The sequence below is a fragment of the Dermacentor andersoni genome, chromosome 9 (assembly GCF_023375885.2).
Source record: "Dermacentor andersoni chromosome 9, qqDerAnde1_hic_scaffold, whole genome shotgun sequence".
NCBI lineage: Eukaryota > Metazoa > Arthropoda > Arachnida > Ixodida > Ixodidae > Dermacentor > Dermacentor andersoni.
In genome coordinates, this window is record NC_092822.1 from 66,137,297 (window position 1) to 66,281,475 (window position 144,179).

The window sequence follows — 144,179 nt, forward strand, 5'->3', positions numbered from 1 at the left end:
AAAAAGGGTACTTGTCTTCTTCAAGGCTCAGACAAGGATAAGTCCCCTTGATGAAGCATTGGCTCCACTCCAGGTTTAGGATTCACTTGTTTTCCCACTCTGGTACGCAACCGTATCAAGCCCAAACATAACATGCTTTGAAATATGATGTCTCCAGCTTGACGTCTAGCTTACTGTGTTTTATATTTCGTAAGTTTAACACGCTCGACGAGGTTATTGATTAACCTTTGATAGCGTCAAGAGGTTTGTCACAGCTGAAAGCTAGATAATCAGTGTTCTAAATCAACAACATGACCTTCTAAGAACTATCACATGATTGATATGACCATCATTGTTGCTATGAAGTGCATAGTGTTGACAATTGCAGTAAAACAACAATAAATTAACAGCAATATCAACACATAAAAAGTGTTCTCGTTTCCCTTCCAGCCTAGGGTTTCAGCAATGCATTCAGACCCAAATATGCAACCATACTGCTACCACAACCAAATGTAGGAGAAGAGTAAGAAAAGTCACCAATGCAATTTCCCTGCACATTGTAATTTATAATTGAAACTGAATTTAATTCAAGCGTGACAGATTACACACTTAGGAGGAGGGAAACAGACCACAATGCCTGACTAGGCCCTTTCTCCCATGAAAACACAGACACATACGTTTCGAAGTCCCAGCCTCAGTTGCGGTTTTCTGCTTTCGCTCTTCATACTTCTTGAGGAATGTCCAAAAGTTGTCATACTGCTTAGAATGCCTGTGCAAAATGAAAAGTCAACTTTCACTCATGCCAACTGAATGCATAATCTCTCTGTTGCAGAGACGCTGCGACAGAAATCACACCAAAGGCTATAGAATTTGATCTTGGTTTAATATCACGCTAGAGAGCTTGAAATAATAGACCGGTACTTCCCTGAGCAAATTGCAGCAAAAGTTACTCTTCCTGGGAAAAATGGTTAGCTTCAAAATTTGCTCGCGACAAAGGCGCCCACCTTCACTACACTCCTTGCAATTCCACATAAATCAAGGAGTAGACATAAACCCTGCCCCCACAGTCAGTTTTAGACACGTTTACTAGTGTATATTAGTGTAGAAGTTTGACAGGATGAGAGCGCGCTGAAAATAAACTAACTTTTTAAGTGCGCCGACTTACCTTTTGATAGGGCTGTTGTCACCAAAAAATATTCGCGTGAGGTCATGGCGAAATTGCGACAGGTCCTTGCATTCTGAAGTTCGACTGTTTGGTTTCGGTGGGACCCGGTCGCTATCTCTTGGCCCACTGTCCCGTTGTCCGTGCTTCCTCGGCGCGCTGTCGCGATCATTTTGGTAGTCACTATCACGCCTTGGTGAGCTGTATCGTCGCCTATGTTTTCTGTGGCTACTGTCGCGATCACCGTGATCTTCACTGTCACACCTCGATGAGCTGTGCCGTCGCCCGTGCTTGCTGCGATCGCTGTCGCGGTCACCGCGGTCGTCACTGAGCTTGCGTTTGTGACTTGATTCGCGACGGTCACTCCTGTCGCGTTCTCTACCCATTTCGACTGTTCTTTTCGTTCTTTACAGTGAGAGCGCGGAGAACGAAACCGATGCGATGTGCAGCCATGTGGGCATGTTTACGTTGTTCTTGCGTGTCGATGTTGGCGCGGCTTCTCTTCGATGGAGCTCACAGAAACTTTGAGCTTGAAGCAAGTTGTTTTATCATTATGATTTATCACAATAATGGCTCCGTAGATGCAATCAATTAAGCGTGCACCTGAAGTAAGGGGTTTTGTTTGACTTTCATAGCTTTACGAAGACGAGTGGGGCCTTTGGCGCCACGTTTAAATGGCGTGCGGTGCTGTGTTGCGAATATGTTTTCATCTAAAGCCCAATGCCTCCTGTAAGTCATGCCCATTCTCTGCCTATTCGTCAACCACTCATAGCGGAGATTTTTATTCACAAAATACACATAAACGCAGCGTTTGCAGTTCTCCATAACTTGACCGTGAGGCACAAAAGCCGACACGTAATTTTTGCTGGACCGATGAAAGTTTTGTTTACCGAAAGTGAAATGTTAAACAAACAATTCGGGATATCGAAAGCTAGTTGAACGATAGTCAACTGGTGCCAAAGAGAACGAAAGCCGAAGAGCAAGTGGATAGAAGTGCAGCGATGCCACCCGACCCTTTAGGTGGTGCGTAGCAGGAAAAGCAGAAATTCAGACGCAGTTTTACAACTGCAAGACAGTGAGATACAGTCGTGCAAAGCTTCGAAGAGGTCCTCGACATTGACATTGACATATTCACGTTTTGAATGAACTGGATAAGTGCGTAATTTTCCCTTCAAGTTGCCTAAGGTGTCCTTCTAGACTGTGTGAATCAATCAATCAATCAATCAAAAAGTAAGCTATATTATATGATTAGGAAAAGTTAATGCAAAGAAATTTGGACCGATAGCCTGACCGGTCCAATACAAAAATGATTACCAATGTTGTACAAACTTACTGGTAATAAATACAGATAATTGCTATGCATAAGTACTACTCAGTAATCAGCTATTTTTACAACATGAACAACCCCATAATAATCTACATCATCAACAACAACAAAAAAGAAAGCAGATGAACTATGGGCAGTCCCCAAAATGAAAAGCACATCACGAAAAGGCGTTTTCATGTGGTCATCTTTCCTTGGTCCCTCGTAAATAATTGTCTCCATCGTCGCGGATGCATGATTGAATTTCTTCAGTGACGTTCATGGTACTTGAATATGTGTTAATGAAAATTAGTGATAAAGAAATTTACCGACGATTACGATACTCCCTAATGCGAAATTTGAGCGCAGCTCTATACGTGTTTTCACTTCGCGTGTCAATATTTTGTGTTATGATTATATAAGTACTATATAGGATTATATAGGTGATTATATAGGTACAGGTTTATATTAGTAAGAGAGTGCTGTGAGTAGCGCGCTTTGTTTCCATAACCTATTCTTACACCGTGGTTTCCATACAGACCACGCGCGCTACTCTGGCGCCATGTCGTAGCCATCGTCGCCGCACAGCCCGTCTTGCGCGGCCCTACGCTTTGCTTGCGCTTTTGTTCCACCGACGACGAGAGCAGCCCTTCGTCGCGGGGAAATCGTGCCACCGGTGTCAATGGCGACAACACCCAAGGGAGCGTCACATCGATCGTAGCCGCTCGCCAACGCCCCTTGCAGGAGCAGAGATCCGAGTCACACACGCTGGTACCATAGAATAAAAGCTGGTACAGCGGACGAGCGTAGCCCTTTTCCACCTCACGCCACCCTGGGTCCCCCTCGGAAGCGCAATGAGATCGCCCACGCGGCTGCGGATGCCGTGGCCACCGGCAACTCAGCGCATGCGCAGTCCGTTTCCGCACACGTTGCAGCAAACATACGTCTGCTGAGTAAATACTGCACGGTTTCACACGCGCACCAAGACGAACAGGTGTCGCTCGATGAGCGCGAGTGCGAGCTGACACAGGCGGGATGAAGAGCGCCGGCAGCGGAGAGTGCGTACTTGCGCTTGTACCCCAAAGAGACCGCTTCGCGCTGCCGCTCGCTGCACCATTTCAAGTGCGCCGAGTCTCGAAAACTCATGATTACGCGACCTCCAACATTAGGCGCGGGAAGAGAGCGCGCATGAATCCACCGGCCTTCTCGGCTCGCCCTTGGCCTTGCCACCCGTCGCGAACGACGTTCAGCGTATGCGACGCAATGGCCGCCGGAAGCCCCTGCGTTGCACTCAAAGGGGGCGGGAAACATGATGATGATGATGCCTATTTACACACGTTTTGGAACGGAGTGGCGACAAATAGTCACCTATAGGCTGGTTGAATTTATCAGGTATTATATATATGGATAGCAGTCCAGCATACTGCTTATCACTCTTTGATCTTTTATCTCTTTATTAAAACATTTATCTATATATTGTACAGTTACCTATGCTTGTAACGGCTCCAGTTCTATCCATTATTGCTTATCTCTTCTTGATATTTTCTCTTTTTACTAAAACCTCTGTCTATTGTACTGTTACCTATGCAACGACCGATGCTCTATCAATCTCACCCTTGCTTTTTTTTCGCCGATATTCTAAACGTCTCTTGCTTATCTCGACTGCCGACCAGTTAATGCTTCCGTTCATTTTGAATCTCAGCGTTTCTGGAAGGCGAACATTTCCAACGCGTATCGCTGGGTGAATATCTTAACATTCCATTATACGATGTGCCGAGCCCTTTCCAGACTTTTGCTGCAGCAGACACAAGCCTTATCCCTTTGCGAACATTTGCTCCGGTATGTCTTTGTTCTCAGGCAACCATGCGGCGGGCCTCAAATAGCAAAGCACTGCACTTTGTGTTATGGGACAGATTATCCCTCCCGATTTCTTTCTTGCCGTATTTTTAAATCCCCATGACCTTTTCTTGTTTCCATCATGTGCGTATATAATTTACATTCTGTGTTTCTCTCACTTTATTATTGGTCTATTGACACTTTCAATAACCCTGTACTCAGTCGCCAACTTTCTTGACGCCTTCCTCCATTCCGTGTCCACGGTTTTGGGGTACAGATATTTGTGAACATTAGCCACCCACTTCTACTCATCTGTATTGTTGAGTCTGTATTCGATACTAATTTTGCCCTGTGCTTCGCTGACTTCAAAAGAAACCTAAACCATGTCAGCTTGCGCTGCCTGATTTGTAGTTTTACCGTGGGCCCCCAAAGCCAACCGGCGCACCGACCTTTGGTTAACTTCCAACCCCGACAAGATATGCGATTACAGATGATGATGATGATGTTTATTGGCATCCCTAGCTGACAATTTGTCACCTAGCCTGCTGGCGCTAATCGGGTTTTACTGCAGCTATCATCGTCTAACATTTTGACAATCTGATCTCCATCTTTACTTTTGTCACAAAACCTTTATATCTATATTGTTCCGTTACATGGGCTTGCAACGACTCCGATTCTATCAATCTCTTCCTTGCATTTTTGTCATTTGGATGCTAAACGCATTACCGTCGGCAGTCATCGTGAGATATGTTTTCCGGCGAATTCTTAAATTTTTCTTTTGCACAGTTTGCAGCTGGGCGGGCAGGCTAGGCACCAAATGCAGCATTACAGTATGTATATTTGCTGAAAAAAAAAATTCAGGATGTGACCTAAGAGCTACAATTTTACTTGTGCTATAGCGTCGAATTTTAGTTCAAATTCGCAAACGTAAATATTCGTGTAATGTTATGGTAGAAATGAAACTAGTCGGCATAAAAAGCGAACAAGACAGGATAGACGAGAGGCACAAGTTGCGTCCCACGCCTTGCCGTCTTCTTTGTTGTTTGTGTTTATTTCTTCCTGTGAGGTTAGCTCGTAACTGAAGATCCTCTCTTGTAGTGTTTCTTCTGCGTTTGTCTGCATAAATAAATAACAGGAAACATTAAAACGACCCGTAAAATTCAAGGCGGATATAAGTTTAATTCGTTCTCTTTATTTCTCGATATCGATGCCTGTCAGTCCTGTTTTTACCTCGACACCTCGTTGATACAACCCAAGAAAAAAACCACACGCACAAGTTTATTTAAAAACACTCCAGATTTATTTACTTCGAAAATTCATTCAAGAAGGGCAATCAAACACCAGTAATAAATAGGTAAATACACACGCTTATCTTACACCTATTTACACACAGCATATTCTCGATTCCTAGCTGCTAAATCGCATGGACCTGCATGCGAAAGGACATTGTTAAATCTAAAAACAACGTATATGGGTTGGCAAAATGCCGTGCACTGTCGACACAACGACGAAGTCGTGTTAGTTTTCACGGATTTGCGTTTCTTTTGCTGCAAGCTAAACAAATGCATTGCGGTTATTTCACTTTCGCACTATGGCGATACGGGTATACCGAATGCCGATACAAACGCTGCAGCAGGTTTTATTTCGAAAGATTTTCGATTTGATCCAATGCAACTAAACTAGCCTTATGGTTTAGTTTTGAGCGCGACAAGGTTTTTCATGCATTAACATCCACATACGACAGAGTGGACAAACAAACAGCAGCGCAGTAGATATCTTTGCAGGGTCGACTTCTGATAGGTTATCGTGAATGATGACGTGTTCGTCGAACAGCGACTTCGCTAATGAATGAGGTAAAATATCACTAAGAAGCTAAAAAAGTAATCTGAATTCACGTAGCTATAACACAAACAAAACCAAACACACTAGAAGGTGAAGCACAGGTGAGTGACCACTACAATGACCACTACAAGCGCTGACATCGGCTTGAGCCCGGAAAACACACAGACTAGGACAGAACGGTCAAGGGCGGCCGCGGCATTACAAGTCCTCGCCGTTTGTGCAACGACCCGTGCGCATAAAACATCGCACCTAAGTACACTAAATGGCATGGATGAATCAAATTTAAAAACAATACTTGGAAAGAAATGATTTGTGATGACGAGGCAAGTCGCTGAAGAATTAAGTAATCCGGGCCAGCGACCTCTCATATGCTCACACAGAACGCGTAAGAACGTGACTACATGACTCACGGTGGGCACTTGTTCGAGCGTAACGCGACACGACGAGAACCGACTGAGCGGGAGAACTTTTGAAATTTTTTTAGCGGGCTCCCGGAACAGGGCGCCGGTTAGAAAGCATCCGATAAGAAGGTCGTCGCCACTGCGCAGGCGCAGAACCGCCTCCGAGGCTTGTACGCCCGCGCAGCGGTGCCCTATATACCAGCACCGCGTTTGCTACCTGCAAAATACCTTTTAATTATAGTTAAGCCTAACCGATCAGTCGGCCCAACGAACGTCGTAACTATAAGATTAAGTTGCAGAAAGGGCTCCGCGAAAATGCATTCGCAAAAGAGCTTTGCGGTGTTAAGCTTCATAGGAAAGAAACTTTCACATAAGGCACGTTTCACGGAACAGTGTTTTACGGGGAGGGAGGTTACGGGAAAAGTACACGGTAAAAAACGTGCATCGAACAATAGCTCTATTTAAAAATTGTGTGCGCGCGCATTCAGTGCTGCGAAATCATTTGCGCCCTGCCCTTTCAGGTTTTTGTCTTTACTCAGCGTCTCCTGTCGCGCTGTGAAGCCATGACGACAACAAAGACGCACATATGCTATTCGGCTGCCGAAAGCAACGCGAGAAGCGGTGTGCAGTCACCTCGGAGAGTCAGGTACACGAAAAAAAAAGGACGGAATTACCACGTGACATCCCCTTTCCTTTTCTTCTTTCTAGCCTGCTTACCCGTAGGTCACCTCACGGAGGTACCCTATAGCAAAACCTTAGCAAACACGTCCACTTCCACTCTGTAAACTATGTACAAAAAAGCCCTCAACGGCCACACTGACAGAGTTCTGTTATAAAATCACACAGTCAGGCGTCTCGGCGCGCACGGCGAAATTCTGTCGATAAAATCGGCGCAAAAACCGGTGCGGGCAACAATGTGACAGTTTGTGGCGGTTACACATCTTGCGAACACACTCGCACTCTTCTAAAATTTACACCCCTTGGGGTGTAACTTTGTCGCACAGCAGCAGCCGTCATCAACAATGTGCATTTCTCGTGTACATCTTGGTATAGCCATTGGCCGTCATCAATATTGCCAGTGCATTTGCTTATACTTGAACACCATGCGCTCGCTACTTTCCTGCCAGGAACGCTGCTGGACGCCAGCAGGTCCATGCAGGTTCATGACAGTAAAGTGCTAAACGCGCTGCGGTAAGCAAAGCAAACGCAATTTCTTGTTTACACGCTTCCGATCGCCATCAACTGTGATCTATCTTGTGCGCGTGCATTCGCGTATGCTTTGGCCAGGAAGGCTGCTGAACGCGTATAATACGCCGATGGGCGTTCCTGGCAGTAATGTACAATAAGGAAAGAAATATGGCGCAAGGGTGATGATGATCGTTGCTCTGTGACAAACCCATGCCCTGAGAGGGGGGGGGGGGGCACAGCTTTCGAAACAACGTCGCTTGCTTGAGCCTATTTGCATGCCAGAGCCAGCGGTGCCGGAGTTGGCGCCACTGGACACGGAAGGAGTTCTTTGGTTCAGCGTCAGTAGTGGTAGGCGTCACGGCTCTGGAAGCCGAGGTTCGTAACGCCGCCGCCCTGGCCGCGGTAGAGCTGCATCTCGATGGGGTCTCCCGGGCCCCACTTGCGGTCTGGCTGGAAGGCCTTTCTGGGATTCTGTGAGCGGAAAGGACGAACATGAGAAGAAAACAATTGAAGACATAATACACTCGAACCTGAATATGAGGGACCCGAAAGTAACGCGGACACAGAAAATACCCCCTCCCCTCCGGGACCGACGTCAGCGAGTAACAGATATATGCTCATAACGAAAAAAAATCGGATATAACGAAATTAGTTTTTGACTCGGATGTGATTTCTATAACGAGGTCCGACTGGGCCTAACATATGGGGAGTGATCTATTACCATCCACGCCACATATGTCCAAGATAATCGTGCATCGAGCTAGTTGGTCAATATCTACGCTTCCTGAATGCAAAGTGCCAGTCTTCTCGTCTCAACATATGTTGATGCGGCAGGCTTTAAAGCCCATACTTAGCTTTTCAAGGACGGTATAGCCTTATGCGACGGACTGTGACCGAACGCTTGCGCAATATTTCCTCTTTCGTTCTTTCATTATTATTTCGTACACTTGTGCCCTTTCCTCGCGCAAGGTATGCCAAGCAATGTAAGTTATCTCGCTAACCTCTCCAGCTTTCATTTTGCTCTCTTCTACATGCGTGTGCTTCGAATAAAGGCGATGGCGCAGGATAGGCGAAGAACTTGTATGGGGCAAGCATCGAGGGTTGACCCTCTACCTTTCTCCCTCCTACCCTCTCTCTCTTTTAATCCCATCTCCTCCACCCTGCTGGCGCTGAGCCGTGCTCCCGCATGGGTTGCAGAAAATAGTGCTAGCCTTTCCTCCTTCCCCACAAGAACCACTTCTCTCTCAGCGTTGTTTATGTATGTGCACAGCGTTATGTCTTGCCTTGCGCTTTCGCTCTTGTTTGGTCATCTGCGGTGTACACAATATGCTCACTTGCGATCAAGGGTATAGTGACAGAATCGGTAGAGTATAAAAGAAAAAAAAACAGCTCAGCAATTATACTTAGATACCGCAAAAAATCGTATGCATTTCCATTCGTGTTATTTAACGGAATAAGCTCCCAGGATGCCACACACACCAAAGTGACACACACACAAAACGCGTGTCGTCACTTTTTTAAGATACAGAGGGTCACAGGCCTCTGTTGCAGACTGCATCGCGCATGCACGTCTCTCTATGAGTCAATAAAAGAGCAGGAAGACGACAAATGATGTTTTTTTTCGCTATGCACAATCTCGTCACATTAGTGCCAGCCAACGTACGCTTCTACCAATTTCTTTTTATCAACCAAAAAGTTCAACATCGCAGCGCTTGTCGAAAAAAAAAATCCCTCTGAGCATTTCGGGAAGACACGGCATGGCGAGTGTCGTAAGTCGATGGCGACGAAAAGCCCATGGTCACGGGAACGCACCTTCCAGTTCTTGAGCAACACGATGACGCCCCAGATGGGGATCTGCGCCATGGACAGCAGGGCCAGAAACCAACCGACGCCGTCGGCCCACGACGGGTATGTCACGACATCGTCGTAGGTGATGGGCTTGTGCTGGGCTAGACCGTAGATGAATAGGAACTGCGGGGAGGGAGATATAAGAGGAGACAGAAGGAATGAGAAACATGCACGGTAAATTATGCAGAAGCACAGTGCGAAACAGGTAAGCAGTATACAGAGTAGGTGGTTCCCGGCTAAGTCCGCTGGTTATCAAACAGCGCGGGTTGCAGAATAGTGACCTTACATGTATTCCGAAATTCTACAAGTGAAATCTGAAATTCCGTAAAGCCCGGTTCCCACTCGTCTAAGTTGCCGTAATCAAGATTTTTACGCTAAACAAATCTTTACGCTATGAACCTCTGCACCGTGAATCTGAACACCGTGAATCTGAACACCGTGAATCTTAACACCGTGAATCTTAACACCGTCAATCTTAACACCGTCAATCTTAACACCGTCAATCTTAACACCGTCAATCTTAACACCGTCAATCTTAACACCGTCAATATTAACACCGTCAATATTAACACCGTCAATATTATCACCGTCAATATTAACACCGTCAATCTTAACACCGTCAATCTTAACGCCGTCAATCTTAACGCCGTCAATCTTAACGCCGTCAATCTTAACGCCGTCAATCTTAACGCCGTCAATCTTAACGCCGTCAATCTTAACGCCGTCAATCTTAACGCCGTCAATCTTAACAGTGGGAATGTTACTACATATATCAGTGAGTTTGCACCAGCTGTCCGTGAACGAAGGGAGCAGGCGACATGAAACTCACCCCTAGGATGCAAGGCGAGATGACGAGCCAGCTGGCCTTCCAGTACCAGCCAATGTCGTGTCCCAGCATGAGCTTCAGGTCGGCACAGAAGCGGTTCATACCTGAACAAAAAGAGGTCACGAGGTCAATATTTCGAAGTTGCGTCCACGAGCTGGTATATCTTATTGTGCCTCGTCTCACATTCTCAGTAAGGCGCACTAACGTGATTGGTGTTCACGTGATGACGTGCGATATTTTTCAGTTGTTATTGCAACGCCTTGCAACAACTAAATTTTATTACTCTTTATTCTTTGTTTAAAGTGACTATCTGAGAAGTGTCTGTGAGCACTAGAATTGCAGTTTTCTACTTTTTTGCGGTACATACGTCAGACTATGAGGAATGTGAATGTTATATTTATTTTATTTATTGTTTTTTTTTTCTTTATTCATTTAACTGAAATTGACAGCCACGCGTTTGGCTGCTAACTGCTAAATGGCTGAAATGTCTTACTTCACCATCATTCTTCAGTCATTTAACAATTTATTGTTGTGGAGAAACCGGCAACGTATTGCAAGAGCTAGCTGCAAACATTAAATAAATAAATAAATAAACAAATAAATAAATAAATAAATAAATAAATTTGATGCATATATGCCTTGCTGTCTTTCCTCCGGCCTGCTTTGAGATTCGTTTTAGCGAAAGAACAGCAGCAGCTGACTTTGCACCCGCGTCAAGTGTTCCCATATGCGTTAACAAATAACAGCGCGGTATAGTTTTCGATAATCGAAACAATTCGACGCAATTTGAAGTCGCCTATTGTAGACGCACGGGCGGTCGAAAATAGAAGGCATAACTGCAAGTGGGGCCGGCCCAACACATGCGGGCGGAAGCACGGAGATGATCACGTGTCGCGCGCGGAGCAATAATGGCTGCATGTGCGCGTTTACATTTTGGGCGAAGGCATTTCTCTCTCTCTCTCTCTTCCAGGTCTCTGTTCGCGGTGTCTGCTCCCTAATCATGGCCGCCAGGGCGTCAATCTCAGTCTACAGCTTGGCCTGTCGAAGAGAGTGAACGCATCGCCGATGCTAGTCGTAATTGACGAACAGACCGATTAGCCTAACAGCAGCTGCAAACGGGAAGAACGCGTGATAGCTTATGCGAACGCTTATGAACTCGCCACGGAACTTGACACGATATCGCTGCAGTAGCCGCTGTGGCACTAATCCACGAATATATACCGTTCCCATATCCGCTGCGCAGCGTTAATCCATCTAAAAGGATTGTTGGGATTCTATGCATATTATGCGCCGAAGCTGCATGAGCTACAGGCCCAGCTTTGGCATTCGCATGCGCAGTACCGTTGCCCCTAGTTCTTGCGTACGCAAGCCGCTTGCATGCCCTAATCTAAAACTCTCCAATATCCCTTACTGACTGATGCTGTCCAAATACATGCCTTAAAAAAAAAAAAAAAAATCCGCCGCATTACTTTTTTTTTTTTTTTTTTTTAACCCTAAACCATTTTCCCCCAACAAAGCTCTCGGATCGAAGCCGCCTTCGTCGTTTCGCTTCAGTCCCCCGCTTAAGTTCCCGACGACTGATGCGCGGCTATCGGGTTTCCATGCATCCGTTCGACTGACGTACTACGTCCACACTGGTGCGGGACGGCGATAGAATGAATCGGACTCGCGACTCCCTTTTGAACGAGAGAGAGAGAGCCTTGCCGAGCGCCGACACTGTTCGTGCGCATGGTTACGCGAGGCCCTCTATGGCGTATAGTACGCGTTGCCAATTCACGTCCACGCGAGACTTCCGCAGTTGTAACCGTGTACGCCCGGATGCAGCTCCGTATGCATATATAGGAGGTCTCACGTTCCGTCTGTCGTGAGGGGATGCGTGTACCTTCATATATTATATGTATGTATGCATATGTGGGTGTATGCATGTATGTGCGTGTGCGTGCGTGTGCGTGCGTGCGTGCGTGCGCGTACGGTCGGTATAGGGAACGCAGTGTATGTCTGGGGTAAGGCGCGCCGCTAAAAGGAAAGCAATGGACCCGGAGTGCCGGAGTGTAGAAGACTGCTGGAAGTGTAGGTTGCGTAAAAGCAGGTAAAGTGCAAAGGAAGAAAAAAAAAATTCTTCGGGAAATAACATATTTTCCGATTTGGTTTATTAGCACAAACCACTGATCTTAAATATCCACACATAATGTCCAGGAAAGCTAAATATAACGAGTTTAGTGACATATAGCCACCCCATTGTTTGAAGCTAGATATTCAGAAATTCCTCCTGTACATCCACATTCATTCTGTAAACTCTTGATTGCTCTTTTTAAATTTATGTGACGCGATAAAGTACGATCGCCCACCGCACATTTTTTTTTCCTACCTGTCATTTTCAACAGACAATATTTCTGGTAAACGTTTCATAGGAATTCAAACGCTGGTCAAAGTACGTACGCGCCTCTATAAATCCGAGCTGCGAAGATGCTTCGCTTCGCGAGAAACTCGGATTGCGAACGTCGTCGCACGCGCAATTTCGGCGGCTCGAGTTTCGCTACACTCTGAAAATAATTGCACCCTTTGGGGTGCATATTTGTCCCGCAACGATAATCGTCATCTGTCTTGTCCGCGTTTCCTTTCTTTAACGCTGCGAGCCCGGTACTTCCCAGTCACGAACGGCACGCGCGTTATCAGTGTGACGCAGCATTCTCGACAGGAAAGTAGCGAGCGCCGAGTTTTCAAGAAAGGAAACGCAAGCAAGGCAGATGACGATTATCGTTGTGGGACAAATATACACCCCAAACGGCGCAAACTGTTTTTAGAGTGTAGCTAATCCAACGGTATGAAGCTGCAACTCGAAGGACTTGCGACAGCAAGTTTGCCCGCCGTGGTGACTCAGCAGCAATGGCGCTGTGCTGTTCAAACGTATTTACTTAAGAGGAAGCTTTAGCTCGGGCCCAACTCCGCGACGCGGCCTATTCAAATACATGTAAAACGCACAAACTCTTTTCTGAAATAACCCCTGGGCCGATCTTAATGAAATTTGTTGCATTTGACAGAGAAAGGCAAATCCTAGTGGCTGCTGAAAACGGAATTTAGATTTAGGTCCTGAATGTTTCTAAAAGAATTTTCAAAAATTCGTAAGTTTGAAAAAAAAAAAAAAAAGAAGCACGAAGTTTACAGATTCATAGCTATGCATAAAAAACAGATATCGCGGTTCTGTGAACGGAATCCATTAGATCATTGAAAGCGGACGAGTTCGATACGCCGTTTTATATCTTACGTGAATTTGTTACGTTTTTTACAAGGGTTCTGCAAAAGCTGCCTTTTGATATTACCAAATTTTTTGAGATTCATGTGTAACATATGAATTTTGTCCGCTTTAGACGTACTATTAGATTCAATTTATAGAATTGCGACATTATTTTTTATTGCTGAGTTAGTGAATTGTAAACTCGATAGTTTCGTTTTCCGAAAATTTGCGATTTCTGCCAATTTTTTAAATAACAAAATTGACGACATCGATTTTAAAAAATTCGAAAGCAACAGTCACTAGATTTTAAGTCTTTCTTTTAAATGCACAAACCTCGTCAAATTCGGTGCAGTGGTTGCCGAGAAAAAGGAATTATCCTTTTACATGTATCTGTAGATAGAAGCACGCGAGCTTTAGGCGGCATTGTGCTGGTGAGCACGAGATCGCGGGTTCGAATACCGGCTCCGGCGGCCGCACTTGAATGCTTCACTAAAACTTCTTTCTGGGCGAGTTGGTGCATACTTGATTTGAATATTGTTACAGCGCTAACACATGCATCCACAAAGTAACAGGGACGAGACACAGCGCCTGTGACTCGTTCTTGTTACTTTGTGGACGCATGTCTTAGCACTTGAATGCATGGGAAGCGAAATGCGAAAGCGCTCGTGTATATACTCCGACTTAGGCGCCCGTTAAAGAGCCCCGAGGCGGTGAGAACGAATCCCGAGCCTTGCACTATAAGGCGTTCCTCATAAGACACTGCGCGGTTTCGGAACGCGTAACTAGGCGCACGTCCTGACTCCCCCGGAGCATAGTTTGGGGAACGCCACCATCACACAGCGGTGCGGCCTTGTTCCCAAGGGATGACTTATCCCCGTGCTGCTTATCTTCTGCGATCACACGAGAAACAGCATATTCAACCATGACGTGGCCGATGGTCGTGTTGGCTAACAGTGATGTTCGTCAGTGGTACCATCAAAGGGCGTTTTTTTTTTCGCTTACCGTAGAACCACATGAGCCCGATGATTTCACAGATGGCGATGAACAGAACGGCGCCGCCTCCGGCGTAGGTGTCCATAAGATTCAGGACGTATTGACCGCCCTACAAGTGAGAGTAAAGGAAAAATTGCAGGATTGCAGGTATACAGTGTGTCACGACGGAAATACAGGCTACATGCAGGTACCTACACCGGTCAAGGCTGTGATAATGAGTGGCCTTATTTCGCATTCCCAGTCTATGTATACCCCAAAGTGACAAAACTGAGCCGATGTAATGTTTCTTTGTTGTAAATGTTCAGCTAGCAAGAGGCAGCTGACGCGGCCAAAGTCCGTGACGTCATAGGGAGCCAGTGTGGGAAGTTCACGTAGGCGCTGAACTTCCAACACCAGCATCTCATGACGTCACGGAAGAGCACCACCCGTCCTTTCTTTTTGTTTGTTTCTGTGTCCTCTCTGGATTACCAATCATCCGATCACGGTAAGACTGCATGCCCTTTTGGTGTCTATATTAATGGTTATCTTTAATATCATTTGAATGTAGCCCCTTTAGTGGAGCTTCAGACGAAACTTTAGCTCGGGGCCAACTCTGACGAGGCCTATTCAAATACATGTAAAACGCAAAAACGTTTTTCTGACATAACCTCTCGACCGATTTTTATGAAATTTGTCGCATTTGAGAGAGAAAGTTAAATTCTAGTGACTGTAGGAAGCGGAATTTCTATTTAGGGCTTGAATTCTGTTAAAGGCGTTTTCAAAAATTCTAAAGTTCGGAAAAAGTGGAAGCACGAAGTTTACAGATAGATAGCTCTGCATCAAGAACAGATATCGCGGTTCTTTAAACGGCATCCATTAGATCATTCGAAGCGGACAAATTCTGTAAGTTAATTTATACCTTACGTGAATTAGTTACGTTCTGTACAAGGGTTCTGCAAAAGCTGTATTTCCTTATTAATATTTTTTTTTAGATTCATGAGTAACATATCAATTTTGTCCGCTTTAGATGTACTATTAGATGCAATTAACATAAATGTGACATGTTTTATTGCTGAGTTACGGAGTTGTAAACTTGATAGTATCGTTTTTTGAAAATTTGCAATTTTTGCCAATCTTTGATGAAAAACTGACGATATAAATCAAAAATTCGAAACCAACAGTCACTAGATCTTAAGGTTTTCTTTTAAATGCAACAAACCCCGTCAAATTTGATGCAGTGGTTGCCGAGAAAAACGAATTCTCTTTTTACATGTATTTAGATAGGAGCACCGGAGCTAAAGCAAGAAGAGAGATGAGGGCAGAATGGTACCTGTGTGACGCACGGCAGACCGAGGAGAAAGCAGAGTAGGCAGATTCCGAAGGTGAGAGGAATCTTGTACCGCCTGGACCTGGGGAACTCGTCGTAGAATGCGGTCAGGAAGGTCTCCAGCAGTGCAAACTGAAAGTGGAAATAATGTCGCGTGAGGCGATGATGAAGGCAGTTCGAAAAGTAATTTTATTGCGACGCCAAATACACGCCAATATTCTACGCGTGTTATGGCGCCGCCGCCGCCGTGCTGTCACGACATCGACGGCGCTTGCGCCGCTCGCGCTTGGAGGGTTAGAAGGTCTCCGCAGATGCGCAGTGCGTTCAACTACAGAGAGAGAGACAGAGAGAGACAGAGAGAGAGACAGAGAGAGAGACAGAGAGAGAGAGAGACAGACAGACAGACAGACAGACAGACAGACAGACAGACAGACAGACAGACAGAGAGAGAGACAGAGAGAGAGACAGAGAGAGAGAGAGACAGACAGACAGACAGACAGAGAGACAGACAGACAGACAGACAGACAGACAGACAGACAGACGGACAGAGAGACAGACAGACAGACAGAGAGACAGAGAGACAGACAGACAGACAGAGAGACAGAGAGACAGACAGACAGACAGAGAGACAGACAGACAGGCAGAGAGACAGACAGACAGACAGACAGACAGACAGACACAGACAGACAGAGACAGACAGACACAGACAGACAGACAGACAGACAGACAGACAGACAGACAGACAGACAGACAGACAGACAGACAGACAGACAGACAGACAGACAGACAGACAGACAGACAGACAGGAAACCGAAGAAGCCGAGTGGAACGCACTGCCACTCTCCGCGTGTCAGTCGTCTCTGCAGTGGAGCCAGGACAGCGTTATTCTGCCTTCCGTTGCTGCAGACTGAGCGTTGGGCGCACAAACAGTGTTCTTGCCGAGCAGCTATGTGCATATCACACCGTGGTGTCTACGCTATATACTCCGAGTGCAACGGACATTGAACGTCAAGCTAAAACGCTATGACATTAATGCTATGCCTCTTTTTTTCTATAATTTCAGAGATAGCTTACGCTCTCTCGAGCTTAAGAAGATTACACAGTTTGGAATTTGAAGCTTTAAAACGGACTCTCGAGCCCTATACTGAAATACATTGTAAAAAGGCTACAGCGCGCTGGGGAACCATGCCAACCTACATTGACGAAAATTCTTCCATGAAGAGTACAAAGCTATAGTGATCGCGAGTGGTTTGAAAATGCGTGTGAAAACGCAAATAAACAACTGGATTCTGAACCAGCTTAATTAAGACAAGCTCGTTTCCTGTTCATTCGAACTTCCGTGAAACGCGGAAGCGAACGACGCACGGGAGTCACATTAACGAGGAAGGAACTGTCGCAAAGTCGCCCACGTTTGACGTCCGCGACTTGTGTGCGCAGTGTTGGCGGAAGCCACGATGAGATGGCGCCAACGAACAGGTCGTGCTAGAGTTACTGCATATGCTCTGTATATGCTTTGGTAGCAAATACAGTTAGCTCTATAGGTCGTGCATCTCTCCGCAAGCCTATTCCGGTCCTACATGTGCCTGAAACGCGAACGAGTGTTTATCCGTTCGTGTAATCACTCACATTTTGTCTTCTTCAATTCCTTATAGTTCAAGCGAAAACGTGTCGTCCCTATATTCGACACTGAGTAAATGCGTGCTGTCCATCTCCTCTCGGCAACCGTATTGAAAGAAAGCGCATGTGTACAAGACGTGAGCGACACCGTTCGGCAAGGTCCCGTAACCGGCTACCTAAAGCGATTCCAGTTGCACCGTGGCTGTCAAGGTCACACCAGGCACACGAAATACTACAGTAATATGAGCAAGACAGAAGTTCACAGGAAGATGGAGGCCCTAAGTGATCGCGACTGTGGCAGAACTTTGTCCGAACACTGTTGTTCGTCCCGGTAACACAAGTGAAGTCACTCACCTCACTGTCTAATCCAAGCAGGAACAGCATGAAGAAGAAGAGGAAGGACCACAGCTGGGGAACGACGAGTCGGGACAAGGCCTCCGGGTAGGCCACGAACGCCAGACCTTGGCCTACGTGGAATGCATCGAAGCGCGTCATTGCTGTGCCACTTGGATCGCAAAGAGGCGACGTCCTAAAGGGTATTGTAGAGGCACCTCAACATAGTTTCGCTAAAGACACAATAACCAGTAACGCGTCGACTTGTTTTGAAGGTTATTGTAAATGATACTGTGTTCGCGAACTAAAAATTTTGACAGCGTGTTCATTTGAGCTCGGCGACACAGGCTACAGCAAGAGAACCACAGGACACAATGGTCTGTCCTGCGTGCTTTCTTCTTTTTCTTTCTTTGTTGTGTCCTGCGTCGCGTTGTTTAAAGCTGTTTCTTTATAAAAATTTTCAGTTTTCGAATTGGCGGAATCGAAGAACAGGATGCTAACGCAAGTGCGAAGAGTTCGCGAGGCAATTGTTTTCGCTAATTGTACGCCCGTCACGAAAATTAGGTATTCGATCGCGAAAGGAAGGCTTAGAAAATTCGCAAGGACAGCGTACCGGCCTTCGCGACGTCCTTGATGTCGATGCCGAGCTCGGTAGACATATTTCCGAGCACAGAGAAGATGACAATGCCGCCGATGATGCTGGTGATGAAGTCCATCGAGCTCACGAATAGAGCATCTCTGCAAGTAGGAGGAGGAATAAGAAAAGGTCGATCGTTACGAAAGCATCATCATCATGAGACTACTGCACGTCGACTGGAGGACCGAAAGGCTCCTCAGGAATTTCCAATTACCTCTACCTGGGGTCAGCCGAATACATCTGTATGCCTGAAAATTTCCTTAATCTCCATCACACCACGTAATCTTATGGCATCCTCCACTGCATTTCGTTTCCTCTGGCCGCCATTTTGTAACTCACAAACCACCGGTTATCTGCTCTATACGAATTGATTGACTTGCCCAACTTCACGTACTTAATCTAATTTACAGTATCAGCTACCCGCGTTAACTCTTTAATCGATAATGTTGCCTTCCTGTTTATGACGCATATCACACATATACACCTGAGTATCACGCATATAATTTCCTTGTCTATTGCTCCTTGCTCGATCCTTAACTTCTCAACTTTCTTTGTCCATGTTTCTGCGCCATAGATTAGTACTGGTAGAGTGTATGGATAATATACTTTTCTTTTCAAGCTTATGAAAAAGGAGATATTATAGCTTTGGCCTGGCCTAAACAGTTTACGGAATACCAGCGACGTCGACGGCGGAAGCAGCGTTGGTAGCGCCATCTCGTGACACTTCCTTTAAACACAATGTGTTAGAAACGTTTTCGTGCTGCGTCATTGTTCTCGCAGAAAGGGATAAAAGAAACAAGGAAGTACACTGTAGGCTAACGATTGTTGTACGCCGAAGCCTTTGCGCCAGATAGGTAGAGCGCGTTCGTTCCAGTTGACGTCATCAACAGTGGTATAGGGCAGTGGATGCCGCTGAAGCCAACGTTTCGACGAGAAGAAATTTCTTGGGCGGGGTAACGACTGACGAAGTCCCCTAGTCGTAACGTTGGCTCCAGCGACGTCTCGTGTTCGAGGATTGTTGATGCCTTCAAGCCTCCACTTTCCTCGCACACCCGCAGTCTCGTTTAGCTTTGTGGTTGTGGTCGGCCTCACCAGATGTCGCCACCAGCGCTGATGCGCATGTCCGTCTCTCCGGTGTTCCGGTATTTCGCAAACTGCAACACGTACGTTTTACGTACGGCTAAAACTTCCTATCAACGCTTCGTTCCGACGCGCTAAAGCCGCCCGTGGCCAGCAAGCCCAAGGCTGTCTTGATCTGTTATCCAGAAGGCCACCAGGTCGTCCGGAGATAAATATTGCGCATTCTGCTAGTGCTTCTTTCAAACAGTGGACTTTCAGACATGTGGTGGCATACTACGTACCCTTAAAGGGGCTCTACATGCGGAGTAATTCCCGGCTTTGAGCGTCAGGTTAAAGCCTATATAATCATCATCATCCTCATCCTCACCATATCACCACCATCATCACCGCCGCCGACGCTACCATCACCAGGCGGCGGCGGCGGTGGCGGTGATATAATTTCAGAGCACAGCATGCAGTAAACACCAATGGGGATGTCGTACCGGCGACACCAACTCGCTTTCTTTCCATGCCTTTATTTATAATATAGTGCGTGGGTGAACTCAACTATATCCTTTTAATCCGACTTCGTATCTGCCGCAGTTCGTTTTCTATATGGACGAAGCCGCACCAGACAGTGTACTGACCTGTGCACCGCGTTGCTGAACTTGTTATACGAGCCGAACATGATGATGCCTCCCCAAGAGATGCCGAGTGAATAGAAGAGCTGCTCTGCTGCCGCGCGCCAGATCTAAGAGAACACAACATGAAATGAAAGAAAGGTCAGATCACGTGGCAGTCCTAAGTCAAAAGAATCCGAATGTACAACGTCGCCATCCGGTCCCCCACCGCAAGCTGCTAATTTCAGCGTCACTGGATCACACGCCAAAGGTTTCTGTCAGACTGAGGTCGACAGGGTTTCCGAAAATGAGCGACTTAAGAAATAGTCGAAGTTGCTTGGATGGTGACAGTTCAGGCGTTTTTCGTACGCATCTAACCTTCAGTCTCGTTCGTTGTTTAACGCTACCTTACTGCACTTCTAACGTATGTGACCTTGATAGTTGCTTTTTACTCGAACTTCTTAAGTTCGTCGCATTACGAAGTAGCTCAAAGATTTCAATTCCCGATAGTCTACTGGCCAGAGGCATGTTCTGAGCATAACACGTCGAGTTCCGCCATGTTCGCTTTTCGAGCCAATCAAGCAGACAGAATGGCGAAGTAGCACAGTGTTCAGTAGTACTCACATCACATTTCCGACTTTTTTTTTTCGCGGTAAATGCAGGTTAGAAACCAATGCAATGAAACCAATGCAAGCTTAGAAACTTCAGAAAAAAGATAAATACTGGCAAGCCTCATAGTACCCTGATTAACTTACTATAGTAATTTCTATTATGAACCAGTTTCGGTTTCATTTTTCTAGAAGGTGTATGTGTCGTGACGTCATGAAATGAAAGGTCACGTGGGAGCTGGACACCGCGGTCTTTTGGCACTGGCTCCAGCTCGCTCATTAGTCTGTCGTGCTGCTACACCGGGTCGCCCAATGAGTAGCAGCATAGAAGCCTACCGAGTGAGCTGAACCGAGTCAAAACATGGCGGTGTCGTGCTCCCACGTGACCTTCTGGATCATGACGTCACACATGACGTCACGATACATACACCTCCTAGGAAATGCTTTCGCAGTGGCGGTTGTGGACCGCCGCGGATCCACAAGATATGCAGCCACGGTAATTGCAAGGAAGCCTGAACAGGCCGAACAGGTTGCGATCGCTGTTGCGCTCACCGACGACAATCTTTCCCATATCTACAGCGACTCCATAGCCGCTATCAGAGCTTTCCAGAAGGGCACGGTCTGCGCACAGGCTCTCAAAATTGTTTCAAAGAAAGAGATTAACAAACACTTCATATACTGGTTCCCGGCACACTTAGGACCAAAGCTCGGCGACGTCCCCAACCTTAACGAGGCGGCACACGAGGCTGCGCGCGCGCTTACAGACCGCGCGGCTTCACCCGACCACTCGGAGAATAAGGACGCGCCCACTACATACAACGAAGTCACTAAACACTACTACCTACAACGCAGACAATATAGCACGCCACACCGCACGCTCACTCGAGCTCAAGCGGTTACACTCAGAATGCTACAAACAGACACATACCCCACTCAAAACAGATTACACCATTACATGCCTGAGCTCTACGACAAGTCTTATTGCACCAATTGCAATACATCCCTTAACGTTTATCATTTACTCTGGCCGTGCTCGCAAGCTCACGTAAACTACGAACAGGACAAGCGCAAGTTTGAAGAGGCAATCCGGAGCGAAGAACTCGCTCCCCAACTCTGGGCCGTCCAGCAGGTCCACGACGCCGCCAGGAAACTCAACCTCCCGGTTCCGTCGTGGGAGACGCCCACTCCATGAGAGCCCAAAGCTCTCGTGGCCTGCAGGACCTGAATAAAGTTGATTTCCTTCCTTCCTTCCTAGGAAATGAAACCGAAACTGGTTCGTAATAAAAGTTATTTTAATAAGTTAATCGGGGCTTTCCAAGGCTTGCCAGTGCTTTTTAATAGGCTTTTGAAGTCCGGGAATCACAGTTATTAAAACAAAAAGTGAGAAGTCGGAAATGTAATAACGGCACACAATACGCAGGGCACTCACGTCGATCTCCAGGAGCCTGTGCCACTCGGGAATGATGAAGTACTTGATTCCTTCCACAGCTCCCGGGAGGGTGACTCCCTTGACGAGCAGAATGATCAGCACGAGGTAGGGAAACGTCGCCGTGAAGTATACGACCTGGAATGAAAAGAAAGTTGGGGGCGTTGGCTAATATTCTCTGCCGCGCCCCACCATTGCCCCATCGACGATCTCAATACCATTAGGTGCCTAAAATCTTCCGTTTTTTAATGCTGTTACGTATAAAGTTGGTCCATTTAATGAATTTAAACTGCGATACATATGCTGGCAGAGAACGCAATTTTGCAGATTTTATGGAGATTTGTTGATTGTAATATATCATTAGAAATTTAACTATTAGTAACAAATGCCACTGAAAACATTAATAGGCGTACTCTAGGTAGAATGATTTCTGTTTGCTTCAAAAACGGGCTTTTTGCCTGTTACTGTAACTGCTAGCATGGACAGCGTGAGTAGGCGTTCGACGAGCGAATGGTTTGCGAGAACACACTACGCCGCAAGATGGTACTAAGCGTTATTATACCATTGACTATGTCCACGCGACACCGATTGAACTTGAAGTTTAATGAATTGAGCATCTAATGTCAGTTTTCGTGCACTTGTTGGCGACTAAAGAGACTCAATAGATAGCGGAAAAACCGAGAAAGACAACGTTTCGTAATGAAGTTAAGGTCTACGTGCTGCTGGCGAAAACGCCCGAGTTTGCGAACGTGGATGTGTGTAGTGTGGCATGATCAAATTATGCCATCATCATCACCATCATCATCAGCCTATTTAACTCCCACCCGCACGCTCAAACCATTAATTAGTAGCGAGGAGCTGTGGGAGACTGCCCTGCGCAGCTCCGATCCCACCCTACAGGACCGAGTCCTGAGGTGGGCTGAGGAGGTAGCGGAGGCCTACCACGACTGGTAGACGGACTTCTAGCCACATAGTGTGGTGATGGACGCCTGCTGGGACTGGAGTACTTAGACCGCCCTCTCTATCCCCCGGCCGCTCCCCTTTCTTAAAAGGGGAATAAAGTTAATTCATTCATTCATTCATTCATTCATTCATTCATTCATTCATTCATTCATGTCCACTGCAGGACAAAGGCCACCTCCCAGAGATCTCCAATTACGTACTTGCTTAGTATGTACTTCCTTTAAAAATGCTTAGCTTTATTGATTCCTTGCTCGCGCTCGCAGACATAGGAAATATGCAATTTCATATTCTGATCTTATTGCCCGGAGATGAAAAATAACACCCTGCCTAAGCTCGTTACTATAGACACTGCGGGAAAATGTGATGCTTTACGATTTGCCGGCAGATGGACGAAGGACCACATTATGCACCCTGGATGTACATAATGAAGCTTCTGTGCTCGCAAGCAACTTGCCAAGCTCTATTGTGGAACTGCGTAAAGACCGTGTGACGCGCTGACGCTCCTTAACCACATGTAGTTTTCCGAAATAAAAAAAAAAGAACAGTGTAAAACAACTCACGTCTAACCTACCCTAACATAAACCTAATCATATATCTCAACTTGCCATCCTCGGAGACTTTCCATAACCTATAGGCAAGCAGTTGGCCTTCCACACAAGAAGATCTTGTCGCGTACCTTTCCGGTAGACTTGACTCCCTTCATGAGACAGAGGAAGACGACGACCCAGCTGGCCAACAGGCAGAGGCTCAGGTCCCAGCGAATGACGCCAAGGTCGTCGATGCCGCTTGTGATGTTCAGCACGTAACGTCTGCGGAGGCGAGGAGGATCGTTGTAGCACACTACTCTGCCAAAGGCCACATGCAAGTGTACAACAGAGTCAATGGGGGAGGCGATGAGCAAATCGGGACGGGCGTCTGGTGCGTAGACTTATTTGGCCGAGAGCCGCACATCGACAATACGACACCGAGTAATCGCTAATTTTCATCGCAGCATTTTCCTTCAGGTGATAGGAATGAGTCTCGAAGCTTTTCTTTTTGTGTGTGCGTGTGTGTTGTGGAGAAAGGAGAGGGGGCGTTGTTACAACCGTCGATCGAGGAGACGGATGAGAAGCCGCCGATCAATTCACGCGGGCTAGCCGGTTGTAATGATAATTGCCAATGTGATCCCGTTAGAAACAAGGTGGCCACAGACAGTCGCCTATCCTCCGATCACAATCTGTCAGATTTTACTACATCTATTCTATCTATATCTATAATATTTTACTGTATATGTTACAATCTAGCGTTCTCTCTGGCTCTATTTCCCATCACACGTATGTATGAGCGCTATCCACATGAGCACGCGTCCCCTCTTCTAGACGGACATTGCTGTGAATGCCGCAACTGGGTGCGGCTTCGAGCGGCGGGTGCAAAGGCTGGGCAAGCCGAGATGGCTGGAGGCTACGTGTCCTATACTGTGTTTTCGCGCGCCTAATAAAGTGCGACCGATCTGAAGCCGCAAAAATCACTGCAAAATAGAGCAAATAAACGTTTTTCATCAGCAGCATCATCATCATCATCATCACACCAGCGTTGTGGCAGCGAGTGTCCACGGTCGTATCGAGTGAGCTTTGTTCGGTGTGTCTGCGCGCTTGACACCGCGATTGCTAACTTAATTAGCATTCGAACGTTCACTGCAATTTGTACGGCCGATAAATCTACGAAGTTTCGTGTGGTTGTCTAACAGTTTGCTTCACATATATATGAACGCTTCAGCTTTAGGGGCGAAACTGCGAATTGTCTTTTTTTTTGAGGCTCCACTCGTCTCCTGCTGATCTCCGCGTCTGATCCCAGCTTCACAGCGCTTCTGGAAGGTGAACGTTCCTATGGTTCTTGCTAGGCGAATATCTTGGCATTTCACTACCATGTGCCGAGTCGTATCCGGTGTTTTCTACGGCACACGCAAGACTCACACTGTTTGAGACTATTTGGTCCTGTATGTTTATTTTGGGTCCTCAAGCAACGAGCTAAGTTCTTAGTAACGCCTCTGACGTGAGTCTGTGTGTCTTTCTGATTTTTTTCCTTCGCGCTGTAAGATGTCATTCAGCCAGCTAGGGCCTTAAAAATCAAGGCCCGGCTCTGTATGTTATTGTACAAAATTCCTTTCTTTAAGTTTCTCGCTTGACGTCTTTGAAAAACTGCATGGAGTTTTTTTCTTTCCGTTCTTTGCACCCTGGTTAGGGGTCACTCTACTTTGGTCGTCTATTTGCACTTCCAAAAACCCCTGCCCTTGGTTGCCAACTTTCTTGACCTCTTCCCCCGTTACGGGTTCACGCTTTTGAGGTGCATATATTTGTGCATTTCCGCCGCTTGTTCTTTTTCATCCGTGTTCTTGAGTATTTCTTCAGAACTGATTTTGCTCTGCGGTTCTCCGACTTCAAAAGAGGCCCAACCCATGCCATCCTGCACTGCCTAATTTGTGGTTTTACCACGTGGGCCCCCAAAGCCAATCAGCTGAACCCCTACAAGGACCCTGTTTTCAAGCACAGAGTGTCGTTTGCGATCATTATCGCCATTACTGTTACTCCCTTTTCAATTTTCTCGCATCGTCTCCCTTTTTGTGGCCCCAAAGGGTTTCAAGCGTTTCTATATTGCCGCCGTTTTGCTTCCCCTTCACCGTCAGCCTTTCTTGGCGAGTGTTTGAGCAAGTCTCGTTCGTTTATGTAGATACTAAGCTGTAGATACCGAGATACTTATGTATATTGCTCGATAATTCAGCAGGAAGTCATATATGACTTGCTGTTGAATCGATGCCGATTCATTATCGTCTCTTCAATAAAGACCATAATTCCAGATTTCTCAGTGATAAAATTAAGGTAGATATATGTCGCTTGATTGCCACACGTATATTCGCAAGCCGCTGTAATTCCTCTGCGTTGTCTGACAGTAGCCCTATGTCGTCATTAAACGTTATCCCGGGAACCCGTTGTTGCACCAGCTGCCCGTTGCCCCATCTGTCGCCCTTCCGAGGTTCTGCGAGGAAACATCGCCGATTCCCGCCGCCGTCACTTCAGCGGACGGAAAGACTATCACGTGACTGCCGCTGCAGTAGCATGGGTGAAGGAAAAAAGAGACACTCGGCAGCATGGAGGAAGGAAACTCCTTCCTCCATGCTCGGCAGAGACACCGAACAGTGTGGCCATGGAACAACGCTGGCGCGTTGACGCGAGCGGGCTGCCGCGCGCCTTTTTACGCTAGTGTGGGGCGGCTGATACCAGTTAAATGTCACCGGGAGCCCGTCGACGCCATAGAGTTTCTCACTACATTACCTAGAGGGAAATCTGGCGCTGCTGCGATGTGGTATGCATGGGAATGCCGGTATATTGTGACTTCGCATTGGCATCGTTCTGGGAGAGCCAGGCAAGCACCGTTCCGTCTGTCACAATGATCTGTTTTCTACTGAAACGGCGCGTAAAAAGCTGCTTTAGCTTCATTGTTACGCAAAAACATGTTTCGTTTAACTATGAAAACTTGTTATTGCAGTTACAATTATATTAAACGTAAAAAATACCAGCGGGCCGCTAAAGTTGGACGACAGACGACGAGATTCGTGCTCACTTTGGAATAGTTTGTCGTCTGTTGTTGCTTTTCTTCGCTTGGTCATGCATTGTAGGTGAGTTAAGATGTAATATGCATGAATGGAAACATTTTATGAAGATCTTACTTTAAGAATGCGTTATTTGTGTAGCCATATCCACGTTTTAGACGAAGCCTCTTACAACACCAGCCAACACAAGCATCGCAGACACATATACCGTCATTCCCATGACGGCACGGCGCGCCTTAAGAAACTCCCATAGACGGTGGCGCCAGATTTCCCTCTAGGTGTTATAGTGAGAAACTATGGTCGACGCGGCCCACGGAACATGGCCGCTTCAACGAGAGCTGATGCGCCGTGACACTTACTCCCAGAACTGCTGACTGGCTGTCTGCGTCGCGTTGGTGCAGTTGTCATATCTCGAGGTGAAGACGTCGGTCGGAACAACGGCTGTCAGGTTGTTGGCCACAATCTGAACGCCGTTCGTGACGTTCGTGATGTTCATGTACTCTCGTACCAGGTTGCCTTCCACCGACACACAGCGCTCCTGCGGACATGTGCGTGAAACAGAGGTGTGTGGGTTCGATTCTTTCCGGGAGGTAAGGACATTGCGATACAAGCCACAAAGAAAAGAAAAAAAAGGAAAATAAAGTTTCGCTTCTGTCAGGAGCTGTTCCACTTGCATACAAGAACAAAGAAAGCCTTGATTGCGTTGCGGAAAAGTAAGGAAAATAGTTTTGGCACCGGAAACGTCCATATCAAGCCGCGCGATGCCTGCGCTGTACTTAGGGCTGAATTTGTGCTGCCGTAATCCCTATTATTAATGCATAGTGCGCTGTTGATAGATATTTGAAGCGTACGTGGAAGCGCTATCATGCTTGTCATTGGTTAGATTTTTTCTACAATCAACTTTATTCCTGTTTCCTGGCGCTGCAGCCAGTACAAGCAGAAGAGCCGACGATACAGGGACCAACGGACACAATCAATCAATCAATCAATCAATCAATCAATCAATCAATCAATCAATCAATCAATCAATCAATCAATCAATCAATCAATCAATCAATCAATCAATCGAGCCATTTGTCACTACGACGGCAACCACAAGCAGAGTGTTTCAGCGGCGATTATTCCTTGGGCCAAACGCAGCGCGATAAACACGTCGACGCCGGAGATGCGCCAATAATGCGTTCCTCGTGGTTGTCTCTTTTACGTTTAAGAGAAAGCTTGTACATTTAGTACAAGACGATTTTGTGCTTGTGTTATACCGACTTGACTGCAACTCGCGGCGAACGACTGTCCCGTGCGCGCACTGTCGACGCCGTGCTAAGTGCATGCGACCAGGAGCGAACGATTTCGCCACAATCGGCGCTCGAGGAACGTCGTCTCACCACGTTGTTGGTGCGCACGTAGCAGGTCTCCGGGTCGGCGCCCCACCACTCGAAGCAGTCCTGCCAGGGAAGCACGGAGCGGAAGCTCTGCGCCATGTAGAACACGGTGTAGGCCAGGATGACGTTGTAGTACACGGCCACGATTAGCGACACGACCACCATGGCTGCTCCGACGCCTGGAATCGAAGGAGGAAGAGAAGGGATTGAGGGAAAGAAGGCGACAAAAATCTTTGGCGAGACCTAAAGCACTACTATTCCTTCAAGCGCGAGGCCAATGCATACCCTAATTACGAATCAGCCGACCCATCAATGAATCAACTCACCAACCTATAAATAAATCCATCGGATGTGAGTCGGTGGCTCAGCTGTTCTGCTGCTGAGTGCGTGGGGGGAGGGCTCAACTTCCTTCGAGGTGGAAGTGTGTGTGGGGAGAGGGAGGGCTGCATTTTCATCTAAAGTACAAGAAAGCTTGTGTACTTGGATTAAGGTTCGGGATGCTAAACTCTATAATTTAACCATAAAGTCCACTCGGCCAATCAATCACTATATATATTGTCACATCCTATATATATATATATATATTACCAGGTAGTACGGGAGTCAGTTAGGCAGACACCGCGTATAGAAACATCAAAAATTGTCTTGCTTTTGAGTTTATTAAAAAACTCCAGTGTCTAGGGGCTATGCAAGCGACGATTAAAACATATCTTCTGTGCCTGGTTTTGTGCGGGCCTGAACTCACCCTTGGCGATAGGCACACACCTCCAGATGGACATCGGGCCGAGGCTTGTGAACTGACCCACGGCGACCTCCATGAAGTACATGGGCTTGCCCACAAGCAGCATGAGAATGACGTACGGCAGAAGGAAAGCGCCTGGGGAAAAAAAAAACACGAATGAAAAACTCTAATTTTGGAAATATCGACACATACTCAATTATTCTGCTAGGAGAGAGATGTGTTAGGGGTACACTAGATCACCTTATAGCGATAGATTACTCTATCGAAATTAGAATTTATTTGGTGAGAAAAGATTGCCTGCGGAGCAAATGAAATTGAATTTATCTTTTTTTTTTTCTACCGCATCGCCGATCACGCCACTGCACAGTTACGGTTCACAGGGTATCTTATAATACCAACTGAACCTCTTCTATGCATTGAAGAAAATCGAGAACATCTCCATGTTGAGTTTTGTTTTCAGAATACAGCACACTGCATCAAGTCATTAAAGAATGAACTAAGCTCTAGCTGCCAGACTTTGTCATAACCCATGACGCCACACAGAGGTGGTGTGAGAATATCACGCCAGCGTCTCCAGCTGCCTTCTATTAGTTTTAGCTTGTCCATAAAGGTATTACTTCTTTAATGAACAACAGAAAACCGGAAACGCGGAAGGCAGATGATGACTGATGATGAAGGCGATTTCTTGGTATCCCCTTTGATATGGTGCAGTGACATACAGTCACCTAGGCTGCTTGAGTTAATCAAGCATGCTATAAATACTTTTCATTCTTGAATATTTGTATACATCTCCTTAACTCCCCCCCCTCCCCCCCGCATGATATAACAAATGATGATCGGATCCATCGGTTTACTTTCTTCTCGTTCATTACATAGCGAGGGTCTTGAATACGGCAGCATCGATGCCTTCAGGTAGCATGTATAAGTTTACTGACCAGTTGCCTCCCCCCCAAAAGTTCACGTACATGTGACGCCTGCAGCAGAAAGGATGTTCCACATCCGCCGCCAGGGCTTGGGAGGGGCGGCGCTGGCTAACACTCCCAGGGTTAGTTTTAGTAGATAAACCCAGAAACACCTCAGAAAGTGGACGGAAAAACGGTGCCGCGGTAGCTCAATTGGTAAGAGCATCGCACGCGTAATGCGAAGACGTGGGTGCTTGCCCCACCTGCGGTCAGTTGTTTTTTTCATCCATTTTCATTTACATTAATTCCATGAATAAGTACAAGTGATTTCCACTATGCTGTCCTTGGCGTCATTGTTTGTTGGCTTTTAATGGTTATATACATATACTAAACCACGAGCGCACGTTAGATCAGGGGAGCGCGTACCTCCTCCGTTCTGGTAGGCCAGGAAGGGAAACCTCCAGATGTTGCCGATTCCCACGGACAGCCCGATGCAGGACAGGATGAACTCGGCCTTGCTGCCCCATTGGCCCCTCTCGATGGGCGCCGAAGAGTCGACCTGGTCGGCAACCGGCCTGAGCTCCATGGGCGCGTGGGGGTGAACTGCGCCATTCTGTAGCGCAAGAACAAGAGCAATGAACATTAGTTCCCCGGCTAAATTGGGTCCGCGGTATCCACAAGTACAGCGCATACGGCAATTCTTGCGAACGTTGCTCTGTAACTAAAGAGATCTTTTCTTAAACCGCTCTCTCAAAGGCCGTCGTCTCCTGCGGAACGTCTCAGCTGTTGGTGAAACAAAACGTGTGATTTTTTTTTTTTTTGTGGAGGGTTTGAATAGCAATTTCTATGGGAGCATCGAATCGAATACGAATCCAATAGACCCAGCAGCAAATCGAATCGAACAACGAATATTTTTCAAACAGTCTGCAAATAAAGTACCTCACAGTTAATATCAAGCAATTCTCACATCCTGATTTTCAAATTTTAAGGTTTGGCATTACTATACAGGCATTATTATAAAATATGTCTCAATAAAGGCACGAAGGGAACACTAGAAACAACTAAGCAGTTTGTTCGCTCTAGTACGTTACGTCCACTGTGGACAGAATTAAAGTTATCGCGCTTTTGCTTAAAGCTCATGAGTGAGCGCGTAAAATCGACGACGAGGAGATTTCGAAAACTATCCGAAAAGTTATTCGGACTTGCGAAAAGAGGATTGTTCGATTCGTTATTCGTAATGTTTCGTATATTCCCGCACCCCTATACTCTTCTTTCTTTGTCAGACATTACTGGAGTTTTTATCCGGACCTTAATGCTGCCGTGACAAAGACAAGTCATTTCATCGAAACGTTGCCTCCAGTGGCGTGCCTCGTTCTACCACTGTTCATCTTGACGCTGAGTAAAACTACCCAGGCTTGGGAGCAGGTAAGTCTGCCTCCCAGCCCCTTCCGAAATACCCACAGTTACGCCTGTTGCTCTTGCACTATGCACGATTTCCAAGATGCACATAAGACTCTCTGGTAGGATGCGCCGCAGAGCTTGCTTCTTGTTTCATATTCATTTACAGAAAGTAATGAGTGTGCACCCAGTTTTTTTCTAATTCCTATCTACATCTTCATCTTATTTGTAGTTTGTTGAGATTCATTGAGGTAGCGCTGCGGGTCCATCGTTGCAGTAGAACAGCTGGGCGGTGCGGCTTCGTCCATCGATTCAAAGTAGTGTCTTTCTTTTTCTTTTGGTTATGAAATACTTTTTTTGTTATTTCACCCCTTTCAGCAAGGTGCAGGTTTGTGCTAGTTGATTCGACATGATTAAACCCACTGAACGAAGGCAGAACTTGGGAAAAAGAAAGTCGATGATTATTTATTTTTGTACAAGTTCTCCGTCTGCCAGTCATCGCCAGAAGTATAAGAGTGAAACCCTAGCGAGACTACATCTCGTTGCCAGGACTATTGCGATCTCACGGGTCTGGACTTCAAGCCTGAACTGGACTGTTGGTCACGTGCATGCTTATCATCACGCCTCTGTGCATAGCGTCATCCGCTACACTCTTTCCACTATGTAGTCTTTCTACATGGACTTAAGAGCAGTTAAAAAATTAAGTGCTCCTCTTGATTTGCCTTTGCTTAAACGTGTTACCTTGGGAGCTCGCAAACGGGGTGCGTACCGACCATATGGGCATTGGTCATTGATGGAGAAGTTCATCGTTCTCATCTCTGCTCTGCTCGTCGCGCCCGTCCTTTTAACTCACGTGTAATGCATAAGTTTACCACTTCAAGAACCCTTTGAGCACCGAAAGACAGAATATAGCGTTGCAACCTCTAATCTTCCCCCGTAGCTTCACTCGAGAGAGAAATTTACGTTATTCGTTCTTATCTTGAAGAGCCAGAGAGACTGTTCTTTCTTGAATGAGCAATGTCATCGAGCACTTCGCACCGCTTTGAAGCAGTTCGAGGATGTCAAGGAAAATAATGCTATGAGACCGTGGCCTCGTGCATTATTGACACAAAGGGACACGAAAGCGTTGTTGAGCTCCTTGACATCTAGTAGTATCTGTAACCGCTTATGCATTAACGACGACCGTTCGAACGCGCGCGCGTTCCCCTTTTCTCATCTGCTCTTTCTTTTGCAGCTCTCCCCTCCTTCCGTGTAGGGTAGCCGACGGGTTCAGTCTCCTCTCTCTCTCTCTCTCTCTCTCTCTCTCTGTGGCCTTCGCGTGAAGGCACAGCCCTTGACCGGCAATGCGTAACTGCCATGAAGTCTCCGCAACTTCAGCAGGAAATTTGCGACGAAGGCAGTTTGAGACGGTGTTGCGATAAGCTTAAGTTTCATGCGCATTCGTGATACGACGCGAGAACTCAGATCATCTACATTGCCTCGAGTCATCGCACATTGGAAAAATCTTCCGCACTAAGCACCGATCAATTCGTGGAACGTTCCGTGACACCAAGACGTTCTGCAAGTTTATATACGTTGTATGATGTTGCCCCGTTGCCTTCGTATTCCGCGCTAGAATTTACGCCCACGTATATATCGCGACAGCAAACTTGAAGCTTGAAGGGCACACCACCCGGTTGTCCGAGTCGGATCCCATGGATGAGGCACCGACGACATACCCTGAAATAACAAATTACTACAAGCAGAAAAGGTGAATCTATCCGCCTCCAAATGCAAGCCTCACGCGAACACAAGCCTCGACCCTGCGTCGAACCAAAACTAATTCGTTCCCCAGCCCACATTGGCTGGCCATAATTACCAACGGGCAATGGAACCCAATATGTCAAAACTGCACAAATCAAACATTGGCCACCCAAAACCACATTCCTTGGGGGTGCGAGGGCTTATCCCCTCCCAGGTCACTCCTGCCAGCTTCCTCACAACACACGTGGGAGGAGCTGCTGAGAACGCCAGATCAAAAACTACAAAAAGCCTTCGTTGCTTGGGCCAAAAGGGTCGCTCCTCGTGAGGGACCATCCTGGGACTCGGGCCTGCCAGATCTCATCTGAGCAGAATTTTAATAAAGTTGTTACCACCAACACCTGAAGCTTGAAGACGAGGATGAAGCAACTAGCAGGCACGAGCGGCGTGTGCAACGCTGCGCGTGGAGCGACCGCCGCTCAGAAGAAGATAGCCGCAGGGGCAGCGTGCTGCCGTCCAACCCGGCTCCATCATGGTCGACGTCCGGTGCTCCCCGGGTCGCGCGGCGGCGTTGACCACCGTGATCACCCTCGGCCTGGTCACAGCCGTCGCCCTACACAAGCTCTCCAAGGCGAACCAGGAAGACCCTGCCCAATCCAGAGCATGGTAAGCCTTATTAGCCTGTATACGCACGGGTCCCTATAGCTCGTTCCTCGTTCGAAGGACGTCGCAGCGATATGCGAAGGCTCGTCGAAACGCGGCAGACACGCGGTTGCTTAGAGTTCGCCGAGTGGGTTCTCGTGAATCCAAAAGCGCGACGAGGACCAAGCAATGTCCACTACTTTCCTCGGTACGTCCTTGTCACGTTGTTGCAAGACAGGAACGTACACCCACTTGCCCACTAATTGGCAGTCTTCTGAGCTTAGCAATGTGCGTTGTTAAGCAAGTTGGTACACATCTTTAGAGTCTTGGAACGCGCATAAAATCGACAAGGAGCTCGACAGAGAGAGTGACAGGAAGCAGGGAGCTTCTGAGCTTGGATTTTCTAAGCGCTCGATTGGGGGAGGACAGGTCTTGTCGCACGTCATTTTATGCCAGGTATCCCGCTACACAGAAAACTTTGTGGGCAGCGAAGGGGGGGGGGGGGAGGGGGGATCAATTTTGCAGGAATGCGCCTTTGTTGAAGCGTACTCGATGCCTGCGAGAATAGTCGTCTCGCCACGCGCTGGTCTTCTGAAATCTTGCCCGGCGCTCAGGAATCGGACGTCGTCCAAACAGCCGAGGCTTCTAGAGATACGGGGAGTCACAAAGGGCCCCGCCCAACAGCGTACCATCACCGGACGCGCTGCTGCCGCCGCCGCCGCCGCCGCCGCTGCTGCTGCTGCTGCTGCCATGGCGCCGAACATCAGGCGCGACTGGTACCCGCAGTCACCGGACGTGGCCGGTCGCCACCGGCGATCCAGCCCTAGCCTGGTGTGCAGCCGCGAGGTGTGCGAACGCCAGGACGCCTACGTGCACGCGCGGCTCGACCAGCTGCAGGAGCCGTGCGAGAACTTCTACGCCTTCGTCTGCTCGCGAAGCTGGGCCGTGCGAAACGCCAAGGTACTGCGTCGTAAGCATGTTGCGATGCCTCGTAACCCAACTCTTTAACTCGCACTGGGCTGCAGGAACCCTCCCACCACAGTGGACCCATGCAAAGATAACCTTTATTCCCAAGCCAGGCAAGCCGCTAGATCTAAAAAACCTACGTCCGATTTCACTCACTTCATGTCTAGGTAAGCTCTTCGAACATGTCATACTAGAAAGACTCCAACAGCATATGCAAACACATAATCTCTTCCCTCACACAATGATTGGCTTCCGCGGGCATCTATCCACGCAAGACGTCATGCTTCAGCTCTCTGAAGAAGTCCTGCACCCCCGGCATGTCAAACGCACAAGAGCCATACTAGCACTCGACCTGACCAAGGCCTTTGACAATGTGGAACATACCGCAGTGCTGAACGCCTTATCCGATCTACACGTAGGCGGGAGAACTCACGCCTATGTCACAGCTTTCCTACAGGCCAGGGCTGCGGTCCTTACTGTGGGAGAACTGACAACAGACAAGGTCCAACTGGGTAGCAGAAGCACACCGCAAGGGTCAGTGCTCTCGCCACTCCTCTTCAACCTTACTCTCATTCCCATGGCCAGAGACCTGGCAAATATTCCCAACCTCTCGCACTCCCTGTATGCAGATGATATTACCTTGTGGACCACTACAGGCAGCATAGGCGACATGGAGGCGACCTTACAAGCAGGGGCCGATGTGGTGGTGGAGCGGGCTATGGCAATAGGTCTCGCGTGCTCCCCGACCAAGTCGGAACTTCTTGTTCTTCACCCCCCCAAGAGTCGCACAGACCCAACTCCAAACCCCAGCATCCGTATCCACATGAAGACGTATTCCATTCCAGAGGTCACACAGCTACGAGTGCTTGGCATGGTCATGCAGAACAACGGCAGACATACGGCGACCTTGAACAAACTCACCACCACAGTACACCACACTATGCGCCTGATTAAGCGGATAGCCAATAGACACAATGGGATGAGAGAGCATGACTTGAGAAAGTTAGTGCAGGCTTTTGTCATAAGCAGAGTACTATACTCGCTCCCATACCTACATCTCAACCGGACGGAAACGGAAAAAGTGGATGCCCTTATACGTCAAGCGTATAAGACTGCACTTAACCTCCCCAGGCACACGCCAAACGAGCGCCTCCTTCGCATGGGGGTACATAACACATTTGATGAGCTCACGGAAGCCCATCGCACAGCCCAAATTGAGAGGCTGTCCTCTACCACCACAGGTCGGCACATCCTGGATAAACTAGGACTAATCCCGACTTCCAAGGCCCATCAGACATGTCCTTTACCATCGGACATACAAAACTGCATCACTATTCTCCCCCTGCCTAAAAACATGCACCCCGTGCATCACGAGGCACGCAGGCAGACCAGGGCAAAAGCCCTCTACAAACAACACGAACACGACCACCTCACTGTGTGTGTCGACGCCGCTATATAGTTACCCACAGAAACCAGCCTATGCCGTAAGTGCAGTGTCCCATCAACTTGGTTACATCACAGCTGCCACAATACACGCGCGCACGTCCATAGAGGCGGAGGAGGCTGCCATAGCGCTGGCCATCTCAACCACCGCTGCCGAGGTTATCCTTAGTGATTCCAAAACTGCAATCCGCAACTACTCGAAAGGCCGAGTTCATGAACCGGCACTGAAAATTCTCAATCATCAGACCCCCCTCAGACCAATTAAGCTCATCTGGGTGCCCGCGCACGCAGGCCATCCAGGCAATGAGATGGCCCATTCTATCGCTCGAGTAGCCGTCAACCGAGCCACGCCGTCCGATTACCTGGATAACGCCAGAGACCGATTGGTCGAATATCACGAGATCACCCTCCACTACCGCGAAATGCGGTTGAGATACCCTCCCCCAGATAAATCCTTAACAAAATTCCAACAAAGTACCTGGCGCCAGCTTCAGGCACAAACTTTTCTTTCCCCAGCTTTTCTCGCCCTGGTTCATCCAGGCCTATATAAACAGGAATGTACGCTCTGCGGCGCACCTAGAGCTAACTTCCATCACATTATGTTCTTATGCCCTGAGCTCCAGCCACCCTCCGAGTGGCAACTCACCGACGTAGAGGGATGGGAGACCGCGGTGTCTAGCTCCAACCCAGCCGATCAAATACGGCTGGTGGACTGGGCTCTGAGGGTCGCCGAGGGCCACAAACTCCCGGACACCCTACGCGCTCCTGAGCCCCCTCACAAGTAATGTTGTAAAAAGGCTCAAGCAATAAATGTTTACCACCACCACCATGCCTCGTAATGGATTGGGGCTTCTGGCGGAAAAAAGTCCTTTTACTGACACGAAAACACCTCGGTGAAGTCGGCGGGCTGCTGTAAGACTGGAATTGTCGTTGAACAACGCGGTGCTTAAATGGTGCATGTAAAAATTCGTGTTGTTGCCGCCGGCGAGTTTCGGGGCCGTTAAACATCGTTGAGTCCCAGGAGCTTCCAACTTGAATAAATAAATAAAACCATTATAGCCCGTTAAACGTCTACTGGCCATATAATGTCGGATGCGTTTACGTATGTAATTATGAGTTCGACGAACTTCATCTCGTTAGGTTGCATACACTAGCAATACAACGGATTGCGGTCCCTCACGAATTTTATGCCGTTTCGTAATTCCTAATGGCTACACGGTACCTGCACTAGGTATATATCCGAAACGTTATCAACATCTGAGTGTGCGTGTGACCGTAATTCTCCGAGTTATTTTTGAGCCCTGAGTTACTCTTTGTTATCCTTAGTTTTCTTCAGCCCAAAATCTGTGAAAAGCTTTTTCTGCCTCTCCAATAAACTAGAGTAAGTTACGTTGCGCGTGCGGTTTCCGACTTCTGTAACAATTCAATTCACGAGAACTTTCTTCGGTTTTCCTCCACAGCCGGACGACGCTCCCTACCGGTCCCAGACGACGGCAAAGCTCATGTACGACCTGCCGAAGGCACTCAAGCAGTACTTCCAACTGAAGCAAAAGACCTACTACGAGTTTCCCGGAACCTTCATCAGTCAGGCGCTGTTCTTCATACCCAACTGCACTTCCATCTACAGTCGCAACGGCCTCGGCTGGGATCCCTGGCAGGAACTTCTCGGCAAGCTCGGTCTGCGCGGCTGGCCCTTCCCGAACGTGCCTCCCGAATGGAACGTCTCCGGCATCGCGGGCTTCATCGATGGCACACTGGGAATCTTTCCTTTCACCGAGGTGAGAGTGGTGAACGAGTACGCCCACGACTACTCCGTGCAGCTGGACGTTCCCCGAACGATACTGCGTCGCCACCAGCTGCGACACACCAACGAGAACCTCTTCAACTACAGCCAGGTGGTCGCCAAGGCACTGAGCATCCTCAACGTGATGGAGAACGTCGAGCTGCTTGCCGAGAACATAGTCATCCTCGAGATGAGACTGGAAGAGGCCGCGGAGATGAAGACGTTCGTCCCGCCGCTCGCCCGCAAGAGGTCGCTGGCGTCCCTGCCCGAGAGCCAGAAGTGGAGCTGGAGGGACTACGTCAACGTCATCTTCCGGTACCCGCTCAACAAAATCGACATCGTGGAAGCGTTAGCTCCCGAGTACCTGGCCGACGTGGCGGACATCATGGACAACACGTCTTACACGACGCTGGCCAACTACATGGGCTACCGGACCATGGTCCACCTGTCCCCAATGTTGCCGGACGAGGCAGAGTTTCTCGTGCCACTCAGCCGGGACAAGCTCGTCGTGGGCGTCGGGGAGCGCTTCCAGGCATGCGTCCACCTGCTGGAAGACCTGTTCCCCTTCGGTATGCGCATGTTCACGCTCATGACGCTGGGCGGCGACAACCCACTCAAGTACTCGACCGCTCTCGACAACCAGGTGGAGCACATGTTTAACCACACGCAGAACCTCATGGCCAACCTGGTGCAGAACGCTTACTGGCTCAACCCCGTGGAAAGGGTCATCGCCAAGGAGAAGATCCTCAACGTCAACTTCGACTTCATGGGCACCAACGTTCGCGACCTGAGCGTCCCGGCGCTGTACTACGACCCCAAGGCGCCCCCGTTCGACGGCCTCAAGCTGCTGCAGAGCTTCTACGCCATACAGGCGAACACCAAGCGGACGTACTTCGATCCTTGGCACCGCACCCTGGACCTGGACAACCTCCATCACGTGAGCAGTCTGCACCCGGACATCGAGTACATACACGGGAAGAACCACCTGTTCATGCCGTACGCCGTGCTGGCATTCCTGAGGGGACTGTCGCAGAGCGTGGAGCCACTGTTCGTGCCGATCGTGGCGCAGTTCCTGCTCAAGGGACTGTTCTTCGCCGTGGACGATAGGGGCGCTTCGGTGGACCACCGAAACAGGTTCGTATACGCTTGGTTGTTGAATCTAACGTTGGTAGAGAAAGCTTTTCGTGTGGTTATGCTTTCTTATATCAAATGAATACTTGCGACGAGTGATTCCTCATCTACTTCGCTTGCTTCAGGACGCCGGCCTGTCGGAACTGTTCACAGCCAACTCATCTCTGAACTTTGACCACGTGGGAGTAGTTAACGCGTGATCCTAAATTTAAGTGCATGAGCGTTTATACCATTTTGCTTCCATCTGAATGCGACCTGGAATCGGATCTGCGACTCACAGTGCTGAGAAGCACCCCGCAGTTGCGTATTACAGCCGTGTAACCAATGAGTCTGTGAAATCTTATATTTTACTTGAACGGTTCTCCTTTACTTACCACCCAGGATCGTCGACTGGTGGAGCAAGGCGACCGCCGAGAAGTACTCTCACATCCGGGACTGCTTCTTCAAGCAGTACAGGGAGGAAATGCAGCTCAAGCTTCCGGACGTGGACATAGTGGGCGACCTCGCGGAGAACATCGCCGACAACGCGGTGGTGCCCCCGCTGTACGACTACTACCTCAGCCTGCTGGGCATGGACACCATGACGGCCCGCAGGACCAGGGCGCCGTTCGGCGGCTTCACGCTGGAGCAGATCTTCTTCGTGTACTACGCGCTGAGCCAGTGCGACCACCGGAGCCTGGCGTACGCCAAGCGGCTGCTGGGCTTCGGCGAGACCTCGCCCGAGATCAAGGTCAACATCCCGCTGCGCAACTTTGCCAAGTTCTCGGAGGCCTTCGGCTGCCAGCCGGGCAACGAGATGAGCCCACAGGACCGCTGCCTCGTGTGGTAGTCTGTAGTGGCTGACCCAGCTGACTCAATAAACCTGTCGTCGTTCGGTTCGGTTTCTCAAAAGATCAATGAAGTTTCCGTTTCAGACACCCTGCACCAGCCAAACGACGCTGCTACTTTATTTTGCACGCTGAAATGGGGTTCGAGCGCTGAGGTTCAAAGTTTACTGCTCAGCAGTGGTAATTAGGATGTGCCTGAAATTTTTGAACAAAAAGAAAAAAAGGAAAAGCCGTGCCTGTACATACGCCGGTTTATATAGGACCCGTGAAACGCAAAGCTATACGAAGATTTCTTGTAGAACTCGCGGACGATACAACGCGCGAGAAGCATCCACCATACGGCTATGAACAATCACGTGCACCATGTGTATATACCCACACTGCATCGCACCCACCCTAAAAAACACTGTCAACAATTGCTACGGAGTTCGACAATTCGCGAGTGTGACGACCCGCAGGTTACAAGTGACGCACGAAGCACATTTTGCAGCAACTGAGCGGCAGTTCAAATGAATGCATGTCGCGTTTGTTGTGCGCACCAATGCACACTGCCACGTCGAGGGTTCGAATCCCACGCGTGAACGAATGTTGTCTGCAAAGAGCACATGTTCGCGTCCACATGTATACACGTGGCCCCTTCTTACGATTGTTGCTATAAATCGAGCCCCCTCGTTTCCGTTTATTCATCTCGCAGTTATGCAAATGATCTGAACAGTTCGCCCGTACGCAATCGACTAACGCCATTCAAATAAAGGTCGTAATTAAATCAGCGAATAACCATCGCACTCTCATCATAATAAGAAACCGCGAACTTGCTAGACTCGTTGGCGACGTCAGCCGAGGTCATGTTTCTCCGACAGCTCGACAGGTGGTGCACAAGTCGTCAGCACTCGTCGGCAGTGGAGAACACACTGCCTAACAACAGCTGCTGTGGTGTAAATAGGGCCGCCAAACATTAAGTTACTTGCTAGCGATGCTGGCCAACTTTTCTAGACATTACTAGAACGCGCCAATGTCTCCTCCTCTTACCATCGTCTTCACAAACACACGATAGAGGGGGCGCTGTACTAATGCGCCAGAAATGAAACATTTACGCCTACCCATCGATGCTATTCAACACCACATAGAGAACTCAGACGCGGCTAACCAGAGTGTCAAACATGCGGAAAAATACCGCAGCGCGCTCCATGTACTTACTGGCCCGCAGAGCACCTCCCTTCACACACTTTTGAATTCGCTCAAACATATCACTTTCCCTGTATACACCCGAGAGAGCTGGACCGCTCCACCGAAAGAACTGCGCCCCACACAAGAGCCTTCTGCTAGTGGCCCACATAGAACACGCCAACAGTTGCGGTGAAATCAACTCACCACCAGGACCGGGCACTCAGCGGGACTCTGACAACGACGACTCGGACGAAGAGTAGTTCAGAAATAAAGGTTTCTTGTAAGGAGCGGACATCTCCCCGAAGCTTGGGGGTGTCCTTTTCGCGCTTAATGTTTTCTTTGTATATTTTTTTTGTCGACGGTAACTGCTCCGGAGGGGAACAGACACGCCCAAGTCGTCTGCTGAACGAGCCGCTCTCGCGCGAAAGCTTGAGAAATGTTCGGAAGGCGTCACTTACTGCGACGGCGCCATTTGTGTGTCCGTTGGCTTCGATGGCTTTCTTCTCATCCTCTTGAAACGCCGGATTGATGAACGTGGGCACGTCCAGCTTCATCTGCGCGTACAAAAAAAAATAAAATACTGTTATTGCAACTTTAGAAAGGTGTGTATAACCATGACCTCTGAACAGGTAATGCTAGCGAGACGGGTCTATTGCATCAGTTTTAGTACAGAATTGGTGAGCACCGGCAGGAAATGCGTTCAGAGGGATTTCTACAATACTCTGCCGTCTAGACGCTGCCAAGGCCGATTGTCTCGCGTCGTTATAGTCCGGATGCTAGATGTCTGGCACAAGATGTTGGCGTGCGTTGTACATATTTTATTTCCTACGGCTATCACGAAGCGATTAAGTGTGTGTGCGTGTGAGTATGGATGTCTGAATGGTCGATTCCGCGTTATGCTTTCCACGTATTATGTTTGGAGAAACTTGATATTTTACGAGAGTGGTGAGTCATTCTCACAGTGTGATGTAGTGAATGTACCGACCAAGTAGTGCCGTGCGCTTCCGGTACTCATGTCACCAATGACATTTATATGTGTGCTTGTGACTTTCCTTATATGTATAGTCCCAGGCAGCACACCAGCAATGGTCCAACCATGGCCCAATGCTGGCAGAAATTGGTACCATTATTGGACCAACGTTGGCATATTGGCAAAGTGCAACCCAATCCAATGCTGACCCAGCGTTAAAGCCAAGATTGGACCAATGTTATGCCAATGCAGCAGCCATTGTGATGCCAGCGTAGGACCAGCGTTAAAGCCAAGATTGGACCAATGTTATGCCAATGCAGCAGCCATCGTGCTACCAGCGTAGGACCAGCGTTAAAGCCAAGATTGGGCCAATTTTATGCCAATGCAGCAGCCCTTGTGCTGCCAGCGTAGGACCAGTGTTGAGCCATATCGTTGCCATTTTAATGCCAGCTTTGAGCCAATGCCCTTTGCATGACGAATATTTTAGATACGCTGGCTTTAGAGCACGCAGCCATTCTTACCGCAAACCTTTCGCTAGAGGCATTTTTTATAGCAATTGTCCCCATTCCGTCTTCCTCAATAATAGCTAGGAAAGCTCGACAAAAAGGTGTCAAGAAGCAGAAGTCATCTGTATTTGCAAATAATAATAAAAGGATACTGAAATTGACTTTTATGACAGTTTATTTGCGAATAAATGTTCACAAACAGGCATTTTCGTGGACCTGGATGGGTGACGCTCGGTTATCTTCAAACAGTTTATTTACAGGCACTGCCCTCAGGACAGGAATTGGGCAAGGTGCCGAGGACGGTAGGTTGGCCAGGGGTTTCAGGGCAGGGAGCTGACGTCCGTAGGCAGGTTTGTCAGTGCTTGGATGATGGCGGGCTGATCAAGCCCCGGAGGACCACGATAACGCGGTTGTTTCGTTGAAACTGCTACCATTTCCCATAGCCACTTCACCATTACTTGGAGATGCTTGCACTGTAAAATAAAAAGAAACTTTAACGGAGATGTTGGTATAACAAATGTATGTGGCAGTGTTTTCCTTTGAAAAATCGCCATACCGCTACAATATTATGAGTCTGAGCAGAGAGGTCGAAGGGGTGAATCAAGAAACTTTCTTGCAAGATTTGTCAGCTAACACTTTTTAATATATCGACATATATGGCATATTTCGTAGGTGTAACAGAATATTTAGAACAAACATAAAATGCGCAGGATCCGTCCGCCTTGTTTACACCCCACACCTAGTCAGCGTAGCACTTTATAATTAAAAAATTGCAGCAAAACCTGCTACAGCGCAAAAAGCCTAGTTTCAGACTGTCTAGGCAGAATGCGGTCTTCGCGCGAAATTTTTATGTGGAAACCGAGAAGTTCCTTCAGGAAACACTAGCAAAAGAGGCATTTATTATACGAAAAGAAAGAAATACTGCCGGCTGGAAATGATGCTTGACCTAGAACAGTGAGAAGAAGCGCGGTTCCTCGGTATCACTAGCTAGCAGGATCAGGCCGCGCGCATGGCTAGATAAAATCATAGTCCTGGAGTTTTGGGTTAACTTCACAGAGATTTACACGTGTTATACTCCGGGCACAATTCAAAGGCTGCGAATAAAAAAGAGCTATGTAATTACATGCACTCTACATTAGCCAGGGCTGTTTCAGTAATATATATACCGCCTGATATTGATTGGGTGATATTGCTCCCTATAAAACTTATACATGCGCAAAAGAAATGCACTCACCATTGTAAGATCCGCGCTTCTGTGTATCCGAGTTCATCCCACATCGAAGACGGTGGCCACGAGCGCCGACTTTTTTTCTGGTTGTTGTTTCGCCTATATTAATTCTAACACTCACAAAAATTCGTGGCCACTTTGCTGTGTATTTCAAGATGTAGGCTTCTCAGTAGGAATGACGACCGCAAGCGAGCATTTTTCACGATAGGAGTGCGCTGACAAACACGGACAAGACGGCAAGCACTCAGGCGGTGTTGCACCCAGTCGGCGTGCTAGCGATGCATAGAAGGAAAGAGTGAAAGGAAAGGGTGAATGAAGAAAACGGTGTAAACGCCACTTTCCCCCGCTGGACCTAGCCCGACCGCGTTCCTTCGGCGGCAGCGACGGAGGGAGACAAGGAGGACAATAGTGACCCCACTGCTTTTCCCCGTATTCCGAGAGCAGCCAATTCGACACAGCAGGTTATAGCTGCCTGAGTGCTTGGCTGATAGCTTTGACCAGGCTCACGTGGGTGCGTGGGGGAGAGGCGAGTGGGGGCTGAAGGACGAAAAGTTAGGCGGAAAAAAAAAATCCGGAATGCGCCGTGCCAACTACAGGCAAAGACAAGAGGAAAAGTCAAAACGTGCAATAAATTTTTTTTTTCTGTCAGGGGCATTCATACAAGGAGCTTACTAAACATGCACGAAAAAACAAATATATTGGAATAGGAGCATGATGATTATGTCACCGCAACATGCCATGCATGCTAAGCAAACAAGCAAAAGTTTCACTAATACATATGCGCTCCATCTCGATGCAATATAAAACGGTTCCATCAACTCTGTGGCACTGTAATTAGCGATTCTCCTCGGAATCCTGATCATCCAAAGCCGCGGAGCGTACATGCAAAATATACAATGCGCAGACAAATTCGCAATACCGTTGCTTCTTATGGAAAGCTCATGTTCCCATGCACGATCAATAAAACAGCGGCTAATTTTATGCGACTTCCCCTGCTTGCTACGTGGTGCACTGGCTTTTCTCTTTAGGGGGCGCATTTCGCTGAACGCGAAGCACAAAATTGGCGGTGTACGATGCATGGAGTTGACATGGGAGAGCATATTTCTGGTTCCTGCGCAGTGTGCCTGTGATCAGTTTTCAAAACACGTTGTTCAATATCAGCAAGTCGTAGAGCACTAAAAACCGACAAGGGGAAAATTGGCTTATTACGGGCCAATGTCCTCCAAAGAAAGCCAACTATTAACCCATATTGGGAAATCCGTTCGAAAGTCGGTCCAATAATTCCCGCCTTGTTGAACGGCAGTGCCAATATTGTTTACTGACTGTGTAATGTGGGCCAACATTGGATCTCTATCAGAATGGCACAGCCAATATTGTTTACTGACTGTGTATTGTGGGCCAACGTTGGATCTCTATCAGAATGGCACAGCCAATATTCGCGCTACGCTGTTAACCTTAGGCCATCATTGGGCCAGGATTCAGAATGGCACTGCCAATATTGGAACCACGCTGTTAATCTTAGGCCGTCATTGGGCCAGGAAGTGCCAATATGTTTCCAACGTTGGCCCGACCTGACGTGCCGCCTGGGGTGTGTGCTGTTATTTTAGTTGTATTGTCATTTTTCCCCCGAATAATGTTCGAAAGTTTCGAAATGCCTGACTTCTCATTTTTCGTCATTCAACAACAACTCCGAGCTCGAAATTAGAGACATTTAGCGCGTCCGCTACTCCGGCAAACGCAGGTGGTTTGAGTGGATTGCCGGATGGTCGTGGGCGTAAACGTGAGCGACCGGAGCGGTGCAGCCGCCTGGTGGCATAAAGCTCAACCGAACAAACACAGAGCTAAAATTGCAGTAACCCACTATATCCTTCTTCGCTGCTGGTCCAAATTTTCGGCAGCGGCGTAATTGTGAACACGATTTCGCCGTTGTCGAAAATTTACGCCAGCAGCTAAGAACATAGTAATTGATTCTGTGTTTATGTGGTTGAGCTTTGCAACGCCAGCTGGCGCCACCAATCTGGCCGCTCACGTTTACGCCCCCGCTCATACGGCAAACCGCCCGCGCTTGCCGGAATACCGGACGCACTAAAATTGTCTATTAACAAGCTGAGGTTTTCCGGAGTGGCTTCAGCAGTTCCGTCTCGCAGATTTTCGATACACAATGTCAAGCCGAACGTCCAAAAGGCGTTCCCGTGTTGAGCGTCGGCGTTCTCGGCGTAGCCGAGCGAACGAGCACAGCGAAGGATGAAGAAGCGAACGCGGAGCGCAGCGGGCGATGAAAGACGGCGATAGCGAAGAGAGTGTGAGGAGGAATGCGGAGGAGGAGGGTAAAAGCGTGAGGAGGAAAGCGTGGTGCCGCGCAAGACGGGCTCCGCAGCGACGACCGCTACGAGATGGCGCCAGGGTAGCGCGCCATCTGTATGTGTAGATATCTGTAGAATAGCTGCATATCTGAAAATTTCAAGTATACTACGTAGACAAGAATAAAGCAGAAGAAAAAGCTAACAACAACACACTACACAGTACCAGACGTTCGAACACAAGTCACAGGCCCGTAAATAGTGTCACTATATATGCGGGTACCAGCACCGAAACCACACTCTTGCCAGAACCGCGTTTTGTCACACCATCATTTGAACCTTTATTGTGGTGCTCGACGAGGTTGAGGGTAGGGCAAAATTACATGCGTTTAGCGGACACTGCTTCACCGCGGAGTAAATTTTCGGTTGATACGACTGCACTTCTGCGCCATGGCGTGTTCGTTCAGGAACAGAGACGACAAAAACGCTACGAAACGTTGAATGTCACACAAAAATAAAAAAGAAAGCAAAACTGTGAGCACGCCCGGAGGAAGAACCTAAAAAAAATGCGCGCGCGGCTACGAACACGCAAGACAAAATACAAGTATAACGTAGCTGGAAGGACAATGGCTTAGTATGACTCGACAACACAGGTGTGCTCTTGGTGTTATTGAGTGAAGACAGTGTGCGAAAAGAGGCGCCAGAATGTCTCACGCGCGACTCGTGAGAGCTGTAATCACACACGCGCATCTGAACGAAACCGTCATTCCGAGAAAACAGTCGTTTGGCATGTAAACATCGTCGTTACCTCGCGTCCTTGGTTTTGACGTAGGTGCATACGGATGCTGTACCTCCTCATGGCGCGTTGCTTTCGAGATATGATATGTTGTCACGAGGTGAGTCGACATCAACTTTCTATCCACGTATACGGGAGAAATATCATACACGTAGACAAATCTTCGTTCAGATATATGTTCGGTTTTGCTGTTTAATTTGATATTGTGTGTACATTTGCTGTTGTGTCACTATTTTTTTAGGCTTAACCACTTTCGTTTAGTGCGCGCAAATTGTGGCAGTCGCTTTTTTTTTCTTTTTACTTCTTTGTGCAATAATATCGTGAGTCTACACATTATGTATGTTAGTATAGTACCAGCGATCAGTTTTGACACTGTCTGCACATCTCCCAACATGAATACTTAACGTGGCAGTTATCAGGGTGCCAAATCCGCAGCGACAGAGTCACGACGTCGACGATGGGTGTTCTGCCATGAGCAAATGTACACGGACAGTGGGGATTTCGTGTCAGAGCCAGTTTCGTTCTCCGCTTACATGAACGTAAACTCGAAATTGAGGACTGTAGTCAGAACTCGGCGTCGCGAACTTTCCCGCGCGCTCGTCAATGTGTGTTTCTGCGTCTGAACGCAAACACACTTTTGCCATACCTTGATCCACGTGCTTTTTGCTCACTGCCGTATACGTGTTGTTGCGTGTGTACGTGTGAGAAGACCCTCGACGCGGTATCGCCGTGACGCGACGCACGCGTCTTTCAAGCTCTCACGAGCGCAGACAGAATGGAGAGAGAGAGAGAGAGAGAGAGAGAGAGAGAGCTCGTAGCCGAGATCGCGTAAAGCGAGAAGATCGTGCCCGCGCAACCTAATGTGACATTGCGACGAACTGCGTGACGCGGCGTTAGCAGGACAACCCCGGACGTCCGCGCACGGGGGGGCGTTGACCTCGAAATCGACACGACGGGTGTATACGTGCATGACACGGTCGAAAAGAGAACTGCAGAGCCATAGTCGGCGCATTACCGGTCGTGTCGCATCGGATCAGCAGCAGCTGTGCTCGAAACGACGCGCACACTGCTTAGGTGTTTTCACGTTCGTGTCCCTCTTTTCCCGCGTGCGCTATACCTATAGAACAACATGAACTACCAGAAACCCCATCTCGCCACAATGATGGCGGGCCTGTACTACCATTGCGCACACATGCGCACGCGCGGTCATGTGTATATGAAGGCAAATGCATAGGAGACACGCGATATGAGAGGGCGCAACCGATAATGACGCGCCTGAAAGGAGGATGCCCCCAGTGCTGAAGCCTTTATGCAGGAAACTGATGACCTGTGAGCACAACGTTTGTATGCGTCAAGCCGGACGTCGGATCACACGCGGAACTGCACCTTATTTCATCTGCAGCCAACGCAAAACACACAGGCTTAGAAAAAGATTGTCCGTCCGATTGTATAGTAAAGCTTTAAGCAAGCTCCCAACAAGTCCCCAACAGATTTCCCCAGGATTACAGAAGCACGACCATCCATCTTGCCGAAGGGTCGTGCGACGGATCAGAAGGTCCTGAAGACTGATTTGATGTGCATGGTATACTTTTTTTAAAGCAGGATACATGCACTGCGATTTGGCTTGTGATCCGGCTTGTTATCCGGCGAATACAAACATCCGTATCTCACAATTTGGGGCAGCTTCCATTAGGTACTAAAATTTAGAGCAATCTTCTCTCGGATGGGTCGCACACCGGATAGCACGCGGAATCGTATGAACCACGCATCTCCCGCTGAAACGCGAAGTTCGGAAACCTGCTGTGAAATTTCAGCCCAGAGGCCCAAAATGCCGATTTATTTTGAGACGGAGAAATCAGTGGCATACGTCCTATAAAAGATGGCTACTAGCCGTATTCAGAGTGCTTCCCAAAACACCAACTATAGTCGTAAGTGGAGGGATTATTAGCTGACCTATACTCAGCAGATTTGTAGACATCTGGGGCCACAGATCTAAAAATATGGCTATGGTATCCATGTTTACATAGCCTCCCCAGATGTCAACCAGCCGGAAGTTGAGGGAGTTCTAGCTGAGCTACCAGCTCCTTTGTAGAGATCCAGGGCTGCAGTAAAGCTTTAAAAAGTGGCTACTAGCTGTAGGCTCAGCCGAATCGAGCCGGAAGAAAGGCGTCTGCTAGCCACTTACGTGTTTTCTGGACATGTATATATTACTCTAATGTATGACTCTAACCAAACGCATACGTGACGCCATATGCGAACAATTTTACTTGAGCAAGGACCATTCTGTGTGTCATTTCTGTCGTTCTGTCTGTCAGTTTGTCTGTCATTGTGCCGGCAAAGCATAATGTTGAAATATGAAAGACGATGACATGAATTCATAGCAAGTCATAAAAGGAAATCAGGCTTGTGAATCTTACACTTTGCTCTCAAAGCGCATCCGAGTGAACTCCTGAGCCACCGCATCTTCACGGTTGAAATGAGGGTCACTGGATTACGTTGAATTTCGTGAGAAGGATAACGAATATTGTCCCATTTATTGAGTTTCAGTAAACCGCACACGATGGGGGTGAGAATCAATGCACATTATGCGTGCTATGCAGTTAAAATACTCTCGCCGTATGATTCACGGAGTCGTGTGTTTGTTTTTTTCGCGGCCAGAAAAGCCAGACCGCAGAAACAGAGTTGGGGGGGGGGAGGCCGACACCTTGGGGAAAAAGTGAACGGAAGTAGACAGTTGCGTGCGCTCGCAAGTCAGCGTGTGCACTTTCTGGGCACCGGGGCAACGCAAAGAGAACGACAAACGGGGCGGCTCACGAGTCGGCGCGCGACGAGGTGCACAGGATACATCTATGCGCGGCGCAGGAAATCCGCAGAACAGGAGAGACGAGAATGCGTCGTCTCCATTAGGCTCTACACACGTCCTTTGTTTGAGGCCGCGTAGAGCGAAAATAATAACAAAAAGGCGCAGGACGTGCGGGCAGAGGGAAGGGACCTCGCGAAGAGTGCCGTGCGTATATTCGCGTGTTAAAAGCAATGAGCGTGCAGACGACGCCTCTTCGCACGGCGCTACAATGGTCGCGCAGTCTCGCGTGAAACAGACGACCCGCGAAGAATATAGTCGTCTGGACGCCGACTTGTTTTGGATGAGTCAGAGAGAAAGCACGGCTGTAAAGCGTGTTGTCGTCTGGCGTTGTGGCGTTCCACTGTCGACGGCGCGCCTAGCTGTCAGGACGTCAATAAATTAGAGTATACAGTACTTGACGCGACTGTGCTGCACGGGAGACAGCAGTTGTTCATGCCTTCTCCCGACGACGATGCGGGAAAAATAAAGTCACATGACTGCTGATACTGTTCTAGAAGTCGTCCGGTACTACTCATCGAATCTAGAACGTTTCCCAGGTTTTACGCGATTGTGTATATGGCGTCCAGCCTGCAGCGTCGTTACAAACCTCGGTGAAACCAGGAGAACCGCAATGATTTTCCTTCGGTTCGATCACAGGCCCCTTGAAGAACAAGCTATACGCTTTTCGTGACGTCACGACAAGCTAGAACTCCTCATTGCGGCAGTTCCGCCGGTAAATAATAATAAAAAAAAACTTTGACGATTATTTTGCTCGCTGACGATTATTTTGCTCGCTAATAAAATATCTGGCAAGAAAACACGAAAACAGTCTTGAATATATTATTTGCCAGCCTATAGATTGGATCGAGCCCTATGTCTCTGAATTCCTGTTACTATTTTGCATGCTAGCCTTTCTTTCCCTTCTTTTTTTCTTTATTCTGTGGAGTCTCCACCATGCCTCTCCGTTGAAGTCATTGTCGCCTCCACGATGTCGTCATCATCACGCATCCCCATAATCATCAACATATATACGTTCATTGTGAGACCATGGCCTCTAAGAGCGGTCTCCAGTGCGGCAACGCCTGTGCTGCATCCGCCGAATCCACCGGGCTATACACCTACAAAATTTCCTGTATCTGTAACTTCCCGACTACGACTATCTACTCTTGGCAACCATTCCGTTGCACTGATATGTACTTCTGGCTATCTGCTCTATACACATTATCTAACCAGCCTAACTTCACCTACTACTCAGTCTCAACTAGAGTGTCAACCACGCGTCTTTGTTCCCTGATCGACACGGTCACCTTCCTCATCTCTCAACGACACCGCACCTCTAATTGTTTTCCAACTCCATCGCTCGCAGCGCCGTCCTTAAGCTTCCCCATCAAATTAGACAGCTTCAGTTTAGGGGACGCAAGCGGCTTGCGTACGCAAGAACTAGGGGCGACGGTACTGCGCATGCGCAGACCCTGATTTGCGCAGGCGCGGTACCGTCGCCCCTAGTTCTTGCGTACGCAAGCCGCTTGCGTCCCCTAAACTGAAGCTCTCTATTGTCTCGCCGCATTCTGCGGCAACATTCGACGACACGGAAGATTTACGATCGCTCGAGCGTAATTTGTCTCTGAATAGGACGAAAGAGCCCGAACGAACAAACTACTCTATACGAAGCAATAGCGAAAGGTTCGGCACAAAGAACGAGACGTCTTTGACGCCGTGGAACCAACCTTTTGAGCGTGGCCAGCGTTGCTCGACAGTCGTTGAAGCAAATTGCTCCCAACCAACCGGGGGGGGGGGGGGGGGGGGAGAAGAAAGGAAAAGAAAGAAAGCTGGGAGCGGCCGCTGGGCATTACAATGAGCCTCACCGCAACGCCCACTGACTGACCTTGCCTTGGAGTGACCATGCATATTAGACGAGCGTATAAGTATATATATAGAAACGCCCGTCTCCAACCCTGTTGGCGAGTTATTGCGTTCGCGGAAAGCGACGGAACGCGTGTGCCAGTGCGTCGCAAAGAAAAAAAGAAAATGAGAAAAAGAAAAGCCTCGATGCAAATGGGCGTCCGAGCGTCTTGAGGGCCGCTGTTGCCACCCTCAGAGCCAAGAACTGATTGATCTTTCCACATTCATTTATTGCCGTTCGTTCCTTTCTATGCTTTAGTTTGCTGGTTATACGTAGTTGCGACGCGATGAAAAGCGAATGCAAAGTTACTTGCGCACTGGAAGCATCGCTGGGCTTGGGTGGCGCCGGAAATGGGGCAAGGCTATGGTTCGAGAGAACGGAGAGATTTAGAAGTACGGGACCCGAAGCTAGCGTGCGCTTTGCCCCTTACATGCAGAGGGGCTCAGACATGCTACACCGTAGTGCGCGCACGCTATACATTGTATTATATGCACACATACTGCAATTAACATTGAATGCGCCAAGCGAAGCTGTCTTCGCGAAGTCCGCGGGGCTTTGCTAACCGTGGCAGCAGCAGCAGCACCTTCTGCGGCTGCTGTCTTGCTGAATAACTCACACACGGTACAGCGGTACAGCATGCATACAACGAATCGGTTTACAGCCGCCTGTACTACCCTTACAGATGTACCGGTGGCCACTTGTGTTCTGTAGGGAATTACGCAATGAAACGGCAAACCGCGACTAAATATAGAGCTTGCAGTTGAGCTACTTCGTTATCCACTTTGGGTACAGCTTCAGCGCGGAAAAAACAGACTTACGCGTACGCACACACAGCGCACTTGTAACAAAAAAAAAAAGGGAGGGGGGTTCTTTCCTGCGTGTTTGTGTGTGTGAGTACGCGCATGTTATGAGAGTGTGCTTTATTATGTTCTGGAGCTGTTACCAAGAGGTACCTGAATGTTATCATTCGCTATCACAAATCTGCACCTTCAAGCGGATGTTTCCTTTTGATGCCTTGGTGGAACACGGTTATAACGGTGCGTTTTGAGGACTGGACACAGAAAGAATGCACAGAGCACAGTCGCCGTGTGCATTCTTTCTGAGGCCCATCCTTATAACGCGCCGTTATAGTGACCATGTTCCATCAAGCTCGAAGGACCGCTGGGTGGCGTTCAATTGGACAGTAATGATTGCGCATTCAGAGCCCACAAGAAATGCCTAGGTGTCTTCTGAATTTTATTAAAACGTAGCTTTTCGTGCCTCCTCCTCCCGGAGTTAATTTCGCGCGTCTGCGGGGTCCACTTCTTTTCGAGAGAAACGTGGGTACGGTCCTGGAGACAGTGCAGTTCGTGCGACTCACGTACGTGGATCACGCGGCGGCCACCCTCGGGGTTCTAAATCTAAGTACACGAGCGGTCTTGGGCCGCGGTCGAAGGCGGGAGTCGCACCCGCGACCTGGTGCTCAGCGGAAGAACGGCATAGTCAGTGCCTCAACGCGGCGTGTTGAGGGCAACGCGGTGACGAGGCTGCACGGAACGGGATATGAGCCGGCGAGGTTTTTTCGCCGAGCGCAAGTACTACGTACCTATTAGTACAAAGTACGCCTGCTTGCACAGGATGCACGAAATGCTATTCGATATCATCCGGTTCGAAAGGGCGCATATTCGTAAACCCGCGGACGCCTTTTCGCGTACACAGACGCCTTTTCCTCCACGCACGGATCCATAAAAAAAAAAAAAAAAAGGAAGAAAGAAAAAGCGCCGATGCAGGTTCTTTGACTGTTTAGATATACCGAAAAAAAAAACAACGGCGAAAGCGCAGCCGATGGACCGAGAAGGTAAACGCGAGCTACCGGGGCTACCGGAACGTATAGCGTCCCGTCTCGGCGGTTGCCGTGTCAAGCCAGGCGTGATGATCGCATACAGGAGAGGCAGGCGTAGCTGTGCTCTCCCCCGGGACGGTGCGATTTCTCCGCCTCCACGTGCCGAGGTCGAGGGAACGAAGAAAGAAAGAAAGAAAGAAAGAAAGAAAGAAAGAAAGAAAGAAAGAAAGAAAGAAAGCGGCGATGCGTATACCATCCCCACGCGCCCGTGAACAAACAGCGTAGTCCTTTTTCCTATTTTTCGGAAAGCCGCGCACTGGAAGCGTCCGTGCACGTTCGACGGGAATTTGCGCCATGCGCGCCGAACGGGGCCAAGAGCGCGTGCAGGTACGCGCGAAGCAAGGACAGTGAAAAGGAAAAGACTCGATGCGAACCGGGGGCCCGCATTCCCCCGCACACACACACGCACACACACTCACAGAAAGTTCTTACGCTAGGACTGTATACGTAAGAGCAAACGCTATAGTCAACTGTGATACAGGACATATTAGACGGCCGGCCAACGGCAGAAACTATACTTACGAACGAAATGCTTCGTGAATTCGACCCCAGTTGCAAAAAAAAAAAAAAAAAAATGCTGCCATGGGCTTGCCTGTGCGTTACACGTTGGATCATTTAGAGCAGCCAAAGAAGAGCGTAGGTGGGACTGCGCGAGCGCAGAACCAGAAGTCAGCTCGGGGCCTTTCGTACCAACTGACCATAGCTAAACAACGGTACGCTATTTATGTTAAGTCTCTAGTCTTTAAAGGTAGTGCACCCGTGTGCAATTTAAACGAAGCAGACGGAAAGTCGACTAGCCAGACCGCAGTCTTTGAAGTCAGTGCATGCAAAGCCTTTTTCGGCACCTGCCGACGGCGTCTATGCCGCGCAGGGCATGACCATCCCTACAGAAAGATGCAAGATGTCGAGGTAAAAGTGGATGCGAGCGAAAAGTTCGCATTTTTTTTTTAGTAATTTGAATATCCTTAGCGATGGCATAACTTTATAAAGTACAGTGAATCAATTACATTAGACGAGTAGATCAACTGGCTATATGCCCTCACAATCATACCGCCGTCGTCATCACGCAACTTGTATTAAACGCACTGCCATATTTAGCTGGCACATTTAGCTGCATATCCTGCATATTTAGCTGTCCTTGATGAAGCCAAGCTGTAAGTGCCCATGGCTTTCTATAGAACGCTAGACTTGCGATGAGCAAGAGATTCCCACGCAGCTTTTCGGCCTCGCTTGGATGGGACTTCGAGTGAATCATGAACAAGGAGCGTGTCACAATCCTTCGCCCTTCTCGTCCCAATCAAGGTTATCGCGTATTCAGGATGCCTACGACCTTCTAAAGAACGCTCTCTTCTTCCCAGCCTAACGACTGTGACACCATTCACCAGCCGTGCGACTAATGCACTATACCGCAAGGTTCAGTCGTGGAATGCGGTGAACGGCATCTGACGTTTCCGCCTTCACTCGCTGACGCTTCGCCCACTGACGCGTTTTATGGCGACGTTTGAAGCACGACTTCAGGGCTTTTTTTTTTATATACTGTGAGAGCTGTTAGATGAGTTGAATGCAGTGCATCACGTGACATGCTTTAGAAATAATATTGGATTGCTTTTGTGAAAGGCGTCCTACCGACAATGTATGTGCTGAAGGGTATACTGGCGTTGGAACGTTGTCCATGACAGTTACATGCAAAATGAATGACCATCGAGCACACCGGGGCGATTATTATTTTTTTTTTCGCTCTGTTTTACTTGCCTCGTGAGACGCGTCAGGGAAGGAGTCGGCTGTCCACGAAGTCGATAGCGAATCAATCCCCGAGCTCTGCGAAAAGGCAAAGCGGCGGACGTTACCAATTACTTCCGGCCAATTGGGAGGACGCTAACGTGTCTGGTACGCCGGCCCAGAGTAACAACAGAAATGGGCAACGAAGTGTGAACAATAATATTTTTCCGCCTTTACCACACTAAGCTTAGAGAACGTTAAAACAAGAACTACCGTTATTTAATAACTCTCGTGATCGTACGAACGCGAAGCTGGATCATCATGTAATGTCCGAGTGTAGAAAAAAAAAAGAAAAGAAACGATTGAGTTTCCTACAACGATCCCTAGGGGGAAATCGCACTTCTCGCTACCTACAGCAATTAGATCATTTTTAGCAATCTAAATGGAACCATTCGCAATAATTATGCATGCGCGCAGACACTTATTGTCAGGCTGCGTTTATAAAACTTAAGATCACTTGGGTATTTATAAAGGTACAGCGTAATAGATTTACCTCACAGGAACGTCTGATGCAACGAAGATAAGAGAAATTCCTTTGCTATACATCATTCTATATATTGGAGCTGAACGATCGCAGCGCCAGTTTCCTTCAGTAACTTTTTTTGTAGGAAACTATGCTTAAAGCATGGCCTCCGAGATCTTAACGCGCGTGCTGTGAGGGACAGCACTCGCCGTCCGTTTTCGGAGGCCATGCTTAAAGGGGCATAAAAGACCAGAAAAGACACACTGGTGATCATGCCTACCATCTTGCCGCTCTAGCTCGTCTTGACGTCATGTTTTGACTCCGCCTGCTCTGGGCGAGTGAACACTCAAATACGAGAAAGTGATTTGAAATTTGTGACGTCACACTGACATTACTGCCGTGAGGTTTCGGTTGAACAATTATGAGACAAAAGCATGCTCTTCATTTTTTTTCCCCAGTAGTAACCAGCCTTCCCCAGCCGAATGAATGACAATGTAGTTTTGAAGCAGTAATTTATTAGTGCGAGTTCACTTATTGTAGCGTTCTAGTGCTCCTTATATAGTAAAAAAAAAAAGTGAGGAGGTATTCGCGTTAAGGTGAGGATTTTGGCTTTTGGTCTCCGCCAATTCATGCCCTAAAATGAAAGCTGCGGTTGCCGACAGCCAAGCAGTAACGACAACTTGTAGCGTACTTGAGAGCAAAAATACCGTTTCGCTGACTGTACTCCGGTACTCAATCTATGATTCTCATCTCCTTTCACAGTCGTCGCACACGAGAGGACTAGCAGTGGACATTGGGCGAGCCCTTTTTTTCAATTCTCGTTCTCGATCGGCTGAGCGACATGTAGCTTTCGCCACACTGCACTAAAGATTTGGTAAGACAGAATACCGCTCCGGTAATTATAGGGTTTAGTTATGCAAATGCAGTGTTGCGACCGAGGAGATAGTACGGCGGGTCGAAAATAACCGCGAGTGTTGTTCCCTTGACATTCCGTCGCGCTCCCAACGCTGAAAAAAAAAAAAAAAGAAGAAGAAGAAAGAAGAAAATGCGCGAATCGAGTTTCTGCAGGCAACGCACGAGACAACTACGCTCTTTCGTCAGGGAGTCTTGTCAAGCACTGTTTACGACCAGTCCCGCACCCGCCGTCAACAGAGAGGTCGAACCTGCCGCAAGGTATACCGCGACGACTTCGTCAAGTTTTTCCCTCTGGCTATGCGATTTCACTCGGCTCAGAAACGAAGCTGGTTGCAATCGACGTCCTTCCACCGAAACCATTCTTTCCTAGCTTCCACCCTGACAACAGGTATGCCGTCGCCTCGCTTCGAAGTCCTGCACTGCGAGCGCGAAGAAACACGTATCGCTCCTGTGAGACGCGACGGGTAGGGCTTATGACATTCTCGTGAGGGGCTGGCTTGTACGCGAGACGATTCCAACAAAGAGCGCGTGGAACGAAGCCGAACAAAGAAAAGGCATTAAGTTCGCGAGGCAGCCAGGAGAGGGGGAGGACAGTAAGGGCATCGGCGGCCGTCATCGATCGACGAAAGAGGCGACGTTGTTAAGGCGCAGACGTCTCGTTAGCGTTGTAATAGTAAAGAATCGAACGGAAAGGACGGCACTAATTAGCCTCTGTGGAACAAAAGACTTTGCTGATGTATCCCAAAGTAAGAAGACAGAGAGAGAGACGAAGATTAGCGATGGCGGTCTGAGACACGTTATGTAACCACCGTGACGTACACTTCGAATCGGACATGCGACGCAACTCGCATTGCACTGCGCGCATTTACTGAGGCAGAAATATGACGGGACAGGTCTCGCACGGCTGGGCAAACCCCACGAGAAACTAATTCTCGGACACATCCTGCCTACATTTCGTTTTGCCTCCAAGTCATTCGCGAGTGGCGGTCGCATTACGTCACCGTTACCCCTGCACCTCCTCCCTCCCCCCCCCCCACGTCGAGAGCCGACCCCAAAGCACGTGCCGGCAACTATACGAGGTCAAACGAACTGGGGAGGTGGGGGGGGTGAGAAGGAGGGGGACGGAGAGCCCTCTCTCTTGACCGTGAGCTGGAAAGAGGTGAAGCCGCAGTGCTGCAGGCCGAAACCAAAGGGACCATTAAGGAAAGGGTTAGGCAGGTGGAGAGAAAGGGCAGCATGGAAGGTAGGCGACGGGAGGGGTGTTCTGGAAGCGAAAAATAAAGTTATTAAGAAGCACGCCTTCCTTGCACGCGCCGACGACGTTCATGATTTGACCTCACTCTTCCTGCCCCCTTTCAGAGTTAAGCGCCACATGCCCGGTCGAGTGGAAATGCACGCCTGCGGCGACCGCCTCCGGGAAAAACCTGCCCGGCTCTCTCTCCCTCTCTTCTTGCATGGTTACCCTGCACGCACTGCAGGCCCGGTGCTGGTCCGGCACCGCGACTCGGCTCTGAACAGGACATTAGTCGAAGCAAGCGCGTCATTCCACTTTCATCACTCGCGCTGCTTCAGACAAAAAGACGAGGCGCGCTGGGAGGAACGCGAGACGCATCCTCGAGGACCTCACCCCCTCCCCCTCTTCTTTTCCCACAGGAGATCGTGTGACGCAGCGTAGGAACGTCCTCACGTGCTGCTCACACAGGAGGTGAGGACGTTCTCCTATGCCGTGTCACATGAACGTCACGTCACAGCACGACGTCTGTATCCTTGTCAGAAACATGAATGGAATGTCTGCGACGTGCTTTGACCGACGCCGCACGTGTTCAAAGTCTCTGCACTACTCTTACTGCTTTTTTTATTTTTTATTTTTTCATGTAAGTGTGCGTCGTCTTTTCTAGAAGTAAACCCCTGGTTGACGATAATCTAGCGGTTCGGTACCTTCTGTCCCTGTCTGCGTCTTTGACCATTCTGCCGGAAGAATTCGCTCTGTCAACCCGAACCAACCGGCCCAGCTCGTTGCCCTTACTTTCCGAAGCAACGCAATGTGTCGAGCAAGGCACTTTTTAACCCCAACAAAACAAGGGGAAATGCCTTTGTGTGCTATGTATTTGTGAACAGCTTCGTCAGAGTCGTTTTTTTTTTCTCTCTGGAATGTGGAGCACGAATGACAACGCCACTCCGGATAAAGGAGGCCCCGCTGTCTTGCTTACAGTGCTTTGCCCTGTTGGACGCACACGCTTATCGATTCTCGATGATATGAAGTTGCTTCACTTTTCTTTGAGCATTTATTTAGTTATTTCTCGCTTCGCCGTGGTGCGTCGCTTTTTGATGAATCACTGAAGTCAACCACACCCGAAGGCATCGGCATCACCGTCCTGTCTTACTTATGTCCACTGCAGGTCTCACTGCTTATCCTGGTGATCTCCAATTACCCTTGCACTCTGCCAGCTCACCCCATCTTACGCCTGCAAATTTCCAAATTTTATCCCCCCACCTAATTCTCTGCCGTCCTCGACTGCGCTTTCCTTCCGTTGGCACCCATTCCGTAACGCTAACGTTCCAAGTTAGCTGCCCTGCGTATTACATGGCCTGCCCAGCTCCATTTGTTTCTTTTAATGTCAACTAGAATATTGGTTACCCCTGTTTGCTCTCTACTTCACGCCGCTCTCTTCCTGTCTCTTAACGTTACGCACAAGATTTTTCTTTCCATCGCCCTTTGTGTGGTCCTTAACTTTTTCTCAAGCTTCTTTGTTAAGCTCAGAGTTTCTGCCCGATGTGCTACTACCGGTAGGATGCAATGACTGCACACGTTTGTTTTCAAGGATAGCGGTAAGGTGGCGGTCGTGACTTTGTATACTTGGTAGCGCCAATCGCATGCGCTCAACCCTTCTGTGGATCTCCTGCTTGGGATACGAGTTACCCAAGACTAATTGGCCTAGGACACCTTAAGCAGCGAGCCATGCAGGGTTCCAAAAGCTTCGTCTGCTCTCTATGCAGTCGTATAGAGCAGGCCCCATCTCCTTCCTCTTTTCTCTGTGAGTGTCCTCGCTACAAGTTACAGAGACGATCACTCGCAATCGCGACAGCGCGCGTTGATCAGATGCCTCTAACAGAGGAGATCATTACAGGGGCCGACACCACGGGTCATCGCAGCGGAGGGCCGCGAGGGCACTCTTGCAGTTTTTAAGGACAACAGACTTGGACAAGCGGTTGTAGCCTGAACTGATGGTTATAGTGCCACAAGTGCTAGTGTGCTGTGCGTCGATAGTATGCGGTGATAGCTACCGACTGTGATTGCGCATATGTGCTCTCTATATTTCTCTCTGTCTCTACTTTCCTGACACTTCAACTTCCCCCTCCCTCTCTCCCAAGCGCAGGGCAGCAAACCGGATCTTCCCCTCTAGTTAACCTCCCCCTTCCTTTCCCATTTCCTTTCTCTCTCTCTTCCCAGCTTCACTCTCACTAAAGGACGTATTCTGCATTCCTAAGGCACACGCGTCATAATGGCGCCGTGGAAAAACACGGTACATGTCTACGTGAAATGAGAGCTATCGCTTCCATTGTTTCTGAAGTCCTCGTACTATGGCGCCTAGTCTTTTATCGCGTGTATACGCGTATATGCCTGCAGTAAGTCACTCTGCGAAATTATCTACTGTATTTTTTTTCCCGATGTAGCTTCTATGGTAATATTCTCGTTCTTTCTATTTGAGCACCATTCATCGCTCACGTTTCATGGTCATATTTCCATGAATTGACCCTTCATCCGCATCCACATCATTTGTCGCCGACTTTTATGGCTTTCACTGCAGATGTCTGCAGATGTTTTGACGCCTGGCTACTCGGTCGCACAGTTTCCTTCTCTTTACTTGCACACCCTTTATCTTTCGCGTACTCGTAGCTTTCCTTCGACCTACCCATCCTCCATCTGGCCCACCCAACATCCCTCCCTTTTGTCTAAGAAGGAACGCGGAACCAATTCTGCACTTCGGTCCACTCGGTCGAACTCCAGCACACTCGGTCCCGCGCCCAGCAATTCGATTGCTCATCGCTTATCTATAAGTTTGTTCGTAAATCATATATCTCCACGGTGTCTTGACCAGAGTGGGTGCAACCGATGTGCCGTCAGAAGCCGGCGACGACAGTGGTTACGTGCTTGCTGTGCTCGTGGTCACAGCAACGAAGCGGTCCCGGCTGTTTCCTTCCTCGATAAGAGGAACTCCGTGATTAGGTTATCGGTCCTCGATTGAGGAAAATCCACGGTGGGTTTACACTCAGTGCTTACCGCTGTGCTACTCACGGCAGGCGCTCCAAGGCCACGTGCGGATCTTTGCGGAGTGCCTTTTCGTATGCTACGCGAAGTGCCATGCTAATCAAAAGCGGCCTCAGATAAGATATATGCAGAAGTGCGCGTGCAAGACACCGCCGCAGGTTTTTACTCTGGGTGGGACCGAACAGTCGCTGATACTCGGCATAGAGTTTAGAGGACCGAGGGCGTCAAGGTTAGATATTTTCGCGCTTTTTGTTTCGCTTTTCTTTAGCTTTGGGTAAATCTAAATTCCGGATTTGAGTAAGAGGCAACATTGCGAACGATACCTTTCACGGAATAGTCAAAGCTCAAGCGAAAGAAAGAGGCGCATTTCAGCCGAAGAGTCAAGGTCACCTGACATTGAAACTTAGTAGAAACAATCAATGTATCTGCTTTAGACGTTTTGAACTTGAGGCATGTGGACAGGCAGGTTTTAAATAGCTAAAGGAAAACAAAGAACAAAGAAAGAAAGACGCAGGACAACTAGAAGGACCGGGCACATAAATGCGCATTTGTGTGTTCGATACTTCTAGCTGCCCTGCTTTCTATTGTGTTCTCTTTTTTTGCGCCCACTTGCAATCGTAGCGTAGAAACAAACTTTATCTTAGGGCAAGCAGAGGCTAGGTGACAAGTTGTAATGACTCAGGCTATTCTGCTTCCCAAAGCCCCCTGGCTTAATTTTGGTGACAAGCGGAGGGCTGCGGATTGATTCAAGCAACGTAGAAATTCTTTAACCTGCATTGAAATTTCAACGCGTGACAGCTGCCATAGATGCGGTGTAAACGTGGTGGCTGCGATAAGGAATTGAACCGGTGACATAGCACGGCGCAGGAGACACTGCGGTAGGTCTGTAATCAGTCAGAGTGCGAGCGAGTTGTCTTGACTGTCAATTGTAACGTGCAATAGAACCTGATGACCGTGCACGACATTTCAAGGAATGGTTCTGAAATGATTCAAATATCGTGAGTGCCAAGCATGTAAAGTATGTAGTTCAATGTTATAGGTGAAAGTCACGCAAGTTCTTAAGAACGCGCGGCCCTGACTGCTCATACATCTGATAAATAGAGACACCTCTGAAAGTTCGTAAGCATAAACAAGATATGACATACTAATCTTCTCCGTGGCTGTTTAACATGTGCGATATGCTTAACATAGCGAAAAAGCAAGAAACAAGGACAGAGATAGGGGATTCAGGCCTTCCTCTCTTGTTTTATCTCTTCGTTTCTCCATAATCTCTCGTTGCGCTGTTTAACCACGTGCATGGCAAACTAGCCCAAGAAACTATTGGTTTCGATGCTTTCTCGGCATAATCATAATTCGCTCCCCCCGTTCACGCGAAGCGCGAATACAGGAGCGCGTTGACGTCGCTCAGCGGTAACCACATGTAACGTATTCTCAACTTCTTTTGCGACGTTATACACCGACTAAAGCCGGTGTACCGTTTCTTTTACACTGCGACAATGGAAATGTATTCCACATGAATAAAAGTTATAGCATATATATATATATATATATATATATATATATATATATATATATATATGTATACCAATCGTGACAGATGACTAACTGCCGTGTGGCGCGCAATAGACGCGCGGACGCCGAACGACGCCCGAAATACGCCGAATACACGTTCCATGTGGTTGCTGCTTTAACATTTAGCTCGGACGTTGCGCCAACGTTAGGACAAACCACGACGAAGTTGCATACAGCCGTGGCGAGAAAGAAGAAACAAAGAGGGCCCTGAATATACGACTTCTGCTTTTCACCATGATCGTTGGGCACATGCACACGACTTATGCGCTCGCACGGCGCCTGTACATTAAGAGCAAAAGTAGAAGAGCAACGGGCGGGCTCTGAACTTGGCACACATTCGCCGAACGACACAGGTGTGTCTCTCTGGTCCAGGTCCCCATTTTCCACTGCGCAATTAGGCACAATTACGGGGCCAGCGAACGAAGCGCGCGCGCCCTTGCAGGACGACGGCAAATGACACACCATTGCAAACTGCTTCGTCGAATTCGTCACGCCGTGATGCGCGCAGCCTCTTCCACACGACCGCTCAGCTTTCGTGAATTTCGGGGAGAGGCTATAAGTCGACCAGTGACCCCGCCCACGTTAAGTCAGAGCTCCATTGTTAAAGGGAAAGTGCAGGATTATACCGGCGAACGTGTCACAATAATGCAGCATTATTCTCGCAGCTATGGGGCGTGAGCACTAATGATTCGGTGCTTTATACGGTAAGGGCATTCATAACACGAGGGGAGTCAGATTGTCTACACATATATGCATAACGACTCAATCTTCCGTGTCAGCGCATTTTACCAGCTTTCCTCGTCATACAGATGCATTATGATGCCTCGCCTTTCCTCCGACTCGCCGAGCTAATGTATGAGAGCACACGATTATCGGTGTAGACTTGTCGGTTTATGAAAGGACTCCCTCACTTCTTTACGTGTAGCGACTGCTATTTATTGTCCCGGCGTAAGCGTCTTGTTTGAAGCCCACCACGGCATACGTCGCATTTACACCGCCTATACTTCAGAACTTGCTAATACCCTTCGTAGTCGCAACCTTTTCATCCTTCGCTTGAGAAGTTTAGCTTTTCTGCAACTGACAACTTTCCTGCCAGTGCTAGCAATGAGTTTTACCTTTTTAACGCGCTCTAAAACAAAGCCTAAGCCGACGACGAACTGGCGACTCCTTCATGCCGGAGTAACTGACTTTTTCTATATGTCGACTCCATTTTAGTGAGCTCCCCGTATTCCCCAGATGGAGTACGTTCAATCTGTTATCACCCGGCTTGAATGAAGTACTCCCCTGGAGCGAGTAAAAAAAAAAAAAAAAACACTCTCTAAATGGAATAAAACAATGGGACAAACTGCCACTCTTGCACAAAAAACGTTGCCAGCACTCTCATTTGCCCTAAAAAGCGGACAGGCTCTTTGGGGCTGCTTGACTATCGTTCGATGCTCAAAGAGATTACCTTTTTCTTGGAACGGTTTTTCTGTACGCCAGTTGCTTTAAAAAGATCACTGGCGTTACACGGACCTATTCTGCTGTCGTTGACCTCAACAAAGGCGAATGATTTACATGTGTTCATACTTGGAACGTCCTACAAGAAGGGTACTGAACTTCCTATACTCTTACTTTGAAATAAATAAATTTGCACATACATCTTACACTTAAAAATTAGTTTTCTTCTGCTGTTATGTTTTCCTGTGATAATCCGAAACTTCACCCTTTACATAGCCATGCCAATCCAATAACGCACTTTTTCTATTTGCAAAGTGGGTTCCATTTTTGTTTGTGTTTTCCTTTATAACCCCTCACGTAGACGACCTCCTTCTAAGCTCATCTAATGGAGGGCTATTTGGATACTGTCAAATTCCACCCTGTTGACACTTTGAGCCAATCAGGGAGAGTGCATCCGCTCTATGAACCAGTCGGAGATGACTGTGTGGCGAGTACGACAATGTCCCGAATTGGCGAACTGATGTGCGTCAGCCAGAGCATATTTCTTTCGATGTTTATGTCCATTTGTGTCTTTCTTCCGTGTCTACCTGACGCAGCGCCCGTACACGTGTACACATATTTGAACGCCCGCAGCTCGGCTAGCCGCGGGCGGAGTGAAGCTGACCTGGCGCCGTAATTCTTCAACCCGTATTTTGTCGGCAGCCTCGAGCCGTAGAAATCCGAGTCCTTGCGAATCGAACAGCTGCCTGCCTCTCTCCACAGATGGTTCAGATTGCCGCACGAGCAGCGCCATATATTTGTCCTTTACCTGCTCGTTGGGCTAGTGATAGTGCACACGTTGCCGCAGTTTCATGCCGTTTTAGAGCGCAGATCTTAGGCGTTGTCTCTGGTAACCGAGCGAACGAACACAGCGAAGGATGAAAGCGAGCGCGGAACTCAGCGGTCGATGAAAGATGAAGAAAGTGAAGAGGTCGCGAGGAGGAAAGCGGTGGGGGAGGGTGCAGCGGAACCATGAGGCGGAAAGAGGAGTAGGAGGGTATGGCGAAAGCGGGTGAAGAAAAGAGTAGTGCCGCGCAAGACGGGATTTGTGGCGACGATGGCTACGAGATGGCGCCAGAGTAGCGCGCGCCGTCTGCATGGAAACAAAGCGCTGCATGAGCGGAGATCTGTCTGCGGCGGCTGCTGCGAATCGCGCCCACGCGTCACCCGCGCGCTGCCTCTTGCGATTAGCGAGGCAGTCGCACCACACAACACTGCGTTTGCAACGTGCCGCACGGGGCAGGTTGTCCGCGCCAGGCAATCCATCGCGAAATGAAAACACGTATACCGCTGCGCTCGAACTTCGCATCAGGGAATATCTTTATCGTCGGTGAAATTTTTGCGAGAAGACGAATTACCATCCCGCCCAGTTAATGACCTTGCTAAATTTGAGAACTGCGATATCCGAACCGATCTCGAACTTAACGTGCTCGAAGCGGAGCGTGTTCAACAAAAGCAACTTCGGCACGCAATAGGACTACAGCACGTGATTCGTAATTCAGAACGGTAATTTATTAATACAGCACCATGGTAAGATGCGTTAACTGCGGTCGCTTTTAACATGAGAGTATGGCTGGGTAGCGTGGAAGCCTGGGCTTGTTGGCGATTCATTGGAAAAAGCGCTGTGTCCTCCTTTTTTGCGCTGTGTCCTTTTTCCAATAGCTGGGTAAGCTAGACAAGACAGCTGAACAAGACACGTGTGACGAAGACGCCGTTGTAGGCCTGGTTTTTAAACGCAACTGGTCGCTGTTTGAAGCGGCCACCACGCGAAAAAAAAGAATCACCCGAGATCGTTTTCGCGGAACGAGCTAGCGCTTTTTAGGTGAGTGATACGCACCGTTGAACTCGTGCTAATCAATCGACGTCACAATCGGCCAGTGAGATATAGGACAAAACAAAATAGAAAGATGCACGAGGCAGCGCATACTAAACGCGCTTTGGAAATCCACCTGCTTCTCGATTACAGTCGCACTGCGAAATGGGAGGTGTAACGCGCTATTATGCTTTCGTTGGCCACGTTCTTTAATACCTGGAAAGGCAGTTTCTTTTCTTTTTTGTTAGACTACCCAACCGTACTTTCGTCGCTGCGCTTTTCTGGCATTATGCGTGACGGCACGTCAGTTTAGCGGGTACGCCGAAAAAAAAACCGGCCTTCGAAGCACTTGTAGAACAGGTTGTTATAACTCGTTGTGGCGACTCGGTCGACTGGCCTTCGCAGGAATATGTTGCTTGCTCCTTATGATGGTTCGGAGTGTGGGGTGGGGGGATTGGTCATTCGACCTCGCTGCTAATCTTCGGCGCTATGCAAGATGACTTTCTGGGAAGCCCTTAAAAAAAAAAAGAAGGAAAGGAACCAGGACACGCACGCTTTGTTCTTGTTCTCGAAAATGATTTTAGGTATCAAAGAAGATTTGAAATCAGTTATTGTGCTTCTGCTTCATTTTGCTATTGTCCCGATCCTTTCGCCGTGGCGCAATGACTACAGTGTTCTGCTGGTTCTGTGTGTCAGGCCGCGGGTTTGTCTTCTGGTTGGGGCTGCTGCTGCTTTCCATTAAGACGTGAGTGGAACGCAAAAAAAAAAAAAAGGTTGCTTGCCCCCTGAGCGCTGGAAGGAACATTTTACTCAGGTGATCAAAATAAGTTTGAAGTCTTCAAGAGTGGCCTAGGCATCAATCTATCCCTTTACTTGGATGAGACACACTGCCTGTCTCCGAACGCTACTTTAGTGCGACGAGTTTAAGCAAATGAATGAACATTTCGAAAAGGAAGGGGGCATCTTGCTTATGTTGAAGCGTAAAATAAATGTGGGAATGTGTATCAGCCGGCTCCTCTGTTAAACATGGAATGAATGTCGACAGCAGCCGCGTTCTTTAGCCCCTGTTCTGTTTAGCATTACATCACGAATGTCACGGGAAAGGAAAGAAAGAAAGGATAGCGAGAGTATATCCAGCGACAGAATGCGCGGTTCTCTCGAAAGACGGGATTAAGGCGTTAGGCATTCTTTCGCTAGTACATGTGCGCTTGGGCATGAAAGATTGTTCATTTTGTTGGATGAGAAAAAAACGTTATGGAGGACGAACAGGCAGATGAAACGAGTGCACCTTTGATTGCTTTGATCTGCTGTCTCTGTAGAGAGGAAACAAAGTGTTCGTTTTGTTCACTGTACTCTTCATATTCCCAAACCAGTATACCATATGATAGTTGACGAAACTGATAGTAACATCTACTTATTTTCGATCGTTTGCAACGATCACCCGCCGCTGGTGTTCGTGCCGTTTAAATGGGCTAGTTTAACACGGCGCTTACCTGGTCTGTTCGTTTCACCATGTCGCCGTCTGCGGTCCGAGCGAAATCCTTCCTTGTAGCAGCACTCCGTCTTGTCCCGACGAGGTTCGAGTCGCGAAACCAGAGAAAAAAAAAAGTTTTCACCAAACGCTGCCGTGACCACGACGGCGCACCACGAAACACGCTCCGCGCTGAAGCAGACGACGCGCGAATGAAAGAGCGGCCATGGAGGCCGCCATCTTTATACGCAGAGGGAGAGGGGGCGGGGAGGGCGACGCGCGCTTCCTGCGGAAACCAGCGAAGCCAGCCAGCTCTGACGCCACGCGTAACGTCACGACGACGTCACAAACCTTTCGCCCCTCCCCGAAGCGATGAATGGACGACGAACAACGCGGCGGCCGACGCTTGAAATAAAGACGACCGTAACAGGAAGAAAGCAGCGGTGAAGCGGCAACAGGAACTCGTTTTTCTTTGCAGCAGCGAGGAGGGGGACAGGCCACGATTGCACGTAGCCGGCGTAAGACGGACGGCTTGTCTCGCAGCGTGCGTGTTGTGCGTGTGTGTTCAGAGTCAAAAGTCGCACGTGTCGCCGGAACCAACGATTCAGCTAAAAACGAAAAATATGGGTCCCTGAATAAGCAAAAACAACGCGCGCGTGTCTGGAGAGTGCCGTTGGTCACCGCTACATTGGCTTTACGCCGAGCTCCGGCAATGCCGCGATGGGTGCGGGGGATTCCCACGGCGGCAAGGGGTGTTATCATTGGTCGCGGCCGTGCCCTGACATCATGCGGCTCTGCGCGTTCCTGAGCGCACTTTTTTTGCTTTCAAGGCTAGGATTTACCGGGTAGCACGCACGCGCTGGTGGTATAACGGTGAAACACCTCGCGTTGTGCGTAGCAACATTTAAAGAACTGTGTGGGGCTACCGGAAGAGTTAGCTTTTGACGAGTGAGAGAGCAATCAGATGCTGACTTTGAAGAGTGCATCCGTTTGCCTGACCGGCTGCCCCAGCCTATCCAACCCCAGTGAAAGGGTGAAATAGTAGGCACCAAGGTTTCAGGCGTACACGGATCGTTTATAAATGCGTGCGCTCACTTGGGTCTATTTATAGCATCCCACGAATATTGCCCATAGTAAGTATACGGCGGGTTGCAATTGTTACGTGAGCGGCGCCTTTGGTACCTGTTTGCGCACAGAAAAAACAGCGGGGGCGACGGTGGCTTGAAGATCCTGCACCAGCTACTACTGATGTCATAGACCGTGAAAGCGCGTTTCCGAGCTTAATTACTTAATAACTAAAAATAATTGCACCATATTCAAGGGCGAATGTCGCTTTGTTGTTTGTTAACTGCCACAGTATGGGAAGTTTGGCTGCTGATGAGCCCCCGCTATCCCAAAATAATAGCTATAACACACACACACACACAATATATATATATATATATATATATATATATATATATATATATATATATATATATATATATATATATATATATATATATATATATATAGAAAAATAAATAGAAGCTTTCCAAATCGCACATAATAAAGATCAATAGACACACTGCATATATTTATAGAGGTCTTGATAAAAATTTGACAGTCACTTAATTAAGTACCCTTACGTGATTTGAAGGTGAAAATGAGGACTTGTCTAAGTTATTACCTTAAATTAAAACGCCACCTTGATCCACATTGTTCCAATTTCCACCAACCTTAATCCGCCCTAACCGACCTTAATCCGCTTTAATCCACCTTGATGAAATTTAATTCATCTTCATTCACGTTACGTCACCGTAGGCATTTCGCAGTGCGAGCCGCAGCCGGTCCAGCACCGGGAACGTGACGTCATCGTTTGGTCACGTGGGTTTTTGTGCCATAGGATGATAACGCCGGCGGACGCCGTATTTTTCGCTTCATCGAGCCACTAAGGCTTTCGCTTTCAAAAAGTGTAAATCTAGGTATGCATAATACAGAGCCAGCGTAGGAGCTGTGAGAAGCACGATTACTCTGCTTGTGATTAAATGCGTAATTTATGTCACATAAATGCACTATATATATTCACAAGAAACGAATGAGACCACTGTCAACGAGCAAATCACGTAAGGATTTTACAGCATCTCATTGTTTAAAGGGACCGGACACGAAACAGCAATTTCTTTACAGAAAAGGGGACGTCTGTCTAAGGCGTCCAAACGATCACGATGAAGTGACTGCGGGTGTCGGTCGAATTGTGGACATTCGATGAGGACATGTTCCACATAGGCTTCCTGAGGTGTCACAGTGTAACCACTGTCTGAAGAGGGCCTTTAAGAAAACGGGATATGCGCACGCCACATCGAAACGTAAACGATGCAAGAGTGTGTTTAAAGCCCGTTCAATCTCGAAGTTTGGTGAAAAGCGTAAGATATGTGCACAAAAAGTACGATTTTTGTCCACTCAACGAACCACTTTTTTTTTTTTTTTTGATAATCTGCGTCTCACTCCCCGAAGATGCTCTTTTGGCGCCGCAGCAGCCATTTTTGTCTGCTACTTCATTTCCCGTTATTCCAATGTGGCTTGGGATCCACAGTAAACGGATCTGATGCCCATCATAAAAAGCGAGAGTCAACACATTCTTGATGTTCTAGCGAAGAGAGGAGTTGTCACCGTGAAAACAGCATTGTAACAGTGTCTCCAGAGCTGCTTTGGAGTCCGAGCATAGATAAACCAATAGTGAATGCGCGTGCTTTCGGCTACAAATGCTGCACTTTGTAAAATGGCAAATAGCGCTGCCGATGTGGATGGCGTTCTGTGAGAGGATGGGAACTCTTCCTTGCTTCACATGCGGGGATGTCAAAACACAGCACTCAAAATGACATCTGCAGGTCGTTGATGCATCTATGAGGACAAACGTGTAGTTTTTCCTTGCTGTCGACTCATATGTAGTAGAGCCAGAAATTCTGCCTCCAATGGATGAGTCGAAAATTGCTTTTCTTTACCAGGAACGTTCAGTATCATCAGCTTGTTAATGCGAGCGAAAAAAAGGAACAAATAAAAATAAAGGGGGGGGGGGAGGTGGCGGGAGTTAGTACTAAGTGTACGCATCGAAATTCGTGGCGTCACATGCTGGTGTTGGAAGCGCCGCTGTTTGGGCGGGAATAGGCAAACAATTTGACCTTCACTTTCCCTTGTAGTTAAGCCATTCAATTTATCCGCTCAAGGGAAGCCGGTGGAGCTACAGATCTTCGTCTGCTCCACCATGAAAGACTGCAGAAGTGTTTCTAAGGAGGTGGGGGAGTGCGGAATACAATAATGTTAGTTTGTGGCAAAAGAGAAAACTCGAAAGATAAAACACCAGAGGCAGATAAAATCAACACAAAACGTGCATTGGTTACATCGATCGCGAAGGTCATTTCAGGACGTATACCGCAAGCGATATCTTTTCAACAGTATCTAAGACGCTAAAGAGAAGGAAATGAAAAAATAAAGAGAAATATCTTACGGTGTCGAGAATAAATATCTTATCTTCTACGCGTGATCTATAGTTCACGATCTTTTGTTTTTCCTCTTCTCGGCCAGTATATGACGGTATGCGCTATCGGGGTGCGAATCATCATCATGATCCTACTTTGTCACGCTGTAGTGGACAGTGTCTCCAAATGACCTCCACTTACCCCAGTCCTGCGCGTCATCCGATTGCGTCATATTTCTAAAAAAATCCTAATATCATAACTACATCTGATCTACCTGCCACCCCGAATTCTTTTCTCTTTGCTTTCTCTCTAGCAGATCAACGGTGATTTGCTCCGCACGATACCTCCTCGACCCCTCTACCCCACGTCGCCTTCTGTAACTTGACCTCAGCTTCACACAAGACGGTCGTGCCACGGAGTGGCCAGTGAGAAAAATGCTTCAAGGATTATCCGCAGAGTAGGTCCGTATGGCTCCGTTTAGGCGGGCACGCTTCTGGTGTGTTGGCAGCTAGCATTTACGCCATGAAAATGAAACCATTTAAAAGCAACAGGCTGCGTTGCGTGCCTCAGTGCACCAATCGAGCGACGAAGGATGAAGTACGTAAGTCTTCACTTACTAAGTCTTCACAGACGCGTCTAAAAAAAGTGGGCGATGAAGCTCCCGATCGGCAAGCATGTGACGGCGCCAATGAAGGCTTGTATCGTGCACTTTGTTGGGACCAAATACTCCTTCTGGGGCGGAATCCGTAAGCAAAATGCTAATTGTCGACATCGTTCGCAAAAGCACAAACATTAAGCTTTTACGGCGTACGCTGTGGCTGTAGCTTACGGGAACGGGACGTTCGAGGCGGCACGAAAAGATCAAGCAATTAAACGAGTCCCAGCCTATGTACGCCCTACGACGTGACAAGGCTGTCGGAACGCCGCCGCAACAGTTCATTATCTGCAGTCCCGCTAGAGACAGCCGTGTCTGGTGTCCGAGTACCAGCGGAAGACGAATGGCGCGTGAATTTTGAGGAGCGGTCGATACAACGTTGTAGCAGGCCATATGCGACAATGCGCGTACGTTCGCGGGACTGTGTGTCGAAGAATTCCTCCGGTCTTACCTTTTTAGCGCGGTAGCTTTATGACGGGTTTTTTGACGTTCTAATCTATTGCCCTTGAAGAGCTATGCAATACCGCTCCTTGTTAGAGCAAAAGAAGCAGCAAATCTTAACTTCTTTTTTTATCCCGGCCACGACGGCCGCATTTCGATGGGACCGAAATGAAAAAAAAAAAAAAGAAGACGGCTGCATACCGTGCAACAAGCAAGCACGCCGTGTTGGATCAACGCCACCTATATATAGTGTTGGCTGGATATGCAAGATGGCCATTTTAGACTTACGCGGGGCGTGGATTGTTATATTCGAGAATGCCATTTATGCATTTAAGCGGGGCGTGTAAGGCGTGGCAAGGCGTCCGAACAGCGCGAACGAAGAATACAACAAGAAAAAAAAGTCATGCATGTCGATGCGACGGCTCTCGTCAGAAACAAACTCGAATTCCTGTAAGGCTTGCCTCGAACGTGCGGCGTCTGTGCAAACGACGCTTGAATAGTAAAAGCTGCAGCGCGGCTTGCTTTGACGGACGCCGCGACAAACGAAATAGCCGGCGTTCTGAAAACACGGGCTCCTTTTTCGGTTTTTCCCCCCACACATTTGAAGCTGATACACCGTGTCTAAAGACACCTGCTTTGCAAAAAAGTTAGCGTCATCGCTACCTTTTTCTTCGGCATGCTTCGACACGCTCGCGCAGTCGGTGATCCTGATAATCTCTGTGCCCGCTTTCACGGATCACTTCGTGCGCAAAACCATGCGCTGCGAACAAACGTCGCGCCGTTAACGAGGCGTGACGGCGATATTTTTCACGAAACCAGGGAAAAAAGAAAAGAGAACGCTAACAAAGACGCAGTAAAAATGCTTATGTCTCAGTTGGACGGCGGCCTTTTCGGCTCACGGCGAGTGTCAGATAATCAAGCCGTGCAGAAATAAGCCGAGACGCGCAGGTGCACCCTTGTGTGGCGTCCAGCGGTCGCATCGAACCCCAGAACCATTCCAGGTAGCCTATGGTGTCGGCCCGGGTGTGCGCATACATTAGAAACGACGTATACGTTCCCCCTCAGACGTACTACAAGCGCACCCAGTACTGACACAACCATCCTCTGCCCATTCGCCTGAAACCCACGCTCCCCGTCCTGGTCAACATTGTGGTGCCCGTCCCTCGAACAAGCACAGCGCTACCCCCACTTTCAGAAGCTGTGAGTGATGGCTCACTCCCCCGCGACCTCCTTCTTAGTACCATGACTTGCTGTTAGAACGTGACTGTCTTTCATTTTCTACGCATGCCCCCTCTTGTACAAGTACACACGATGTGGCAACGCAATAAGATATTGTTGGAGGTCGGCGCAGTGTATGTCGTCTCTCGCAGTCATTGTCCTTCGCGCTGTACGTAATTTTTTTTTATCATGAATTACCAACTAGCCCAAGCAACCACCATAGTTCTCGTATAGTTGCGGCGACCGCTCCTGGTGCAGCACATCGAGAATGTGCTGGGCCATATAAAGGAGGCCCGATTTCGCCAAAGAGGACCGACAGGTAGAGCATCGGGTAGAGAGAGAGAGAGAGAGAGAATGATAAATGAAAGGTATACGGAGGTCAACCAGGACTGAGCCCGTTTGGCTACCCTACACTGGAGAAAGGAAAACGGGGAGGGAAAGATTAAAAGAAGAAGAGAAAGTCCACTGGGGATATCATTCGGTCACTCAGCCCGCATCACAGTCGGTGACTCAATCCGGTAGCCTTCAAATGTCGCAGCAGCGCTTTTGTGGCTTTCTGTAGCTGCGATATGCGAGGCCATGCATGATCCCAAGATCTTGTTCGAGGTGAACGGTTTTCTATCTAACTGATTGAGAGCTGCGCAGAGGCCATGTCTTTCATCTTCAAAAGATGGGCAGTAGCACAGTAGATGCTCTACAGCTTCTTCGACACCGCAGGCATCATCGATGGGTAGGCCATCGGGCAGCTGTATTGAGAGAACCAGATTCGAAACTAATTGTCGGTCCAACGTGGCTGGCGTGTACTTGACAGTGCGTACTTGCCGTTCATCAGTTTACCCGTTTGCCACGGCAACATGTGTTTCTGTATATGTGTCCCTGGTTGTGTGCCGCTCTTCAATGAAGCTCTGAAACCCCAATTTGGATCACTCGGTATGTGAAACTAGGTGTGTACCACACTTCAGTGGCTCTGCTTGATGTCAGTTTGGGTCACTAAGCATGCTCACCTGGCTATGTTACGTTCTTTACCGACCAATTACCCCAACTTCGGCCGGGCCAAACCAATTGTTGGACCAACATGAGTCACAGGTATGTGACAGGCACGTACCCAGGATTTTCTTTCGGGGTGGGGCCCAACTCAAGGTAACTCTTTCTATGCAAATAAGGGGGCGAGGTAGCTTTACTGGTACAAATGTGGATAATGCCAACCATTCGCCGTGAAGACGCGTAAAACCGCAAAAGATAATTGAAATAAGATGTACCTCACAAGTACGCCTGTGAGATACACCTCTCATTTACTTGGCAAACAAGGAACCACATCAAATCGACTCGCGCATGAAATAAACACAGGAAGAACACTGCCAAGAACAATTAAACAAGCAAACGTGTAAAATAAAGATTTCTATTAGCGTTTTTTTTAATTAGCGCTGGAACAAATATAGAAAAATGCATATGATTGCGGAACAATCGCAGTTCTTTTGGATCCCTCATTTACTGCTCTACCAATTTAAGTGTCAAAAGCGACTGGTGTTGTTATTTGGGAAGTTGCGTAACGATGCGTGGTCACCAGTCCCGTAAAACAGCGTAGAGCGCAGGACGTTGTGATTCTAGACGTACTGTGTCCACCGCGGAAGCTTAGAAAAACACTCACATAAACACAACAGAGAAGTTCCTACGTCAGGCGGCTCGAGTGGTAACTGTAGAAGTGTGATTCAAAACACACGGAATTATTTTCCATTTCTGGCGGCGTTTTCTCTACTTCCTTCTTAAATAAAGAGATGTTGATCTATAAATATTTTCCGAAACAACGGTTAATTTTTTTAAATTTTCGCTTTTCCTTCCTGTTTGGCTGTTGCCTTGGCTCGCGCCCTTAGCAGATCGCTTAATTTCTCCATTCCTTGCAACACTTCTTTCCAGTTGCCAATTTTGCACGAAAAGTGCTGTACAATTAGTGAAAGGCCAGACGAGGTAATGGGTGAGAATCATATTGTTTACGGTTTTAACGGTTATTGCAGGGTCTGATGATGGACGTTGTTTCGCACTATTTTATTTTCCACCTTATCTAACCCATATCGCAGGTATATGCTTCCGAGGATCTGCCAGCGTCTCGGCGAGCCGTCACTCGAGGAAATAATGGAGCAAAAGGAAAAGTTTAACGCAGCTGGCGATTTCTCCGACCGCCACTCGTTCCACGAGCATACAGACCAGCTGACTACGAACTGCTGTAATGCAGTGATTTGGGTTTGTTGGTAAGACATCGTGAGGCTTATAGCGCGTCAAAAAGACAAGGACGAAAGGAAGACGTGACACACACAGGCGCTAACTTGCAACAATCTTTATTTCGTGCATGGGACCCATACATATATACAACTTTTTCGCGTACATCATACATGCGCTGTTTGCGAAAATTCCTTACACACCAATGCGCAGGTAAGGTAACTCTTTGAGGGAAAGGGCAATCGATGGTTTTGACACACAGTTATCCCGAAGCCTATCAATCATTTCTGCTTCTCTAATTTCGCGAGTTATCCTACCTCGGACTCTTCCCACAATGGAGCAGTCTCTGTACGCTGGAGCACATGTCGAGTGGTCACCATCATCCACCCCGGCAACAGCGCACTTGCAATGCCTGCAGTGAGCGTCGAGCAACGCACCCCGCTTTTCTGCTACATTATACCGGTGTTCCTTTGAACGCTCGTTGAGGCACCTTCCGCTTTGCCCCACGTAGTTCTGCCCACACTTTAAAGGAAGGTTGTAAACAACTGCTCCCATACGTTCAACAAACGGTTCCTGGTATTTCTTTTTGCACATGCAAAAAAAAAAACGTGCACGTTATGAATTGTGCAAGTGCCTAAATGTCTAATTCGGTTAACTAGAGTTCAAATAAATCAAATCAGGAGATGTCTACGGATCTCGAGTGTGCTCGCTTCATCTCTCCCGTGCGTAACAAGTAGCGGACAACATTCTACGCTACAAAGTGGTGGAGGTTGCGCGGTATCGAAGACCCCTGTACAGTGATGAGCCCAACCTTGAGAAGCCAGAACAGTACGAACGACGCTGCGACAATGGCCCACATTCCAACTGCTGCGACATCAAGACCCTTCATCGGACCCCCACTCTTCAAAGGTACCCCTGAAGAATCAGTCTCGGAGGGGCTAACTTGCTATGAACACGTCTCATCACTCAACACCTGGGACGATGACACCAAGGTGAAATTTCTTTATTTGGCTTTGGAGGGTGACGCGAAAAAATGGTACACCACCAAAATTTTGACCGGTGCCCCAAATAGGTGGGAGGAGTGGGCTGCGCTGCTGAAATTACGCTTCAGCAGCCCCCACGCAGCAGAGATAGCGCACCTGCGCTTGGAAACCAGAGTGCAGCTGCCGTCTGAGAGCCCAGAGCAGTATCACTACGATGTGCTGCAACTTTGTGCCCGACTGGACCCAGCCATGAAGGAGGAGGAGCGCTTGCGTCATCTCTTGCGCGGACTTCGGGCCGATACGCTGAAGAAGATGATCCTCGCTAATCTCACAACCTGTGCAGAATTTCTGCAATCTCTCCAGCGCATAAACCACGATGCATTGATGGCCCGTGCCCATTTGACGCCTTCGAAGGGTAGCCCTCCTCCCACCGTCCCACAGCCGTTGACAGCGACCATTCCTGGGGAACCAAACAGCCCAGCCGCCGCCGTCGCCGCTAGAGTTACTGTATATGCTACCAAATGTTGCTACCTTTGGTAGCATATACAGTAACTCTAGTCGCCGCCGCAGCACAGCGCTCTCTGGTGAGCTTCCCCATTCGCGAGCACCAACACTCCGTGTCGACATGCGTGGCGGACACCCACCATTACCGGCAAGACGCTTCGACGGGCAACATGGAAACGAAGGCCATCGCTGAGTCCATTGGCTCACTTGCCGACCGACTGAAAGCTGTAGAGGCACAGGTGCGCCGGCCGCCTGCACCATGGCCTCTTAGAACGTCCCGCGGCGCCGACGGGTGCCCTCGGTGCTACTATTGCCATCGTCTCGGCCACATCGCGCGTCAGTGCCAGAGGCAGTACGAAGACCAACAGCGGCAGCAAAGGTACGAGGAGAGTCGTAACGGGGAGCGGCACTTTGACTCGGGAAACGGGAACGGCCGGGCATAGGGGGCCAGCGTGACCGTTCAGTCTGCACACTGTCAGAAAACCAACTAATCTCTCTGCCTGTCAGGGCGAATGGAACAGGCGACAGTCTAATTGTAGACACGGGCTTGTCTGTAAATGTTGTTTCATTAGATCTCGCGCACAAGATCGCTTCAGTTCAACAATTGAGAGAGAATGGAATTTCAATAAGAGGAATCGGAAGAAATGTCCTCTCACCCGTGCTTGAAGCGGAAATAATTCTTCGATTCGGAGCCACACAAATCCCTCAGAAATTTCTTATTGTAAAGGACTGCCCTTACGAGCTGCTCGGTGGCCTCCCATTTTGCCGAGCAGCTCTGTTACTTGTAGATTTTTCTGCGGAGAAACTGCGGGTTGGAAAGGAAGTGTTTGATATTGAAGTCGAGTCAGAGTGCCACACACGGTGGTGTTCCAGCGCTCTGCCAAGAACAGATTCGCCTAGAGCCGCGTACCGAGACGGTTGTGCCTGTCCAAATTCCTATAGACGGCGTCCGCATTGTCGAGCCAAACGTGACTTTGAGAAACGGGTTGCGAGTTGCACGAACTGTAACCAATGTGTTGAGTGGAGTTGGCATTGTCCGCATAGCCAACCCTACTATGTTGCCAGTGACTCTGCATTGCAGCACAAAGCTTGGTTGGGCTACGTCCATTTATGACGCGCAGCTGGGCTTCACAGCGCCGCACTGCACAACCGGTAACAGCAACTTCGAAGTTGACACTGGCGCCCATTTACAACTTTCTGAAAGAGATGAGCTGCTTTCACTTGTCAATAAGTTCCACCGTTTGTTTACCGGAAAACACAACCAAATTCAAAGAACTGACGTCACGGAGCATGTCATAGATACAAGTGATTCGGCTCCAATTCATCAACAACCGTACCGATATTCCGCCTTCGAAAGGGAAGTGATTAGCGAGTAGGTTGATGAGATGCTTCGTGACGGAGTGATCAGAGAGTCGAGCAGCGTTCGGTCGTCCCCCGGCGTTCTAGTAAAGGAGCCGAACGGCGGCTGGCGCTTCTGTGTCGGTTTCAGAAGAGTCAATGCCGTCACGAAAAGAGACGTGCACCCTTTGTCGAGAATCGGTGACATTCTTGATGTGCTCAAGGGATCCCGCTACTTCACGACATTGGACTTGACATCAGGCTACTGGCAAATTGGAATTAGAGAGGAGGATGAGTATAAAACAGCATTTTCATGGCGGCAAGGACTCTATGAATTCGATCTCGTCCCTTTCAGGCTGTGTAATGCTCCGGCAACGTTTCAGGGAATGATAAAGTGCTAAGTGGTCTTCTCTGGAAGGTGTGCTTGGCGTACCTTGACGACATATAGTTATTTTCTCAAAGACGATGGCAGCCCACCTGGACGATCTTGAGAAAGTATTTGTCGCCCTAGAATACGCTAATTTGCGGCTAAAACCTGAGAAGTGTACCTTTACCCGCGAGGGGATTAGGTACCTGGGACACGTGATCACTGGTGACACGTGCACTATAGCCCCTGATCCACAAAAAATTGCTTCCATCGAGAAATTTCCGACACCAAAAAGCAGGTACAGAGCTTCCTCGGCATCTGTAACTATTACAGGCGTTTCGTTAAGGACGTTGCGCGGATTTCCCGGCCATTAACAACGTTAACTAAGAAAAATGAAACATTTGAATGGAGTATGGCATGTGAGGAGGCAATGCGAACGCTCAAAGCCAAGTTAACCACGGCACCGGTGCTTCGTCAGTTCGAACCGGGCAAAGCGATTGAAATTCACACCGATGCCTGCGATTACGGAATCGGCGCGATACTCGTTCAGAAGGAGGGCTCCCAGGAACGCGTCGTCGCCTACGCCAGTCGCCAGCTAAACAAAGCTGAAAGCAACTACAGCACGACAGAGAAGCAGTGTCTCGCCGTCGTTTATACCTGCAGACAAGTTCGCCCTTGCATCTTCGGGTGCCACTTCACCGTAGTGACCGACCAGGCTTGTCTATATCTTGGCTGATGAGAGTCAATAATCCAGATGGACGGCTCATGAGATGGTCGTTACTGCTGCAGGAGTATGACATGGCGATGAGGCACCGTCCAGGTTTGAAGAACGGGAACGCAGACACGCTTTCCCGACTACCCCATGATCCTCCGCCAACTGGTGAAGACAACGCACTATACCGCTACTCGCGCTGGATTATGTGCACGTCGGTGCAAAGCAGAGGGATGACACTTGGATCAGGCAGATAATGCAGCATTTGGAGAATCCTGGTACGCGCTCGTCGCGAGAACGATGAAAAGAGCCGCGCGTTGTTTCCGGCTCATTGATGGAGTGCTGTACCGAAGAGCCAAGGGCTTCGACGAAGACCACTCGGCGCTTGTTCTCCCAAAAAGCTTGAGGACTGAGGTTTTAAGACCTTGCCATGATGGCATTGTGGCAGGTCACCTCGGAGTTCGGCGAACTTGGGAGAAGGTGCGGAGCCGCTACTTCTGGCCGAAAATTTTTTCACAGGTAACAAAATATGTAGCGACCTGCCCAGACTGCCAGACGAGAAAACCAGCACCCGGTAAACCCATGGGTTTTCTACAACCTATATCTCCTGTAGGGCGGCCATTTGAGCGAATCGGCATGGACTTTCTGGGGCCATTTGTGAAGAGCAAACGCGGCGATCGCTATGTGCTTGTGATGACGGACTACCACACAATATGGGCAGAAGTGGTCGCCTGCCCCGCGTCAGCGGCCACTGAGGCAGCCCAAGCTTTTTTGGAGCAAGTGGCTCTGCGACACGGAGCACCGGCGAAGATAATCACAGATCGGGGCAAGCATTTTGTTAGCAATTTGATTGAAGAAACATTCCAAGTAATGGGGAGTAACCACATCACAACTACCGCCTACTATCCGCAGACAAATGGCCTGTGCGAGCGGTTCAACCGTACGCTTGCAGACATGCTCAGCTGGTATCTTTCTGCAAACCACCGGGATTGGGACGAATTCCTCCCTTATGTTGTATTCGGTTACAACTCTTCACAACAGGAGACAACCGGCTTCACTTCGTTTTTCTTGCTGCACGGCCGCGTGCCGACTTTGCCCATTGACGCGAGCCTCAACCTTTCAACGTCGTGACGAGGTTGTCATCGACGCATGTGCAGTGGCGCGCAGGCTTCGCAAAGCCCGAGAGCTCGTAGCCAAGCGCGAGAGGGGCCAACAAGCAAAAAACAAGAAAGCATACGACGCTCGACGGCGGGGTGCAGTGTTTCGCCCGGGGCAATTCGCGTACGTGCGGACGCCGTCACGAGCAAGGGGCAATACAACAAAGCTCCTCCACCGCTACCACGGACCGTTTCGCCTCCTTCGGCAAGTAGCGGAGAACAACTAGGAAGTCGTGAACCGCACCGGCAACAAAAGCGACATTGTAAACGTAGCGCGGTTAAAGCTGTGCCGCCCCCGTACGTGTCTCGACGACGATGCTGACGACGAGAGTGATGGTGAGCGCGAGTGTTCTGGACGCCGTGACCGCCCGCCAGTGACCCCGGAAGAAAACGTTCGGCTAGTGACACTGAGGTGTACTTTGATCCGCGTGCACTTTACAGGGAACTGTCGTCCGACAACGAACCGAAAGAACTCTGGACTGGTGACAGCGACACTGAGATTTATTACACCGCAAGTGATGTTGACTGAGTGAACTCAAGAATAGTTAAAACTGTACGTGACGCTGTGTGTACCTTCAGATGTGTGTCCCGCAATGCTAGTTAGTGCCATATTTTTGCCGCGTATTGTAGCTTTGAGTCCAGTTTTACTTCTGAGCATCTGCAGTTCAGTCTTTGTATAGGTGCTAGTAGAGTTTTCACATGTGCAAAGTATTTTGTTCGTAGATTTATTCGCCTTTTCTGCACGTTATAATGATGTTACCTTTCTTATAACTGTGCGAGAGTGCTATGGTGTTTCGAGAGGGCTTTATTGACTTCGCCAGATTTTTTAAATTCTGAATGTGTGCGCGCTTATGATTTTATAGCTTCCTGCTTATTAAGAGTGGGGACACTCTTTTTTTGTAAGGGGGAGGTGTCGCGTAGCTGTCTCCTTTTACGTTTTTTCTTTACCTGTGCTGTGTGGCGATGTTCTTTCCTTTCTTGTCGATTTTCTCTAAAAATGTCTTTTCACCCACGAGTGGGGAGGCCGGTTGGGGGAATCTCACACGCGGCACCACCAGCTCCGCCTGAGGGTCCGGCCGGCAGACCGCGTTGTCACCCGCTTTTGTACTGGCGACAGAAGCGGCACCTCCTAATTTCCCAAACTGTTCGGGGATGCTTCTCGACTCTTTTGTTCGCTTTCTCTTTGTAGACGCCGATGGTTGTTCCTTCTAGCTCGTATAAAGCCCAACGGATGTCTCTGTAGTTTTCTGTGTATCTTTACTTTTCTTTGGGTCATAATTCTTCAAGGGAGGCGGCTGTCATCAAGTTCAAACTCGGCGAAGTCCGCCCACGATTGGCTGTGAGGATTTGAATATGTGCGGCCTGATTGGCTCTGGTCAACGAGGAGTTGGTATTGGTGTTCTGTTCGCTCTCTGGCGGGATGTTGTGACGTTTCCCGAGGGTCCCAGGAGAGTTCGCGCCGGAGACACCAAGGGATGAGGTCGCAGCGAGTGCTGCTGAGATGTCGCAGTTATGAATTGTGCAAGTGCCTAAATGTTTAATTCGATTAACTAGAGTTCAAATAAATCAAATAAGGAAATGTCTACGGATCTCCAGTGTGCTCACCTCATCTCTCCGGCGCGGAACAAGTAGCGGACAACATTCTACGCTACAATATGCATGGGCCCCTCGCTCGAAATAAAGATTGTTGCAAGTTAGCGCCTGTGTGCGTCACGTCTTCCTTTCGTCCTTGTCTTTTTCACGCGCTATAAGCCTCACGATGACTACGAACCTAATCCCTTTCCTGGTCCTTGGATAAGTCTAAACAAAGAAGGTTGAACTAACAAAGCAACAGCGAAGCGCGTGATCGTTGAACAGATGGTGACGACTGAACTCATCTCGAGTTAATCGCGTGGGCAACGAATCGATGAGAAAACCCGCCTTCACACCCCAGGAGATGCCGATAACTACCGCCATCCAAAAGGAGTGAAAAAATTGACAACCATGCCACTCTGTGAAGATGGAACGGCAGCGAGAGCTGACGACAGTCAAAGCTCTCAAACGAAAAGCAAAGTGCTTCACCTCAGCCGCGGGTCAGCCCGACGGTAGTGTAATGCCGGGCCGACCCACGGCGGAGGAGAAGCAGGCGTTAAGCACTCTCCATACGTGGGCCCATCTTATACAAGGGTGCGTTACAGGTTCCCGAGCCCACAGGGTTATGTGCCATTGAGCTTGGACCCTTTTTGCACTATCACCGGGATTGGCTGACATGATTTTTTCTGTTGACGGATGGCGAAAAAACTAAAGTTAGTCATATACAGCTCTCGCTGTAAAAAGCAGCAAAATGTTGACCACCGAATAGATTGATTTGTCAGCGCTTTAGGAATGTGTGCGAGGAGTGGTGGTGTTGGTGGGGAGAAGGGGGGGTATGCCGCTTAATTTCGCCGCCCCCCTCCCTAGGTACGAGCCTGGTATGTGACATGGAGCGTCTGCATTATTTATCAGTGTACCCATTTCACGGCAACTTATGTTACTGGATATGCGTCACTGGTTTACGTGCCACTCTTCAATTAACCTCTCACAACCCAATTTGGATCACTCGGTACGTGAAATTAGGTATCTGCCACACTTCAATGGACCTCTTTGATATCAATTTAGATCACTCGGTATGCTTATCTGGGTGTGTTCCACCCTTTAACCAACATTGTTCTCCAGAACTTCGGTCGGGCCAAACCAGTTGTCAGGCCAACATGAGTCACGGGTATGCGGTATTGCATACGTGCATTTTACCAGTTCACCCATTTCATGGCAACTTGTGTTACCATGGATGTGTGTCATTCGCTGTGTGCCGTTCTTCACCGAACCTCTCACACCCCAAATTGGATCATTGGGTATGTTTAACTGTGCGTGTGGCGCTATTCAATGAACCTATTTGACATTAATTTTGGTCTCTGGGTACGCCGCCGGGTAAGTTGGCTCACCAGGGCCAGCCGATGGCCTCTGCTACAACAAGCTGCGGGAACTCGAAGAGGCACAATTGATCCGCAGGCATGCAGCTTCGCGAGTTTGACAAGGAAGACGAAGACTCCACGCGGTAAAACAAAAGTTCATTTCACACCAGAAAAACTGAACAAATTTTTACCCGGTTACGCTGTCGAACACCATTATTAAACTTTTATCGTCACAGGGCTGGTCTGGCACCCTCCCCTCTGTGCCTATTCTGCGCAGTAGATGAAACCACCGGCCTTTTTTTTTTTTGTTATTCTGCCACCGTTTTTGCTCTCCAAGGAAAAACATTTTAGAACCAACGTTCACGTGACTTGGTTTAAATTTCTCCATTTTAAGTATTCTTTCTCTAAGAGCCTCATCCCTTGGCAACTACGACAGGGATGTCTGCTCAGCCGTGGAGGAATTCATAGTTGTTTCAAGACGTTTTTCTTAAGTGCTTCAAACATTCTTTTTATCTGTTTCCACAGGACACTTTTACCAGTCTTTGTACCACCAACATTTTTCTAACACAATCGAAATCTTCGCCAATACCCCGCAGTGGGTACGCGCCCTCGAAGAAGGAAATCCAATCCAATCCAAAAATAAACGCCTTGCAGTTGAACATATCGTGCAATCCGCTCTCTGTCTTGTTAGTTTCACCATCACAAGAAGTTGTCACGTATGATCACCAATTAAACGACTATCGTATGAAAAAATGCCAGTCGCATTACCGTCCCAGTCATCTCCGAAGCATGAATGCACCGCTAACCTTTTTTCACTTTCATCGTTTCTTTTTTTGTACCAATTAATTATGCAGTATGGTTTAAAATATAATACTTAGTACAAGCACATCCAGACGATGTTTTTTGCTCTCGAGTGGCTAGTAAGTCCTTGCAATCTTTGTATAGTAAAGTTATAACCCAACTGGCGCTCCTAATGGGATATTTTTGTCTCATTGTATTACGTCACAGTTCTCCAATTTGAAGGTGATTTTAATATTGTATCATTCAACTACTATAAAATACTCTGCACCATTTTTCTTTTGTGTCGTTGCTTTCCTGTAGTCTCCATGCTATAGCCTATTCATCTCCGAAATAATAATGCAAAGAACGTCCCAATTACAACCGTTTTACTACGGGACCATCTTATCATCAAGTAATGAAATGCATGGCATTAATAAACTTTTTCAGAAAGTGCATTCCTGATTGCATAGGCAAAATGACGCTTCTCTATTAAGTTAATATAGTCTAATTTTTTTTATTGTTTATTCATAATAGCGACAAGATCGTTACTGCAAATTGCGTGAGAAGAGAAAAATTAATTAAATTGTGGTGCTTAACGTGCAATCTGATTATGAGGCACGCTGTAATAGTGGACCGGGGTTCTTCAAAATGCACCTAAATATAACTACACAAGCGTTTTTCTTGCACTCAGCCCCCATCGAAATTTGACTGCCGTGGACGGGAATCAAAACAGCGACCTCATGCTTAGCAGCGCAGACGTGAGAGGGAAGTGTACAAAATTCATTTCTAATCATATAAATTAAAAGACATCGTTACCCAATGATTATTAAGACATAAGTAATTGTTCAATTATTATTTCACAAGTAAAGGGTTAAGACGCGTTCTATATACAGGGTGTTCTTTTTAAACTGCACGACATTTTTAAAATTAGGAAAATATAAATCACGGTAACGTTATGTTTACCATCAGAGTGTACAGATTGGCACCCTTCAGATATGGAGGAATTTCCGCAATTACGTGCGTAATTAGCGAAGTTACGGCAGTTAACTTTCTAATTATCCACAACAGGCGGCTACAGCACGCGTCCTCGACACTACCTATCCCAACGATCAAAATTTGAATAGCAGTGTTTATGTACGAGCTACGAGAACAATTAGTTCCCCTTGGAAGGCTCTTTGTAAGCGAAACTGGCTGGAAAAAGAGCGCCTGTGTAGTCGATGTCGCCCCCCCCCCCCCCGCCTTTCGTGACGCATGTGACGATAGGCGGGGGAGGGGGGGGGGCGACAAACACCCTTGTATGTAAAACCTATAAATACTGCAAAGCGTCAACATCAGCGTTAAAAGAAGCTGCACGCTCGTTATCTGCGACACGTGATCTGCTCTGCGATACGTGAGGTTGCCGCCGTGTAGGTAATTGCGGCAAATAATAACCGATAACGTTTCGCGGTGCCAAGCACACTAGAAAAGGAAATGTTTGCAAAGAGACGCAAGACGGAACCGAAGCCGGCATCGAGACCCCCCCCCCCCCCCCCGTATATCGTGAACTTCGCCATTTTGTCTGCTCTTATTTGACTAGCGGAGCCGTTACACGCCCTCTCTGATCGGCTCAGAATGTTAAAAAGACCGAATTCACGGCGGAACGTTGCAACGTTGCGTCTAGTATATAGAGCCCTGTCGAAAGTTGAGGTTCGAGCCGAGACCTCCGAGATCGGGCGGCGCGCGCCGAATTGCGGCAAGCCCCCGGATCTCGGAGAACATGCACGAACCAATGTTAATTTATTTTCCTTCGCTTCTCCTTTTTTTTTTTTTTTTTTCATAGGTGCCACCACGATAGCGGCAGAATGCTACACTCTAGTCTCGCGCTACTGTGCACGTCGCAATTACGAGCTTGTAGCTACGTGAAATAAGCCAAACGAAGCCGGCGGCAAGAAGACCAAAAATCATTTGATTTCATTTAATTATACTGCCAGCCGTATCGGGCTATTACACGAGTGGACGCCGAACGTATGAACACAGCTTCCAAAACCCATACAGCACCATAACGATACAAGCTGCTCGTATACACGACTTGTACGATGCTTGGTTAAAACAAGAAAAAAAAAGGTATGTGAAATAAAACCGAACAATATCAGCAGTTAAGGAAAAACAATACGGGCTTTTCGTCAGAAACACAACACTCTTTCAAAAGTACGCCAAGCGGCAGTAAATTATTAATAAAAAAAAAAAGCTATAGAAAAGCCCAATTTTCTTTAGTAACGACGTAGGCTAGACGTAATCATAAAAAATATTAGCATTAACTTTTTCTGTGGGAGTATCCAGTATACCGAAGAATAAACTAAAGGCGGCATGAAGGGCGTGGTTATTCTTGGATGAGCAACGTTCGCGTGGCCCTGAGATTCGATTTTTTTTTTTTTGCATTCGATATACGGCGTGGAACAGTGCATATTGCAGGTATATAGTAATGATGTGCTAGCAAATTGGCTCTGACTAGCTGCTTCGAAATTTTGCGCAAAACTACATCTATTACACAGCGCCTTCGGTCACAAGTTACGATGCACTGACAATAATTGTGTTGAAGATTCATGATGCTATGTTAGGGTATTGCAAACTCAATTTAAATAAATTCAAAACAGCACGTGCAGGATGGCTTTTCCCCGCAGATACAGGACGACTAAAGAAGCGTAAACTGGACACACAAACACACACACGCACACGCACACACACACATACGCGTGTGTGTGTGTGTGTGTGCATTTTTATGTATGTGTCCAGTTCTCGCTTGTTTAGTCGTCCTGGTGGAATACCAGCGTGTCCGAACTGCAACTCTGGTAGTAAATGCAGAGTAACTAAAGTTCGATTTCGCGTACAGTCAGTCACGTGGCGCCTTGTTTTCATAAACAAGCGTGAATCACCAGGTCAAACAACACGCGCAAGTTAATTATTGGGTGCAGGCGCTACGAGGAAGGGAAAAAAAAAACGATTGCTTGAGCATTGCTGACGGAATACGGCGCGCCCAACATCCTGTCAGACGTGGTATTGGCAAATGTGAGTAAAGTGGTCGCGCTCAAGTGTAATGGAGCTCTCCGCAATGATTCTGACCGTCTGGTGTTCTCGAACGTGCGCCAAATGCACTGTACATGGCAAACAAGCGTTTTTTTTTTTTCATTCCGCCCCAATCGGAATATGACCTCTGCGGACGGAATCGAACCCGCTACCTCTCGCTCTCAGCAGCGCAAGCAAAGGGACAGCCACTGAGCCACCGGCCACGAGTTGGATATCACGCAAGGGAAACTGTAGTCATACTGAGGGAGCAGAATGATCAGTTTACCCGCATGCCAATCTTCGGGGTCTTTACCCCATTGCGATAGCGATCAATTCACGCCCGTCAGCGCCGCCGTTATCGTTCTGTGCCACTGCCGACGGTGCATTTGCTACTCGCGCGGAAAAGGATCGAGGGTCTCCAAAACAATACGCGGAAGACGTTTGGCTGCAAAAAAGCAAAAAAAAGAAAACAAAGCTAAGGTGACGCACCGCCAATCTGCATTCCGCTGCTGGCGTGAGCACCATGCACGCACCACTGTAACCATACTATATAGCGTTCCTGCTGAACTATACTCTGCGTGTATACGCCGCTATGAGCAACTGACTAATGCCCGTGCTTCACCGTCAATCTCATCTCGTGCACCGGCGAGGTGTGGCCCCTGCAGGCAGCGCCATCGACGCCATGCTGGATCCACATCGCGCCAGCGTCGTGAGACGCCTGGTATAGCCGACGGGGCGCTGTTTCTTCTACACAGCAGGAGTTGCCTCGCGTGCTGCATGCGTCGTTGCAACAATAACGTCGACGTCGGTCGTGGCAGTCCAAGCACAACGCTAAATACCTATCACTATCGATGTTCGCCCTTCGGGCGAGGCTGCCTTTTTTTCTTCCTTTCATTTTTTTTTTTTGCTTGCCGCTACTTGACAGAACCGGGAAAAACAAATTCCAGGTACAAATGGGTGTGCACTGACTGTAATATGCTGAACCGAAGGTCAAGTGCACGTCAACTTCCTTTTTTTCTTTTGTCAGGACGTGTAAACATTGCTTACCTTCGTCAAACTTCCTACAGTGGAATTTTGCCTATAGTATCCGTGCGGCCGAAACCGTTCGTCCGGGAAGCGATCGACTTCCAACCCCGGCGTCGCCGATTATCAGCGTCGCTGACGTGAAGATATATCCGGCAGACGAGGTTCGAAGCAGTGATCCAGAAGTTATATTTTCAGCAGTCTATATAGCAGAAACGCACGCAGACAGGGATTCGCGGCAAAACGGGTTCTAACGAGAAATCCGGTCTCGCGCCTTTAAACGCGCCGCGTCAGTGATCGACAATTTGCAGGCAGTTCTGCCCGCACCAGCGGTGATAAGGGCGCTTCACGACCGAATACTACCGTCTCGGCTGAGCGCTACGAGAGGATCGCTTTTATATTTGCGGAACGCTCTTTTAAGTAAGCCTTTCGGCAGGCGAGAGAAGTGGTATACCTAACCACTTTCTCTGATAACTTTTTTTTTTTTTTTTTGCTAACGAATCGCGCGAGCGTTTCCAGGAAGCCAGGTTTCAAACGTGCTCTTTAGTTTCACCAACGCCTGCTTAGTATTTGCCGCGAGTCTCTTCGTTTTGCATTGACGGCTGCGATCGGCTTTCAACTTGCCTGGATATAAACGGAGTCGTCGACGCCTATCGTAACACTAAAATGCGCAGGTTTTCTTAAAATAAAACCGCTGCCGTGTCTCTCTGCCTGCCTGCCTGCCTTTTCTCTAAAGACACATACATACATACATACATACATACATACATACATACATACATACATACATACATACATACATACATACATACATACATACATACATACATACATACATACATACATACATACATACATACATACATACATACTACAACGCGCCACAGTTGCGGAGTGGCAACTACGGAGTTGAAATGCTTCAGGAGTCTTTCTACACTTTCAAACAGCCGGAATGGAATGATCGCACTGGTCAGGCAGCTGGAATAGAATGGGAATGTAATGAAAGCCCGAGATTTCGGAATGGCGTTGGAATAGCATGAGCACATGGTACTGACGCCCCATGGAGATGTTTATTTTAGGCGAGGCTGCTAAAACTGGTAGCTTCGCCAGTGGGGTTGCTCGGCTTCCCGGCACCGGGTGCGGCTGCTGCGCGTGTCGCCCTCTCCCCTCTGTCTTTTCCCTTGCCAATATCCCTCTTACTTCTTGACGCACATCTTGTATACAGAATGTGAATCAGTTTAAACGGGAAACGCTCCTGTTTTTGCCAGTATTTCGGCATTTACTTCTGAAAAAAAATGGCAATGCGGTGGCAGTTTCAAATGTCGCATTTTTTTAACAGCTTTCTAGAAATTGTGCCGCTAGACGCTGCAAAGTCGGAGCCCAGAGTAAGCAGCTGAAATGTTATACATTAAAATGACAAAGTATACAATGCGCGGCACGATAGGAACAATGCTTATAGCAAAATATAATTGCTATTCCTTACAACAGGAAACAGTCACGTTTAACAAATGATCAGGGCAAAAAAAAAACTACTGAAATCCCGAAAACTGTCTACTAATGCGCAAGCACTGCTTTGCTCGGCTGTGACTTGGTTTTTGCTTAATTTTGCTTACTTGCCTTTCCTAGCATATGCGCGTCTAGCCATGGTGTTTCCGATGGCAAAGAATTCTTAGGCTTTGGTGGGCAATTGTCAGATTTTCTCGCAGCATCCGGCCTCCTCAATGCAATCGTAACCACTGAACCGAACTCCGGACACGAGCGCTATTCGACAGAGCAGAGAGAGAGGGGGGAATACAGGAAGGCAGGGATGTTAACCAGTCAATAGTCTGGTTGGCTACCCAACGCTGGGGGATGGGAGAGGGGGAAGAGAGAGAAGAGAGAGAGAAGGTGTAGATACGTGTACGGACAGCACTTGAGTTAAAGCCGCTCGCGCAAACCATAAGTTCTGAGAAAGCACAAAAGTGCCTTCACTGCCTTCTGAGCCGATGATCGGTCGGGACGGTGCTCCAGTACTGTCTGTTCACTCAGAGGACGATCGTCTAATTTCCTCAATGTGTTTGACAAAGATTGTCATGGTGCTTGAAATTGAGGACAATGGCACAATAAGTGGTCAATGTTCCCCTCGCATCCGCCAACATCACATGCAGGACTATCAGCCATTCCAATTAGTGCTGAGTAGGCATTCGTGAAGGCAACTCCAAGCCATAACCGACACAGAAGAGACGCTTCACGTCGATGCAGACCGGATGGTGGTCTGAGTTGAAGTGACGGGTTTAGTCTGTGCAGTCTTGTGCGCCTTGTATCTACGGCATCAACGGTATCAACGGAGCAGAGCAGTCGAAAGGGAACACCAGCTGCCGCAGTAGCGCGTGAGGGGAGAGCGCATCGCCGCGACGCCACGTCACCCTCGCTGTCGATCTCGCAAGCCTGTGTCATGCTAGCCTTCCTTCTCCACGCTAGCTGTCGCCTGCATTCCGACTGTGGCTCGGTCAGGCCCGATGAAAACGCGCCAAGCGTTCAACGCGCTCGCTTACTAATACTCGAAGGACGCTCAGCAGCGTTCTATTGGACATTGGGCCACCCCAGAATCTCAAGTTCGCCCCCCCCCGCCCCCCCCCCCCAATTTCAAGTTGGCCCACCCCCAAATTTTAAGTTGGCTTACCCCCTAACTTAAGTTGGCCCGGCCCCAAATTTCCACCCCCCCCCCCCAAATTTTCAGTTGGCCCACACCCAAATTTCAGTTGGCCCACCTCCAAATTTCAAGTTGACCCAACCCCAAATTTCAGTTTGCCCACTCCTACTATAAGCTTCGGTCTCCCTATGGACTTTCTAAGGGGCCTTCTGTATCTCTGGGTATTCTCTATTTACTTATTTTCTTTTTGCTTTAAATTCTTCCTTATCGCTTAAAAGCTAGCAGTCATCTACATTTACACTATCATAACGATTAAATGTGAGCTTTGCAAATTAAGCATTTTGTGCAGACACAAGGCATTACACTGTTTGCGTAAAGTAACTGGGGTGCTCGCAAAGAATCCTTAAGCAATAAAAAAAAAATTAAAATATTGAGCGAACACTTTGAACGGGCCTCAGTACATCTCGGGCGTACTGAAGATATGGAGAGCAAAATTAGGCTAGCGCGAAGGCGCATAGAAAACACATTGATTTCTATAGCTTGTACGTTCAACTATATAATGAAACGGATTTTCACTGCGAGTATATTCAGACTCGCACCACGTATGCAAGTGCCTGAAAGCTTGCACCACGCACGTTGTTCCGTCAGCACTACTCTGCTTCAGCCCATTCTCTTGAACGGCCGATCCAGCTGTCCCTGGCACTGACGTTTACCTTGTTCGGCTACGAGCTGCGGAAAACAAATCTCAGCGCCCTTACGCTCTGTGAAGAAGGATGACCAGCGAAGATGTGTATGTGGGCTCCTTAATGACTAACTGCACCTCCGCCGCGGGTCGGTCCGGCATTGCACTATCTTCGGTAGCGGCCCACGTACGGGGAGTTTCTTGCTTACCACGCCAACAACGACACGAAAATTTCCTTGGACGGCAGCTTCGCTGTAAAAAGAGGCTCGAGTGGCGACTGCGCAGGACAGCCGACGCTCCATACCCAGGAATTCTGGACATACGTTTAGTTTCTTTTTTCTCCATGACGTGGCGCATCGACCTTAAAGATTTGAAATTCGCGCCGTGACGTATGCCATGACGCAAAACTACGGAAAACATAATAAAAAGACACACACGCGCACACGCACACACGCACACGCACATACACACGCACACACACACGCACACACGCACACACACGCACACACGCACACACGCGCACACACACACACGCACGCACACACGCACACACACACACACGCACACACGCACGCACACACACACACACACACGCACACACACGCACGCACACACGCACACACACACCCTGAGACTGTTGCTTCACGTCGGTGCTTCACGTCGGTACGAGCGCGCTTATGTATCAGACTTATCTTGAAGACAACCTGCTACTTGCTCGACTGGCAATGAATCCATGAGTTTGCTAGACTCCTTGCCAGACAGCTTATCGGCATTCTGGGTGAGATGTCTGGCCGAGATAACGGCTCCCGCAAACCTTCCGTTGGGTTTCCTTTCTTCACTGTTTCTTTTTATTATTTGTGAACCACTGCGGCCGCGGGTTTCCGTATAGTCAGGGTGATGTTTCGTGGGTTTCCTGTAGAACTGGTGCGATAGAACTGGAGCTTTAGCTCGGGCCTTTCTTCGATGCCGGCTCAACCATAGAGCCTCAACTACATGTAAAACGCATAAATAAGAGATCTGTCTGCAACACGGAACGCGTAAACCGCTCCCTTCTCGCTACCCACATACCCGCATTGAAATAACCGACAACTACCACAGAGGTAGTGTCATCGCAGCTAATTCACGCAAAGTGAGTATTTCACTTGCAACTGCAATCTCATTCTTTGATAATGTCAAACCGATGCACGTACGCCGCTGGGTGGTCGGCTGGGCCGGATCGGTGTGACACCGCGAGGGCTATGTGTGCAACACGGAACGCGTAAACCGTTCCCTTTTCGTTACCGACACATACACATTGAAATCACCGACAACGACAACAGAGGTAGTGTCATAGAACCTAATTCACGCAAAGTGAGTAGCCATGAACCTTACGGGTCTATGAGTTACTGCATTTTTTGCTTGCTTACGGGGGTATGAGCCTTTGCTCACGGGGGTATGAGCCATTGATGATGACATTTTTAGACATGCTGTTCTGTATGTTATATGCGTGTTTAGAAACAAGTTAACAAGCACTGTTCGCTTCACTTTGCTGAGTGCTTGTAACCTCTGCCTTACGGGGCTATGAGGCATTGCATTTGTTGCTTGATTACGGGAGCATGAATGCTTACGGACGTATGAACCATCGATGATGATAGTGTTTGTTCACGGAGAACAAGAATTCACGGAACGGTAGCCATATAGAGCTTCGCAGTAAAAGCGAGACGGTGCGTTGGGCTTTGAGCGTTACTTCTTTTTCAGAGGATAAGTGCGCGAAATATGGAGTTAGATTCACGACTCACACTTTGGAATTGTCTTTGTACTTCGCTATCACTTCTATCTGACAGTAAAGACAGGCTACATTTTCATTTAGTGAATTCGCGTAAAAAGACCATATACTTTTGCTCCGCTTGCGTTTGCTCTTCTAACACAATATTTTGTAAATCACCGCCAAATTTTTCCTCTAACAGATTAGAAAATAGAGGAACATGGATATGTCTCAAGAGAAAATAAGATTTTATTGCTTACTATTCAGGTTTCACCAGACGGCAGAAAAAGAAAATTGATGAAAAGGAAAGATGAAAAGCGAGGGAAAGATAAGCAAAAGACAGAAGCAGGTAAGCATAATTGAAGGGATGGCCAGATTGGACAAACTCCAAGAGCAATGACCGCTAACAGTCGCAAGCGTTCGTATACAGTCAGCAGTCGTTTTCGAGAAACAAAGTTAGTCATTGTGGCCTTGAGCATCTATTAGTACTAAGGACAAGTTCCCGAGACATTTTCCTCCGAGCGCAGCCTGCCATCCAAGCGGCTACTACTGAGCTCCTGAAGCCGAGCGTGGAGCGTCAGGTGTTGAGTATCCAGCCTCCGTATACCTAACGAGACGCGTCGGCCTAGAAACGACAGGATGGTTGCAAATGCATTTTGATGACTTGGATATGTTTGTCAGGAGACCCAAGACAGCACCCTGTCTCCTAACGTCTTATTATGCTAGCGTTCCCGTACAGCAAACTCAGTTCTGAAGGGACGCGCATCGTAACATGCGGCAGGTGTTGCTTACGTTTAACTTATGTAACGTATCTCTCCTACGTATGTAAGCCGAGATACGCTATTCCGAACTACCTTTTTAAAATAACGTTTCACTGAACCCGTATTGTTAGTATTCCCACAATAACAAGAGTTAAAAGTGTGACCTGTTCTTTTCGTTGTAAGTTGTAATTCACGGCGCTTGCCTCTAAGAAATACGCAATCTAGTTTGGCCGGTGACGAAAATATTGCCAAGAATAGTATTCAGGAGGCGTTTATTACCATGAACTGCGGGCGCCTATACCACTGAAAAGGACGGATGTTGGGTGGCGACTGCAATCGTTTGCTCGCCACATGACACATCTACACTGGAATTCAACTGGTTTCACCAACGCCCTCTTGTATTCTCTAGACCCTTAATTGGGACTTCGCCTGCCACAAGGACACTTCCCTTTTTTTCTCTTGATGTCACTCGTCCCTTTCGCAACGTGCTAAGACTTGCTTCTCCCGGTACTCGGCACGACATTTTCTTTATAATATATCAAATAAATTATTAATTAGTCATTACTAATTAATAAATAAATAATTAAAGATTGATGCAGAACATAGCGCCTCTTCATCTTCGTAATCACCGTCTCTCTCACGTGAACTCTGTGTATATTTGTGGCAACGCAGCGACAAACCTAGGCCTTAGTTTTGCACAGAGAAATCGAGAATTATGATCTTTAACGAAAATACGAATAATTACATGGTGTCAATTCAACAGCAAGTCATACCCAAAGTCAAACAATGTAAATACCTATGCGTATATGCAGGGTGTCCCAAGTAACTTGAGCCAAACATTAAATATATGTAAATGCAAGGTAGCTTGACAGAACGAAGGTAGTGTTGTTTGTCGTCGCTTGGAGATACTCAGATATTTCTTTCGTTCCATCTATTATATAATTAGTCGTAATTATTCTTCAACTTCTCGAATATTATAACTATATGGAAAGTGTCAAAGAGAAAATCGTAGAGCAAAATGAAAAACTCCCGATACAGCTTTCTGTTGCTCCGCTACATAAAAGTGTTTTTCCGCAAGTGAAAGGAGCCCACGAATACACCTAAAGTGCACCTAAATATCTGACAGAGGAGTTCGACTGCGATATTAGCTACGAAAGATTATTTCGTGCAGTTTTCGCGCCGTCTGTTGCGAGGTGAGGGCACCTTAAGGGGATAAGCACCCTTTAGGCACTTATAAAGGGTGCTAAAATGTTTGGTGTGTGTAGGCCTCTGAAAAATATGCACTTGTGCACCAACCAGCCTTTCCATGAAGGCATCCGCTTCCACAGGAATCGTAACGCGTCATATGGGCGTATTGAACAGCTGTGGTTGCAGTGTTTGGCAAAACACCGCCAACTGTTCTGTTATCGCCTGGGGACGAAACGGTGAAAACCCACGGCGTGATGGCTCGGGTTGAGTAAACAGCAGGAGTTGTAAGGGGCATTGTGCTTCGTGGGAGAGGCTCTGGGACTACGCCCCTCCCTGCCTATCAGTCTTTTATCTCTCGAGGAGGAGAGTGGGTGAAGTCAGAGAGACACTAGCCCTTCAAATTCGCGCTGAAGCAAACAGGGGCAGGTTCTCAAACGCCGATAAATTATAAATTATGAGCAAATGTGTGATGGCCGAATCACGGTGCAAGCTTCTTACTCCTTTATGAATAAATAGCCTGGAAACGGCTCCTTTTGAAGACGAACGGCAACATGGCAGCTAACTGTAGCATATGATAGAGCTACATGAGCCGTTGAAGAGACAAAATCACCGTCTTCCCAAATCCGAAAGTATAGGCCTAGCAGTGCGCAAAACGCGGACAAGGGCGGGACACGTATAGATAGGACGGGGTGCGGGCGGCTCGAGTAAGAAGCCGCATTGACAGCGCTTACGTGCATCTTGCCAAGTGGGTCTATCGAATCGACCGAACTTTCGCAGTCGGGTTCACTATCTACGTTTACGTGAACCCGATCGTTCCTCGGTTCATGTAACCAGTTTTCGGGTTCAAGCTAATGGTCGGACCGAGCGAGCGCCGAAGCGAGTTTGGTCAAACCGCCAGCAAGGGGTGCATGTAAACGTCAATTCGACTTATGACTCGATTTGCTGACGTCTAGTTTATGTACACGAAACGACTGTACCTACCCAAACACTTTCTCAGCAGGACCCACTGGCCTATCTATGAGCCCGATGACGGGATTTAGCCCCGACGAGCCGAAACCACAGAGATACTTCCCACTGGAGATAACACGGTCCTTTTAAACGTAATGAACTAATGCTTTTCAACACCACCAAATGTTCCAACCTTATGCGTACCGCGTGTCAGGATTGGTTGGGTAATTCCGGTAGCATGTGGACAACATGTGCACGACGTGTGTGTTTAATGTCAATGCCAGCTGCTCAAAAAGACTGGCAAGCAACAGACTTATCTACAAGAACTGCTACGCCTCCGGACGAGGCCGTATCATCTTGGCGGTCTTTGCGAAAAAGGGCGTAATACCTCAGAAAGTTTGTGTGCGTTGGTTTGAGATGCCTTTCCTGAACGCACAGCACCTTCGGACTATAATTACAAAGGGGCTCTTACACGTCATCTAAGTTAAGAAGAAGTACCCTGTCGTTCCACTGCAATATTTGCATGTCCATATGGAAAAAACTCAGTGCCCTTTCACTCTGTGAACAAGGGTGACCAGCGAAGCTGCGTATGTGGGCCCCTTTATGATGAACTGCAGCTCCGCCGCGGGTCGGCCCGGTATTGCACTACCTTCGGGTTTGGCTCACGTATGGGTAGGGCTTAACGCCTGCTTCATCTCCGCCGCGGGCCGGCCCTGCATAGAATTATCTTCTGGATTTTGTATCTATACACACGGACACGATCCGGGGAGAACTAGCCTTAATAGCTTCACTGTAAAAAAAGAATGCAGATCCAACGCACATGTAGGAATCTATGTGAAGCAAAGCTTTATACAAGTTTGCGCATCCGTTTGTCCATGTTCGCGCTTACGTTGGTGCGCATGTGATTGGAATGAGCGCACGAGTTGTCCGAGTAATTCGATCGCTTGTTTCTCATTGGCGAGGCTTAGTGTAGATGCTTATTTGACATCTTGGGGCTGGCGGAGAACACATGCGTCGCTGTCATTTGGCAGCCCGACACATTGCACGCGTCGTGGCAGTGAGGTCTTCCAAAACGATGCGACGCCGATACCTATACTTTGAGGGGATCGAACCGATGACTGACGCCGAATTCCCGGCATGCAAGAGGGAAAGAAAGCATCGCCCTAATACAGTTGAGTCTTTCATACTCCGTGTGTTGCAGTGGCCCATCCATTCATAGCGATTGGCCAAGAATGGGTACATACCCCGTGTCGAAGTTGTCACTTGAGGCTTCGTATTCCTTGCGTCAGAGAGGAATATCCTTTCTGTAACATTGCTCAAGAACGGGCAGATTCCCAGTGACACAACATACCTAGCGCCACATAACCAGTTGTATACACCTATTTGCTGCTGTCTATATATATATATATATATATATATATCCGGTGAGGAAACGACGATGAACCCCGAACCCCGGTGAAGAGGCCGAAGAAATCTTCGCCTGTAAAAGAACGCTGCTTACGGCATGACAACGCTTTTAAATGCTAAACATTATTTTCGACTGCGTACTAACATGGTCGTCCTTGCATCCAGCTTCCCTTTAAAACCATTAAAATTATTGCATCCGCTCTTGGGTTCTCAAATACAGCTGCTATATAACTCCATTGCAGCACATCCAAAATAACGCTTTTCGTATTATCGCGTCAGCTTTTTAAGGCTAATTTCAGTCCCCCCCCCTTTATCTGGGAGCCGTTGTCTCACAGTGACGACGGCTTGGACAATGAGTCGTTTGTACAACAAGGTTAATCTCCCTCTTTCTCTCTTACTTAAACCTCCCCTCACTTTAATAATTATCTGGCACAGCAACCCAATCGTTTATGCCACCTCCTTAAAAATACATAATTTATTGTACAGGCAGAAGTAGCTTCGCTAACAGCAGCACCATATTTTTTTTTATTATTAAAGATAATATCTTACTCCTGAAGTAGCGCAACAGCTACGGCTGCCAAACTGGTTGTTTTGCTGGTGTAAAATTTTAAGTAGCTTGCAGGCTAATGTAAAAACTGTAATTCTTTTATCGTCATATCAGCATTCACTTAGATCTTGCATTGCAACTTTGTAAACTGAATTGTTACTGGCGTGTGTGTGTATTTGTGTGTGTGTATTCATATTAGGCGGTTACTCATCGTCAGGTGTGTTTGAATAAGAAGATTTCCTCACAGAATTCGATATGAATATTCAAGAAAAACGACTTCTGAACAGTGTATCGTATTGGCGGCGAGCTCCACCACTGGAAAACCTGGCGCCACCGTCGGCGTGACGTGGCATGAGGGATCACGTGGACACAGCGGCCGCGTCGGCTGCTTCGGAAGTGCCGAAGCGAGCTGAAAACTTAAAGTTTAAAGTCCCACCTACGCCACGGTTCTGATTAAATGGTGAGGCTTTACCACCTTGGGTGTCTGCTTGACAACATTGGAAAGTACTATAATAGGTAGTGGCTGCCATTGGGGGCGTGCAGCATGGTAGGCTACTGCTCGGCGCCGCAGTGCCGGACGTACGCAACGGAGCCCGGTGTCAGCTTTATTCACACGCAGCCGCAGGGCAAGGAGCTGCGTGAAGCTTGGCTGGCAAAACTTAGAACCGGCAGACAGCCATCGGCTACAACTTAGGTATGCAGCAAGCACACACGCGAGGAAGATTTCTGCTACGGCGCCGGGACTGCGCGATGTTCGGTGAGTAGCAGAAACCGCGCACTGAGAAGCTCGCCCGCGCCCGCTGCCCGGCTAATGTCATGACTCTTTATTAGGTCTATGAACTTGTTGATACTAGATTCTGGCAAGTTCCCTGGACTGGAAAGGAAGCGGTAAGAAGCGCATTAAATAAAGGCATGGCATATGGTCATGTTTGTGTTATGAACTAATGCACTGGATTACGAAAAAGAAGCAGAGGGAAATCGCACGCTGAGAAGACCGATAGACATACAGTGCGACGAAATTTGAGAAATAATATTCAAATGTTCAAGAATTCGGAAGACAAACAAGATTGGATCGTCGCTACGGCACATCACAGTCGCCGTATAGGCGTCGAAGTCTCTATAACGAAATTACTTTTGAACGGTTCTGACAGCGTCCACGCAACAATTGTTTCTGGTGTGCTGTCAAATGCTCATATGCTGCGGACTAAAGCTCACGGCATGGTGCGAAAACGCGCTCACAGCGAAAGCAAAACATTGTGCGCGGACATGCATGCAGATTGGCAGTCGGTCGTCGTGAACCCGTGCGATGGCTGCACGCATTGAGGCTTCGTTCTGTCATGCGCCATTAGGTTATACAGACCACTCTCTATAAGAAGATATATCACACAGTTTACTCTCAGCGTTTGGCTACCTTTCACGCAAGAAGCCGGTTCGGGAGACTCCATCGCGGCGATCGAGCGCAGTGGCATTCACTGTACGTATTCGGCACAGAGCGTCTGTAAACGATTCTGTGCTTTCAGTTTGCCCAAGATTATCATATCGACAGTCAAAAACTTCCTTCGTTTTGAGAGCATCTACATAAATGACCGGGAGGGCTGCCGCATGGTGTTCTTATTGAGCGCCGTAAGCGAAACCTATGAGCAGCGGGCCGCGTGATCTCTCATACTGCGCAAGGGAGGCGCTTCCGACAGATGGCGACTTCCTCGCCCCCAATATCGAATATTTTCTTATTTCTAAGTGAAGTGAAGCAAAGCCTTGTGCAACTTCCACTTTGTAGAAGAAAATGGTGGCAAAAAAAAAACACTTATTTACATTATTTCATGCCTGTATGATATGTCATTCACATCTGGACATCCTGTCAGCTGGGGAGCTTTTAGCTGATAAACCACTCTTGTCAGTTATATAGTGCGCTATGACAATGACAATATTTATCTATTTATTTTTAGTCATTTATTTATTTATTAGGTACCTGCAACGCCTTTAAAAGGCATTACGGCAAGGGAGATACATCAAGTTCATTAGTATATACAACTACCTGTTACATATTCAAAGCATGTAAAAATCGGTTGATGTGGTACGAACAACATTTTGTACAAGAAAGTTCCACTCTTGAATGATACGAAACGGAAAAATAATAACGAAAAACCTCACCTCCAAAACGAATTTCCTTTTTACATGTATGGGCCCTTCTCGACATATAATGTGGCGGCCCAGTGTATATTTCAGTACAGTCTTGTCTTAAATGATAAATAATGTGGAAAATCTCTAATCTCAGGCTCCTTCTGCGATCTTTAAGCAATTTGCTGCTGTCATACTCATTGTCATACTCATTGCGGTGTTACTGAGCCCCACTGAGTGTATTTTTTTTTTTTTATTGCGATAGAGGCTTGCCCTTAAGGCATAATTCTTGGAGCGTATATGTGTATTATATGTGTGCTGTGAGGCCTGTGTTGTGTATGAATTGAAGCAGTGTTTTGTGGAATCTGTTGTCATGTATCCAGCGGTCATAGCTGGTTGTCACACTGTAGCGGAGGCCGGCTTGCAGTAGGAGATGCGAGCGTTCCGATTGTAAACCCGTACATGTCCATATTAGGTGGTATGCATCTGATTCCACCACAGGAATGGAGCAGTATGGACACGTAGCACCCAGTGGTAAATGCGACCACTTCCACCTTGAGACAACAGCCGGTGTAAGGGCCACCCCGGCCCGAAGCCTCCTAAGCACAACTTCCTCCGCCCTAGTAAGATGCAGGGGGAGGGAGCAGACACACGGTGGGATAAGAGCGCGTGTGTCCTGCCGGAGAACATTTTTACGGGCTCGCAGCGAGTTACGGGGTTGGGGTGGGAGGGGAATAGGTGGAGGATCAGGATTAGGAGGGCAGTGTGCCTGCTGGTCAGCAGCAATGTTGTGAGGGTTTGCTGAATGGCCTTGAATCCAGTGTACCTTGACGCAAGTAGCTGTCTTACTATTCATAGTGTGTATTCTCTCGCAGATTTCCATCGCCTTATCAACCTTCTTGAGTTCCTGAATAGCCGCTAAAGAGTCAGTGAAGATATCTAGTTGCTTGATGGTAGGCAGCTTAGATGTCGCATCTTGCACAGCGTCATGGATGGCTTGAAGTTCCATTACTAGAGCGCTGGCTTCCGTAGATAAATAGCGGTGGTGGCCGCTGATGAAATTATGCGTAGTACTCATGAATGATGTCCTTCCGCCGTCCGGGAGAATGGCAGCATCCGTATAGACTTTGCAGGTGTTAACGCATGATGCATCGACGTTGTTGTGTTCGTCAATAATACCTGTTGTATCGCTGCGTCGTAACTTCGTTGGCTTATTAGTTGTGATGCTGGTGAATTCCCAGGGAGGCATTGGATAGGGCTGATTGTCAATCCGAGAGCCGCGGTGAAAATGAGCATGCAACGCAGCGACAGCCGGAATAAGTTGCTTTTTTATTTCACGTGCTTTTTCACGTTGCAAAATTAGCTCTGCAATTGTGTTGAGCTGGGCATGTTCCTGTAAGGTTGGTATCGGAGTGATGCGGGGCAGTGCTGTGATTGTGCGCATAGCATCGCGATTAATCGTCTCCAACTGTGCCAGCTGTGCCAAAGTCAGCCGTTGAAATTGTGCTTGATATAAAATTCGTGGCTACAAGACTGCACGCACCAACCGTCGAGCTACGTCAGTACGAGCTCCAGCTGCTTTTGCTGCAATGCGACGAATAAGGTGAAGTGTTTTTGTCGAACTCTGTCTGGTTTTACGGAGCCAGTGGGCACCACTGCCGGATTGGTGAATATCGAGACCCAGTATGCGGACCTCAGAAGCCTCAGGGATTGTCACTGCGCCGAGTCTAAATGTGAAGGGGTGCTGCGTGATTCTTGTGCGTCCTTTCTTGTTGGCCACCACAACATAGCTTGATTTTAGGGCGGAAATGTCCAATCCTGCTTTCCGAGCGTAGTTGTTCAGCACATCAAGGGCTTTTTGAAGCTGTTGAGTTTGTCTAGATATATCTTTATGCACGGACCACAAAGTGACGTCATCCGCATAGATTAAGAACCTCACATCCGGAATCCGATGTAGTTGCCAGGCTAGAGGTATTAAAGCAACGTTGAAGAGAAAAGGAGCCAGAACCGAACCTTGTGGGACTCCTCTGTTCGATGTGAAATATCCTTCTTGCCTTCCATCTACTCTAATCGCAAATGTGCTTAAGTTAGGTACACTTCTACCCATGAAATTACATTCTAATTGAGTTTGTGTCTTTATAGTTTCGATATGAGATGCCACCTCGAACGCTTTATGAAAATCCACGAATATACAGTCAACAAATAATTGTCTGTGTATGGTTAATGCTACATCATTGGTAAATGACACAAGCTTTGTTGTACACGGCAGATTCTGTCTGTAACCATGTTCCACCGTATTAAGAAGGTTAGGGGAACGAAATCAAGAGTTCGACGAAAACTCGTGTGATCGAGGTTGCTCATAGTCAAGACTAAACCGACAAAAATTTTTTCTTTTCTTTTCTTCTAATGTTTCTGGCCGGCGTACGTTTTACCCTTGACTATAAGGTTAGGTGAAGTTAGATGTACCTTTATACAAGAATAAAGAAACTGCTCCATAACTTTACATGTCCAACTAGTCAGGGACGCCGGTCTGCAGTTCTCCACGCATGGTCTTGACCCACTTTTCGAAATCGGTACCGCACGCGCCAATTTCCGCTCATCAGGAAGCATAACTTCGACTAAGCGTTTTTTTTTTATTTTTAGAATAGCCTTGTGGAGTACAAGCACAGCGTCCCCGAGGAGTTTTTTTAGAATTGCCGCAGGAAGATCTTGTGGACCAGATATGCCTTTGCTACTTTGGCATTTTCTAACAAGTTGCAGGTATCTGACACAGAAAAATCAACTGCAGACATATTGTCTGTTTCAGGGAAGAAGGCATCGTCTGTGGGGCTATAATAGCTGGTTGACTAAACACAGATGAGAAATAGGAGCTAAACAGGTTAGTTTTGCCTATAGGTCATCATGAATTATATTATGGTTATATTTCGAAGGGTGGCATAGAATTATGGTCTTTACCACAACGCTTAACGTGTTTCTAGTACTGTTTAGAGCCGGAGACTAGCTCCTGCCCCAAATTACGGTAATAGTTTTTTAGACATTGCTGACAGGCAACAAAAATCAGATTTTAATTTTCTAAATGTGTTGATTTTTCCGTCGACTTACTTTTTTTTTTTTGTGACACGCGTGTTTGATTTTGAACTAAGTTTTTTGTCTTTTCATTATATTCTTGGCATGTGCGTTTTAAATTTCAGCTTCTATGCTCTCCATTAAACTAAGGTTTATCACGGGCACACCTACGTGACAGGATTTGTGTTAGTACGAAGCTAAGTTCAAACACTTTTTGGTTAAGAAGTGACCACAGTTCATCCGTATATTTTTTTTCTTTTCGTGTGCTATAATGTGTCAAAAGTAGGGAAGTACGACTCCAAGGCCGAATTGATTGCTTCGTAAATACTTTTATAATAGGATCAAACTCGTATTCGAGGCTTTTTAACGGGCGACACGTTATATATGAGCCAGAATGATGTTGCGATCGCTAAGTCCAGGCAATGTATGAACATTCGATATACCGGGAGTATTACAGATAAGCAACTCAAGGATATAATACCAGTTCCGTCATTACGGGATCTCTGATCAACATATTGTTTGAATGCGTATTCATCCATTAAAGAAAAAAAAAAAAACATAGGATACAAGCTTCCACCCGCAGAGCCTCTAGGATGGCTGGCTTTCCAAACAATACCCGGAACTTTGAAATCACCTCCTATCAGTACACGATAACATGTAATAATTTCAAGTACTTCCGACAACGAACGTATTGGTTGATCAGACGAACCGGGAGGGCGGTGAAATGACCCCAAAACAAGGCCTTTTTCGTTGTGCATATTCGCAATCTGTGTCAGCAAAATCTGAAGCTGTGCTACGAATGCTATCATGTACTAATACGAAAACACCGCTTCTACGTGTGGCACGATCACGCCGGAAGCACTGATAATCTAATGGAAACACTTCTGCATTAGAGACAGATGCCCCGAGTCCGTGCCCAACGCAGTCGTCAGTTTAATGGACTAAAGGAGGACGTGAAAATGAGCCACCTTGTTATCCTAAACTCCTGCAGTTTGCAAGCAAAACGCTGATGGGCCGTGTAATACCGGACAGGCGCGGCTGTCAATGCGGAACCACCGCACCTGTTGAGCTGTCACAGATGAAAAATCCGTTACCAAGATAAAGCCTGCCGAAGTTCAGTACAGCTTTTGTTCCCTCCTTGCCTGTTTTGCTTGGCGTAGTCTCAACTTCTTTCGTTTCTCCCGAACAGTCCGGGAGAAATATTCTGACACACTACAGCCCGATGTTTTCAATTTATGAGTATTGACTAGCACCGATCGTCTTGCCCTATAGGATTCAAACTGCAATATTACCGGGCATGCGTGGCTGTCGCGAAAAGTCCATATATCTGATGAGGTCGCTCTGTGGATAGCCAAGGTGAATTCAGTTTTGTACGGGACATGTTTGTAAACTTTCCCTCCAGCTTTCCTGCTAATTCGCTAGCACCTGAATCTGCGGTACAATAATAATAATAAAAAAGCAGATTGTTTCGACTCCCTCGATGTTCCAAGTCCTCTATTTTCGCAGCCGAAATTTCCATACTGTTCTGCTCCTGTTGCAGTTGGTCCATGATAAGGCTGATAGAACTATATACGGAAGTTTACTCCATTTACAAACACAGCCTATTTAGTTGAGCAAATTTCGCTTTTTACTCGATACATCTGTAGTCCGCTCCACGAGTTTGTGTAGCTTTCATTGAAGGTAATTTCGACATTACAGGTTTTTGAACTTGCAGTAACTGTTTGAACTGCTCCTCTGACGGCCCTGGTAATACACACAGTAGTAGAAACAAAAGGTAAAGTGCAGAAAAACAAACAAATTGACTCGCCATCCCGGCCCTGCGAAAGTGGATAATATATCAATATAGAAAGTGGATAGTATATTATATAGTGTACATAATATACAGCGCTTATTTCTACATGCTTATCGAAATTCAGCTTTCCGTGACATTTTGTACCATCGGTTGCGGTAACGCTGTGTTGGTGCCGCAGGTGGTATCAGCATATTCGCGACTCCAACTATATGTTCGCCCTCTAGCGACCTCTCCGAGAAGCAGCCGTTCTAGGTTCAGCCACAGGTTCTCACACTACAACGTGCGCTGCAACCCAACAATTTTTGCTGTGTACTAGTATGGCGTGTCATCACGGTAGAAAGACAGCACGATTTCATCGTTTGCCGAAAGTAGCAGACAACGCGCAAATGAGAGCGACATGGATAAGAAACTTGCGCATTGGGAAAAAGGTGACTGACGCTATGGTGGTTTGTTCGGAACACTTCACTAGGGACGATTTCTTTAGTCCCAGCGAGTAGATCCTTGCTCTCTTTCTATATATATATTTTAAGTATGCTGCTGGCATTTGAAATCACGAAGTGTATTTCGTTTAGGCAGACAATTAATAAATTAGGGATGTACGCTTAAGTTTCCTTTGGTTTCGTTAGTTTAGTTTTCTGCCCTAGCATTAGCGTGACTAATGCTTTAAGCAGCAAGAATATTCTCGCTAATGCATTGTTTTTCCGCAGGAACCGGTAGCAGGAGCGATAACTAGCTCGCAAGGTTTGAAGTTGATCATGACACATATGTTATGCCGCGAAGCGAAGTATCGTTGCGATAGTACGCTTTAGCGGTGTAAGCGGAATATGCTGAAGAATATGCTGGGCTCCGGCAGCGAATGCCTATTTTGCGACCGGGCGCAAGGGCACCTGACGGTCGCGGCTCAATCTCGAGCGCGAAACGGGGGAAAGTGGGGAGGCAGCGGGGGAGGAAGGGGTGAGGGGCAGCTTCTACACCTCCAGTAACTGCGTTCTTTGCGCGGCGGCGAGCGGTGGCGCTCGTGCCGTATGTTGAAAGCGATCTGCAGACGGCTCATACCTTTGGATCTGTTGTTTTCTCGCCGCTGTTTGGGTTGAAGCGATAGACAGCACGAAGGTCACTTCGCTCGCTGCTGCTGCCGCGCTTGCTCACGCCAGCGTTTCGACAGCGAGTGTCCGCGGTCATCGAGTGTGATGTGTTCGTTTGCCTGTGCGCGCTGGCACCATCGCTTCTTAATTCAGTTAGTAAGCGAATATTTCCAAGTTTAAACGGCCGATAAAGCTACTATACTTACTTAGTATAACTGTCTACTAATTTGGTGTCGTAATGGATGCTTCGCATTTCGAGCGACACTGCGAATATTTTTAGGCGAGGACAGACTGACCAGGTAACCTTGAAGTTCTTAAAAAAGCCTCGCTGCGTAAGTACACGCATTACAGGAAGTGATGCTAAACGAAGCAAGCTGTTTTGTCGGCACGTGCGCTCTACAACTATAAATATGGTAACATTTCCTGCAACGGCGTTTACGTGTACGTCGTAATACCGCCGTCATCGTGCTGTACTCTTGTCGTCGTCGCCATGTTGGTTTCATCAACTTGCCGCTGTCGTTGCCATCGTCATCGACTATGATCGTCATCATGAACCCACCTCCGTCATTCTATGATCTCCGTCACGCCATCGTTGCCTTCGTACCGTTGCCGTCGTCATATCATTGCAGTTGTCGTGACACTACCACCTTCATATCACCATCATTCTTCGTCGCCATCATGGTTGATGTTATGTTTGTCGTCGTGCTGTCTTCTTGACGCAGTCTCACAAACGTTCCGGCGTGACACAGACACGTCGTGGCAGCTGTATTATAGGAACTGGGCTGTCAGCGCTTCAGGGACGTGCTGGCGAACAGCGCCACGAACGGCAGAAGTCAAAGCACTGGCGTGTGAAGCAGACGACGGGGCGAAGGCCCTCGCGGTGCTTCCAGTGATTTCGCACTGCGGGTTTTAACGCCTGACGTACCGGAAAACGCATTTTCGTGTGTCTGCTTTTGGGAAAGGTCGCCACTTGTACGAGGCAGGCCACATACACGGTACCAGGTGATATATAAAGCAGAAAATTAGTGCAAATTGCGATTCAGACGCAATCCGCCAACCGAGCTCACCGCGGTAAACTAAGACGTGGAGTACCAGCACTTATATTCCACATGTTGGTTTGCTGTGCACAGTAGCAGTGTCGCGTACTTAATCGTGTAAATAGAAAAGGAGCACACAAAAAAATTCACCAACGATGTATCAAAAATTTATGAAATGCATAGCACTGGGTATGGGATCCACGGCACCACTGGGTGTGTGCCCCAGGTGCCAACGGGCATCTGCCGCTCTTCAATAAATCATTTTCGACATCAGCTTGGGTCACTGCAAGTATCACAACCACATCGTACGTACCCGATGCCGCTCACATAAAGCGATTTTTATTGGAAATGAGGACGGACGTCGACGTTGTTTCTTTCCTTTCGGCTGTCAAAATGGGCGTTCTTGCCAAATATGACCGTCAACATTGCGTATGTGCTCGTTAAGGGCTTTGCATGGGAGATGTTGATCTAAGGGGCTTTCGCTCCTAACGAAGCGGTTAAAAAAGACAGTTTTGATTTTCTCGTTAATGATACAATGACGAAGTATTTGTCAGAAGACTGCAAATACTTCTAGAGTGACTACGGTGGTTTTGAGCAATAACACGTACGCTTGTGCGTTTATTACGGTGACGCAGTATTTGTCAGAAGACTTCAAATAATACTAGAGTAACCACGGTGGTTGTGAGCAATAACACGTACGCTTGCGCGTTTATTATTTAGCTCCGATGACATAGTGAATGTAGATCGAACCCGTTTCGCCGCAGGTAAAGCAGCGCGATGTTTAAACCCTGCGTCGAAAGACGACGAAGCGTGTGTTGTGTGGAACGCTGCTTTTTGTCTCTGCGAATTTAAAGCTACTTTGTGGGAGACGCCACTCCCTTAACTACGGCGATGGACGTGGAGTCACCTGGAGGGGTGCCGGGTCCTTCCACGTCACCAACGGCCGCTCCGAGAAAGCGGTCTAGTCGCCCGAGTGACACCGACAGCGAGGACACTGTGATCTATTCAACGACCAGTGATGAAACCTCGGATGACAGTGACTTCGTGCCCGTAGCAAAGCACAAAGCAAAGAGAAGACTCGTCAGGACATCTCCTTCCACAAGTAAGACAACTGTGGTGCCGAGGCGAAAGTCATCGGACCACACAACTTTATTCGTGCCTGTGGCTGCTAGCGACAACCTAAACCGGCTCAACCACCAAGCTGCATCTGTGTCGCTCGAGGCCCTTGTTCCGGGTCAGATCAAAGATGTAAGGATCAACGCCCGAAAGAACATTCTCGCTATAGATGTCACAAACCGCAGCGCACTAGACGTTCTGAGTAACGTTAAGGTGCTGGATAGAGTTAACGTACGCTGCTGCTATAAATAAGACGATCATGACTCTACGGCCGGTGTGGTGTATGACGTAGACAATTTCATAAACGATGCTGGCCTGCATATATAGAGGCCTGCATGCTGGATAGAGTCAACGTACGCTGCTGCTATAAATAAGACGATCATGACTCTACGGCCGGTGTGGTGTATGACGTAGACAATTCCATAAACGTTGCTGGCCTGCATATATACTCATCAAACCAGCGACAGAGGGAATTGCCATATTGCAACCCCGTCGCCTGGGGAATTCGCACTGTGTGAAGCTAACATTTAAAGGAGACAGCCTCCCGTCACATGTCAAGGTCGGGCACTTCTGACGCGTAGTGCGGCCTTTAGTGCAGTGCCGGAAGTGTCAAAAGATAGGGCACGTTAGTGCGGTTTGCACAAATGGTGCCGTGTGCTCACGATGCTCTGGGTCGCACAGCTCTGACGCATGTCGTGCAGAAAACCAAAAGTGCGCCGATTGTCAAGGCTCTCACGATGCATCTTCAAAGGATTGCCCACGTGTGAAAAATGAGCTTAAAGTCTTGAGGCAAATGGTCAGGGCCGGTTCGTCGCACAGGGAGGCTGCCGCGCTAAGGTGCAACGTCGGCGTTCACATCGCCGGAGATCTAGGAAAGCCACTGCTATTGCTAAGGAAGCACCACGTCCACTGACAGTCCACAAGTTTCCACAGACAACTAGCAATACTAGCAGCGAGGTTCTTAAGCAGAAAATCTCCAATATCATTGCCTCATGCGAGGAGTGGCCGCCGTTGCCGCGGCTAGACCAACCAGCGGAGCAGCAAGATGTAGCACGCTCGCCGAATTATGCTTCACCTTCTGGCAGCAGCCCAGACGACGACAAACAAGTCGTCACTATGATACCAGCCCTTATGAACACGCTACGAGTACTACTGAATGCCATACACACTCCGGTGGCGCGAGGTGCACTTCAAATACTGAATGCTCTGAATCCGGTACTGTCCGGTCTTATTTATTTATTTATTTATTTATTTATTTACAAAATACTGCATGCCCAAGCTAGGGCCCAAGCTAGTTCCCATGCAGGAGGGGTATCAAAAAAGTTTACACAACCACTGGCAAAAAATTAAACAGAAATCATCCTAAATCACGAAGAGAGAGAAAAAAATATATACATAAAGATGACTCATAAATGAGCACCTTATGGCCGTGAAAAGAATTATATAAGCATTGCAACTTTAGGAAAAACAGTCCTTTGCAAGAAAACAAAAACAAGAAAAGCGCTTCACATTATGATGTTAATGCGTCGAATGAGTCACTGTTCTGAAGCATACATAGCGGCAAAGCGTTCCAGTCTGTAATCGCTCGTGGCAAAAATGAAAACTTGAATGTGTAAGTACGTGTTCTAAATGGTGTTATCGATTCAACATGACGATTTCGAGTCAGTCGTGATATCAGAGGTTGGATGTACGGAGCAGGGTCTAATGCGAGATGGTTGTTTTTCAAGTGAAAAAGAAACTTTAATCTCATAATTTGGCCACCTGGCAACATCGAGGAGCTCATTAACGACGCTGCTCGAGAAGCCACAAGAGTTTTTAGGCCTATTCCTAAATTTTCTGAATTCGAAGCAGAATTGGAGCGGCTTCGAGCAATTCGTCGTCGCGCGGAACGAAGGTACAGGCGCACCAAGTCCATCAACGACCTAAGGGAGGCGAGACGCATGCAGAAGATCCAGCGTCGGATCAACTCCCTGCAGTCTCTAAGATGGAAGACTTTTTGTGATTCTCTTGATCCACATAAACCCCTATCGCATATATGGAGAACGGTACGCGGTCTTCGAACATCACCACGACAACGCCACCCTTCAAATGCCTGGCTCTCTGTCAAGGTCGCCGAGAGATCGACGTAGCGGAGGATTTCTGTGTAAGGGTTGCTGGTCTACCGTCCTGGTTCCCCGTACATGACCACCTTGACGTTCTAATCTCGCGGGATTCTTGTATGGACGATCTGTTTTTCATCGAGGAGTTACAAGCGGCGTTGGCAGCGTGACGTTCCTCATCGCCTGGGCCTGACGGTGTGACATACGCAGCTCTTGGCAACCTCAGTGTACAGCAATTCATGGCGTTAAGGAGTGGTTCCAGCTGCATGGAAGTCCAGCCGCCTTGTCCCTCTGCTCAAACCAGGTAGATCACCCCTAGACGTGGCGTCTCATCATCCCATTGCTCTGGCCAGTTGTCTAGGAAAGGTGATGAAGAGGACGGTGCTGACACGTCTATAGAGTGGTATCTAGAACACCACAGGATATATACCCTGACGCTATGGCAGGCTTCCGACGCGAACGCTCTTCTGTAGACAACGTCATAGATATTGTCTCGTCTGTTCAGCACGAAAAGGGCGTAAGGAGACTGTCAGCGGTGCTGTTCCTGGACGTTAAAGGCGCTTATGACAACGTAATACATCGAGCCATCCTGGACGCCTTGGGCGATGTCCGCCTAGGTGGACTTGTGTTTCGATGGATATTCAGCTACTTGAAGGACAGGTCATTGTTTGTGCAAACAGAGGATGGTGCATCATCACAACACAACACCTACCGTGGAGTACCACAAGACGGAGTTTTGAGCCCCACTCTAACCTCGTGCTCATCGACCTGGTTCATACCATCCCACAATCCGTCTATGTGTCGATATATGCAGACGATATGCATTTGGTCATCAGGAGCGACGCGTCCACAGATGCGCGCCAGACTCCAAAAAAGCGGCCACACTAACATCAAGCTATCTTCGAGCACGAGGTTTGGAGGTGTTCTCCGAGAAGTGCTCTATGGTCGCTTTCACGCCATGAACCGAGAGAAACGCCCGGCTTGTTCAATACAGCATCAGAAGAAGTTCACAGAATGCAAGACACGTGTCGTGTGCCAAATCCCTCTTAGCTGTGGTCGCAGCTATATCGGACGAACAGGTCGATGTTTCAATGAGCGTGCAATGGAACATTGCCGTAATCTGCTCAAAAATGAAGGGAGCTTCCTTGCAGAGCATTGCAGAGAGTGCACTAATGGCTGCCCTCAGTTCGACAGAACTAAATTTTTGAAGTTTGGAAAAGACAGGTTCGAGCGGGAGATTGTGGAAGCCTGTTTCATGAAGAAAGAGGAAACAAATGCGTCAGCAGGCCGTCCATTGTGCTTAGTGACAAGGAGACTACTTTTTAGAAGGTTTCATTTAGGCCTCATGTCAGAGTGATTTCATTTAGGTTTTTCCGTCTGTCTTCCTTTCATTTATTTAGTCTTTATTTTGTTGACGATTTTCTAGTGGCTCTTACAGGGTTTGTCGCCTTTTTTAGTTTCTTAGTTATTTTTTTTTAACGCACACGCTGTTCTTTAGACCGTTTATCGTTCAACTGTTCTGTCCATTTCATTGCTTGCCCCGTGGTAAATTTTTCGCGCGGTCACACGTTTTATCAGTTTTGTAGGTGAGTGACTATCAGAGATTTTAGTTTTGACGCAGACGCTGTGCTTAGACGCCCTTTCTTCATGTTTTTCCGTGTTGCTTGTTGGTCATTATTCCCATGGTCGTGCGGGTTTTATCACTGACTGGGCCTTAGGCGTTTGAATGGTGTTATGTTCTGGATAGTTGATAGTGAAGCGTAGACGGTATTTTTTATGTCTCGTTTTTTCTCCCCGTTGGTTTGGTAAAGACTGTGCTCGATGAATTGCTTCCCGTGCTGCTCCACGTGTGGTTCTTGTTTGCTCATTTGATCTGTTGTATGAGATATGATTCCTGAGTGGTCGATGGATTGCTGTATTGTACTTCTAACGTTTCGTGTGGGATTCGGCTTGATTGACCTACATAAGGCAGGCTTGTTGCGGAAATAAACTTAGTTGTGAGTGGCGCCGGTCCTGTCATTTGTGTCCTTCTTCAGTCCTTGTCTTTTGCTGCGCCTTGCCTTTACTCATTCAAGATCATTGAGCGCTCACAGTATTGAGCGTGCCCTTCACTCCTGCTGCTGTACGCTTTGATGCATACATTTGAAAGCCTCACGAGAATCCTGCCGATTTAGGTTGTTAGGAGAGTGAGTGCGACGGGTGAGGAGGCTCGCTAGCCTGGCTCTGCCGTGAAAAGTTTGGGGAGGAGCTCGCGCCGACAAGCTCTGCCATTTGCCACCGGGCGCGCCTCCGTCATCAGAGCGGTTCCTTCGCGAAGTTCCGTAATCGCAGACCGCGGTTTTACACGCGCGCATTTGGGGGAGTGGTGTGCCTGATCTTCGGTGCCGGCGGCAAAACGCGCACAGCCTTCGCTGTCACTCAAACATCATAAAGGAAGGAGGGGGGGGGGGGGGGGTCGTCGATGACGGCTCTCCACGCCTCCCCTGCCTCCTCCGCGCTCCCACTTCTTTGAATTCTTATTCGTTTTCGTTTCTTTCTCTTCGTTCGAGCAACCGATATAAATTCCTTGTTTCGCTTTCGGTGCTATATTGGCAATCCGACAGTGCGTGTGCGACGCGTCTGGCACAGCCGTGGACGACCCGGATAGTAAGGACGCACTGATGTGCTGTGGAGTGTTTCTTTCGTCAAACAGACGATATCCGCGACGAGGAACTGGCAAGCTTCTTGCGCAAGAACGCTTCAACAACGCACCGCGTTCGTCGTGGTCAGCGTCGGGTAACCTTCCGGGTTTTAACAGGAAAAACAGAGAAAGGGAGAAAGAAAAAGACCTAGTACAGGCTTGACGCTCACCGAAATGACACTTTTCGGAGTTTAAAATGAGACCAGCTTGCTGGATACAGTCGAAAACGACCGACAGGCGCCGATTGTGCTCGTGAAATGTCCGGTCGTATATAGTGACGTCGTCTAAATAGGACATGCAAATTTCCCATTTGAGTCGGCGAAGCACGGTATCCATAAATCGCTCGAATGTGGCTGGAGCGTTGCACAAGCCAGAGGGAACAATGATGAACTCAAAGAGGCCGCCAGGTGTTACAAAGGCTGTCGTCTACTTGTCTGATGGGTGCCTCGGAATTTGCCAATACCCTGACCGTAAACAGAAGAGAAATACGACGCGGAGTGGGGGCAGTCAACGGCGTCATCTATTCGTGGTTGGGGGTACACGTCTTTCTTTGTGACAGTGTTTAGGCGGCGATAGTCCACACAGAATCTACATGAGTTGTCCTTTTTTTCTTGACTATAGGATCACAGGAGCAGCCCAGGGGCTACGTGATTCCTCGATCACTCCCTTCCGTAACATTTCTAATATTTAACATGTAACATTTATACGATTTTCCTCCCTACATTTCGGGGAGGAGGATAACGGACTGGAAAGAGAGAAGCCGAGGCAACAGAAACACTGCGGTATTGCTCAGTGTAGCCAGAAGCAGAAGGCAGACTGTCTAATGGGACGACGATGGTTTATTCGGCGGTCATCCGTACGCGCAATACGGGAACAATTGGACAACATCAGGAACATCTGGCCGATAGAGGAGCAGTCGAACAACAGCTAGAGGAGCAGTTGAAAAACAGAGGAACAGTTGTTAGTCCAGCAAGTGCCCTGCGTTCTCCTTTTTCTCTGTGCTACCGTCCCCCTTTGCGCTAATGAATTCGAACCAACTCGTATAAGCTTGCAACCTATTACAGAGGTAACACGGAGCAATGGAAAACCTCGGAAAAGATGGCGCGCGGTGTGCTATCACATGATCACGTGAACACGTTCTTCATGCTCTCAACACTTGGGGCGTGACTACAGTGGGCGTTACGCCACAACTTACGTCATCCAGTGCCAACTGAGCCCATTGCCGCGTCAAAAAACGCGTAAGCGTTATTTTTTTTTTTTTTCTTCCAGCACCACGCTTTGAATTTACGCGCCTTGTGTGTTAACTGAAGCGACGCACACGAGAGGGCGGCACAGGCAGAGGCGCCGCAATGGGCCGCCCTCACGGTTCCCTCGTTGCACAGGTAAATCATATGAAATAAGAATCGTATTCGTTAAAACAAACTGTCGTTAGTATAACAGATCATTGCTACGAACCATAGTATATGTAAAGCATTATACCATGCGTGAATTCTTAACCGTCGTGGCGTCGAATCTTGGGATATTAAAGAACTCTCACCGCTGCTTTGGTGCGTCCGAGTTCATGGCTATATATGGTTGAACGAGGGAATAGCTGGTGTACTTCCAAAGTACATATACTAAAATTGGAACGATACAGAGAAGATTAGCATGGCCCCTGCGCAAGGATGACACGCAAAATCGTGAAGCGTTCCACATTTTTTTCGTACTTTGCAGCGTAAATGATAAGTGTTACTATTAGGGAACTTAGTTTTTTTAAAGCTTCTGTACTTTGCACGATGCTCTGACAGCCCAGTTATGTTTCAGGATGTCTCACTCTGCAATAAAAACATTACCACACGCAAACCTCAAAAAAATATATCACGTCTAATGAATACACAGTGCCATCTGTCCCAATAAAGGGATTCAATTAATCAATACAACCAGGCACGTACCCAGGATGTCTTTCGGGGGGCTGGGTGCCCAAACCAAGGTAACTTTTCTATGCAAATGAGGGGAGGGGACGTAACTTCACTAGTACAAATATGAATAATGCCCTCCATTCGCCATAAAGACGCGTAAACCCGCAAAAGAGAATTGAAATAAGGTGTATCTAAAAGGTACGCCTATGGAATGCACCTCTCCTTTACTTGGCAAACAAGGAATCACATCAAATCGAATCACGCATGAAAGAAACACAGGAATTCGAACACTGCCAAGAACAAGTAAACAAGCAAACGTGTAAAATAAAGATTTCTATTAGCGTTTTTTGAATTAGCTCCAAGAATTATAGAGAAATATACATATATCTATTTGCAGAACAATCTTTTGGATCCCTCCTTTACTGCTCTACCAATTTAAGTGCCAAAACCGACTCGTGTTGTTATTTGGGAGGTTGGGTAACGATGCATGGTAGTCCCGTACGTCCCGCGTAACGCGTAGAGCGCAGGACGCTGCGGTTCTTGACGTACTGCGCCCGCCGCGGAAGGTTACACGCTCAACTAAAACCCTCTATTCCACATTAGTACAGCAGAGAAGTGGCTACATCAGACGGCTCGACTGATAACTGTAGAAGCGTTATTCAAAACACACAGAATTATTCTCCACTTCCAGCAGCGTTTTCTCTACTTCCTTTTTAAATAAAAAGATGGTAATCCATAAATATTTTCACAAACGGTTCAATTTATTAATTTTCGCTTTTCCTTCCTGTTTGGCTGTTGCCTTGGCTTTCTCCCTTAGTAGATCGCTCAATTTCTCATTTCCTTGCGACTCTTGTTTCCAGTTGCCAATTTTACACGAAAAGTGCTGTACAATTAAGGAAGAACCAGACGAGAAAAGGGGTGACAGTCATATATTGCTTATGGGTTTAAGGGTTATTGCAGGGTTTGATGATGGACGCTGTTTCGAATTATTTTAATTTGCACTTTATTTGACCCATATCGCGGGTATATGGTTCCGAAGATTTGCCAGCGTCGCGGCGAGCCGTTACTCGAGGAAATAATGACGCAAAAGGAAAAATTAAACGCAACTGGCGTCTTCTCCGGCCGCAACTCGTTGCACGAGCATACAGACCGGCTGACTACGAATCGAATCGCTTTCTGGTCCCTGAATCAGTCTAAACAAAGAAGGTTGAACTAACCAAGCAACAGCGATGCGCGTTATCGGTGAATAGATGGTAACAACTGAACTCATCTCTAGTTAATCGCGCGGGCACCGAATTGAGGAGAAAACTGGCCTTCACAGCCCAGGAGATGCCGATAACAAGCGCCATCCAAAAGGAGTGAAAAAATTGACAACCGTTGCACTGTGTGAAGATGGAATGGCAGCGAAAGCTGACGACAGTCAAAGCTCTCAAACGAAAAGCAAAGTGCTTCACCTCCGCCGTGGGTCGGCCCCAAGGTAGTGCGCCGACCTGTGGCGGAGGTGACGAAGCCGTTAAAAAATAGTGCAATACCGGGCCCATCCCGATGATACCGAAGGGCGCGTTACAAGTTCCCGAGCCCACAGGGGTACGTGCCATTGAGCTTGGACCCTTTCTTCAGTATCACCAGGATTGGCCCACATGATTTTGTCTGTTGACGGACGCTGAAAAAACCACGGAAGGTTAGTCATATACAGCTTTCGCTCTAAAAGTCAGTAAAATGTTGACCGCTGAATGGATTGATTTGTCAGCGCTTTAGGAATGTGTGTGACAAGTGGTGACGTGGGCGGGGAGGGGGATATGCTGCTTAATTTCGGGGGGGGGGGCCCTCCCCTCCCCCCGAAGCACCTGAGAATAGACAACTGTAATGATCGCGCTGTTTTGAATTCAAGGCGTACTGGTATTACTGGCAAACATAGTTCTCCGTTTTCTTGCGTGGTCTAGGAGAGCACGTATCTACCACTTGTCACTCCACGACGTGGTAGAGGGGGCAAAGTGGGTGGGGCCAGAAGGAAATGGTCATCTGTGTGTTTACACCTGTGTTTCTGCAACGCTCTATTTCTTTAAAGTTAGAAGAAGCATCGCCGTATGCGAAGTTCGAGAAATTGTCTGCCTTAGAGAACCGCTGTAACAAAATTACATTGGACTACGTTTTACAGTAGCTAGGTGCATGGTTATCGATGGCCCCAACAACGGTAACCTGAATTCTCTTCCTTAATCTTGAACATTCATGTCAAAATATGCTTAAACAGCATTCGAAAATTCAATGAAAATATTAATTGCTAACATTTGTTTCGTAAATCATGCACAAGTTTCAATGGCGTCCATACAACTACGAAAACAGCTCGTTAGACATGGGCATTTCAGTGTTGTCCAGCGTCTAGAAAAAAAAAAAAGAAATATTGTCGGAATTTAATTAACGCAAATGTTAGAATGTGCGATAATTAAGCATTCGATGCTTCAGTGGAGCGATTAATTAAACGCTACACAATGACTGTTCGGCTACTTGTTTTATTATATGCAACATCAAATCTCATGCAATGTTTAGGTTTACATCCACAAAGATCACAACCTTCATCTCACACAATTTATTTTGTGCTTATGCCACCTACCACTCGCAAGCTATGCCAAAATGAACGAATACACCAAATTATGGGCAAATCCACCATGACTTGGTCTCACAATGTGCGTTGATGCACAGTTATTGTGAGACGTCTACGCGATGACGTCACGAGGATGAGATGAAAGAACGATATGGGCAGGTACAGTCGCGGTCAAAAATACGCGGCCCACGGCTCCAGTCGGCGGAGCGGCCGCGAGCCGCACCGCGGCGCTCGCGTCGGCGCTGCGAGAGTTTGCGCTCTGACGACAGGTATCTCCCTCGCTCTCGGGCGGATACGTAACGGACGATACGTAACGGGCGGATACGTAACGGATACGGACGATACGTAGGGAGATACCTGTCGTCAGAGCGCAAACTCTCGCAGCGCCGACGCGAGCGCCGCGGTGCGGCTCGCGGCCGCTCCGCCGACTGGAGCCGTGGGCCGCGTATTTTTGACCGCGACTGTACGTACGTGTAAGTAACCGCATTCTGCACCGCTTCTGTCCGGCACGTGATCGTCCTCGTGTCCCTCGCATGTGCCCTCCTGAGGCATCCGCTGGCAGGTATTATTTTTGTTTTGGCATGCTCTAAAAACGATCTCATACTAGCGAAATCACACAGTAATCGTAAAGATAAATTCCCGCAACAGATTCAGTGCCCTAGCTTCCGCTCTGCGAAGAAGTATATGACCAGCGAAGCTGTGTATGTGGGCTCCTTAATGGCGAACTGCACCTCCGCCGCGGTTCGGCCCGGCATTCTATATCTTCGGGATCGGCCCACGCAACAACGTTTTATTCTAGTAGGGCCAAAACAATCACGTCGCGTACTCGACGGCCCGAACGCTGGTGGCGTCTGACGCGAACGCCGGAGGAAAACGCTCGAGTTTTCTGTCGACACACGGACACGATCCTTTAAAAAAAAATTATATTGGAGGACGCTTAAGCCTCGCCTTTAAGAGTGGAACGCGATAAACGCTTCCCGGCAACTGCTGCTTATGTAACCGTAATGTTTACTGGGGAACGCTGGCAGCGAACGCTAGGCACGAAGGCGAGCTCTCTGGTAGAAACGCGGCCCCTCGCGTGGCCCACGGATGCCCGGAGGCGAGCGCCATCTGGATAGAGTTGCAAGGAAACGGGCGCGCCGCTCTACGAATGGTAGAAGCGCTGGAAAAGAGGTTTGTGTTTGAGTTTCCGCGTAAGACACTTATGTTTTTTCGTATATTCAAACAGAATTATGTTTTCTCGTACATTCAAATTAGGATGCGACGCTATCATATGTCTGTAGGTTGTGTGTAAGTCGCACTCAACAATCCTCCTGACGCATTTTACTTCGAGACATTCAATTAGTTCGGTAACGTGTGAGCGCTACGCGGAGGGTCTGCGTGGTTTGGTATGTGTGGTTCGGAATAATTTATGGCTCACAAGACGGTAGACGCCGAACACGAGACGCTGACCTGGTTTCTCTGCGACACAGGGCCCTTAACGCTATTGCGTTAAAACCAAGGGAAACAAGGATTTAACTTAATTTTCACTAATGCCGGTGGGGAAATCGCGTTGTTATCGTGGAGGAAGAACGCTATAGCTCACACTAGAAATCATTGGTTTGATTCTGAATATGCTAATAAAGTACTTTTCTAAATGTTTTATTTTCATTAATTTGGCGGAAATGCGTCGATTAGTAGTGGCCAATAGACGGGCCGGACTTAGCATTTTTTGTCTTAAAATTTAGCCTGAGAATTTGAGCTCTGGTGAACGTCAGTGTGACGTCACTGATGTCGTAGTATTTTTTGCATATTTCGGCCATTTAGGCGCAGGAAACGCACTCGAAACTTCTTGTTTTGAATCTTCCGTTTCATATATAACGTAACATATCGTCCTCATTAAGCGCCAGACGGTTGGTTAACTAGTAGTACTAGGGCTGGAGTAGTTAACTATAGTAACCGGAGTAGAAGCTGTGAAGGCCCATTGCGTCACGGCGGGCTAGTGCAAGAACTTCGGGGTGGCGTCACCAGGCGTCGCCACTCGTACCTCGTTTCTGCGTCTCTGGCGTACCAAGCCTTCTCCAATTCAGATAAGAATGGCCGGATTTTATCCTTGCGCTAGCGTAGCACAGAAATAAAATTTTACATTTTTCTAAAGTCTCCTTAAATTGACGCACCTTCAGAAATTACATATATGGGTCACCAAAAACGTCACTCCTACCGCGCGCGCGGACACTTAGTAAACGTAGTTGGAAATGCCTAAATAAGAAAGACGGGTGGCGACGCCGCGTTCAAGTTCCCGAAACAACTGCCCGTGATGTCATGGAATTGGAGAGCATTTTCTCGAGTATAATTAGTGTATAGTTTATTGATAAATACCCTGCTTTCCAAAGGTAACAAAGACGACCTATAGCGAGTCTTGAGAACACTTTCTGCTGAGAAACAACCCAAAAGCTCGGAGACGCTTAGAAAAGATTCGACGAGGGAACACCGACAAACCGGCGGTGCGCTTTGCATGAAAAATTCAGAAAATAGAAACTATAGCTTTCCGCCACTATATAGTCATCCTTTACCCACCAAAGAAAAAAAAGAAATACAGATTCATTTAACGAATAAGTTCACGATTATACATCGATTAGCTGTTCGTAACAAGTTTTCAACGGTAACGTACGTTATGCCACTGGTTATGCATATATGCATAACCAGGGGCAATCAAAGTTCTTTGCTCATTTGCGGACGAAAAGTGATTAGTGAAATGTCAGAGACACGTACGCGTGAGATCGCACACATTCTTTACGCGCGTCTTCACCGCCATTTAAGAATGCGTCACGGGACGTGCGTTCTCAGGAAGGTTAAAAAGCTGATGACAAATGGTTGGAAAATTACAGTGAGTCTTTTTAAAAGATATCTGTTGTCTGATTTAACGAAACACTTGGAATATACGTGTTTTTGTAACTGGCAAGATTCAGGATTAAAACCTGCCTTTTTTCATTCGAGGAAGACTGGCTCAAATTATACGTGCCAACTAAACCACGTAAGACTGAACGCAGCTGCTACTGCTCGGGCGTCCTGTCAGACTCGTACCTTCTAGGCAGTACGCATAATACAGTGCATGTGCGTTGAACGGTTCAGCTCCGGTTCTCGGTTCAGTTATGGTTTAATTTGTTTCGACACACTGATCAGAACACCATCCGAGGAGCTCGAACAGACGCTAAACCTTTCCACGAATCACAAAACTTATAGAAAACTTCGTGTAGTGACTTTAAAGGCGAGTAGACGTCTTGTTATAATATGAAACGTACTGGATAAACATTTGAGGCTTATAGGTTTTTGAAAACGTTTTTAAAACGTGCGCCTCGAAGACAATATTTAGGCGTTGTTTTTGACCATGGATACTTCCTTCTACATTGTATATTTAGGTTTCTAATGTTTGTAAGAACGTCTAGGAAGGTTAATTTGATTCCTAAAATGTTGTATTGGGCCTCGATTCTCCACAGATAGCATGCAGTTAAATGTGCTAGCTGAGCAAAATAAAATTCGCGAATTGCATGAATATGGCCACCTAAGAGGCGATAAAAGAGGTGATAAGGACACGTAATTACAGCAGGCAAAAAAATAAAGGAAATCTACATTTCCTATGGTAGATTTGTGTATAAAAAGAACAGACCACTTGCCATTCTCCATGTAGACATGTATGTGTAGAGACTGCTCATTTGCTGGCACTCCTTGCAACATATATTTTTATGCGCCTGAGCAGAACACGCTGATGGATGTGTTCGACCACGGGCACCGTATTGCAGCTCACAGTTAAAGCGACTGTACAAGCTTAGGAGCCGTGGAGATGAGGTACAAAGAGTAGGGTACTGCCTCTTGAGTTATCATAAAACGCATCCTTCCTGATCTGCTGTTTCCAGTATCGATATAGTTACACACTATGCTTCTTTTCCATTGAATTTATCCAATTTTTACCTCCGACGTCCGACGACTGCAACGCCTCTTACCACGCCAACGTTCCGAGACTTCTGCGCAATGCTACACCTCGCTATCGCTTCCAGTTATAGTTTAACTGCTACAAGTCTCTCAAGGGCGCTTGAAGCTTTTATTATTGCGATATCAATTATATGCGGACATTCGAGTGGCGTTCGCACCGCTGCCGTGCTGACGGTATCGACTGTTCGACGGCCCACGCGAGGCGCTTGTAGATGCCACGGGACAGAATCGGCCAGATGGCGCTACGTAAAAAAATTCTAATGGCATTCTCTTTGAAAGGAGGTGGCGGCAGATAGTCACCTCAAGCTTTACTAGGCCTATTGCAGCCTAGAATTTTTTCTATTCTTACGTTATATCTTTCTCTTCATTAAACCGTCTGTATCTATGGTAATGTTACCTAAGCCTGAAATGACCCTAGCTCCACTTCTTCCTTGCTTTTATTAAAGCGAACAGCTTTCTTTGGCTTCCACGGAAGTTTTTGCTGTGGTCAGTGGTTGGCGGCGGTCAGTCTTTGCTTCCACTGCTGGCATGAGCTTCGGGCTTGCGCACACTAGCACTCTTGTTGAACAACTGTGTGCGTACATTGCCTGAGTGAACAGGCAGTAAATGTCAAGCCATACAATCCTGCTCCATCAAAATGTACGACACTGCAGACTAACAAGCAATAATAAATTGCTTCCGGAAAGCAACATAACAGGGTGCAGTCATTGGGACAAATGGGAACGCATTTAAATGACCAACATATATAGATAAATCAGAGCGACGGAATGTTTCGGCACACCGAATGCTGGTGGGAGATAAGTGATGAGTGTGCAACATCCCACTCTTAGGCTAACATAATGTTTGGGGTGATTAATGCCTGTGTTAGAGTAACATGATCTTTTCTTGCCTGCAATCTAATGAGGCCTCTCAAAGCACACCACTGCAAAGAGTGGACCCTCAACTTCTACAAGCAACGAAAAACAAGGAAAAAAGTGCGGCTTCACAATAATAGGGTTTTTACTGACAGGCTTGAGACTCGGTACACAATGTTGGTGTCGCTGTCCGGCACGGTATACACATTGTTGTGAGAGAATGCGGGAATGGAAACGAAATGAGACAGAGAGAGTGTGTGACAGAGAACTGGGAGGTGCCCCAGCTACCCATGTTTTACATGGGGCCTGGGCGGTGGGTGGGGGGAGCAAAGACATCGAAAGAGAGCGAGCTTGAGACAGCGCGTCCAATAAGTTATACATATCTACAAAAAGAAAGCGCCGTGACCGTGTACACATCCAGAGAACATTGCGCGGGCAAGGAGGGCCGAAGCTATAAGCTTCAATGAGAACTGAGAGCGGGAGGGATGCATAACGGGCAGTGTCGCAAAACTTAACGTCGCTTCGGCAATGGTTACACATCCATGTCGTGTGCAACAGTGGGGTGCAGGTTCGAAACACAAGGCGGATAGACTGCGCAACTCAGATTTGGCTCACGTTCCCGAAGACTCAGGCAAGTCGACCGATGACCACAGCATCGACGCTGATGTCATGCATGATCCAGGAAGACAGGGTTTGTTGTGTTTAAACTGCCCTTGGCACGCCTGAAACCAGCACATGCAAAATTGATCTCGCTTCTTCCCATTCGACCTGGTGAACACGGTTTTTAAAAGCCCTTGGCCATAATGGAACTATGCAATATGCGAATGAAAGGTACGAAGCAGTGACAGCCCGGCTTATTCTCTTTCGTTAGGTGCAGGAAATTTAGGTCTGGCTTGTGCTTGGAAAGAAGCTGGAAATTGTGTCTTTCCTCCAAAGTGAGATGGGAATGGGAAGGGCAGATCACTGTCGCTGCTTTTGCAGCCATGCGTTTGCTTTGCGAGCCTCGACAACAGGGAGTGCATAAAAATTATGTATGTACAGAATGCAAGCGCCTATCCATGTCGGCATGCGTCATACACAGTGCAGATTTCCGTTCCGATGCGACTTGCCAGATTCAACACCAAAGGAGAGAGAAAGAGAGACTACACCAGTGTCTCGGAACCCCTTGCTTGCGACATGCTGTACATAACAATCCCATACGTCTAAGAGCAAACTTGTACCACATGTTAACAATCCCGCCAAGACTGCTGCTGCTGTTGAAACTCTAAGCTTATTTAGCACGTATGCCTTTTTTTTTTCTGTCCAAGGAAGCATGTAGCCTATAGAGCGGGCATGTGTGTTTGCAATGGTGGTGTCCACCATGCTACGTATTATATGGTCTTTCCACGTGCGTTTGTGCTGTTCAAATTGGCTGAGGATGGAACGAAACTCTCTAACACAACCACGATCAGTCGCCTGCCAAGCCTCTTATTCTTCCTAATTCATTTCCCTCAATCTCTGCTTCACAATGTGGTCATCTGCAAACTCAGTAGCAGAAGAAAGAAAGGCATTTCATGTAAATTTTAGATGCTGCTGAACATGTATTGCTATGTGTTATGACACTCACAACAAAAAAAAAAGTAAGAGAGAGAGAAAGGCTGACGATGTTGGTGTTCACTTTTAGACAATGGTTGGCAAATTTGCAACTCAGGAAAGGCTGTGAAATACATTTCTGGTCACATCGATATCTGTAACACAAGTATGTACATATTCAACAGAGTCATACATTCCACTTCCACAATTTTGTTGCAACCTGCTCCACGATCGCCTTGAAAAGAATTTTCCCACAAGCAAGAAAACAACCTTGCTAAATGTGCCAATAAAAAAATGCGCACGGTTTCCGGCCAACAATTCATTTCTTATTTAAAGCACAACTTGTTCTTGCAACAAGTACGTTTTAAATCTTCTAAACAACCCGCACAGGCAACATAAGAGACGAGCACATAAATAGAAGAGCATGTATCTTACAAAAGATTCCTATGTACACTTGAGAGGAGAAAAAAAATGCCTTCACTGAGGCCATGACAAAAAGTGACCAACAGATATCACTACAGCCAACACTGGAAAGAAAAGAATGTTCACGCAGAAGCACTGGCTAAATGTTGGATGTGTGAGGACTGCCGCTGGGATCTGGCGGATGTGTCGCGCATTTGCATCGCGCGCGTTCCCCACCTTCCTTTCTTTAAACCAATTGCAAGAGAAAATTCCTTTCGTGCCATGTAATGTGACCGGGCGTTCCACGGGGTCGCAATGCGACAACAATTTCAAAGCTCGCAGTTCCTTAGAATGTGTCACATTTCCTGCTCTAAGCACGGCACTACTAGAGATACAAGCGAGAAAGCGAGGCCGAAAGAAAAAGAAAAAAAAAAAGAAAGGCAGCACCAAATGCACGCGAGCAGCATTGACACCACATCGTCTAAAAGGCTATACACAATGCAGAGACACGAGTCTCGTCGGCAACGAACGCGCAAAACACTCAAAGATGCGCGAAGGACAACAGCAACTGTGGCTAAGCCAACGCAAAAAGAAAAACAAAGAAATGGTGCCACAGAGACGAATAAAGGGGGTAGAGGTGGCGGTGGGAATGCTTTGGCAGCTCCCAGCACAGTGCACTTGTTTGTGTTTTTTTTTTTACACGGAGTCCATCAACGTGCAATGGTTGTGCGTGCGCGTTTCCCCCACATGGTGTCAGCCGTGTTGCTGAGCCCGCCACGGCACCTTTTTTTTTTCCCTGTCTTGTCTGCCCAGCAAGACACCGAGGAAACAGGAGTGCAGCGAAAGACCCACTGTGCGGGAGATGCGGGGAACCCTTTTCCGACAGTTCATCCTTTTCTTTAGGCAGCCTGCCGTCGTCGTCCTCTTCTACGTAGAATGCAATTGACCCTGTTTGGCTCCATTTTGTGTTTGTCGGCAAAAAGAAGAAGAACAAGAAGATGATGGTCATGCTTGGGGGCTGTGCGCTATGCGTTCGTGCCCCGGAGCAATGGGAGATGTGGGAAAGACAGGCCAGCGCCCTCATGACCGGATCCAGCCGCTTGGTTGCTGTCTGCAAGGAGATTTGAGAAAAGCCAACATTAGGGCTGATTAAAGAGACGTGCACATACGCAACCCATCCCTGTCACTAAAGGACTGCCGTTCACATTCCCACATTGGCCACAGTCAGTGACTTTGGCTATTTGAAAAGCACCTAGCATGCTCCGCAGGGCTACGTACTCAAGTGAACTGATGAGAGGGAAAAGAAAGCACTGCACTTAAAATATGGTAAAGGTTACCAAACATAAACTTACAGAAAAGAAGAGCAATGAAAAATGCTTTTCTCTACACAGCTGTATGAATGAATTCTGGGGTTTTGCATGCCAAAACCACTGTTTGATATTGAGGCACGCTGTACTGGAGGATTCCGGATTAATTTTGACCACCATGGGATCCTTAACTTGCCCTCAATGCATGGGACACTGGCGTTTTTTAATTTCGCCTCCAATGAAATGCGGCTGCAGCGGCTGGGATACACAGCTCTGGAGCGGACCCTAAGGCGGAAAAATACACTGCGACGACCACGCAAAGTTTCACTTTGTCGCTATTCAGTGTTACGGCCAACAGGGGAGGTATTCTGTAACAGTCCACTTTGTGGGCATGCCCATTTCCTCTGGTGCTGAAGTGCTGATTGGCCGTGACGCCTCGCTGCCGCGGATGCACAGCCCAGCACAGCCAGTCAGAACTTCAACAGCAGATAAAATGGACATGTCTACAAGATGGACTCTTACAGAATACCTCCCCAGAAGTTTGCTGAAACAGTAATTGTGAAAAACCAAAACGAGAACCTTGAAATTTGTCTACTATGCCCCTGCAACATCATAGGTTTTGCTGGGCTGGTTAACGCACATGCTCAATTTTATTAATGCACCCTCAATTGTAATGCACACCCAATTTTTCATGGCCATAAATGAAGTATGCCAATGCCCTCAATGGTAACAAACACCACGAATTTCATACTTCAAAAATCTGCTCCTACAGCTACAATGTCTGGATCGGATAACAGCAATCTTTAGTGGCTATGACAAAGTCCCAGTGCTTGTATTACAGAAAAGTAGGAGCTTCGAGGTTGAGGAGTGGGATTTGGATACAATCTATCGTAGTTTAGTTTCTTACTCTATTCTAATGTGCATGTTATACTTGAGTTAAAATCGAGTTAATATGGCATTTAGTTGTCAAGAAAAAAAATAACTAGACTGCATTTGAAAGTAGGCACAGACCCAACCTGGCAACTTTCATTTCTGTGGCTGCCCCGAGGTAACTGGGGGAGTATTCTGCAAACGTCTAATTAGCAGACTTTCCATTTCGGCCACCACTGGTTGGCTGGAGCTGAACCAATGAGAAAAGAACTAGCTGGGGGTGCACTTCTTTCTCGCTGGTACCCCAGCCCGGCCAATGAGCACTTCAGCAGCAGCCAAAACGGAAATGTCTACTAGGTGGAAATTTACAGAATACCTGCCCTGGAATGTTCTTACAACGTGATGACGTTTTGTTGTTCATTACGGTCAAATGCACCCACCAGTGGCATAAAGCCTTTCACATTAGTGTGACAAGTGCTGCTGTTTAGAACACAATGGCTCGATTATTGTGCCACGCTTAGTCTGAAGTATGCAAGTTTCGCTTGGCAATTTTCGGATGAATCTCCGCAAACGTACAAAGAAATGTGGTGTCTCTGTCAACAAATTTAACCAGAGGCAGGCTATATCTGTTAAGACCGTAACAAAAATGGGATGCGGTTTTGTCTTCTTTTCAACATGGTTTGGCCAACAACGTGGCCATGGCCGTGCAGATTAAGCTCCTGTGCAATGAAATTTTCACAAATTTCCTGGTTCTCCCACAGTACATTTTGGCAAGAACACAAAGAGCACAGCAAGCAAACGGGGCAAACGGAAACATATGTTTACAACCAACACAGTGAGCACAGACATCCTTGCTCCAACTTTGGAAATGTGTTGGTATTGTTCACGTTCTATATAATTGCACACTGCAATTATACAAAATGCTTATGTTTATAATGCTTATAGAACGCTTATGTTTGATGTATGCTTGTATATGTGCTTGTACTGTGCACCCTTCTGCTTCCAGTATGCGACGTGCTATGCCCACCTGGCGCGCTCTGGCTGCAGCAATTTGCCACTATGCACATTTGGTAATTAAGAACGTTCCTATCTGAATGTCACCCCATAATAATTGTGTCACATTTTGCAACATAAAAGTACGAGACTTAATCCTACATAGAATTGCATGAAACATGCCAATATCTTTCTCTCGAACATGATACGCTATTTTTCGTCACAAATGCCAGCAAATGCGTAGCATGAGCTGCTATGTGTGGAATGGAGTATAAACCCGAAAATTTTGCTCCCACACCTGGATTTAGAGCAAACGCGTTTAAGCCATTATGTCCCAGTGAGACCATATTGTCAGGAATTTTGATCTATTAAGGTTTATGAAGTGTGCCACAGGTGCTGAACTTGTGGTGTTTAAAAGATTCTGATTTACATTATAGAAACGGTAGTATGTACAGGATGTGAGTTCCTGGGTGAAAGCCCTCTACAAAGACAAGGAAAAATTAGAGAAACAAAAGAAATCGCTCTTTAATGGGTCAATCTCGACCCCAGTCTGTTTGTATGGTGTGTGGGTTAGATGACGCGACTGCCGAAGACAAAGCCATGGCAAGCAAGCGCTAGTGGGAAGCATGCGAGAACAGGGTGAGTGCTATCATCATCATCAGCCTGGTTATGCCCACTGCAGGGCAAAGGCCTCTCCCATACTTCTCCAACTACCCCGGTCATGTACTAATTGCGGCCATGTTGTCCCCGCAAACTTCTTAATCTCATCCACCCACCTAACTTTCTGCCGCCCTCTGCTACGCTTTCCTTCCCTTGGAATCCATTCCGTAACTCTTAATGACCATCGGTTATCTTCCCTCCTCATTACGTGTCCTGCTCATGCCCATTTCTTTTTCTTGATTTCAACTAAGATATCATTAACTCGCGTTTGTTCCCTCACCCAATCTGCTCTTTTCTTATCCCTTCACGTTATACCAATCATTCTTCTTTCCATAGCTCGTTGTGTCGTCCTCAATTTAAGTGGAACCCTTTTCGTAAGCCTCCAGGTTTCTGCCCCGTACGTGAGTACTGGTATTGTGGCCATCAATTCTGGTTGTTCCTGCAGTCTTTGGCAAAAGATATCCACCACCTAAAAGCCCTGAGAATTCTGGTCTACAGAGAGGAAAATTGGTGCAGCTGCTTGTACAAGAGCTTTGGAAGTGGGGTTTTTGAACTGCCATCCCACTCTGATGGCCAGGATACCTTAAAGATGTATCTGGTAAGTCTTTCACAAAGGTTTAAATTGTAAGGTTTGTAATGCGTGGTGTGTTATGAGGGATGCTTTAGAGGAGGGGGCTCCCAATTAGTTTTCAATATATAGGCTCCTTTAATGTGCACCTAAACCTAAGTACACAAGGGTTTTTCTTTTTCGACCCCACTGTAATGTGACCATTGTGGTTGGGAGTCAAACATGCGACCTCATGCTCTGCAGCAGGACACCATAACCACTGGGCCACCGCAGCAGGTGTTGCAATAGTTTGCACTACAGAAGCCTGTAGAGATGCTTTTGGTGTGTTGTTATATAAACATGTGCAATTATTAAAGCCCAAATAATTTTCCTGAAGTGCAAGGTAATATTGACCAAACGGTATAACCAGTAGGTCAGTAAACTTAAAGAAATGGTAAGAAGGTCTGTGCTCATTGTGCATTAGTGTTGACCGTACATGTCCATTTTCTTAGTTTATTCATTTACTAAATAAATGAGGAAAGACAAATTCAACAAGTGTGGAGGGAGAACCAAGGCTTGTTACAAAGACGTACATCTGAAAAAGCTTTATTTCTACAGGCATGGCTAGTTTCTTGGGCAGACATGTTGGAGAGAAGCCAATGAAATGTTCCATTTCCCAGGATCTGCATGGTGGTTTCGCAGTGCAAAGGTGCTGTCAGATTTTATTCACATTGCAAAAAACTATGTACAGACCTAATGCGTTAAATTGTTTTAACTGGTGTAACATTTGACCTTAGTTCCCTATGTGAGAGTATCCCCATGTGGGACCTCCCATCGCAGAACGCAGCCCCTGCAGTGTGCCGCCGCAGACACTTACAGGGGCAAGGTGAAGTCGTGCAGCGCCTGGCGCACTGATGTGAAGAGGGCACGGTTGCTGTCGTTTGGTGGCGACGAGCCGTTTGGTCCCCCGAGCCCTGGCGGCCGGTGGGTGCTGTCCACGCAGAGTGCCTGCAGTCGACTCAGGTAGCAGTCGAAGTTGTCCGGCGTGGGCTTCTCCTCCAGCTGGGGGATGCGGTCGAGCAGCGAGATGAAGTTGTGCTTCAGCGAGTCGTAGTACTCGTTCAAGCTACCAGCCCGTTGAGACAGCACCTGGTTGTCCTGCGTCCAGATGAGGCCATCGTGTCACCATAAATTTGGGGCAAGGGTCATGAAATGCAGCCGTTTCACCCACTGTTATTGAGTGTCAAGACAGGAACTACGTATTAAAATCCACTGGCAGAATGTGTGCCTGAAGAAGTCACCTCTGAAGTGTTGAGCTGGCCCTGCCTACAGCTTGCCAGTTCAATACTCGGCATACACCCCATCCCCCTCCCGCTGGCACCTTAACTTGAAGCCATGACTTCAGTTGGTTAGGCTTGGCTCAAGACAACACCACACATGAATGCACTAAAAAAATGCAATGAGTGTCTTGGGCATGTTCACGTCAAGCACTGCCTTGTGCCGAGCTTGAAAAAGTGAAGTAGAGGCTTTAAGTTAAGGCGCATGTCTGAATACGGGGGTTAGCTTCACAAAATAATTTCTCTGGTAGGTTTATAATGGACTGCCAGTAGTGCTACAAACAATCCTATACCGACCTTACAAATAAGTGTCTTGCCCAAACGGTGTCCAACTAAGAAGCAAACACAATATTGGAAGCTGTGGAAGAGAGGAACAAAGATCACTAAAATTAAGCTTGCTGCAGGACAAATGCTGTCCCTAATGCTCTTTAGCAGTCCCATTTTTACAGCAGTACCTCCGAATTTTCCTTATCTCATTGCTCCATCCAAAATTTTGAAGCCTCCATCTATCTGTTCCTTTTCATTGGCATTGTCAGAATGTTGTTTCCGTAGACCACATGTTATCTGTTCTATGAATCCCACTGCATATTATAGTGCATAGACTTTGGCAGCCTTGATACCATGCTGTAGCATACAAGGGTTTGTTGGACAGCTGCCTGCTTCCAAGTTTACGTAGTGTGTGATGCCTGCAGTTGCAAAGATGTCACACATCTGCCACCATGGACTTATTTTTCGAACACCGCATTTTTCAGACATGCCCGATAATTGGGGCGCCTTCGTGGCACCACCCTGTACCCCACAGTGCAAACGTATAAGAATGTCCGGAATTTTGGATGCTGAAACCCTTCACCGTCCCATCTTATGGACATCTTGCTGTGAGTGCAAGTCTGAAATGGCATTAATCGAAGCAACCACCACTGCAAGTTTGATTATCCTGCAGCCTCAAGCCAGCGCCCTCGGACGGTGATGTGGCGGCGGGAGTAGCCACTGTGGCAACGCTAGGCCAAGCTGGTCTGACATTCGCTACGAAGCTTCCTGCTGTTCAGTGCCATGTTTTTTTGTTGAAAGGATTCACTGCTGTCAGCAATGGCACCAACTCCATCTTTGTCATCCTTGCCGATGGCTTCGGACCACAGAAAGCATGGCAAGGGTCACGCAGACGTTGCAAGATGCCGGTTGCCAAACGTCAGTTTCACTACAATGCAATGGTGTCACGTGGTCAAACATATGCAGTGTATAGCGGTGAAACATGCCACAAGTGGAAAGGGGCCAGCTGTCACGGGACACAGTATCTATTCCTTTATTATACATGCGTGCACCTGCCATCTCTTGTCACAGTACAAGCACCGCGACACCCATTGATTCTACTGGCAGGCCTTCAGAGCTATTTTGGATGCGACTGTGGCGATTGAGCCCTTGAAGGCAGTAAAAGCTCTGCATTTATTTTTTCGGACTGCACAATATTTTTGGACGTTCTCGCGGTCCCTAGGGAGTCCGAAAAATGGGGAACTGGCTTTATTATCACTCCCACATTCATAAAGCAGTTTGTGTTTGCCTCTTACATATTGACTGTTATCCACATCAATTTCCATTCTTATCATTCACTGTGCTGCCCGCAAGAACTGAAAGTTCATCAACATGTGTGGCTGCCCCTTACCCTCTCGGTCATGCGAATTTGCTGCTCCATCTGTGTGATGTCCGTGCGCAGGCGGATCATCTCAGACTCCACCTTGGCATTGTACTCCTGCAGCTCCAGGATCTCCTCCTCCAGCGCTCGGATGTCCGCGTCGTTATCCATGCCAGGCACCCCTCCTGGCATTCCAGCTACAACTGGTCCCGGCTCTGCACATAGGCAAGCAAGTGATGTTGGTTAGTGCAAGGAAACAAATGAATAAAAAAAAACAATGGTGCTTTCAATGTGCCATGTAAGCAAAAGTTTAGAGACCAATAGTACTGCCAGCAAAAGATTCCTTTTTTTTTTTTTGCGGACTGAGCATGTCAGCTGGAATAAAGTGGTGCAGCCTGAGTGCGTGTGTTTGACCAACATAATATACTGAAGCAATTCCATATTGCACAACTGTGCTAGAAATTTTTTTTTAATTCACTGCTGATACCCTGGTCACCAATCTTGTGCTCATAGCTGTACATGACACCAAAATAAACTACCTGGGTGCGAAATGTAAATTGCAAATGTTCAGGTTAGCTCCAAAGGCTGAGCACAAGCAAGGATTTGACTAAGCCCGTAATTATTAGAACAAAGATAGCTGTATTATTTTCCCCTTTGTTATGTGCATTGGATGAAAAGCCTTAGCTCACAAGCAGTATTTGGCTGTTTAAGAGCGACAGAAATTTGCAACAATGCAAAGCTGTCCTCTCGTACTAGTTCCATGCAATCTTACTAACTGTGGTGAAACATTGCCGACCTTCTAAAATAAATCCCTCTAATGCTTCTTGGGTACTGTACCACTCATATGCATGGTACTGTTGAAGGCAACATTTGTGGAGAAAAGCTTAGAAAATAGAAAGCTTCGGTTGATTAAAAAAATCAAGCACTGGAACACACATAATGTTGACTTTTGTTAGTTGGACCCCAGTGAAATTAATAAGTGTGATCAAATTGTGCGGTGGGTATAGTTAAACAAGATGCAGAAAAAAAAGCGAAAACACACTACTATTTCATTTGGTAGTATTTGTCCGATTCTAGGACGTCCCCCAATCAAATGCATGTCCGCTTTCTCTGGGTCCAAAGTGGGAAACTAATGCAGGAATAACATTAAAGGCCCTAAACAAAGTAGAAATGTAAAGAACACCCGACTTTTTAGCCAGAAAAATGGGCAAGGGGTTAATGTGTGTTGCCCAATGGCAGTCAGTGTTCTAAATTCAGCTTCGCCGTGGTACTTCTGTGTTATGCAATAAAACACACAAACACTGCGAAGGCAATGTTTCATATCTGATTGAGGGCCATTCTCAGCCCAATTTTCTAGGAAAAAAGAAAAAGAAGTGCATGTTAGAGTTGGGTAAATACCATAATCAGACGTCATGATCTACAGCTATTAATTGAAAATCTTCCTAAGGCAGACCAAAAATGGGTGTTTTCGAGGAGAGATGACTTACATGCTGATCAATCAAATTTGCATTGTCCGGCGAAGGCCACATTTAGGAAAAAAGTAATGAAAGCTTGGGCCCACAGAAATACATGGGTGCCGGCCGGGACCTACAGTTAGGATTGCATTAACAAAAAAAAATCGAATTAACTGGAGTCGAATTAACAGAAATCTACTGTATTTGTTGCAGAGCGGATATTTGGGTACCCTTCGCCATTTCATTGCATAATTCCACAGACAACAGAGCCAATCACCAGCACATCTGCAGGGCATGCAGAGATGGCTGTATAAGCCGATTCATTAAACGTGTGCTGTACTGTGTGCGAGTTGTTCTACAGGACGACAACAGGACCCAGTAGCTGTGGTCAGAAAAGTCTGGCAATGGTTCTCAAATAGCTCCCTCAATAACCTTTACGACATGTGTTAGGGCGCCCTGGTGCGAGGATGAAACAATGTATGAAACTGCGCACCGATGTGGGCGATCGAGCATGCTAAACGAAAGCTTCACTTTAAAATGCAAGCCACTGTAATAGATAAACTGTACACTAAATGCGGCACGATGCCAGTAATGTGGTTTGCACCACACCACTTTACAAGTAAACTACTGGAACGTAATGAGTACCTGGCTGAGGCTTGGGGTCGTCAGCAGCCATCTTGGCCTTCTTCATGGCCTGCGTGGCCCGGGGGCAGCCCGACAGGCTGCGGTGGGTCAGGAAGCTTCCGTTGGCGTGCCCGCTCCCGTCGCACCCGGGGGTCGGACAGCTGCGACACACGTAAAGGATGCAACATCAGATAACTGGCCTCACCAAGCTAGGGTGATCAGCTCCATGAAACCAATTGATTCTCGGGTTTTATGTGCTAAAACCATGGTCCAATCATGAGGCATGTCGCAGTGAGAGAGTTCGTATTCATTTTTAACACCTTGCATTCGTTATGTGTAAATGAATGTTTTTGCATTCTACACACATCGTAAATGCAGCCACCACAGCCGGAATCGAACTTATGACCTCGTGCTTGATAACACAATGCCACAGACAGCGAGCAACCATGGCAACTGGCTCCCAGGAACAATCAATTGGCAATGACATTTGAAGCTAGTAAGTGGCAGTGTTGCAATTTTAGAAGTCTGTAGGCTCGTTTAATAGCTCAAATATGCTGTCTGTGGTCAGCATGTCTGCCCGGCACTTTAATTTTGACGAAGGTATGACGCTGACTGTTTACTCTGTAGTGCCAAATAGCAGCGTACACTGCGTAGCCTGTGCATTGACGTATTCTGCTGTTCAATAAAAATCGATCACGGACTGAAAGCACACGCACAACTTCTTTATTTCTTGTGGCCATTACTGGAAAAGAACTCAATGTTCTAAGCCAAGTGTCATTTCCAGTGATCAATAATGTCAGTATTCCCCCCCCCACCCGGGTTTCGGCGTCAAAAATACTCATTTTAGCAAGCTTTTTGCAACACATCCATTCATATACCAGTCGTAAAGGTGTGCACAAAGGTTGTTTTAAATTTACACTTTCTGAAGCTACGTTTTTTAATGTTCTACATTTCCATTGCAGGGAGCTTTAGGAAAGTTATCAAGGCATTATTTCCTGATGCTTACAGGCACCTAGCCTTGCTAGATTTCTGCCCCCATACAAACAAATAAAAATTTAACGCTTCCTTGCTTTGAAAAGTTAGGTGTACAAGACACCGACACAAGAGGCATCTTTAGTGTCCTTTTGATTCCTTCTGTGCCTGCATTTTCTGTGGCTAATTTTTAAAACCCATGACTCCTTATCAGGTTGCTCTGCTTCCTGTGTTCTGTTTAGCATTTTATTATTCGTGTCTGCAACACGCAGGCATGCTCAGGACTAGTACAGACACTTACCTAGCACCTTCTGTCTTAATAGGCCTTCCGTCAACACCAACAACTTCATGCCTCAACTTGCTCCGGTTCGCCAGCGGACATCCAGAAGCGCTGCACAAGGCAAATGGTAAATCATAATTAAATACAAAAGGGAAATGACTTGTACAGAATTCACAGACCAATGCCTAAGCTTTGCAAGCCAGTTACCAGCCATTTCCTGACTGAGTCAGCAGTTCTTTTCTGGGCCCTGTTCCTGAGACAGGATCAGTGGCCCTCTTGATATAAAAACAAAATAAACTGACGCCATCGATCTAACAGGCAATGGCTGTTAGCAGACAGTGGATAGTTAGAGAACCACCATAGGGATCTAAATGCATGCATAATGCAGCATTTCACATTCCAAATTGTCTGAAAAATTTAAGAAAATATGCAAGAACTGTAGTCTAACTGACAATTAAATTGGTCCTATTGCTGTACTTACAAGCACGTTTGCATTTCGGTAAGAGCCATCTGACGCCATTTCAAATTGCAACACGCCCGCGGGACATTCGGGAAGTAGATTCTTAAAGCAGATTTGTCAGTGCGCAGTAGTTTAAGGTTGATACCTTAATGTTGTCCTGAACATGGCGCACACAACTTCGCCGTACAGCAGGCAAGCTGTTGAGTCAAAAACTCTTTCACTGCTGTTCCAGTAACGAACACGAGCGTTCGGCTTGTTGCTACAAATTTTGAAGAGAGGGCAGCACGCTCGCCTTGTGGCCATCGACTGATCTTATACCAGTGTCACACGAACACTTCTGATCGCGATCGGGGCGGATCCGGATCGAAATTCTCGACTGCGATTGGCTCCCTCGCGCATTTTGCGCAAAGGAGCCAATCACGACCGAGAAATTCGATCCGGAGCGGGCTTGATTGCGATCAAAAGTGCGCCGTATGACACTCGTATTACGAATGAGCATTCAGCGATTAAAACAAGTTATTTCACACTGCACCCACACAACAAAAATATGGCTAGTCTGAGGGCAACAGAGTATCTGAAACCTCGCAACATGAAATAGTGCAACACTTATGTATAACGCTAACGCTGTCTTTGAGGGCAGCAAGGAAGACTGCAGAGCAGCGCACATGTCACTTGATATAAAAAACAACGATATCAAGGGAGACTGAACGAATGAACTCCTATATGTATATCAAAAAAGAAACAATGGGCGCCTATTTCCGCAGGGATACTACGAAAAGCACAAACACATAAGAACTCGCATGTGAGGAATCAACACTACACACATTCAAGGAATACAGATACTATTTACATCGAAACGACAAATATTGTAAAAGACATATCCTGACGAATTTAGTAGACGATGCATTCCCTGTTTATGATCGCACAGTGAAATGACTGCAGCCAAGCAGACGACCCGCTCAACAAAACAGCAAATGACAGTGGGCAGGCATGCCGCATGCTAAACGTAAGCACGTTACGTGAGTTGGGACAAAGAAAGAAGCCCAACTAAGAGGCGTGCAATAAAAGTAGCAAGCTAAGAGTGTCTAAATAAAGAAGTGTTTTGACGAGACGCGCACTTCGGAGAGACGAAGTTAGCGGTCAGTGTTGGTCAGCATTTTTTACTTACAGTGGCTCGGTAGTAGGCGAAAGTTGTCACAGATTCAACTCCTCAACATCGACACAGCAGCTTAAACACGGTTTAAAAACACAGACACACAAGACGGACAACAACACCCGTCTCCACTGACTTTTGTAAATACGACGCCAGCGCCATGATTGCCTTGCGATGGCAACAGCGCTTCAGCAGTTGATAGGAGCACGCGCTGTCCCCAGAGGCAAGTTTCAGTTTCGGTCGTACGTGAGCGCTGTATTCAAAACGCTCTCCTATATCGGTGCCTCGTTCTCGTTTTACGTTACGATGCGATAGCTCGCGGCCTGTTATACAGAAGCAGAAGCTTGTGGCTAATATTTCCTGATTTCACTGATCCCTGCTGCAATTACTCGATTCTGCGCAACACAACAAATCGTTATTTACAGCTACGATCGATGACATCGTAAGCGTTATGCTGGAACGCGACGGGTCATGTATGATAACATGCAGTTTCCATGTTCTGTCGTGCTTGCCTTATCATTTCTCTTTAGGGTTATCTTAAAGGAGCACTGACATACCATTCTCGACCGCCACTTTTTTTTTCTTGGCTTTCTGACGCGTGAAATGAAGGCCGAAACAACCGCAGGAAACATACTGGCAAGCATCAGAGTGCTCTGAAGAATTTACTACAATACTTGTTTCTTGGACTAGTTTCGAACTAGTTTTGAACTAGTTTCGGTACCAGGGAGGTGAACGTATCGTGACGTCATAATATACCGGCTCGCTCAGCTACTGCGATCGCTGCTGCTGCCGCACGCGTAGCCAAAATAAAAGCGATCTGCACTATTAAATTTTTTATGTGAGCACACCATCGCACGTAGCCTTATTACTACACCACTTCAGTGAATCTATCTCTGCGTGCCGTTGTTTTACGTGCGAGGAGTGTTCGGTAGTGTTTGTACAACTTCCAAAATATGTATCAGCACTGACTTGCCTCTGTGCAGCTACATCAGACTTTGCAACGAGTAGCGCCATAGCAGACAACGTGAGCTGGAGCGAGTGCCACAACATCACGCTTTTCTGCTCCCACGTGACCACTTTATTAAAAATTAAATTATGGGGTTTTACGTGCCAAAACCACTTTCTGATTATGAGGCACGCCGTAGTGGAGGACTCCGGAAATTTCGACCACCTGGGGTTCTTTAACGTGCACCTAAATCTAAGTACACGGGTGTTTTCGCATTTCGCCCCCATCGTAATGCGGCCGCCGTGGCCGGGATTCGATCCCGCGACCTCGTGCTCAGCAGCCCAACACCATAGCCACTGAGCAACCACGGCGGGTGACCACTTTATGCGTCATGACACATATGCCTCATGGGAAACGAAACCGAAAGTGGTTCGTAGATTACGGCATATTAAGGGCGCCATGAGGCTTGACTGTATTTTTTTTTTTCTATGTTTACAAAGTGGAAAAGCTTCGTTTAACGCAAGGTATATAAAGTTGAAAATGCCATGCTAGTACTCATTTAAAAGCTTTCAAGGTGACAGGCGTGCCCCAGAAGCCCGATGTGGCTCGGCGATATTTTTCGCAACGTGCGCGGCGGCTTGTGCACTTTTGACAAACACTGCATGCTTGAGAAAGAGCAAGGAGAGAACGTGAGCGACACGGTACCTTCGGTGAGATTGAAATTTTCCAGTCACGTGTCCTGAGCCATCGCAGCCCGGGATGGGACAGCTGTAGGGTTCGTACGGGAAACGAAGACACAAGTGGGGTTGTTAGTTTAGGGAGGAGGGTGTCGTGCGGTATACAGACACGAGGATAGTTAAGGAGTGGAAGGAAAAGAAAAAAAGCATAGTTATGGTTAGTCAAGCTCTAGACCGTGCGTTGTTAGAGGTCAACACATTGAGAGTTCACAAAGCGAGAAGCATGTTAGTCACGTTACAGCACACAAAGCGGGCGTTATTCAAGCAAGGCTCCAGCATCCATAGGAAATGAAACTTGGTGCAGTAAGCCCTCGTTATAATGAAATCGCTTTATCCGAAGTCTTTCGGGGCCCCGACAGCAGTGCATGCATCTTACACACGATTTTTCGACGTGCAGTGGCGCCGAGTACGAGTAGTACGCATTGCGAGGCCATAAAATCACACAGTGATGCATGCGCGATGACCCTTTGCGTTTCTTCGTGTAAACCACGGTGTAAGTGGTATAAACCTACGAAGGTCACTCCACCACGTGGCGGGAGCTCCTTCGGTCTAACTGTATGGCGTGATGACAACCCAGCTCAGTGAGGTCTGCACATTTTCTGCGCTGAGATGTCCTCACTGCCGAGAGCGGGTGTGTTTTGAATACGTTTTACAAGCCTGTTCTGCTGTGATGCGTTAGAGCCCCTCCGCTTTTAATAAAATACCGCTTATAACGAAGTGAGTTCCTGTCCCAATGACTGCGTTATGTGTTTTAGTATAAGTTTTACAAGTTCCTGTGCTGTGGGACTTTACATTCCGTTCTATTATGACTCTGCAGAGCCTACAATTTTAACGAAAGGCCTCTTATAACGAAGCGCTGTTCATGTCGCGCTGATTTCGTTCTAACGAGGGTTTACTGTATATACAAACAGACATTGAGCTGATGACATCAGCCGTTTGCCACCAGGTTTCAGGTGGAAAACGCTCTAAGATCTTTCCACATTGCAGGAGAAATACACGCTATGTCCCGGTGTCTCACCTTGTAATAGTGCGCCTATTAATACCAGTTGCGATACGACCTCAGCGAATATTCCATCTGCTTGGTCGTATAGATTGATTGCTAAGTACTTTTATTCCCGAAAAAATAGAGCGTTACAGCAGGATCTGCTGCGAACACCCTGGAGAACGGGTATAAATTTGACTATAATTTGAGTCATAACCACTAGAAACTATTACTATTTTCCCCTGTTAGAGCCGCGGTGTCATGAGACTCGAGATTGAGCTCCTATTGCACGTGCCGCCGAGACACATGTAAAAAAAACCCAAAATTTTATGCTCCCCTACATTTCCTACAGAAATTTCAATTAAACATAAGACAGTTGTGTTTACCCCTTTCTTAGCTTCGGTGCCTTCTGGCCTTGTATGACAGCTTCTTGATAAGAGAGTTCTGGTATATTGGAGAACTACTAGCGTACACGTATAACGAAACACATAAAGCCATACGCGTGACCAAAAGCGCTGGGCACGAAGCTGTCTTCCACTTGCTTGCAGCTGCAAAAGTGCTTACAAAATCACCCCGAATGCATTTCACTCTTTGATTTTGTAAGAAGATGAGAACGGTGTGCCACAAGGAAGTTCCTAGCGCATTATGGTTGATCACAGTGGCACAAGATGTCTCCATCGTCGCGGCTTTTCCCGCTACGCTAAAACTCTCTACGTCGAGTCCCTCATTCTTCCCGGTTCTTCTCGCGCAAGATGTAGAAGGGCGTTATAGGCACGTTGCACAATCTCTCATATAGAACAAGCGAAAAAAAAAACTATTAGTAGAGATGCAGAAACGATGTGCTGTACCTTTTGCCTTGGGATCGGTCTGCCTTCCAACAAAAGCTGTCGCTGGTCGGAGGTGAGTGGTAATCGAGCGTGGGTGACTGTACGCACATGCTCAACCTAGGACCCAAGAGCAAGAAACAAACTTCCGTCAGGCAGGACTCTGGGGATTATGAGAGGCAGCCGATATAGCGCGCGTATGTGAGTGCGCGCGTATTAGTGAAAAAAAAAAAGCGATGTGAGCGAGCGTTACGGCGACGCAACGTTCTTCACGACTCACGAACCGCCCTTTACAAAGCTGCTTGGATGTCCTAGGTTGAGCCTCTGCGCTCGCCGTATTAAAAGAGTTTCGTATTAAAAGAGAGTTTCAGCTTGTCCGCATAATGCACGGTTCACGGAATACCCGAACACAGGAAGCATAAACGCGAGCGGTCGGGTTGGTGGCGGCATGCATTTTGTGGCGCGGAATTTAAAAAGAGAGCATTTTAGCTAATACTGCTGTGACTTTCCACATTTAACCTAACTGCTAGAGTAAATGGTTGGCGGTGACGTTATCACCGACGTTCCGTCCCTAAAGCTTGGTGGTTGGACAAAACGTCTCTAACGTGATGTGGGCGGACGAAGCGCCGCAAGATATCGCTACCAGCGTTGTTATACTGCATCCTACTACCGCCCACGTCTACGGCAATCCGCTATTTCGTAAAGGGTAACACGCATACGAACAGACTAAACCTCTCTAAAGAGACTTGTCTGTGGGCGCATTACCACTTATGGAACGCCGGAGACGTGAGCGGCGACAGTGGTGGCGCCACCTGGTGACGTTGAGTCCAACCGGATGATACAAAGCTATTGGAACGACTGACTGTTTGCTGCTCAGTTACTTGCCAGAAAGCGCAGTCAACAACTTAATCTTGAATGGCTAGTGGCTCCTTTCTCCCCAAAAGAAAAGTACGAAGCACACAAAAAAAAATTTTCCTGGCGTTCTTTGTTTCAAAGAAGCAAGATTTCACTGCCACCGCTGCTGCTGCCTTCCATACCCTCGGTGTCTGCGTATTCCGTAAACTGCAATACGTATTTGGATATGCTAAGCGCGTTTCTCAATTCAACATATTGAAGCGATTTGCTCAACATCAAAGGCGTCGGAAACGTTATGGTGATTTCTATTATTCCAGACGAATGAAAACAGCCGTTACGCATTAAATTTACTAAGTTGCTAGTGACGCCTTTTAAGTCGCAAACTAAATTTCAGAAAGCTTGTCAGTGCAAGAGAGCTTTATGTATTCTAGTTGCATCCAACGTCTCAATTAAGGTGGTGTTGCTGTTCACCCCACCAGAGCTGCTATTGACGTATATGGTATCGCGTAAATAATATTATATATACGCACAAGCCAAAACTTTCCATTATCCGTGCTACGCCGAACACCTCAATGAGTATTGCTCATGCAGTTACTCGGCAGTGAAGCTCAGCTTGTTCGGTCTTTGATAGCTTTCTCCGATTCGAATTTCTTAGTGCAACTTGGGGGCGTCCCTTCCACTGCAATCTAACCCGCGTCATTGCCTGACATAGGAGGATACGAGTGAATCATCCGAGAAACAGGGCAACGGCACTGCTTTGTGTGCCGTAGAGGGTCACGCTTATTGCAACTTATTTATCTTTTTTACTGCGCGAAAATTCATGGGAGATTTTATTGCATTACGTGCAGCGTATTTTAATTGTTCTCGGGACGATTGTCACAGCCGTAACGTGTTCCGTGGGAAACCTTAAAACGTTGAAAGGTCCTCAAAAAGCAACCCAAAATGACCCGAGGATGGGAAAGTGAGAACGCCCCCCCCCCACAAGAAGACACATCTTAAGAACAAAAATTAATAACGAAGTTAAAGTGGCTTGAATAATTACTGATATCTCCTAAACAATACAATGTCAGCGAGTGTTTAACCATGATGTCACTAGGGAAAAAGGCTGACAACCCATACATTGAAATGAGGACGCTTAGCACGGCCGCTCCTCTTCATGAATCACGTTTGCGAATATTAGAACGCTTGAGCGTAACGTTTCCACCGTACCATTACCGATGCCACCTTACGTTGACTGCACCATGTACACAGCTAAGAGGAAGGGGTAGCGCTATGCTGAAACGTCAGCTTCCGCCTTCCTAAACAACATGTAATTAAAAGTGTACACATTTATGCGGCTCGCGTGGAGGTGTTGTTTGAACGCGTTGCTTCTCCGGTCCTCGACTAGCGACGCTTTCAACCTCACAGTCTGAAAAGGGTGGGGGGCAGATTTACTACTCCGCACAACAACTTGCGTCACTGCGCGTTAATTGCGGCTGTTACGTTCTTCCTCTGTCCGCTGCCACCGTGTTAAACATCTCGTTTATAACGTTCTTGCCTACCCAGATTAATCTGTTCAGACGAGACGTCACAGCGACCTGGCAGTGGCAGACCCGGCTTCTTCGAAGCCAGAAAGAGGAAACGATACGGCACCGCTCGCGCCTACAGATCTCGGAGGACATGGTCGCACACCCATAGACCCGTTACCTAACAGTGCTGCATAAAATGTCCTGTTGGGTAATTTTATGCTTAATGGGAGCAAGACGAGTTCAGTTAACCAGGCAACGAACAGGTTTTCAGAGACTATATACAACCACAGATCAATTTTATATTGTCACCAATAAAGTTACCGAGTAATCCGGATAAATAACCACTCCTATAACGGACTTTGTAGACTAAACGAAAAGAGATGTTATCAGCTGGGAAAGCAAGCGGCCGTATAGACACTGCATAACCAAGGAGTGAAAGATGTGTACGTGAATTATTATGTATGCTGCAAAATAACTACAGGGATCGCACTGTTGCACGTTTCACATTCACGAGTGAAGGAATGCCAGCGACAAAACGCGTCGGGGAAAAATACGCAACATGATTCCTTTAACTCACTGCACGTTTGCAAGAAGCATTCAAGATGCTAGATTAGAGAGGATAAAAGATACGGATTAACGAAGGATATCTGAGAAAACTGCAGCTTAGGTGACTTACATCGAATTGGAAGACTTGAACAGGCTATATGTATACCGAAAGGTCTCAGGATTATCTGCTGCAAACTAAAGCAACGCTCAAGAGCTTGACATTAATGTCCACAATTGGCAGTCACCTTCTGGGAGCAAGGTTCTCTAGATGCCATGTAGAGAAATGGCATACACTGATTATGAGAAAGAGATCACCAGAACAAAATAAGTAGGAGCGAATACGGCAGCCTCGAAGCGCGTAAATTCACTGCGTTCTGCGAATGCGAACTTGCGGCTCCGTAACGGGGAGGATAACAAAGAAACTTTACAGGAATCCAGACATAGGCCGCGCAATGGGAGGTGGAAAGGAACATTCAGGCTTAACGTTAAGACGTTTAAAACACCGCGTTAAGTGGATTATGTTTCCGCAGTAGTAGAACGGTTTCGCTTGCCCCGGGAGGAGCCTCGGTAAAGCCAGGAAAAACGAAAAAAAAAAAAAAAGACGGGCATATGGCGGAGCCACCTTGAAGTTCCCATTTAGAAGCGTGATGGTTGGGGCTAGTTGGTTTTCCATTTTACATTCTGTGGCACAGCGCGAAGCAGGGACAAGGGACGCAAGAAAAACGAGGGCAAACGCTTTTTCTCAGGCCAGGTTACCGTGACGTCACGTATTTTGATAACGCGTTGTCGGGTCTATAGTTTATCTGTTTATTGGTAAAGGAGGTTCACGTTATATCCTGGAGCCATTCTAGCAAGTTTTGAGAACGTTTCCTACGCCAAAACACGAGAATATAATTTAAAATCAGCGACGCCATATTGGTATACCGGCGTTAAGGCTCTGGCGCGAAAATTAAAGCAAGCCAAGTTTGCCCTGCACTTTCTCGTCTGGTGATGGCTCTTTTTCCTCCAAAGGAGTGAGAATATAATTGTGAAAGAATAGTTCACTAAATTCGACGTTCATATATGTATTGATCTTGTAAGTCAGGCAATGTGATGCTTAAAAGACAGAATTACCCGCCGTGGTTGCTCAGTGGCTATGGTGTTAGGCTGCTGAGCACGAGGTCGCGGGATCGAATCCCGGCCACGGCGGCCGCATTTCGATGGGGGCAAAATGCGAAAACACCTGTGTACTTAGATTTAGGTGCATGTTAAAGAACCCCAGGTGGTCGAAATTTCCGGAGTCCTCCACTACGGCGTGCCTCATAATCAGAAAGTGGTTTTGGCACGTAAAACCCCATAATTTTAAAAGACAGAATCGCTGGTTCATTATAAAACGATGGTCTATTATAAACCGAAGACA

At 47.5% G+C, this 144,179-nt stretch overlaps 4 protein-coding genes, 1 long non-coding RNA gene and 1 other non-coding gene across 13 annotated transcripts in view; 2 read left to right on the forward strand and 4 right to left on the reverse strand.

Annotated features, from left to right (window-relative positions):
- LOC126528188 (probable ATP-dependent RNA helicase DHX34) overlaps positions 1-1,603 on the reverse strand; it is a 37,958-nt gene extending 36,355 nt beyond the window's left edge. The window contains exons 1-2 of the mRNA XM_050176066.2: positions 1,145-1,603; positions 657-748 (exon numbers count right to left, since the gene is read on the reverse strand). Coding sequence (XP_050032023.1) covers positions 657-748; positions 1,145-1,527 — 475 coding nt within the window. The 5' untranslated portion in view covers positions 1,528-1,603. The remainder of the gene's footprint in view (positions 1-656; positions 749-1,144) is intronic.
- A 5,356-nt stretch (positions 1,604-6,959) lies between these two features.
- On the reverse strand, positions 6,960-67,274 carry LOC126528192 (sodium- and chloride-dependent neutral and basic amino acid transporter B(0+)-like). Of its 2 annotated transcripts, XM_050176071.3 has the most exons (16): positions 67,100-67,274; positions 41,347-41,442; positions 30,218-30,404; positions 28,893-29,024; positions 28,151-28,326; positions 27,128-27,306; positions 23,859-23,991; positions 22,223-22,357; positions 20,213-20,316; positions 18,483-18,607; positions 17,891-18,003; positions 15,923-16,051; positions 14,623-14,722; positions 10,389-10,489; positions 9,524-9,682; positions 6,960-8,182 (listed from the first exon to the last, which is right to left on the reverse strand). In XM_050176071.3, exons 1-16 carry the CDS (start codon positions 67,118-67,120, stop codon positions 8,051-8,053), a joined length of 2,022 nt encoding a protein of 673 aa, XP_050032028.1. In that variant the 5' UTR covers positions 67,121-67,274; the 3' UTR covers positions 6,960-8,050. The 2 variants fall into 2 exon arrangements, with proteins under 2 accessions (XP_050032028.1, XP_054925154.1); XM_055069179.2 differs by lacking the exons at positions 41,347-41,442; positions 67,100-67,274 and adding an exon at positions 41,093-41,148.
- LOC126528191 (neprilysin-2-like) lies at positions 33,388-39,785 on the forward strand. The gene is made up of 4 exons (XM_050176068.2): positions 33,388-33,595; positions 34,186-34,531; positions 37,441-38,897; positions 39,276-39,785. The coding sequence occupies exons 1-4, from the start codon at positions 33,462-33,464 to the stop codon at positions 39,721-39,723; spliced, it is 2,385 nt and encodes a 794-aa protein (XP_050032025.1). The 5' UTR covers positions 33,388-33,461; the 3' UTR covers positions 39,724-39,785.
- On the reverse strand, positions 42,522-44,047 carry LOC129384066 (uncharacterized). The gene is made up of 2 exons (XR_008611826.2): positions 43,599-44,047; positions 42,522-42,837 (listed from the first exon to the last, which is right to left on the reverse strand). It is a non-coding gene; the product is annotated as an uncharacterized lncRNA (long non-coding RNA).
- A 47,123-nt stretch (positions 67,275-114,397) lies between the features above and the next one.
- LOC126528641 (U6 spliceosomal RNA) lies at positions 114,398-114,500 on the forward strand. The gene has a single exon (XR_007599069.1). It is a non-coding gene; the product is annotated as a U6 spliceosomal RNA (small nuclear RNA).
- A 7,751-nt stretch (positions 114,501-122,251) lies between these two features.
- The window catches only part of LOC126528194 (uncharacterized), a 322,242-nt gene continuing 300,314 nt past the window's right edge, over positions 122,252-144,179 (reverse strand). For 6 of the 7 annotated variants that reach the window (XM_050176073.3, XM_050176074.3, XM_050176078.3 and 3 more), the window contains 7 exons: positions 139,896-139,991; positions 138,034-138,096; positions 134,791-134,880; positions 133,539-133,678; positions 131,470-131,654; positions 129,353-129,633; positions 122,252-125,209 (listed from right to left, as the gene is read on the reverse strand). In XM_050176073.3, the coding sequence (XP_050032030.1) occupies positions 125,179-125,209; positions 129,353-129,633; positions 131,470-131,654; positions 133,539-133,678; positions 134,791-134,880; positions 138,034-138,096; positions 139,896-139,991 (886 nt within the window). In that variant the 3' untranslated portion in view covers positions 122,252-125,178. The remainder of the gene's footprint in view (positions 125,210-129,352; positions 129,634-131,469; positions 131,655-133,538; positions 133,679-134,790; positions 134,881-138,033; positions 138,097-139,895; positions 139,992-144,179) is intronic. The other variant, XM_050176076.3, reaches the window with a different exon arrangement.

Bases quoted from the DNA above. Each gene is read 5' to 3' on its own strand.
- LOC126528191 (XM_050176068.2), top strand. From the start codon at position 33,462: ATGGTCGACGTCCGGTGCTCCCCGGGTCGCGCGGCGGCGTTGACCACC. The intron at 33,596-34,185 runs GTAAGCCTTATT...CCCGGCGCTCAG, and splicing joins CCTGCCCAATCCAGAGCATG to GAATCGGACGTCGTCCAAAC. The intron at 38,898-39,275 runs GTTCGTATACGC...CTTACCACCCAG, and splicing joins TCGGTGGACCACCGAAACAG to GATCGTCGACTGGTGGAGCA.
- LOC126528192 (XM_050176071.3), bottom strand. From the start codon at position 67,120: ATGGTGAAACGAACAGACCAG. The intron at 16,052-17,890 runs GTGAGTGACTTC...TTCCACTTTCAG, and splicing joins TGCTTGGATTAGACAGTGAG to TTTGCACTGCTGGAGACCTT. The intron at 10,490-14,622 runs GTAAGCGAAAAA...CTTTTTGTTCAG, and splicing joins CGGGCTCATGTGGTTCTACG to GTATGAACCGCTTCTGTGCC.